We start from the raw sequence: 114,491 nt of genomic DNA on the forward strand, positions 1-114,491 counted from the left end.
GGGCCTGTCCTGGGCTGCGCCTTCTGAGGGTCCTGAGGCACAAGCCGGGCTGGTTTTCACCTTCGCCCTCTGCTGGCCCAGGCAGCGTCCTTCGAGGCTCTGCTGGGCTGTGTTCCCCTCCGCAGGCCGGCGAGCCTCCAGGCCTCTGCCGGGCGGGCCTGTTCTCCTCATGCTCGTAGAATTATGTGGTTTGTGAAAACTCCCTTCACACCGGGTGCAGGAGGGGATTTCGAGGGGAGAGTCTAGGGGTGCGTGTTGAATCTGCACTTCCAGCCTGGAAATCCTGTGCTAATTCTTAAAAATCATCAGTAACAACATTTCCTGGAAACCGCCTTCTCATGAGCCTCCTGCTGGCCTCCCCCCACTGAAAGGCCGCAAGTGAGGCCTCTTCACCCCCTTTTTCTTTCACGCTCCCTAGGACCACCCAGCTTCTGAAATCAATCACAGTTACAGCCCCCACCTTCCAGCCCCCTCCCCCAGCCTCTCACCTGGACATGACAGACCAGGCAGAGACACTTTCTCCAGCGGGGCCCCCCACATTCCGCAGACGCAGACCTTTGGGCATGTCTGGCTTCTATCGACAGTAAATATTAAATTATGCTTCCCATATGAACCCCCACTGCAGCCAGCTCAAGCTAACCATGCTAAAGCACTACCTTGGCCTTAATTAACAGGCTTTTCCTTCCTCTAACTCCGTCCTGTCAGCATTAGGTTTCCCTGGCTCCAGGGAGCGCTTTGCTCTGCCACTGAAATGACAAGGAGTTTGCGCGCGGGAAGGCGAGCGGCGACGGCCGCGTGGCTTGTGCTCATCTCAGGGCAGGCGGTGGGCCGGCGCTGCAGCCTGGGCTCTGTGACGAGGACATCTGTCTCCATGGGGCCTTCTATTCTCTCTTGACTCTCCGCTAATGGGGTGTGCGCCGCGGGGGTCTGCTTCCAGCGCAGCGTTCCCTCTGAAAGCCAGACACCTCCAACACACTCAACCCGGGGCGGGGGCTGCTGAGCAAACGTTCCTGATCCCTAAAAAGAGGCCCAGCTAGAGGCGTGCTCTTTGGCTGACCATCCCTGGGCCTGGCTGGGGCACCTGCACCTGCAGGACCTTCTTGTGACCAGGACGGCACCCAGCCTCGGGTGGGCGGGGGAAGCGGGCGGAAGGAGTGGGTGGTCACTGCCCCCACACGCCAGCCATGGGGCAGCCCCCCTCAGGAAATCTCATTACATACATCACCCTCCTTTTCAAGCCGAGTTAAAAGTCGGGTTTCCCAGATTGCTTGCTGTGTGGCCCTGGAGAAGCACTTGCCGCCCCGCGGGCGAGGAGGCGGGTTTGGCTCACGGTCACCGCGCGGTCGACTGAAGGGGCGACAGGGGAGGCTGCGTTCCCGCACCGAGGGCCCCGCAAGCAGGCCTTCCCTTTGCCTCTCAAGAATGGGGGGCCTTCCCTTTGTGACTCGCTTCACCCCTGTTGGTCCCCCAAATCCTGTCCATACCTTTGTACATGCCCCTCTAGTGGCCTTTCGGCAAGGCCCGGTTTTCGCCGGTGCTGCCTCTCCTGCCGGGCCCTGACGAGAGGAAGCGTTTCAGCTGACGCAGCTGCTGTCCAGCCGACCGGCCCGAACGCGTCTCCCGCCGCCCTCGGCTGGATCTGATCTGCCGGGGGTCTCGGGACAAGAGGTGGAGGAGCGCCCAGGGCCGCCTGACGGCTCCCGCCAACGGCGCTCGTCAGGACACGGACCTGCAGAATAAATCTGCCGATATTGTAATCGACGCCAGCTCTGACTTTTGGGGTGTTCTTATTTATGGCCCGCTGGGGAGACGGCCGCGAGAGAAACCCCCGACTGCCTTTCCTTTCGGCGAATGACTGTCCACGCTCTCGGCCCTGTCTCGGGAAGCCCAGGAGCTGCCCCGGCTGGCAGAGCTTTGCAAACGCAGCCACGGCCTGGCCTGGCCAGGGCCTGTTCCCCCACCACCCGCGGGTCCTCTGGCCACTCTCCTCACCTGCTCTGCTGAGCGCCCGGCGGCGGGTCCCCACCCACGGGGCCCGGCCTTCCCCGCACGGCCACGGGGGGCGACCAAGAGTCCAGCCCGACCCCAGGCCCCGGGACCCTGCCGGTGAACACACTTCCGAGGTAGCCCCGGCACGGGCACCCGGCCGGCTCCGGAGCACATCGGGAGGGCACAGTCCACGGGCTTGTGCGGATCCGCTTCCCGCGGCTGAAGCGGCTGCTCCTGCAAACAGCAGCGCGGGGTCAAGGCCCGGAGAGGAGGCGCCGTGTGCAAAATGTCTCCCCATCGCGTCAGCGCTGCAGAGCGCTCGCCCCACGGGCCAGGTGCCCCCACCTGCCTTTCACGGACACACAGCTTGCAGATCAAGCTGGAAGGGAGCGTGCGTGGCCTCTCAGAAGCAGCAAGAATTTCACTGTGGACTTTCACTGTGGACTCAGCAAGGGGGGTGAAATGGGAAACAGGATTTTGAAAACTAAATTGGTCCAGAGTGTGTGCAGACACCTGAACCCCGGGGCCCAGGGGCTGCCCTTCTCCTGGTGACATGCTAATGGGTTCGCCCATGAAGCTTCCCCTCACTCCCGGGGCACCCACTTAGGCCACGTAGTAAGTGACATTCTACTAAATGGGTGCGAAGCCTCCTTTCAAAGCATGCCAAGCTCTTCCGTTCACAAATAGTCTCTGTAGCAAACGCTGTGCCCCTGATCTCGCCAGCTCTGACCCCATTCCTGAGGCGGGGGTCCTCTCCCCGCGCCAGGAGACGGTCCATCGGCACCAGCTGATCGTCGTCCCGACGCGCCCTACTCGGAGCCACGGCACATCCCGCGGGTAAAAGCCCCGTCCCAACCCTCACCCGCAGGCGCCCACCGCAAGTCCAGGCTGCGGCTTCTCCCCAGCTGGCTGTGGGCCGAGGCCCCGCCGCCTCTCCCGGGCTCCGAGTGAGCGGCTGGAGGGGCTCCCTGAGCTCGAGGAGCATCTCACCCGCCCGCTCACCACCCCACTGCCCTGGGACACGGGTCAGGAGGAGCCCGCTGGAAGAGGTGCCCGGGTCGGGCCGTGGGGAGGGCCGCGGGGCTGCCATGCCCCCTCGGGTCAAGCCACCTTCCCCAGGCCCCGTGTGTTTCGCGAAGCTTCATGACACAGCAGGATCGGCGGCCGCGCTGGCCGGGGCGCCCGGGCTCAGCCTCCTGGCCCTGCCCTGGCTCCTCCCCGGAGGTGGGGGCAGAACTGGAAGCTCAGCTCTGCTCCCTGGGCTGGTCCTCCCGGCCACCGGCCCGTCGTTGGTGCTTCCCAAGTCTCTTCATCAACGCAGCCTTAAAAGTCTCCGCCGTAGGCTGGAGGGGATCCTGCCCAGCGAAACAGGCCAGAAAGAAAAAGAAAAGTCCCGGAGGGTCTCACTCACGGCAGGAATCTAGAAAACCTGAATAAGGGACCAGGAAAAAGACTAACTATAAGGAAGAAAATATCAAAATCAAGAAACAACTACGAACTGGAGACACCCTGTGGGGGGTGGGGGGCGGGGGGAGGGCTCGGGGTCAAAATAAGGGGGTTGCAATTGTATGGGGGATATAAAAATAAAATTTAGGGCCTCCCCGGGGGCGCAGCTGTTGAGCGCTGGGTTGCGAAGCTGCCCGCAGCCTCCGCAGCGCTGGTTCGATCCCCGGCCATTGGGTGAGGTCCCACATGGCGCGCAGACCTCTCCTGCCACCCGCTGCTCCCCTCAGCAGTGTATTTCGTCAGTCTGCCTGCTCTGCTCCCTGCTCTGACTCTGGTGAATCCTCTCACCCTCCCGCGCTTCTGACTGTCCCCAGTGCTTGGATAAACAAACAAACAAATAAATAAATAAAACATGCCTCTATTTAAAAAAAAATAAATAAATAAAAATAAAAATAAAATTTAAATTAAAAAAATAATAAATAAATTGCAGTCAAAAAATTATAACAATCTTTGAATTTGAATTAAAACCGTTAAAAAAAATAAAATGAAAGTCGCCGCCATCGCTCTCCACAGGCTTTTAGGAGCTTGTGCCAGGACCCGGCCGAAGACCAAAGCCGCGCCAGCCCCAGCGCCCGGCTGCGCTCCCGCCTCCTCCCGCTCCGCCTGTTCCCAGCGCCCGCACCTGCGGCACCGGCACCGGCACCGGCGGCGGCCCGCGGGCCAGCGCCGGGGGGTCGAGAGCCTGGGGGCTCGGGCCCGCCCCCGGGGGTGGCTGCCGACCCGGGCCCGGGGCAGAGGCAGCTCCGGCGCCCGCCCCGCCGAGGGGCAGCCCCGAGCCCCCGCGGGCCCGGCAGAGGCGGCGCCCGGCCTGGCCCGGCTGGCTGCTTCCCTCCCCGCCTCTCCGCCCCGCTGTGCTGCTCCCGCGGCGCCTCCCCGCGGCCCCGGGAAGCCGCGCCCCGCCGACCCTCTGCCCGCAGGGCCTGCGGTCGGGAGCCTCCTCGAAGCCTCCGGGGAGGAAGCGTCCCGGGAAGCTGGGAAGGCGGCTGGCCCGGCCGCCACCGGGCGAGGGGGCGCCGGCTCCGCCGCGGAGCGCCAGGGGCGGAGACTCGGGGGGGGGGGGCGCTGGCCGCCCTGCGCTGACCAGGCCTGGAGTCGCTGGGGAAACCAGCCCTGCAGCTTCCCAAGCGGGGCGGCGAGGGGTGGGCTGGACTTGGTCCCGCCCGGTGGGGTGGGAAGGGCCTGGGTCTCTCCTCTAATTCCCGGCAGAGTTGAAAATGGGCACCCCCAGAGATGATTTTCTTTTGTCAGTCCAAACAAGTTCCTGAAAAGCCAGTGTCCCCCGAACGATGGGCCACTCGTCGGCGGCAACTATCACCGTCTCGTCCGTGCTCTCACCCGAAAGAGGAAAGGATGCTGCCCTTGGGCCAGCACCCGGCCGAGCTGAGGATGTGCGCAGCTCCTCCTGCGGGCTCCACCGTCCCGGGAGGCACAACACGAGAGACACACATTTTCATTTCAGTGGCAGCCAAGAGGATTCATCCGAGCAGATTTGCACGGAAAGTGCTAAAGGTTGTTCTTCAGGCTGAACGGCAGGGATGTCAGAGACTTAGACCATGGCAAAGAAAGACAAGCATCCCACATGGGTAAATACAAAAGATGGTTTTTTCTTGCAGTTCTTTTGAAAGACAACTGACCGGGCCTCCCCTGGTGGCACAGGCGGTTGAGCGCCACACTGTGAAGCTGTCCGCAGCCTCTGCAGCGCGGGTTCAATCCCGGCCGGCCGGCGAGGGTCCCACATGGTGCAGCAGACCCCTCCTGCCGCCCGCTGCTCCCCTCAGCAGTGTATTTCTTCAGTCTGCCTGTTCTGTTGCCTTCTCTGTCTCTGGTGAACCCTCTCACCCTCCTGTGCATCTGGCTTGCACCCCGGTTCTTGTATAAATAAATAAATAAGTCTTTAAAAAAAAAACAAAAAAAAAAAGAAAGACAACTGACTACCACAAGCAAAAATAATAACTGTGTATTATAGGGTTTAGACATGTAAAAATAAAGTATATGACATTAATAGCACCAGGACAGGGAGAGTAAATGGAACTTACTCTCTTTTTCGTAATACCTTTTATGGGAATGGATAAAAAGTAATCCTAAGAAGAATGTAATAAGTTAAAAATACATATTGTAATTCCCCTAGAGCTCAACTAATAATATTATACAAAAAGGTGGCGTTAAAAAGTCAATAGATCAAATGAAATACTAAAAATATTTGATGAATTGAAGGCAGGAAAGGAAGATGAGAAGAACAAAAACCAGGTGGGACAACTATAAATACCAAGATGATAGATTTAAACTAAATCATATCAATAGTTACATTAAATATAAATAGATTAATACTTAAAAGGCAGAGATTGTTGAATTAGATAAAAATCACCCAAATCTATGCTATCTTAGGAGACACTTTACATGTGTAGAAAGTCTGGGAATATATATTATGCAAACACAATACAGATAATAAGCACTACCAACAAGAATAATAACACGTAAGCGTCTGTGAGGTCATATTAATATCAGACAAAGTAGCTGAGGGGCACCTGCAGATATAAAGAGAGAAACTACATACTGATTAAAGGGTCAATTCATCAGAAGATTAAACAGTCCTAAATATGTGCATTTGGCAGTTGCGTTGGTTAGCACCGGTGACCGCGCGGCTAAAACAACAGAGATTTTCTCACAGTTCTGGAGACGGGAAGTCTGAGCTCACGGAGCTGACAGGGTGGTTCCTCCTGGGGGTCCTCTGCTCCCTGCGTACTCACACCACTTCTCTTTGTCCATGTCTGTGTCCACAACATTATGCCTAGGAACTACAGAATATGCTTTTTTTTTGCAAAGATACATGGACCATTTCCCCAAAGAGACCCTATGCTGCCCCATGAAATTAATCAATAAATGTGAGTGGACGCACATCTTAGAGTCTGTTTTTGAAAACAAGGGAATTACACAACACACAAAAACAAAAAGAAACCCAGAGAAGTCTCAGGTGTTTGGAAACTAAACAACAAAGAAGAAACCACAAGGGAAAATTTTTTAAATATCTTGAACTGGAAAATAACGATAACACAGCATATCAAAGTATGTGGGGTACAGGTAAAGCTATGTTTGGAAAGAAATGGATGGCTTTAAAGGCTTCTATGGCCAAAGGACAAAAGTTTTGACTCAATGATCTAATTTTCCACCTTAAATAGTTAGAAGAAAAAAAACATGAAATCCGAAGTGACAGGAAGGAAGAATGGAAATAATAAAGAAATAAGAGGAGAAATAAGCGATGTACAAAACCAACAAAGAATTAAAAAAAAAAAAGTGGTTCATTAAAAAGATTAACCCTCAGTGAGCTGTGTGGAGATTTCTGGACCTACTAAACATAGAGCTTCCATAGGATCCAGCAATTCCACTCCTAGGTATTTACCCAAAGGACACAGAAACATCAATTCCAAAGAACACCTGCACCCCTATGTTTATAGCAGCACTGTTTACAACAGCTAAGCTTTGGAAACAGCCCAAATGCCCCAAAATAGATGACTGGATCAAGAAGATGGGGTCCATATACACCATGGAATATTACTCAGCATTCAAAAAGATAAACTCATGCCATTTGCAGCAACATGGATGGCGCTGGAAGGGATCATGCTCAGCGAAATAAGCCAGAAAGAAAAAGAAAAATACCGGAGGGTCTCACTCATAGCAGGAATCTAGAAAACCTAAATAAGGGACCAGGAAAATGAATAACTATAAGAAAGTGAAAATCAAAATCAACAAACAACTATGAACCAGAGACACTTTTTCGGGGGTGGGGGCCGGGAGGGGAGGGATTGGGGTCAGAATGGGGCATGTGCAGTTGTATGGGGGAATATAAAAATAAAATTTATTATTTAATAAAAAAAAAAAAAGATTAACCCTCAGTGAGATCTAGCAAGAAAATGAGAGAAGGTGAGGGGCCAGCAGGGCAGGAGCTACGTGCTGCTCTCCGCTCTGTTCTTGCAGGTTTCCTATTTCAAATGTCAAATTCTGCGTCAAATTTTGTATCAAAATATAAATTTTACCAGTGTGTGACATAGGCCAGCAGAATCCTGAAGGCCTCAAGGTTTGGCCCTAGAGCTGGTCTTTTTTGTAGAAATGAAGACGGGAGTGGGAGACAGTACAATTTGTGGTTGAAGAAGCGGAAGGGCCGAGGCCCCCACGCAGCCTGGGCACAGGTTCCCCCACACGAGGGCCACCCCGCCTCTAGCCAGAGCCCACATAGCATCAGGCTCCCGTGCCAGTTTTGTCCCCTCCCTGACATTTCTTCCACTAGGAGCTTGCACCCCTTTGAGCTCACTCCCTGAAGCCAAGTCTTTTCTCTAGTGTTATGGGAGAAGAGCATGAAGTTGTATTTTTTTTAAGATTTTTAAAATTTATTTTACATAGAATAACTGGGGTGTAGGCCAGAGGTACGGGGGTGGGGGGTGAGAGGATTCCCCAGAAGCAGAGTGGGGAGCAGAGTAGGCGGATCTACTGAAATCCACTGCTGAGGGGAGCAGCGGGGAGACAGGAGAGGCCTGCTGCGCCATGTGCGTAGCTCCCTGGCCTGGGATCAAACTCAGGCTACTATCACTATCACTCAGGGGTGATGATAATGCTGAGACTCAACCCCTAGGCCAGCAGGAGGACAGAGGATGAAGTTTTATAGAGAAGAGAGGCCTTTAAATTTAGATGTGGCTGGTGCAGGCAAGGCTCATACTGCATCTGAATGAGAATGAGGCTGCCACTTCTTTATTCCAACGCCGCCGACAGCTGCTCAGAAACAAGCAGATTGTGCCACTTCCTCCCGCTCAGAAATTCTCAGACTGTGCACGCACACACACGGAAGAACAAAGAAAGGGAACACAAAGAAAAATAATTCCTTGCTAATGTCATTTGCACTTCCGTGTAGTATCTGTTTCACATCACGTAAAATCCTGCAGAAAACCCCATGCAGGAGTCCAGGTGTTCAAGCCTGTGGATTAAGGATCACACCTCAGAGAAGCACTAACCAACCAGTCAGACCAGCCCTTTTTATGGAAAACCAGAGAGGGCCTCCCTGGTGGCGCAAGGGGTTAGGTCTCAGCACTATGAAGCAATCCACAGCCACTGCAGCATATCAATCCCCGGCCAGGGAGCTCCCCACGGGGCATGACAGACCTCTCCTGTCTCCCCGCTGCTCCCCTCAGCAGTGGCTTTCAGTAGATCCACCTGTTCTGCTCCCCACTCTGTCTCTGGTGATTCCTCTCACTGCCCCCTGCACCTCTGGCCTGCACCCCAGCTCTTCCAAGCATAAGTAAAAACAGAGTTGTTATTCATCTTTTAGATTTTTTTTTAAGACTTATTTATTTATTTACACAAGCACTGGGTACAGTCAGAAGCGCGGGAGGGTGAGAGGATTCCCCAGAGCCAGAGCGGGGAGCAGAGCAGGCAGAAGGAGCGAAGGACACTGCCGAGGGGAGCCGCGGGCGGCAGGAGAGGTCTGCGCGCCGTGTGGGACCCTCGCTGGTGGCTGGGATTGAACCGGCGCCGCAGAGGCTGCGGGAAGCTTCGCAACCCAGCGCTCAACCGCTGCGCCACCGGGGAGGCCCTAGATTTTTTTTTTTTTTTTAATAAAAGATTCTGAACACACAAAGAATAGAGCCAGGATCTCCTCACAGACATCCCCAGATTGGAGGAGCCAGTCCCATCGGGGTGGAAGGAACCACCGCAGAGAAGGCGGCCCTTGGGGTCTAGCGGGCGGTGTGAAGCTCAGCCCCCCTGGGTGCTGCCCGCCCTGCCCCGCCAGCTCATCCACGTTCTCTGCTCAATCTCAGCCCCGGCTGGTGTAAAGAAAAGCTGTTCGGGACTTGCCCCCCGCCCTGTCTCTCGCTCCGGGCCCGAGTCTCGGGGTCTCTTCAAGATTCTTATCTGTGTGACCCCTTTTAAATCGAGGTGGGGAAAAAGAGGACTTTCTAGTCATTTCTACAGTTTTTTTTTTTAAACAAAACAGCCTTACCCTTCAAGGCCAGTCTGCCGGGTTTGAGCCGGCGGCGGGGTGTCTGCGCGGACAGGGCCCACGGGGCAGAGACCACGCCTGCACCCTTCCAGGTGTCCGCCGAGGCCCTCCGCCGCCCCGGGCCCTCCGCCGGCGCCCCCTCCGCAGGGGGCTCCGGCCTCCGGCCACGTGGGCACTGCCGGCCGCGCTGCTCGGCCCCCTGCTCCGTGAGACCCACCCCGCAGGCTGCACGGCCCGGTCGGGGCCGAGGGCGCATCTGTCGTCAGGCAGCGTCCACCTCTGTCTCCGGGCCACCCGCCAGCATCGCGCGGGGGCCGCCGGCGTCTTCGCTGCCCGGAGCAGGCCGGGCTCAGGCCGGGCTCGCCTGGAGACGGGGGCGCGGCCGCCAGTTTCTCCTGCTGATGCCTCCGTGTTTGCGTCTCCCCCAAGACTGTCAGCGACGCCCGCTGCACCTCCCGCCTCCGGCCACGGGCGCCCCCGACAACCGCCACGGTCTGGCCGGCACTGTCCCCAGAAAGCCGCGACGCCCCTCTGGGCAGCTGTGGCGAGACGGCCAAGGGGCTGCCCGGCACGTCACCCCGGCTTCTGCTGGCCCCGAGGCCGCGGCAAGGTGGCGGCGCTGGACACGAGAGAGCCGGGGCCGGGCCTGGCGCCGTGGGGAAGGTGGTGCAGGCGTCACCGCCCTCGAGGCCGCGGCCCGTCAGCAGCGCCGCCCTCTCCACCCCGCCGCAGCAGCGCCTTGCGGGCATTTCCCGGTGTGACGGTGGATTTGGCTCCAGCCCGGGGTGGGCCCCACGTCCACATGGCCTCCCGGGACAAGGGCCCCCGGGCCGCAGCCCCCGGCGGCGCACAGAGGGGCCCTCGGCGGCTGGGGACTCACTGAGACGCCCCCGACCACCCCAGAGCCCCGAGGTAGGGAACCTTCCTGTCATGTACCACCAATAAAATACACCCCCCATGATTGCCAAGCGCCCCCGGCGGTGCCAGCCCACATGGCGCTCGACAAAGGAGTGAGTGGGCGGGTGGGGCCGGGAGGCGAGGGCTGGTCCCCGGGCCAAGGCAAGGGCTTCTTCCCGGGCTGCTCAGAAGCGCCATTTGCCAGCTGCCTCCCTGCTCCCTGCCACGGCCCTGGGTGAGCCCCCCACTGGGCCAGACCGGCCCCCCCCCCCCCCACTTCAGCCTCAGCCCAGCTCCGTGGGCACTGACCCTCTCAGCGAGGGCCCTGGGACCAGCGAGGCGGCCAGATGGAGAGGAGTGGGCGGCAGGGAGGGAGCCCGCGGCCGGGAGCGCCTTCTCGCAGCTCCGCCTTGAAGGGGAGGAGAGACGGGGGAGCCGCCAGAAGGTGGGGGGTCAGAGCGGGGTGTGTTTTAAATTGGGAAGAGAGTTAAACACATTGAAATGTCAACTGGGAGGTTCCAGCGAGGAGAGGGAGGCTGGACAGTAGGAGAAGGCTCTGGAGGGGCCTGGTGGGCTCTGTGGGCCCTGGTCCCCAAGAAGTGGGGAGCCCTTCCCCCATTCCAAATGGGGTGCTAGACCACCTGAGCAGGCCCCGGAGAGGGGGTGGCTCAGACTCACTGTACCAGTCTCCCGTCTGCAGCTGGTAAGAGGTTGTGCAGGCCGCGACGGGAGCGGAGTTGAGGAGATTTCTGTAGGAGAAGCTTGCAGCGGGGCGCCCTCCCCCAGGGCCTCAGGGGCGGGAACGTCCCATTTTCTCACATCACGCAGGGCCGCCTGGAGGATGCAGGTGGCCCTGGGCTGGAGACGCGCGGGCGTCCGCAGTGGGTCCAGCGGCTGCGGGGTGGGGGTGGGGGTCGCGGGGGGTGTGAAGCATGAAGACTTGAAACAGACCTTGAGGAGCGGGGTGCTGGGAGCCCCACCGGAAGGGGGTCGACGACCTGCGGGAAGATGGGGATGGGCAGAGGCGGGGCCAGGACAGACTTCCGCCACCGCAGGGTGGGCCTTCTCGGGGGTCCCGGAGCGAAGCCTGCGCCCGGGTCCCCAGCCGGGCTCCGCTGAAACCTGCCGTGGCCCCGGGGCCGCCGCTGCAGCTCGCGCGCGGCCAACGTCATGGGTCAGCTCGCGGGTCATGAGGGCCAGCGAGGCAGGGAGCTCCTGGCTCAATCACCTCCAGGTCTGCTACGGGGGTGCCACCGTGGCACCTCCAAATGCCAGGGAGCGTGGCTCTAGCTCCGGCATCCACGCGCCACACGGTCTGAGGGGCCGGATGGGGAGAGGCAGCGCGGGGCGAACTCCGTGCCGGGCACGCAGCCCCGCACTAAATAAGGGGCAGCCAGAGCCCCTGGCGAGAAAAGGCCTGGGACCGGGCCCCGTGCGGGGAGGGTCAGCCCCACCTCCCGCCTGCTCTGCCTCCCTGGGCGCGGAGTCCCAGGGGGAGGGTCCAGGCGGCCCATGCCGCCCACCCAGGGGGTCAGACACGCTTCTCACCCCACAGGTGCAGACGGCCCCTCCGTGCCCCGGGAGCAGGCGGGCGAGAGCACAGGAGCTTGCTGGGGCCTCGGCCCTCGGGAGAGCCCGGAGGGACGCCTGTTTCCTGGAGGCCTCCCCTCCCCGGGGCCTCCTCCCCGGGGCGTCTGAGGCTCAGGGGGCCTTGCAGCGTGGGGTCACAGCATGGGGGGGGGGGGGGGCAGGCCCCGGGCCAGGATCCCCTTCTCGAGCGCCTGTTCACGGCCTTGACTGCAGCCTCCAGCCTGAGGGACCCGCAGGCCCACGACGCCCACCCGCCCGCGGGCCTCGCTGGCACCGGCAGGGCCCTGCGCCTGGCCTTAACCTTGTACTTTTTTTTTTCTGAAAGGGCAAGACACTATTTTAGTCGCTGTTTTGCAGGGAGAAAAAGTCCTGTTTGTCCTTATGATTCATTTTGGTGGTTTTTGGACGACGTTTTATTGATTCATGACAACTCACGGCATCTGGTAGGAATTAAGTGGGACTTTCTCTTGGTGACAGTGAAAAGAAAGACCTTAAACAGGCCAACAAGAAAAAGAAGCCGGTGGGAGGACCGGGGTTTGCGCAATCAGCAGCCTTGAGTCAGGCCGTCAGATGAGGCACCGTCTTGGCCGGGTCAGCGGAGAGGGACGCCTGGGCCTCGGGGGGGCTGCCATGACGTAGCGTCTGCCCCCCACTCCCAGCCACGGCTCCTCGCAGGTCACCGCGTCCCAGTTAGACTGTGACCCCAGTTAGACACGTGGGCAACAGAGGCAAGAGGCTGCGTGCATGCTGCAGCGGGGCCAGATTGTCTCTGGTTCGCTCTAGGCAGCTTCCCACAGGCCCCAGGCCCAGCGGTTCTTCCAGAGAACGGCCACCTCGAGGGGCATCTGGAGACGCAGCGACGTTTGGGGCTGTCAGACTGGAAGGGCGCAGCACCCAGCACAGCCCCCCAACAAAGACTTTTCTAGCCCCAAATGTCAGGAGGTCTGAGGTTGAGAAACTCGGCTCTGAGCCAAGCCGACCCCAGATCCCAGGCGACTCGGTGGGCCCAGGCCTGCCCTGACCCCCGCGGTGGCCGCAGCGCACAGCGGACCCGAACCGCCGCCCGGCTGCCAGGTGAGCGATCCGGCCAGACCGTCATCTCCGAAGCCCACTCTCCACTCACAGCGCGCCGCGGGCTCCCGGGCAGCGGCCCGGCCAGGGCTGCGACAGGTGAGCCACGACGGGGTCTGAGACCGCGGGCTTGGAGTCAAAGGTCATAGGAGCTCAATGAACGGGACCGTCTCTGGCCAAACATGAGGTCACTTGTGCATCAAAGGGAAAAAAGCAAATACGCTAAACTTCATCTCAGCAGGCTGAAAGAGGAACTTGTGGTCGGAGATGAAAACTCTCTGAACCAGGCGGCTGCTCGAGGTTTCCTCTAGTTTAGAGAATGGTGCTTTCGTTGTCTCTCAAAGCTGGCTGCTCTCTTTCCTGTTAGCGCCGTCACTGACGGAGAAAGGACGGTGCACGCTCTTGGCGGGGCGGCTGCTCCGGAGAGGAAGCCAGAAGGGGATGGACGAGAAGGGGATACGGCGCGGTCACACGGTCATCATCAAACGGACCGTGACCGCACAGGCCCCGCTGCTCTCGCGGCGGGAGAGCGTGGGAGGCAGGGGCCGTCGCACTGGCCATTACAGAACAGATGCGGCGCGTGCGGGGGCTGTTTTAGCTGGACTCTCCCTTTCACAACCGAAAACCCAACTGAAATGAGCGTTGAAATAAATGTCTGGGCACAGGCCGGAGCCATGCTGCCCGCGCCGCGGAGTTCCTGCAAACGCCCCGCTTGGCCAGAAAGGCAGCCGAGACTCAGCCAACCCACAAGGGCCACGTCTGTCTGCTCCGGGCGCCACACTGTTCCCTTGTTCCTGGACCTTTCTAAGCGAGGTCCGGTGCAAGGTCAGGTGCTGCACCCCAGCCAGCCGCTCCGGGCTTCGAGAAGCTTCTCCTCAGGCTCCGTCCCCTCGAGGAAACCTCCCCGAGCCCCTGGACACAGCACCTGCTGGGGGGCCACAGCACTCCCCGCCCCACAGCTGGTGTTTCCCTGGCCAAAGGGCATCATCCTGTGATTTGACATGAGGTGAGACAACAGCCAGAAGTCACCCAGCCGCTGAGCCGGTGCTGCCAGACAGTCTGCTCCTCGAATGCTTGCCGCTGCCTCGGGCTGAGCCACAGGGGGAGGTCGGGGCCAGCGCCCGCACGGGCCTCTCCCTGCAAACCCGCCCGTTGTTGCCGATGCTGAAGCGGAACAGAAACACCTGAGCTTAGAGGCCGTCTCCTCTGCGAGAAACCTCCAGCAGCCATGTGGTCCATCGTTACTGTTTGTTACAGAAGCACCGGAAATGAAAACCAAGACAGCTTTTTATCACAGTCTGAGAAACGCTGGCCTGGAGCGGAGGCCTGGCGGTCCGGGCTGCCCCCGGAGGCGAGGGGCGTGCGGGAGATGACCCTGGAGCTCCTTCCCCGACGCTTTGACTAAATGGACCTCAGGTGGGGCCCGGGCCTGGGTAGTTTCTAGAAGCTCCCCGGCGGGTCTAACCTGCCGTGGGCCGGCAGCCTGAGCTCCAGCTGGCCTCACGGGCCCGAGCGTCCTCAGGGGGTGTGTTCTCAGGACTCAGCTGTTCTGTCAGACGGGTAGAAAGATCTCGCTGCCATGACTTTGGCTTCCACCTTAAGAAGCCAGAGAAAGAGGAGGAAATAACCCAGAGCAAGGAAATAATAAAAATCAAAGCATCAGTGCAATAGAAATGAGAAAAAATCAAAGACACCAAAGACTGATTCTCCGAGAAAATCAATAAAACCGATAAAGCTGCTGCCTGACTGGTGAGGAAAAAGCCAAGAAGACACTGATGACCGGTGTCAAGGCGGAGAGCGGGCCCTCGCCGGCGCGGACACAGAGGACAGTGAGGCCGCACCCCCGACAGCTCCGCCATCGAGCCCGTAACCTGGACGAAAAGGACGAATTCCTTGAAAGAGTCGAACTGCCAAAGCGCGCGCGAGAAGAAACAGAAAACTCGGATTATTAAGGAAGTCGACTGTGTCGCTGAAAAATCTACTCCTAAAGAAAACTCCAGAGCTAGATGCTGTGACTGGAGAATCCCAGCAAACACGGAAGGCAGCAGCAGCACCATTTCCACGCAGACTCTTCCAGAACGTCGAGAGAAGAAAACACGTCCCGATGGGCTTTGAAACCAACAGCCCCGACAGCGAAGCCGAGACACGACGAGGAAACAGGCAGAAACCCTTCAAATGCCTCCCGCCGGCACCCAGCCTGAGACGCCCACCCTGCCCGGCAAAGCGCCCCCCCCCCGCCTCGAACAGCCCCCCCAGAGAGAAGGGGCGCTTGCCCTGCGGCCTCGCCACGTGGCCACGCCCCCTCCCGCCCCGTGCTTGCGCCTCAGCCGAGGACGCGTGGCTGCCACCTGCATCCCCAGAGCCTGGGCGCTAACCGGATTCCCTTTTGTTCATCTTCGTCACCGCTTGCCTGTGTTTCGGGTTGCGGCTGAACGCACATGGGTCTCGGGCGCAAACCACTGGCTTTTGACCGCCCCCCCATGTCACTGCCACCCAGACGCGGGAGCCCCGGAGATCCCCGGGTTTCGCTCCCCCACGACTCCACTGAGTGGCAGGTCTGGCAGGGGCATGTGCTGTGGGCGGGAGGAAGCGAAAGCGCCCCCATGACCGCGTCTGGAGAAAGGTCTTTGGGGTGACGGGGCGGGATGGGTCACCAGGGCGGGACCGACGTGACAGAACTGGCGTCCTGCTAAGGAGACCAGGCCTGGCCATGCCCCTCCCTCGGCCCCCCACTCGGCCCCTGGAGCACGGGGAGGGGGTGGGACAAGCCAGCCGAGAGACCCCCTGCTGCCAGCTGGCCTTGCCTTTCCGCCTGCAGGACTGTGAGAAGGCGGCTTCTGCCCATGCCCAGCGGCCCTCGCGGGCTGACCCACCCCAGAACGGACAGGGAGACGGCACAGGGCCACCGGCAGCAGCCGCAGAGGCGACGCAGCAGCAACTCGGCCTCGGGGCCAGTCCACTCCCCGGCGGAATCGGGCAGATGGTGGGGAGACGCTCGATAACTGCGGCACTTCAGCTAAATGTCAACCCACAGCCTCTCACGCATCCGTCCCTCAGGAAGGCTCCAAGACGCGCGGGCGTCCAAGGGCCTGCGTCCCTCTGTCCCGGCGGCCCCGTCCCGCGCCCACCAAGGAGGCCCTGGAGTGGGAAGGAGACGCCCCTCAGCGGGCGCCCACTCTCCCGGTGCCCGCGTGGCGGGTGCTGGGGCGCGGGCGGCGAGTGTCACTCTGTGTCGCGTGTCGCACGAGCTTAGTGAAGAGGGCGGCAGAGGGACGCCGGCGGCGGCGAACACGGCCCGGGGCGCAGGCCGCAGCTCCCAGACGCGGGCCTGGCAGCGCGCACGTCTTCAGGGGCGGCCATTCCCGCCTTTGGGCGGCGCTCCCCGGGGAAGCCGGAAGGGCAGCGGGAGGCGGCGGCGGCTCCCTGGGCCAGCCCTCCCCTGGCAGCCCGCACACTCTTGGCTCGGCGACCAGCTGCCAGGTCACGCGGAGCCAGCAGGTGTCGGCAGGACGGGGACACGGTCTGCAGCGAGGAGGGCAGAGCGACAGCCGGGCACCGAGGCGGTGCTGCAGCAGGAGTGACATTTAAGGGACTGCGTTTTTATTTGTGTCCCCAAGGCACAGAAAGCACGGCCTGCTTGCTCGCTGTGCTCAGGCGGGGCGGTGTGTCCCCAGGGATTGTGTTGTAGGGCAGGGAGGGGGCAGCCCAAACCCCGCAAACCTGCCTATTCTACATGGGTTCTGCCATCCGCCGCAGCCACACAAAACATAGGAGACTTTAAGGGGAAGGAACTTTAATAAAACTAGGAAACAACACAGGAAAGGCAGAGAATCTAGTTTCTAAGTCAAGCACCCAGAGTGACCCGTCCCCTCGTGGGTAAAAGTCCATCCAAATGGGATTGGCCCAGAGCAAGGCCCCAAGGCCTGCCCCAAGTCTAAAGCACCTTCCAGTGGGGACCCACAGAAAAGGGTCAGAAACAACCGGACAAGCCCGGAAGGAAAAGAGCAAAATCAACATCAAGATAAAAGCCGCCATGGTCACCTCCCCACGGGTCTCCCCCACATCTGTGTCACCCCGTCCACGACCAAAAGACAAGCGCAGTTTCTTCCCGTGTCTCTCGGCTCCATGCGCCTCCTCCAGGGCTCCTGGCTCCATCCTGCTTCCTTCCTTCCTCAGTCTCTTCTGCAGCTTCTTCTCTTCTCTTCCTGCTCAGCTCCACCCTCCCTTGGGTGGGGCAGGGAACCTCCCCCTTTCCTGGGGACCCCCCTGTTACAATTGTTCTGGAACAATCAGAGAGCGCGGGAAGGCCCGCCTGTGCACGGGCCGGCCCCAGTCTCTGGAGTGAAACCCACGGCGGCGGCGGCAGGTGTCTGGACCGTTCCGCCCTCCAGTGGAAGCAGGTTCTGGGAGATGCAGTTGGACGAGGGGCTCGCAGGTGTGGGCTGCTGGGAGCGCCTGGCCCCGGAGCAGGAGAGGGGGGTGAGGCCTGTGCTTCACCTCCTCCATTCCCAGCTGAGCCCATCTTCTGCCAGGTGGGCTGTGATGCCCCCTGGATGCAGCTGGAGGCGTTGGGCTGGGCCTGCCCTGGCTGCGGAGGCCCAGGAAGAAAGGGCTCTTCGCCTCTGGTCTGGTGGAGGCCAAACGGCCGCTCCACGTTCAGAGGGGCCTTGGCTGCCCCGGTCACGGGGAGCAGGCCCGACCGGGCTCCGTGACGCCCCCCTCGCCGCCACTGCTTCCCTGCTCCCGGGGCCCGGCTGTGGGGCCCAGCCAGGGAAGACTGTCCCCCTCTCCACGGCCCCCTGGGCTGCCCCGCCCCACCTCGGGCGGCGCCCCGGGGGTGAGCCGGCAGGCCCGCCCGCAGCGTGGGTGAAGCAAGGGCGCCCCCCCGCCCGGCTGTCCGTCTCTGCGTTTCAGCGAGAGGCGTTTGCCAAGTTCCCAGGTCCCAGGTTTCCTCCGATTGTTCGGGCCTGGGGAGGCCGGGGGCGCTGGCCAGGGAGCGGCTCTCGGCGGCCGCCGGCGAAGCCCCCGGCTGTCCCGGGTGTCCGGACCTCGTGACGCCCCCAGCTCAGCTCTTTCTGCTTGAAATTCGGGAGAAGCCCCTGCTCGTCCCCTGTGAGTGTCCCCGGGACGTGGCCGGCCCCCGCCTTCAGCACCCAGACGACCCCCGCGGCCTGCCGCAAGTCTTCGCGCGGGGACGGCGCGGGGGCTCCCTGGTGCTGGCGGGGCGCGCTCCGAGGCGGCGGCGGCGAGAGCACAGCTCGGGGCATCGGGCCGCGGCGGGCGTGGGCAGCAGGGCTGGCGCTGTCCCGGCCCCTCCCGTCTCCCCGCGCCTGTCCCCACGTGCCAGGGCTTCCTGCTGCCTCTCGACGCTCCCGCCTCCCGGCAGCCCAGCACCACGGCGTCCAGCGCCGGCCACCCGGGCACCGGCCTTGTCTGGCCCGGGACGAGGGCGCGGGCGGCTCGGGGCGCCTTGGCGCGTGACAGGTGTGCGCGAGCCCCGCGCCGGCGCCACCTCAGGACGCCCTGTCCTGCCGCGCGGGCCGGACGCACTTTCTGCCCCGTAGGTTCGGGCGTCGCTCGGCTCCAGCAAACCCAGCGCGCGCCAGCGGGTCTGTGTTGTCCTAGACCAGAGAGCCGGGCCCGCCTGTGTCCAGGAGAGGAGCGTCCGCGGGGCAGGGGCTCTGCCCGTCGCCCTGGGTGTCCGCCCACGCGCCCCCCACCGCGAGCCCCTCACGGCGGGGCCTGATGCGCCGTGGGCAGGTGCGACTCTTTCACGCCCCACCGGCCACAGCCGCTGAGAACCGCAGCGTCCCCGTGGGGAAGAGCCGCTGGCTGTGACGCGGTGGGCGCCGCGGGCCGCGCTGGCCTCGGGCAACGGAGGGAGACCAAGCGCAGCGACGAGGGCGGGAGGGTGACGTCCTCCACGGAGAGCCCAGAGCCCGGCCTCAGGCGAGGGGTGCGCCCCGGGCAGCCGCGGCCCACGTGTCAGCCACGCGTCAGGGGCCCCTACTCTCCCGGGGCAGAGGCCTCGACCAGATCCTCCGCGCTGAGGCCGCCCCACAGCCCGCGCCGTGGCCCGGCCAGGTCGAGCCGGCGACTCCTCCCTTCTGGAGCCCGAGGCTGGGGGCTGAGACCCGGGATCACAGCGGGGTCCTGGGGGGCCCCGCTGGTGATGCAGGGAGCCACGTGGAAGCCCTGGCTGCAGCCTCCGAACACCCCCAACCTCAGCTCCTGCCCGCCCCCCAGGCAGTGCCCCTGCCCAGGGACCATGGCAACAGGCCGCCTGCTGGCCCGCGCGGCCGCCAGCTCGCCCGCCGCCAGCACCCCCTCTCCGGCAGTCCCCGCTGAGATCAACTTCACTCTCGTGGCGCCCGGGCCACCTCGGGAAGACCTGCTGAGGCCTGGAACGCCCACTCCAGTGGCCCCCCGAGCCCAGCGTCCCGGCCCCAGCACTCACTCCTGGGGCGGCGCCGGGTCAGTGGGGGCCTCGCCGCCCCTGGGGACCGGGCGCTGCGCACAGCAGCCTCCCCAGACGGCCCGGCCGCCTACCCTCTCCCCGCTCCCGCCTCACTCACCAGGTCTCCCCGTTCTCCCGGGAGGCCGAGCCGGGCAGGCCGCCGCTGTGGTCACTGCGCTGCCGCGAACGGGGGGTTGGCTGCCGCCGTGGTTCCCAGCTTGGGGCTTTTGAGTCTTCCTGCCCACTCTTGCAGGGCGTCCTGGCGCCGGGGCCTTGGGCTCCAGACGGGCGTCCCGGGGAGGGGTGGCGCTGGGGCTGTCTGGTCAGGGGCGAGGGCGGGGGCAGGAGGCCTGGGGAGCGGGACTTGTTTCTAGTAGGCCGCGGGCGCGGGGCCGGGCGTCTCCAGCAGGGAAGCAGACCACAGGGACCGAGGCACCCCAAGGGGAGAGGAAGCGAGCGGGGAGCTGGGCCCCCAGCGGCTGCCGGCCCGTGTCTGTGAATGTGCACGTGTGTGAGCAGTAGGTCACTTGCTCGCGGGGCTTTCTGGCGAAACCCCATCTGCCGCCTGCCCCCTCGGAGCAGGGGCGTGACGGCCGCCCCCGCGCTGCTCCTGCGGCCGCCGGCCCCGCCTGGGCCTTCCCAAGACGGCGCGCCACGAAAGCGGAGCCTTTCAAAAAAATTAAAATACATTTCTGGAAAAGAGAAAAAACCTGGGGTCCCCCCCACCCCGCCCCTCCCCGCAGGGAAGCGCCAGCAGGCGGCAGCCCCTCCCTGCCACGGCGAGGCAGATCCCTGTGGGTGCAGCCGGGCGCTGCGTGCAGCAAGGCCGCGGGGCTGAGCCGGGCTCTGCGTCTGGACCTCGGGGGTCGGGGCTGCTGAGGAGACCTGGCCCTGCGCTGTCTGGTGACGCTGAGCCGTGAAGCCGGAGGCCGCCTCCCCACCTGACTCTCCAGCCCCGGGGAACACGCGACGGGCAGCGTCCCCTCTCCACAGCGGAGCGGTCACGGAGGCCCATCACGCTCCTCGAGGCTGCCCGTGAGAGGCCCTCCCGGGAGGCAAGGTGGCTTCCCCCGCCGGCTCGCCCGGCAGCCACCGGGGACCCAGCTCCATCTAGCGTCCGCGGGGGGCACAGGCGCGCGTTCCCACGCCGGCCAGCAGGGCTGGAGCGGAGCTGACGGCCTCCCCGCGCGGGCGGGCCCGGCCTTTCCGCCCGGCTGTTTCTGCAAGGTGTGCAGCTCCCGGTGAAAGGACGGGCTAGTCACGCGGCAGAAGGGCAGCGGGTGACCCCCAGGGTCTGCTGGGGGCCGGGAATAGCCTTACGTGCTGCCAGGGTCTGGGTCCGTCCTCCACGGGGCCAGGCAGTGGGGCGCTTGCTGCCCCTCTTACAGGTAAGGACGCTGAGGCGCACAGATCACATCCGTCACCCTGAAAACTTCCGAGGGGAGGCAGAGGCTGCCCCTCGGGGCTGGAGGTGAAGGCCAAGCCAGAAGGGAGACCACTGCAAGGTGGGGACAAGGGCACAGAGGGCCCCGAAGGGGGCGGCTGTGAGTGAAGGAAGCAGCACGAGCGCCTTGCTCCAGCGCGAGCATCGGGCTGGGGCCATAACCGGGGGCATGTTAACCCCTGCAGGGAGGGGCTGCCAAGGCCCAGCAGAGTGCAGGGCCCTGGCCTGACAGGCAGGTGGGGGTGGACTGAACACGGGTCATCCACGTGGAGACACGGTGGCCTGGGGACAGCTGGGGAGATGCCGAGGAGCCGGGAAGCTGACATGTGGCCTGAGGAGTGAGACAGACAGCTGAGGGCTGGGCAGAGGGGGACGGCAGCTGAGCATGAGGGAGTTTTCCAGAAGGGGCGACAGGTTGGGGTCTGAGAAGAGGGTTCTTGCTTTTTCTGTTCTGAGCGGCGAGCAGAAGCGCTGGTCTGTGGGAAGAGCCCCTGGGGAGGGGCAAGTGGGAGGCCTGGAAAGAGCCGGGCACCTCTGGAGGGAGAGCTGGTCACTCACACAGGAAACAAGGCCCACCGGGGTGCAGGAAGGCGCAGGAGAGGGCTGGGGGTGGGTGGGGAAAGGAGGCTGAGGGCTGCCCCGGCAGCTTGGAGTCTGTACATGAGAGGAGGGAGGCCTCGAGGAGAGGCCTGGGGTGGCAGCAGGAGAGCGCCCTCAGCATGGCGAGGGTGTCGTGGGGCCACTGCTGCAGGGAAGGCTGGGGCGGGGGATGGGGCGGAATTCTCAGTGGGCTCAAACAGGGCGTGTGGACGGGAGGGGGACAGTGGCCGGGGAGTCAGGCCAGCGTGGGGCTTCTGGGGGGGCTGTCGCAGCCCCTTCTCTGGCGGCCCAGGTGTGGCTGCGGAGGCTGAGGCCACCTGCTGCGGCGGGCCTGTGGCCCAAAGTCCTTGCGCGTGGGGGCGAGCAGAGACGCCCCAGGGGAGCCTCCACGGCCTGGACCATAGACCTGGCGGCCTCTCAGGTCAGGGTGGGAACAGGGGCCGGCAGGCACTGGCAGTGGGAGACAGAGGTGGGGACCTCAGGGGCCCGTGGCACCCAAGGCCACAAGGAACCGCAGGCTCCCACGGGCTCGCGACGGCCTGAGGGGCGGCCTGCGAGGAGCCGGCCGCGGCCAGGAAGCGCGAAGTGGGGCCCAGCCAGGCGAGCGGCACAGAAGAGGCTGAACAGAAACGCCAAATGCAGGTACAACCTTATTGTGCCGCTTTTAATTACGAAAGATGTAAAATGCATTATAAAACTTGGAAGCAACTTTATACAAATTCCAATCTTTAAATATTGTTTGACAAGGGACAGGGGACAGGACCTGCGGGGGTCAGCAGTTGCTTTGACGGACGGGGCCGCTGCTTGGGGGTCGGGGCCGGCGCGTGGGGCTGCAGCGGCCCAGAAGGGCGAGAGGCCGGGCCCACGCGTCCCGCTCTGGGCGTGCGGGGACACGGGAGGACGCAGGACACACGCTGGTCTCGAGGGACCAGGCGCACCTGCTAACTCCGCATGTCCTGACGGCCGCGAGGACGGAGCGACGGGCCGGGAGGGGAGGGCGTCTGGGTCTGCGTCTAGCTGGGCTGGTGAGAGGAGGTCGCGCTCTTGGGACGAAACTGAAGCCGGGAAAGAGCCCGCGGGCCAGGCCTGGTGTCCCGAGGGTGGAGGACGCCGACCCAGCTGCCGGAGGTCGGAGCCACGCTTGCGTGGGCGTGCTAGGTCGCACCCGGGCTAAGTGGCTTGGTCACGCCCCCGACCTTTTCTCCAGACGAGACTGGAGAGATGGGCCCAGGGACAAACCTAGCCAGGTGCTAAGCCCAGTCGCCAGCATCATGCCCACAGGTCACTTCCGGGGGCCCTGGCTTGCACGGCAGGGTCCCCTGGGAAGACCAGGGGCGGCCACTTCCTGCTGGAGCCTCAGGTCTCGCTGAGTGACAGCGCGGGCACCCGATGCTGACGCCCCGGGGAAGGCACTTGCACGGTGGGGCATGCTGGGAGCTGTTCCCAAAAAACCCTCCGACGCCAGCGTCACCCCCCATCTGGAAGGCCAGATCAGGCCTCGGGGAGCTCTGACGCGGGAAAGGCACTGGGGCGCTGTGTACCGTGAACGAAAGGCCCTTGGGCTGGAGCGAAAAGTCACCTCTCTGCGACCTCAAGCACAAAGGGGTCTGAAGCTTGAGAGGCGAGGCCCCAGCGGTCCTCAGTCTGAATCCCACACGGGCCGTGGGGAGTGTGACGTGGGAGGAGGTGGGGCACGGAGGAAGGAGGAGGCGCCCCCAGGGCTGGTGGGGAGCAGAGGCGAGGCGCTTCCTCCACGGGCGGACGAGAAGCGGGAGGGATGGCTGGGAGCGAGCTGGCCCTGCCAGGGGCTGCGCACACGGCCGCCTTCTCGGGTGGAGCAGCCCAGCGGCCTCCAGCCACCCTGCTGCTATCTCCTAGAAGGGCTACGCAGACAACGGTTCCGGCATCTTCCACTTCTCCTGTGCGTTCTGGTGCTCCTGCCCTGTCTTCCATGCCGGCGTGCAGTCCTGCGGCCCAGACCCCTCCGAGGAGGGGTTCCCCTCTGTCCCTTCAAGCCCGCCTGTGTGGGAGGCAGGACGGGGGGGCTTTGTGCTGCAGTATCAGTGACTGACAGCGGGCTCGGAGCCGGGCCTTTGTTTTACTAAAGGCTGTTCAACCCCGAAGGCTGGATCGCTACTGAGAGCGTGGCCCGGGAGAGCGTGGATCTGGTCACTGGGTGTGAAGAGCATATAAAGTGCTTGCTTGACTCTGCCACAAGTGTCAGAGAAGCTGAGCTCCGAGGAAATCCGCCCGGGGGGAGGGGCAGCTGGGGCTGGTGGCCTCCCCGCCGGGCAGACCTCAGTGCTCACGCCCATGTCCAGCAGCACCTGCTGGGTGCCAGGCACTCGTGAGGGTTGGGGGTCAGTGAGGAGTAAGGCACAGTGTCTGCCCTCGGGGAGCTTGCGGTCTAGAGCGGTTCCACAAACACCTCTGTTCCGAGGTGGCTGCCGTGTGCTGCTGCTCGGCTGTGGGTGGGCCGCCCTCTGGCGGCGGCGGGCCTGGGGCTTGCCTGGGGGACACCACGTTTCTAGGAGACCCCTCTAGCCCCCTGGCATTCTTCCCAGGCGCCCAGAAGAGCCCCTGTTCCCTTCAGCTCCCCGGCTCCCAGGGACTGTTCCTCAGTGACTGAGCAAGAGGGTTTCCTTCTCCGCTAGGCCCCGGGAAAAGGCACTGAAGCAGCAGAGACAAGACTACAAACTGGGAGGCGACGTATTTTTCAGTCTTTCAATTTGCTTAACTCAAGCCTGGCCTTGGATGCGTTCACGGAGGGGCAAGGTGGCGGCGTCCCGGGCAGCCCGCCGCAGGGGCGGGCGCTGTGACCCGAGGCCCGGCAGGCCCTTTGGCCAGTGTGGTCGTGGACAGTGGTTCTGCGCCCCACACGGGGCGACGGGGCTGCCAGATGCGGCATTTTCTACTTTTGCACGCCGGCAGGGCAGACGGCCAATGACAAGACGCAACGGCTGGGCGAGGACCGATTCGTCGGCAGCTCCCATCAGCCGCCTGCAGCAGGAGGGCCCCGTGCAGGCGCGGGGGGCGTCTGGAAGCCGGGAGCCGGGGAGCTGGTTCCTCCACCTCAGAAGCCGCGAAGTAAAGCCCAGGGTGCAGCGGCTCCATTCGATCCCATTCTGTTTCACTTCTGCCTCGGAAATAAAGTCTCCTGCTCCGCCCTTTCACAGTCGGTCGGCTCGAAACGCCTCCTCCACAGAGGGGTCGAGCAGGCCCATGCTGGCGTCACTCAGCATGCTCAGGCCGTCCAGGCTCAGGGGCTCGATCTGGAGCTCTTCTTCCAGTGGAAACGGAGTGTCCACGTTCAGGCTGACCTCGGGCAAGCCCGCCAGCGCACTGCTGAGGTCCTTGAACAGGCTGGTGCTCGACTCTTCTGAAGGCGCAGCAGAGGGCAGACAGGGAGAATTAGGAGGCGTGAGGCCCCGCGAGGACACACTACCGGCTCTCTGTGTCCTCGTCCCACCCAGGACAGCGGCCGCAGGGCCCCTATCTCCCGCCCCCTCCCCTGGAGCTGCGTTTCGTCAGAGAGTGCACGAGGCCCCCCACTTGCAGGTTACTCCCTTTGAACAGCAGACACTTAAAACCCGACATTTCAGGAACGGGGGCTTGCCCAGGCCCTCGCCCACCGCCTCTGGGTGTCTGGGACTGGACGCCAGCACCTCAGAGAGGTCAAGTGCAGCTGGGCCCTGCCTGATCTGTTTTAGATAACGCCTGGACTGCCCGACCGCGGCAGCAGCGAGGACACTGCAGGATGGAAACAGCACAGGCGCCGGGGCGGCCCACTCACCCGCCAGGATGGTGTTTGGGAAATTGCCGCAGCTGGAGTACAGGTTTGGTCGCAGGTGGAACGGGTCCTGGGCGTCCCGGGGGCCTGGCTGTGCCAGGGGCACCTGGAAGCACCAAAGGTCAGGCTGTGAGGAGCTGGGCCCGCCGGGGTGTGGGGCACATGGGACGGTGTGGGGGGCTCCTGGAGTAGGGCCCACACGAGTACCGTCTCACCCAGCACAGACGCCTCCCTCAGGCAGAGTGCAGGCAGGGCGCTGCAGCCACCCTGTGGGTGACGCATCCCTGTTCCTGTCGCGGTCCCCTAAGCCATCCCAAAACACCAGCATGGCCTCTGCAGCCCTCAGACTCGAGACGCCTGCGCCTCAGCCACCCGAGGCCTCTGGAAACTGCCTCTGTGGGACCCGCAAGGGGCCCCCTGGGACCACGGGAGCGATGGGCTCTTCCCCTGCGGAGGTACGCGAGGGCCCGTCCCTCTGTGTCCAGGGAGAACCCCAGGCACGTCCTCTCCGAGGACTCATCAGGACAGGGGTTTGTGTTAGCCGCCTCTTCTAAGGTTAATGATCTATTTTCTTAATCTCTCAGAAGCAGGAGTTTCCAGCGTTTTTCAGGAAGACGTGGACTGATGGAAACGGCCTGGGCAGGAGATGGGCACAGATGACCGGCCTCCCGTGGCCCGCGTGGGAACGACCTGCCTTTACTGTCCTAACGATCAGTAGTCCTGGGGGGCCCAGCTGGCCCGGCTCCTGAGTGGGGCCCACACTGCTCTGCGCCTAGCGAGCGCTGCGAATGCAGGGTCCTGACAACCGTCAGCGTGAGGGAGAAGCTGCGTGGTGAAGGGCAACAGCTACGTGTGTGTGTGTGTGTGTGTGGGGGCCACCTTGCCGTCAGGGCGGGCCCTCCGGAGAGGCCCCGCTGGGCCCGAGCAGCAACTGGCTGAGCACAGGCCACCGTGTCTCAGGCTCCCGACATAGTGATGCCGGGCCTCTCTGTCCCTCCCAGCAGGACTGACCCTCAGGCTACAGCCAAGTGCCTCCGCCCCTGTGCCTGCGGGTCTGGCTGAGGGCGGACTCACAGCAGCACCAGACTTCAGGCAGAGCAGAAGCTCACTCACCTGGGGAGCAAAGGCCGGGCCTGGCCTCAGGGACTGCTGGTCAAAGTTCACATCAGGGAAGAAGTTGGTCATGGGCGAGCCCTTCAGAGAAGAGGGATGGCGCATTGAGCTTGGAACTTAGGCCAAAACCCGCGTCTTCCCGGCCTCTGTTCCGTAGGTCTCACCTGGGCCTGGGCCGCGAGGAGCTGGAAGTCAGACTGTGGCAGCGACGAGGCTGAGGGGGGCTGCTGGGCTGGGGGTTCCTGGGGGTGGGGCTGTGGCAGGAGAGGCTCCTGGGCTGCGGCAAGGTAAGGGGGCGGAGGGGACACCTGGGATTCTGTGGGCAGGAAGGAAGCCGGGCTCTGCTCTGAGGACATCATCTGTAAAGCAAAGTCACTAGAAAGGTCAACTTCTGGGTGTCCAGCAGCAAGTCCCTCGCGACTGGCAAACGTAAGCCAGGAGAAGCCCCAGGCGCCTTCGCACAGGCCCGAGCTCACGCACTAAGAAGCCTTCCGCTCCTGCAAAACGTGTCTTGATCTCACTTCCCCACAAAACTTCTCCCATTCAGCGCCAATCTCTCTCGTCTGAACAAAGAAACAAAGCAAAACACCCACGCAGCAGAACCATCTCTTCTCAGTTTTCTCAGTCACGTTATCTTTTCAAAGCCATGAAGCTGTAAACACGGAAGACTGAAGGGGGCATCCTGCGCTGCTGTTTCCCCGAACCCTACGAAACACACTGACAGCAACAAACACCGATAAGCAACGCAAAAATATCATTATTGAAACGATGATAAATGAGGACAAAAATAATAGGAGAGATGAAAACAGCAACACAATTCAGAAAACGCAAAGAGACGGCCAGGAGGAAGCAGCTGAGCAGCGCCAGGAAGCAAGACGCGAGCAGGGCACGGGCAGCGGGGAGGCCTGGACGCTTCTCATTTACGCTGGGTTCTGCAGGCTGGTGGCGGGCAGCGCGGCAAGAAGGCCGCCTCCACAGCAGCGCTCAGACCTCAGAACGCAGGGGAGGGGCACACCCGGGTCTCGGGCCAGGGCTCACAGGCCCTGGGGGCGACAGCAGCTCGCTGAGGGACCCCAGCCTCCACCTTTCCTGGCCAGCTCGGCTGCATGCTGGGGTGGGGCCCACACCCTGCCAGGCTGGGCTATTGTCCTGGGGCATCTGACCAGCCTGAGGGAACCCGAAACCCGAGGACATGAGTGTTTTGGCCAGAGGGCCCCACAGGGAAGGCCAGGCCCAACAGGCCCATCCACTCGGTCTTCTGGGACGCGTCCCGTTCACAAGTCCGAGCAGGACGCCAGGAGGCACGAGCCGCGAGGAAAGCGCCTGAGCGCGCGCGACGGGAGGGCAGGGAGGAGGAAGGCAGCGGGAGGAGCCTGGGCAGGAGGTGGCAGTCACGGAAGCCAAAGTTATCGCTGCGGTGCTCAGGCTGTTACATGATCTATCAGACATGTATGAAAACACGCGCAGCGCGTCTCTCCACATACACTTTTTTGTGGAAAGCAGGGCTAGCGCGTCCCAGATTATAAACATGCTGATGCCTGCGAGGTTGGGTGAGGGGACAGAAGGACTGATCTCCACTGTGTTCTCTACTTCAGGTGGTTTGGAACATTTCCATTACAGAAAATAAAAGAATGTGCAAGAAAAATTACCATTAATTTATGGAGTAAAAGATAATTTAGGGAGTAAGTAGGATGCCTTCAAGGGGGCATTCAGAGAACAAAGAAAAATCCTTAGCAATTTCAAAGGATGAGAGCAGACATGAACCCCGTGCCTGGACGGATGGAAGACAACGTCCAGGCTGTCCCCGCAAGCCAAGTGAAGAGTCAGGGAAGGAAAGGGGGAGGGAGAAGAAAAGAGAAGAAAGAGGTTGGAGGCAAAGCTCTGGAGTTCCAGAAAAAGAGACCAGAGTCAAGGGAAGGGAAGAAAGTCCTCAAAGGAACAAAGAACATTTCCCAGAGAGGAGAGACTGAAGGGACCCGCCCAGTGTGTGTCAGAGCCACGTGATTTTGAAGGTCTAAAACCCTGGGGACGAAAAGAAGGTTCTGCAAAGTTCCAGAGGAAAAAAGAAGATTTCTTTCAAAGTATTCAGAATCGGAACGGAACTGGATTCCTCCACAGCAACTCTAGAAACTGCCAGGCAGTGAGTGGATCAAAAGATCTTCAAGTTTGCAAGAGAAAATTATTTCCGACCTAGAACTCAATGCCCCACTAGTGAGGAGTTCCGTGGTGAGCAGACGAAAGGCAGGTGCAGGCCACGCCAGCTCACAGGTCCTGTTCCAGAAAGTAAGAGTAATAGTTTTATGTTTTGCAGAGTAAATAATCTTGCAAAATGAAATTAAAGGCAACCCAATAACATGAAAAGAACCCTTTAAAAAATTAGGAGGGCCTCCCCAGTGGCGCAGTGGTTGAGCGCTGGGTTGCGAAGCTGCCCTCTGCCTCTGCAGTACCGGTTCGATCCCCGGCCACTGGGCGAGGGTCCCACATGGCGCGCAGACCTCTCCTGCCGCCCGCTGCTCCCCTCAGCAGTGGACTTCGGTCCTTCTGCCTGCTCTGCTCCCCGCTCTGGCTCTGGTGAATCCTCTCACCCTCCCGCGCTTCTGACTGTACCCAGTGCTTGTATAAACAAAACAAATAAATAAGTAAAACATGCCTCTATAAAAAAAATTAAAAAAAAAAAAATAAAAAATTATGAAATACATGCTCCCCCTGCCCCAAAAGGAATCACTCACAGAACCAAGACTTGGAGCTGGGATGGCAAATCGTGACTAAGGACTGGGCCCGCGGGCCCTCCATGCCCCGTCACTGTGCACTGATGGGGCAGCGGTGGTAAGTGAGGTTACGATCTACCTGGGAGTGACCGATCGTAAACACACCCACTGATGATGGACAGGAGCCTGCCCTAAGAGCTCAGAATAAAAACAGCCAACCAGTCAAAACAATGGCTCTTCAGTTCCCAGACTGCTGTAATGGGCTTGTGACTTCAAAAGATGCCTCTTTCTGGGCCTCCCCGGTGGCGCAGGGGTTAAAGACAGCGCTATCGAGCTGCCCGCAGCCTCTGCAGCACGAGTTCCATCCCTGGCCAGGGAGCTGACCCACAAGGTGCAGCAGCCCTCTCCTGCCTCCCCGCTGCTCCCCTCAGCAGTGGATCTCAGTAGACCCGCCTGTTCTGCTCCCCGCTCTCTCTGGTGAATCCTCTCACCTACCCCCCACCCCCGCACCGCTGGCTTACACCCCAGTTCTTGCATGCATAAATAAATTAAATCTTAAGAAAAAAAATGCCTCTTTCTAAAGGGAACTCTTTCAGCTCTTTCATAGAGATGATCCCATTATCCCCAGCACTTTAGGGACCAGCAGTGGAGACGTAATTCGGGAAGTGGTCTAGTCCACCCCCAAGCTTCGAAGCCTTCTTCGGCTTCCCTGCAGCTCAAAGTGCTGGTGGAGTCAACGGATCCTCAACCCCCAAGCAGGCCTGCTTCGTGCTCTCAGATACATCTGGCCGCCCCCCCCCCCCCCCCGTTACCCAACCCCAACTTCAAGACTTCGCAACGGCAAACTGCATAAGGGCGGTCGACGCAACAGCTGCTGGAAAGCCAAGGACGCTCCGAGTTGCCCACTCTCTGCTCACAGTGAGACGCAGGACATCGCCCGGCCCGGGGAGCCCTGCGACGACCTCAGGAGGCCCGCCCGGCTGCGCCCGCCCGTCAGCCCAGCCATCTCCGCCTCGGTTCTCACCTGCGGGGCAGGGCAGTGGTTCAGCGGGCTGGTGGAAGACAGCTGCCGGCCGAAGCCGGGATGCGACTCGGGGCCTGGCGAGAGTGTGAGCGGGCTGACGGGGGGCTGCCGACGCCGAGGGGGGCCGCTCAGGTTTGTGGTGGAGAGAGAGGGGTTGCTGAGAGAAAAGAGCCGGAGCGAGGGGTGGAGTGTGCTGGAGCCGAGGCCGGCCGCCTGCGGGTGGCTGTTCAGGGAAGAGGACAGGGCCGTCTTGCTGAGCGTGGCCTGGATGGACGGGTTGCTGCGGGAGGTCTGCAGGCCTAGGAGAACCGAGTCGCAAGTCACTCACCGTCACTCAGACCAGACCCTTGTCTGTTCTGCAAGTATTAAAGGAAACACAACTTCCTACTGCTCGCATCCGAGCGCTTCTAAATCGGACCCAGTACTTGTGCGCTGCGGGGCATTTCCACACAATGCACCCGTCACACGCTCTCCCCCCTGGCACGGCCAATTCTGTAAAAGCCAAAAGGCCCTTTTGAAATCCAGCGCGGGCGGAGGAGCCAGCACGGAGCCTGTCACTATGATGTGCCTGCGTGGCGAAGAGCGCGGGACAGCACAGTCGCGCCTTTCCCGACTCTCAGGCCCGCTCCCGAGCCCGGCACAGGGACCATGCGCGCAGCACAGCTCAGCAGAACCCGCCAGACCCCATCAGCCCAGCAGCAGACCCGAGCGCAGCGCCGCAGGGCCCTGAGCTACGAGGCCGGGACGTGGAGTCTCGCTACAGCCACCAGGCAGGGCCACCGGGGACACTTACCGGAGGAGCTCCGAATGCCCAGGTGGGTCATGGCGGCTGGGAGGTTGCCCACGCTGCTGCCCATGCTCACACCGCCGAAGAGGTGGTCGCTGGTGTCCAGCGAGGCAGGCAGGGGTGCTGCGTAGTGCAGGTTGGTCAGGTCTGGCAGCGACCCCCCAGTGTTCAGGGCCCCCAGCAAGGACGGGAGGCCTATGTTTTGACCATTGTGTGGAAAAGTGCTGGAGAAAGAAGACAAGCATCACGCTGTGTAGAGCACCTCCCTGGGGGACCCGGCCACGCAGGCGCTGGTCTCCACGCAGCAGCATCACGGCCCGGCCCGGGCAGGCTCGGCCTCCCGAACCCCGGCCCGTAATGTCAACTGGGGGTTCGCTGAAGCGACTTTCGGAAATATTTTCACCACCGGATTAGACTCTGGCTGCCAAAAAATGTACTTCGAAAATGATAAAGCACCGCCTAACACCGGAGCACTGCTCGCTACCTGTGCTGTTCTTTTTGTTGGATTTCTCACTTATCTCTCCTAACAAAGACAAAAGACAAAGCATCCCGGGACAAACTAGATCGCCTCCAAGATGTATTTTTTCCTTAATTAATTTTTAAAATTTTTTATATCATTGTTCATTTTCTTTTAATTTTTAAAAAATATTCTATTTTATTTAAGTCTTACGTCATTTTTCATTTTTGCACAACGCCTGCATTTTCATTTTGGTTATATTCCCCATCCAAGATGTATTTTCTTAAATTGCTGCTTCATAACCTTCCGAAAGAAGGCTCCTTTCCCTGGTCAGGCTCGGGGCTGCCCGTCGGGCCAGCGCTGGCAGGGGAGGCTCTGGGGGCGTGGGCCTAGTGTGTGCTGGGGCAGGCCGGCCCTGGCATCTGCAGCCTGGGGCAGCGGGGCAGACGGGGCCACGTCCAGCTGTTCACAAGTGTCAAGTTATAAACCAAATGGACCAGCCCCGTCACCGAACGAGGTTCGCTGTCTCTGTCATGACTAATCACACAGCAGGCTTGAGGCTGCACAGAGCCTGCGCTCCGGTGCACAGCCCTGGCTGGACGTGGCCACCCCAGCCTGCGTCTCCACAGCCGCCCCTCAGGCTAGGTGCCGTGTTCTCCTGTGGGCCTCGGGCTCAATTCTCAAGGGAGCATGGCTCCTCGAGTGGGCCGCGCATGGGGCGGCGAGACTGGGACACCTGGCAGTGTCAGGTGCACGGGGGTGAGCGGGGCTGGAAAGTCAGTCTGGGTGGGGTCTGGCAGGACCTGTGGGGACACATGCGGCTGTGCCAGGGCCTAGGGGGCCAGACACCCGGCAGGGAGGGCGTCTTCCGGGCTGGGGGCTGAGGACCGGAGCCCTGATCGCCACACTGATGACAGGGAGCCGTGAAAGGTGAGGGCGGGGAAGACACACCAGTCATTCTCAGGAGGGTGAGGCTAACGGACTGGAAGGCGGGGGGACGAGAGGAAGAGCCGTGCCGTGAGGTGGAGAGGCGGGGAGGCTGCTGGGGAGTTGCAGAGAGCTCCTGACAGCCTGGGCCGGGATGGGTCCCCGAGCATTGGAGTTCTGCAAGAATGCCCCCTTTCCTGGCATGGGGGAGCCGCCTGCTAGGACGGGCACACAGATTTGTGGCAGGCATCGCCACCCACTCCCGTGACAGGCCCGAATCCCTCGCTGACCTGCACTCAGCTCCCTCCACCTGCCATCGACTACGTGGGCTTTGCCCTCCCCTCGTCCTTCCTCAGAACCAGAGCCGCTGAACCGTATTCACCTTCCCGTACTGAGGCACTGCCAGCTGTCTCGACTCCTCCAGGGGTGAAGGTGGATGCTACCACATACACCCCGTCATTAACGGCTGCACGGTAACTTTTATACCTCAGATTCTCTGATTATTCATTTTCCCTTAATTTTAACATTGCGGTAAAATATACATGATCGCTTTAGGATGACAGCGCAGAGGCATCACGCGCACTCACAGAAGCTCTCGCCGAGCTTCTAGGTCCCCAGTTGCCAGGCGCCGGCACAGGGCCCGGGGCTCTGGATGCCACGCCTGGGCACCCCGCGTCAGCGGTGAGCTTAGGGGTCAGTGTGATTTTCTCAAACGTCTTTATAGCAGTTTTAGCTGATACTGTAGTTACGTGATTTACTCGAAACAAATGAACTCTGAGTATCGAAAGAGAGCTGTTGTTTTTACGAAAATTCAGTTTCTCAAATTCCACAGACTGGCCTTCGGGCCGTCCTTCGGCCGTGAAAAGAACGAACAGGACTTACCTGTGGGCGGCAACATCGCAGGACCGAGGGCGTCCTGTCAGGGACTGACTCTGGGGAGAGACAGAGAAGCCAGGCTCACTTGCGGCAAAGCCACGTCCAGGGTTGACACGCGTCTTTGCGAGCACCCTGGGGCTCCAGACGCACAAGGGGGAGCGGTGCCCTAACCTCACAAAGCAGCCCCAACGTCGGGACCGGACTCTCCCAGACAGAGGGGCGTGACATGAAACATTCCTTTTCCAACCGTCTGAGAGGAAAAGAAGGAAACAGAAAAGACAGAAGAAAGAGGACCCCGCTGTCAGGGACAAGCCAGCCCCGGGGCCAGAGCCCCTCCCCGGCCCCCGCCCCCGCGCGGCTGCAGCCCGTACGCTACACTCCGTGGTGGAGAAAACGAAGCCACCAGCTCAGAAATGAGTCACGGGATTCTGCAAGTCTGCAGCATGAGGGAGAGCAGCTCCCCCAGACAGCAGCCCCGCACACCGCGCCCAGAGGGTGCCGCCACCTTCTTTGCCGGAGAAGGCAGTTGCCCTCTGAAGCCTCCACACCCCTTGGACCCCACAGCCAAAAACGCGAGCAGCTGCTTCTCCTGTTCGAACCATGAGCTGTACCCACACAGACGTGTGTCACGGCTCGAAGGGAGAACGGCCGCGGTGCTGGGGCGGGGCAGGCGTGGGCACAGTGGGCACGGGCCCGGCCACGAAGGGCCCGTGAGACCCGGGACTCAGGTCAGCCTCCTGATTCGAGGAGGAGCGGGCGAGGCAGCTCTGGGCGGGCGCTGGCGAAAGGCAGGCGGCATCGGGACAGGCAGGAAAACCTGCCTGCGGCTCGCAGCCCTGGAGACCCGGGGCGCGCGGGCGCTTCTGAGTGAACGCAGAGAGATCAGAAGCCCGGAGCTCACCGCACAGGCTCAACACGCTGAGGCCGCTGCAGGGACTCGACCCTCAGTTCCCTCCTCCCGGCCCCAGGCCCCTCTCCTGCAGGGCTCCACGGGGCCCTCTGAAGAGCAGACGCTCGGAGACAGCAAACACGCGGCTGCTCACCCACCTCCTTGGCCTCCCACAGCTGTTTCGGCACCGGCTTGGGGACGTTTAGCAGAGTCTCTTCTCTCAGCGGGCCGGGGAAAGGCGCTGCTTGGGGGACAAGAGAGTGGTGTTCGTCACACAGACGGACAGGCGCCCCCCTTTAGCCAGCCAGAGCATCTCTGGAGGAAATGGCCTAGTGGACACTCGCTGACCGCCTGCTAGGGAAGGTGCTGGGGGCACTGTGGGCCGGGTGGAGGACAAGGCAGGGGTCCCTCCACAGAACGGCAATCCAGTCAGGGGTGAGGATGGGAGGAGAAAGGGGCAGCGGCTGAGGGCACAGTCCTGCCTGGCGTGGAGCCGGGGGACCAGCGGCCTCGGAGCCAGGTGTCGGGAAGCTGGGGAGGCTGGTGTGGGGGCCGCGGCCAGGTCAGAAGGGCCTTGCAGAGTGGGCCGGAGAGGATGACGAGGAGCGACGGGAGGCTGAGGTGACGCAGGGAAGCCCGGAGGCCAAGTGGGCAGGCAGCTTTCACGAGAGGATGTCAGGGGAGTGCGGTGCAGGGCACCACTTTAGAGGGCGCCATTTCCTAGAGAAGCTCATCTTTTTTGGCCTCTTTTCACACCCAAGATGGGCTGAGGATTCTTCAGGAATTCACTTGGGGAATGTGCAGAAACTCGAAGCTTTTTCTGTGGCTGTCGGTGTGTCAGTGCGTGTCGGTGTTTCGGCTTCTCGCGGCCGAGCTGGCTTGCCCAGGAAACGTTTGGAGGAGGCCGGAGCCGCGCCTCTGGTGCAAACGTTCCTTGTGCATCCCACCCCCGAGTCCTCACATCTACGACACGTAAACCTGATTCAGTGGTTCACTTGCAGATGATGAAAATGGCACTTCGGGTTATAAAGGTAAGAGGAAGGACAACAGTGCCGCGCTGCGTGACCCCGGCACGGTCCTGGCCCGACACGACTGCCATCGGCCTGCAGACACGCAGTGTCTTCTGCAGACGTGCGACTCCATTTTGCGATCAATTTGCCTGATTTCCTGGCACTGTCTGATCACAGCTGTCAGCCAGAACTCAAACTTCCTAAATGGGCAGAGAGTGTTGAGCAGGGCAGGACACTGGAGCAGCTCATTGTGTAAGGGATCAACTCATGAATGTGCTCGTGTGACTGCCGTTTCTGGTTCCCTGCGCAGTCTTGGGACGGGGGCCTGTGGGGCCTGGAGAATGAGGAGCCTTTGCAGCCCAGGCACGCCTCTCCATTCTTAGGGTCTTGACCATGGCCTTAATTTTACAGAGCATCTTAGAAAACTAGCCGGGCGCCCTCAGCACTCTGGGAAGTCCTGGAAACGTGCTCATCAGCCGGGGTGTGGAGGGAGGGCCCGAGAACGCCGCAGGGCGCCCTGCCCAGCCCAGGCCAGGGCTCAGTGCATACCTTCCCCGTGGATGTCATTCTCACCGTCGCAGAAACCTGGTGAGAAAGAAGGAAACTTAACAGATGTGTTCATTTTTACCATTCACAAGTCAGTGACTCTTTCTGACTTGAAACAGAAGCCTGGAAATTCCAGGCCGAGGCCGGCGCGCTGCCGGGCACCCACGGTGCATGAGCACTGACGCTGCAGTTAAAACAGACACGGCTAAGTCGGTCTAAGGTGGACTCTGAGCTACTTTTCTTTTCATTTAAATTTTCTTATTGGCTTAAATTTTCTTATTGCCTCTGTCTTGAGAGAAACCAACTTTTACAAAGTCTGAGAACCGCTACTCAAATCACAAAGCCAAGGACCGTAGATTAAAACGCGCCTGCAAACGCTTTGTCAGGGGGAAGAACAGGTCGGTCAAACCTGCACCTCACTGTCCTGCACTTCGCGCTGCGCAGGGGACACCCCGGGGGGGCTGTGCCGTGGTAGGCATCTGCTGGTATTTTGCAAACAGTCAAGTCATTTAAGAACTAATTAATCTGGAGTCTCAGTTTAAATGGCACATGTCATCGCTGACCACAGAGTTTTAAAGGCTTGACTGGTGCTGACAGGATGTAGAGGAAGGCGCCCGCCACGCTGCTGACGGGAAAGTCAGCGGGGCAGCCATTCTGGAAAGCGAGCGGGATTTACCCTACAAGCCTAAAAAATGGAAATGCTGTGGGAGCACCCAGCCTACCCGGGGCCTCTGCTCGAGGAACAGGAAACAGCGCGAAGACCCAGCCCTCGGCCTGCTCGCGGCAGTGTGTGCTGTGGCGGCGAGAACAGGGCAGCAGCCTAAAGGCCGCCCAGGCCACGGCGTGAGACCCGCTGCGGCCACACCACAGGGCTCTGCTCGCCCCCGCGAAAACCCAGCCGCTTCCGCAAGGTGGAGGGGGTCTGGGAGAACCGTGCGGCGCGGCAAGTCGAAGCACTGAGAACACGGGCAGGCACTTCCCCAGCAGACGGCCTGGCAAGGCACGGCACCAAGGCTGATGGGAGTCAGCAAAGGCCGCCAGGGCTCCCGGCTTGGGGGCAGGGTCAGGGGCCACAGGGTATGGAGGTGGGGAAAACAAAAGCAAATTTGACTTGAAGTAAATTCGGGCTGAGCAAGGTGTTCTTAATGCAGAAGCACTGCAGAGGACAAGGGCGCACTCCCTGCTGCCCCGGGCTAGGCCCGAAGGCTGGTGTGAGGCGCCAGCTTTGGGGTAAGCACACTGAGTGATGTCTCAGGATGAATCAGGCCAAGTTTCTAGTCCTCTGAGCACACTTATGCACCTACCTCAAGCTGAGCGCCCAGGACAAGGCCTCAGAGGTGCCCACCACCGTGCAAGAGACGCATCAAGCAGCTCACCGCTTCCCCTGGGCCTGCAGCAAGGGGCCTGAGTGGCACGGCCTTCATGCTAGTGCCCACGCAGCAGGGCGAGGCTATTAAAATGCAGGTTCTGGGACCACCCTGCAAAGAACTTGACTGGGTTGCGAGAGTGGGCCCAGGTACCCACATTTTCAATAGTTGTAACCGGGGGGTCCCTGGGAAAGGGGGAGGTTCCAGGTTCCCTGCCCACCCAAGGGAGGGTGGAGCTGAGCAGGGAGAGAAGAAGCTGCAGAGGAGACTGAGGAAGGAGGAAGCAGGATGGAGCCAGAAGGAGCCTGGAGGAGGCGCATGGAGCCGAGAGACGCGTGGAGAAACTGCGCTTGCCTTTTGGTCGTGGACGGGGTGACACAGATGCGGGTGAGAGACCCGTGGGGAGGGGACAATGGCGGGTTTTGTCTTGATTTTGATTTTGCTCTTTTCCTCCCAGACTTGTCTGGTGGTTTCTGATCCTTTTCTGTGGGTCCTCCTGGAAGGTGCTTTAGACTTGGGGCAGGCTTTGGGGCCTTGCTCTGGGCCAATCCTGCTTGGGTGGACTTTTACCACAAGGGGACGGGTCACTCTGGGTGCTGGATATAGAAACTGTTCTCTGCCTTTCCTGTGTTGTTTCCTAATTGTATTAAAGTTCCTTCCCATTAAAATCTCATATGTTTTGTGCTGATGCGGCGGATGGCAGAACCTATGTAGAGCAGGCAGGTTTGTGGGGTCTGGGCTGCCCCTCTCCCTGCCCTGTAACATAGTCACCTCAGAGGTGACTGGGCCAGTCTTGCAGAGGCTTGGACTTAACACTCTAAAGGGGGGTATGGTGTGGGCAGGAGAACATTAGGGACGAGGTGCAGAGGCTGAGACTGCCTGGGTGGGGAGCAGGCCCCCAGGGCATCCTGTTAGTGCCACCTCCCCTGCCAGAAGGGAGGGCTTCGTGGAGGAGGTGGCACCCAAGGAAGCAGTGAGAGGGAATAGGAACAGCAGCAGGGCGAGGCTATTAAAATGTCACTGTTTACTGACCTAGCACCAGGCCTCTGGCAGGCTCACCTCTTCGCATGGCAAGGCTGAGAGGGTGCTAGTCACCCCGAGAGCACACTGCTAGTAAGCACTGGGCCTGGAATCTGGCCTGCGGGGCTTCCAGCGTCCAACCTGCTGAGCCTGGAGAGACGCAGCCCCTTGGGAAGAAGGCTGAGGGAGATGCTCCAGTGTGAAGTCAGGAGGGAAGAGGGACACAGGAGGAGGAGGATGAGGACCGGGGAGGGGGGTGCACAGTCCAGTGGCTCGCATGGGGGGGTGGGCCAGGCTGGGCTGGAGGGTCTGCCATAACCTGGCCATTGGAGGGAAGAGCAGGGTTTGGTTAGAGAAGTGACAGGGGCTACAGCTAAGCTTTAGGGGAGTCCTCATGGCAGAGCCTGGGGCAGACTGGGAGGAGAAGGCCCAGCAGCATGAACCTGGCCGGAGAGGCCGCAGGGAGTGCAGGGGCGGGAGTGGGGGGCACTCGATACCAGCCCCTGTGAGTGCAGGTGGCGAGTGGACAGTGCCCCAACTGCCACGCTAGCTCACAGAGAACCAAACATTTGGCCTGGGTTTTTACCACCAGATAAAAAATACCCTAGGACACAACCATGACTGAGCGGTTAAAAATAAAAAGGAACACGCTGTGATGGGACGTCTGGAAACAGGAAAGGCTCGCATCATCCCTCGGGGGACAGGGCAGGGACATGTCTGTTCTAGGAAGCCCCATCACAGGAGCGCCGGGGTCGTGTGCGCCACTCCCAGGCCTGGGAACTGGAAATGACCTGGTTGGAGGGGCCGGCGGCCACAGCACCCTGCCCCCCACGCCCTTTGCCCAGACGCCCCCAGATAGACAGGGAGGAGTCACGGGGGCACAGCCCGCCGCCCATGAGTGGAGCTGCAGTCCATGTGCTGCCGGGAGGGACACTTGGTGGAGGTGGAGACCCAACAAGAGAAATCCAGAAATTCTGCGTGATGGTCCATTCTCTGTCCTTTACGCCCGCCGCCCCGCAGCGCAGCTACCATGAGGCGACCATGGCTACCTCTGGGCTCAGCCACGTTTCAGCGCAGGGTTTGGGTCGCGCGGCCAGAGCGGAGGCGCCGCATCCCCCCATCGTGGGAGCCGGGGCTGCGCCGTTATCTCGGGAGAGATTCCCAGGAAGGCTCGGCTGTTCTGGCTTCTGCTGCGGAGCCCAATTCTGGGCCTCAAATACATTTTCCCATCGCTTTTTAAATCTTTATTTGGTTAGTCCTATAAAAAGAAATACCTTTTTGCAAAGCGAGTTGATATTTTAAAAATCCAAAAGGAAAGAAAACGAAAAACTTAATGAACGACGGGGGAAAATACATGAAACTATTCAAAACAGCTCCCACCGACAAATATAATTCTCCAGAAATAATTCCTATCCTTGGAGACCTGGGTCCTATTTTAAACACGCCGGCTTTCCCGTGTAAACACATCCATATTTGGACGTGTCTCGGGCTCGGCGCGCTGGCCTGCGCGCGGGCGCCGTCCCAACGGCCAGCTGAGAGGGTGCCCGCGCCCACAGCGCCCTGCTCCGGGGCCCGTGGCCCGCCCGCCCGCGCGCCTCCACCAGCTCCACGACTCTCTGGGCCCAGGCCCGCTCCACCCCTCCTTGCTCCGCGTCCCTGAGGCAGCCTCGTTCTTGGCTGGGGGCTTCCGTCAGCAGCTCACTCTTCACTTCTGTTCCTCTGCTTAGGGGCCCAAAGGTGCCCCACTTCAGTTACTGAGGACTTCCTGGCCCCTCAGGCCTTGGGCCCTGTTGCGAGGCCAGGCCGAGGGGCGGCTGAGGCTCAGAGCTGCTCTTTCTTTGGCTCCAGGGTAACCCCTGGAGCCCGGCAGTGAAGACCTGGCCACAGGTAGCAGCCCCACACTCTGGTTGGTGGGTGCTGTTTCCACGCCCACCCCAGCCCTGGCACCCCCGCCCACAGGGTAATGGCACAGGCGGCCCTGAGCCTGTCCGGGGGAGCCACGCGCTACAAACACAACCATCCAGGCCAGTGTAGTCACCTCTGACCTGGACCCAGGGAACAAATTCGGTGGCGGTATGACCTCCGCCCCCTGTGCAAGCAAACAGGGCCGCGACACGCGCCTCGGAAGGCACAGGGGCCACCCGGGCTCCAGAGAGTCTAAGAGCAAAGGAAACCAGAAAAGCTGGTACTGTCTTGGCCAGAGAGTCACTTACTCCCCTTTCTCAAGAGCAGACACCTCGTCCTAGAGGCTGGCCAAGTCAGCCTGCAGGTGGGATGGGCCACGGAGCCCCTGCCTACAGGGCCTGAGCCCCAGCACCAGGGGCGTGCCCGTGGACAGGGTGTCGTGTGCCCGCTGGCTGCGCTCACCTCGGAGTCCCGCCCCCACGCCCCCCTCAGCGAGGGCCAGGCTGGGCAAGGTCGGGGTGGCTCCGGGCTGGCGAGGGGAGGGAAGCGGAGGGCGCTGTCCAGTATCCCGGAGAGGCAGCCGTACTCCGCATGGAACAGCAGAGGCCCTGGGGGTGCAGAGGCTGACAGTGTGAGGATGGTGAGGGGGGAGGGGGCAGGCGAGGGCCAGAACCAGAGCTCCCTCGGCCCATCGGAGACCTGGGCTTTCCTGGGGCTCAGGTGCCCCAGGGATTCACGCAGGGCAGAGGGTGCTCAGGAAGCAGCCTGGTGGACAGGCCTCGCCCATCCCAGGGGCTCCGGCCTCCCTCCACCCCTTACCCTGGCCAAGGAGGTGGGACGACAGCCTGACCAGCAGGATGGGGACGAGAAGGCAGGCGCGTGGGGCCGCAGCGCCGCCTCCTCTGCTTGGGCTGGCGTTTCAGGCCGACCCAGCACTCCTCCTGGGCAGGCTGGTCCAGTGTTGCTGCCCCGGGTGGGGGTGGGGGTGGTCCCTCAGCCCCTGCTGGGGGTTCAGGAGTAACTGACAGAGGCCTGCAGAAAGAGGCTGCCTGCTCTTGTCTGCCGAAAGGGTGACCCTGAGCTCCACGTCACTTCTGGCCTTTTCTGTTCACACCTGCATGGAAGGCGGCCCCTCAGAGAGGCCGGCACACAACAGGCTGGAGGGGGCGGCACAGGAGGCTGCCGGGAGCCCCTCTGGAACGACTCAGGCCCCCGCCCGCGGGGTCTGCGGAGCCGGCGGCTGGGGCAGCACAGCGCAGGCGCTGCTCGTGTCATCACACACTCCCCCCGCCAGTGGCTTCGGCCGAGACACCGCACCGGGAAGCAGCACGGCCTGAGTCTCTCTCGGTTTCCGCACGACAGGAGAAGCGAGGCCGGGCCCCGAGCCTTACCCAAGTATGGAGCGGGCCAGGCCGACTGGCCTCCTCCTCCGTAGGGGTCCTGCGGCTTGGCGCTCAGGGCACTCGTGTGAAGAGCGGAGTCAGAATTGGTCCTAAGGGGGGAGGAGAGAATCTGGCTGAAATTTATTTTTCCTTAGTGGAAATGCGAGATTCTTCGCTGCAAATTACCAGCAGGAGGGGGGGCAAGAACGAACAAGTTGCGATCCGTCAGACGAGGGGCTTGGACCGACCTGCGCCCCTCACACCAGTAACAGCCTCTGAGGACTGCACGGCCCAGGAGGCTCAATAGCCTCGAACTGCGAAGCTGACATCATGATCCTGGTCGACGAGGTGGCCTTGGGCTCGCCCCTGCTCCTCGAACCCCAGAAGCACACCGTGCCCAGCCTCCCCTACACCTCCCGCCTGAGAATACCTGCTCCTGTGGGAAGCGCTTCTCAGAGCAGCGGTTCTCAAACTCATGGGCAAGAAGGAAGGTCAAGAGCACCTTCCGGAGGAGGCCGACTCGCCCTGCCCCGGGGCTCCTGCGCTCTGGCTCAGAGGCCTCAGGCTGCTGGCGCCCCAGGCTCGGTGCCCGAGCAGACGCCTGCTTGCTCCCAGGGGTTGTGAAAGCTACAGCAACATCACTCTCCTCAGTATTTTTTGTTTGTTTTAGAAAATGTAACTATTTCTTTTTAAAAGACATTATTTATGTTAACGTGTAATGGGTTGGTTTCCCCTTTGTTACGTTTAAATGCAGTAATGGTATCTCTTATAAATCAATTTAATTTCTGACATCAGGAGATAAAGATCAGGATCACTCACACGAGCGCCCTTTGAGGGGCTCAGCTGTTTCTGAGCTGGCAAAGAACAGGAGAGAAAAGGTTGGGGAACCACTGGATTCTCCCAGAGACTCCAATAAGAGATGATTATGTGCATATCTCACCCAAAGGTCCAACTGTCTGCTGCAAAAAAAACTTGTGAGCAACTTCAAATGAGTCTGACTACCCCTTGGGGCCGGTCCGGGCGGTGCCGGAGCCCAGCGTAGGGCGGCACTGCCTGCGAGTGGGGCGGGCCCCAGATTCCAGCTCCTCACGCACTCAGGCTGAGCGCCGCGATCACAGGCAGAGAGACTGCTGGGAAAACGCGGACGCGGCTGGGTGTCAGCGAACACTAAAGGATCGCCGCTGCTGTGGTTAAGGGTAACAGTGGCCGTGAGGTTAAGTCTTTTTAAAAAGGCTCTTATCAGTCCTACCTGGTTAGAGACCTTTGCAGGTACAGTGCCTCGTGCAGCTGGGGCGGGGCCGGGAGAGGCGACGAGGCTGGCAGAGGGCTGCGAGGCCCGAAGCTGACGGCTGGGCACAAGGGCCTCTCACCACTCTTTTCTCTTTTGTGTATGTTTTAAAATTTTGCGCTTTGTATCTTAAGTGTTTTGTTGATGCTTTTAATCCCGGTCCCACTACATATTAGCTCAGCGGCCCTGTCAAGCCATTTAACCCCCGAGGAAACGACAGCTGTCGTTGGGAGGGGTTACCGGGGCGAAAGGATGCACGTACCTCCGGAGGGACGACAGCTCACCCTCCGGCCTCCCAGGATCCCTCAGCTCTCACTCAGCCCTCCCCACCCACACGGGCACTGTCACCTCCCTTCTCCCAGTGAGTCAACTGAGGAATACAGATGTTAACCACCTGCTCAAGGTCACAGAGGCAAGCCGGCCCGCTCAGACCACACGTTAGCTCCTTTAGCCCCTCTCCTGCAGACAGCAGCGGACAGGACGCGCCCCCACGACTGGGCAGCACACGCAACGCTGGAGACGAGGGGCTGGCGCCGCCTGAACATCTCTACAGGAAACAAGGCACGTACCTGTTAAGTGCAGACGCTAGCCGGAACCCAGGGTGCTTTTCTTCCTTCCAAGGTGGCTGCTGCCTTTAAAAACGAGAATAACATAAAAAGAAGTTCAATCCCGGGGGAGCAAAGGCGAACCCCAGGCCTGGGTTTGACAAATGGCTCATTTACTCACCCAACCGCTGGCCTCAGGAGGGGCGCTCCGGGCCTTGCTCAGCATTAACGTGAGGTGGGACGGGGTGACCGACCTCCCCAGTCCCACAACCTCTGATGTCCCCATAAACTTCCATGGTAAAAGCCACCACGGGTCCCCAAGAGCATGACAAGCAAGCTGGCACAGGGGGTGTCCTTGTGTTTGCTTTTTTCTGGGCAAACAAGCACCTTTGGGTGCCCCCCGAAATACTTCAGATCTGTGACTGTCGCTCTCTGGGAGATGTGAGGTCTTACTTGATGCGCCCACCACCCGTGCTGCTCCGGACACGCGACTCTGCATCCCCCGAGACGCCTGCGCACGGCCCTCCAGCCTGCGGGAACGAGCCTGCCTAGTCCCACTCCCTGGAAAGCTTGAGACACTTTGTCTTGGATACAGTTTTTTAACACACCAGTTTGGAGTCCTCTTTTATGATCTAAAACAAATTCACCTTACCATCTTGGACTCCAAGATTCTCGAGGGCGGCTGAAAACCCGCCGGAGGTCGGGGCAGCTCCTCCCCATCTTTGTACCCACCTTCCCAGGTCCTGACTACACTGTCCACGCTAAGTGTTGGGCCAGCACCTGCCCAGAGAACAGTGGGGACTAGGCCACAACCCAGACTAAAGGGTTTGGAGACCGGAACATTCTGTGCACGGCAAAGGCCTCCTCGGTGACAGGCCTGGGCCGCACCACGGCCTGCAGCCTGGGCAGTCTGGCCGGTGAACCTGACTCTCTGCCTCCCTCCACACTCAGAAGCATCCCCTCCTTTTGCCCGTGCCCGTGTACGCCACGTACAAAAATACTGAGACGCTAAAGCAAAGTCACTATAAAAATGACCATTTTAGGGGCTCTTGTTCCCTTCAGCAGTTTAGGTGTTTCCAGTCCTCAAATAGAAGAGGCCAACTCAGAGCAGCTCGAATGTGCTTCTATTTGGTTTTAAAAAGGCCTTTTTTTAGTTCAGTAGAACATGTACACATAGGGGGCAAAAATGTAACCTGAAAATGAAACTAAAAATCTGAAAAAGAAATATTAAGTTTTCCCATTTTTAAATAATTTCATTTTAGATTTTCACATAAGCCCAGGGCTGTACGTAGGCATCACACGTATTTTATAAGAGAAAACAAGATCCTCTGCTTTATAGCACAAATTTCTAAAACAGTCTCGAGGTGGATGAAGTAAAGCGAAACCTCCCGAAACCACCCCCGCCCTCCCTGTCCTCGCGCCTGGCTCGCTCACCTCGGCCAGCTCTCGTCCAGGGGCTGCGAGGAGTAGCCGGCTCCGAGCGCGCCGCCGTCGTAGTAGGGTTTTCAATAAAGGAAAACACTCCAATGGCCGGGGACACAGAGTGAGGCGGCCGAGGCGCTCCTACCTGGCCGCCTTCCCCGCGGGCCCCTCCCCAGCTCGCCCGCAGCACTCGCTCTGCGGAGCTCCTTCGAGTCTTCTGAACAGGGTGGCCTCGCGGGGCTCCCGCGGGTGTCGCTTATCTTGCATGCCTGCCCAGCATCACCTTCTGCCCCCCGCCCCGGCCAGGTGGGGCGGCCGGGCTGTGGGCCTCCCCGCCCGGGACCAGGGAGTGCTCTGAGGGGAAGAGGGTGTTCCCCCACCGAGGCAGTGGGGGGTCCCACCACGGGAAAGGCACTCCCCGGGGGTGCTGCTTCCTGCCCGGATCTGGCCCTTGGGCTCCCGGTGACATAAGTCAATGAACTTCCTTTTCTCAAGAGGGTTCCAGCTACTTATAACCAGAAGTGAGCAGCGTCAGGTTTGTGGGGAAACGTCGGCCTCCCTGTGAGGAAGCCTGTGCCCCTCACGGCCCACGAGCGAGCGCTTCCAGCTGCTGGGGCCGCTCCTGCGGAGGAAGCTCCGCCGCACTCACCACACAAGCTGAGGGTGGGCTGATATGGCTGCCTCAGCTACTCGCACCCAAAGGACAGTCTTTTTCTTAAAACATTTTTAATCATTTTACTCTCCTGCTAGAGAAGCGTCCCTGGTCCACCTACAAGGAGGCTCCGTCCCCGTGGGCTCGGGAGGAAAAGGCGCCTTGGTGGGGAAGGCCTGCGCCTCGGGCCTGGGCTGGGCCGGGGAGCGTGCGGGTCTGGCAGCCGTGAAACGTGGGCGCTGAAAGCCCGTCATGGTTTAGCTGGAAACGGTTACTCTGCCAGGAGCGGCATTATGAACACAAGTTCGCTCTGTGTGCTGGGTGCGGCCTGGCCGGTTATCTTATTTCTTAATCTGAATCTGGGCCAATGCAGATATTTTTGAGAGAGACTTTTCCGGGGCACCGGCGGCTGTTAGGCAGCAGGGACAGAGGAGCAAGCGCTGCGGTCAGGGACAGAGCGTCAGGGAGGAGACACCAGCCCCGCGGCCAAGCTGCCCCTCTCTTTCCTGCACCCTGATGAACCTCCACCCTGAATGGTACAATCAGGAAGCAGAACCAGGCTTTCCCGAACCGGCTGCCCGTGGCCCGGCGGGGGTTGTGGTGCAGCCAGAGCGGCAAGGCTGGGATTCGGATCTTGCCTTCCTTCTGCATGAAAATGCAGCGGATGCCAAGGTGTCTTAGCACAAGTACGCCGAGGCATCGAGAGTGCGCAGACCTCTGGTGTCTCAATTCCCGCAGCCACAGCTCACGTAACGGGCACCCGCCCACATTGCAGCATCCAGAGAACCACGGAAGCCCGAAGCTCACAGAGGAGCCCCACAGAAGGACGAGAAAGGGTTTATTTGTTCTTCTGCAGATGTCAGGAAACTTCCCGTGGCTTTAATCACCTCACCACTCGGAAGACCCCAAATACCAGCCGAAGGGACGGGTACACATGAACCGCCCACTGAATCTAACAGACACGCTGAGGCCCGTCAGCTGCCAGCCGGCACGTGAAGAGCAGCACCACAGGGCTTATCGGGCAGCCCTGGCCTCCCCGTGGGGCAACCGGGGGCCTTTCGGCTCGGGCCCAGGCACTCCTTTCGGCTCCCGCCGGCTCCTCCTCCGCAGCCTGCATGGCTGATGTTCCCCAAGTTCCGGGGCCACATCTGCATGCCTTGCTCTCACAGGGCGGTGGGGGGAGCAGCAACTCAGAATTACGGAGTGCCAGGCAGCACACAACCAACACAGGCTGGCGGCAGGTGGGGTGCCCAGAGACGCGCGGGCCTGCTGGGCCCACGGTCACGGTCAGCCCCCAGCTGTCTCCAGAGCAGTCTCTCGCCGCACCGGCCGCCAGGTCCCACCTGAGGTGGTGGACCCCGGCCATTTTCCAGCTGCCGCGTGGCTCCTCATCACAAGTTGCTCCAAAATCCGCCGCTCGTCCCACACCTGTGCTTCTTCCCAAGGCCACGGCCACACGTGGGGGGCGCCACCCAGGGGCTCTGGCCCTGCCGAGGGAGGCCCTTCTCTTCAGGCTCCCGCAAAATCCTCGACAGGCTGGAGGGCGCGTTCTGACTCACCCTTCCTCAGAGGAAGGCAGCAGCTCCTTTGCTGGTAAGAGCGGACACGTGTGGGCGGAGCCCCAGGCCGCAGACCCTGAGGGCCAGTCCCGCCTGCCTCCTCTGCTGGCCTGTGGGCCGTGGCTTCTCTTCCAGGCTCTGCCGGCAGCCCTCCTCCCCTCGGACCCCGCTGGGATGGGGGGGGCGCTGCTGGGGCCTTCCCCGCAGCTGGCGGGGGAACTGAGCTGGCGTGGATTTCGCAGCCAGTCACCCAGATGGGCGCGGGGTCATGTGGGGCGCCGGCCCTCCCCAGTTTCTCAAGCATGTCTCATCACCACTTTACTCGGCCCTTCACCCCAAGAACCCTGCCAGGCTCATCTCCGTCCACTGTGCGATGGGGCTCCTCGCCAAGACCTTTCTGGGTTCAGCAGAAACCGCCCTCCTGCGTCCCTGCGTGCGAGTTAACACCGACCTGCACGAGGCGCTCTGAGGTCAGAACATCTCCCCCGGGAGACTCTGGGGGCAGGACCTCCTCGTCCTGAGCTGGAAACCTCTAGTGTGAGAGTCAGGTTTGGTGGTCAAGCGCGCTCGGAGGCGCAGGCTAGAGGGAGAAGTCTCTTAGGTGCAGAGCTTCTCGAAGCCCAGATGTGAGCTGACGAGGGTGGCTCGCGGTGCTGCTCCAACCCCAGAGCCGCCTCTCAGAAGAGCCCACGCCCGGCCCAGCCCAGGGACAGCGCCCTGACCCCTGCGGCCCGGGCCCCTTTCCTGCTGCTCTTGCACATCCTGGCGCGGCGCGCCCCTCTTGCTGGGGACACAAATCAGACTTTCAAATCATTTGTTTTTCTCTTTGAAAACGCCTCCCTTTGGGCTCCCCTGGTGGCGCAGCGGGTTGAGCGCCGCGCTGTGACGCTATCGCAGCCTCTGCAGCACGGGTTCAATTCCCGGCTGGCCAGGGAGATCTCCACATGGCGCGGCAGACCTCTCCTGTCTCCCCGCTGCTCCCCTCAGCAGTGGATTTCGTCAGTCTGCCTGTTCTGCTCCCCACTCTCTCTGGTGAATCCTCTCACCGCCCCCCCCCCACCGTACCCCGGTCCTTGTATAAATAAACAAATGTTTTAAAACACCTCTCTTTCAGAGGAGGGAGTCCTCAGTGGGGTGCCTTTTTTCCCGGTGTATCCCCCACAGATCTGAGACACTCCGTGAGCTGTAAACATGTGTTAAAGGTTAAGAAATTCACTGAGGGTGTCGGCAGCGGCCCCGGAGTGCGGCGAGAGAGCCGGAAGGAACGCGCAGGGGCTGAAAGGCAGAAGAGCCGCTGTCTGGGCAGCCCGGGGTGGCCGCCACCGCCCCAGCCTGTGGGTGCCGCGGCGAGGCATCAGCGCAGCCCCGCGTGGCCTCCCTGCGGTGCCGGCGCCCGGCAGCGGGATCTCCCCGCGCCAGAGCCCTGCTGCTGCGGCCGCCCACTCTGGGGGAAGCTCGCTCAGCAACGCCCACTTAGCTGAGGTCGCTACCACAGGACAGAGTCCTGAGTCCCTGCCGAAGCCAAGCTGCCCGTCCTAGACTAACATGCCAGCCAATAAACAGCTACAGGAAGAGAACCTAAATGTATTTTTCTCTTTGTTCTAACAAAGATTCACATCAGCGCGACAAGAGGCCACGACGTCACAACAGCCGCCGTAAGAGCCTATCGCTGCTGATAGGCAGCTTGGCCCCTTGGTCCCGGGGTCCCCCGACGCCTCCAAGGATACCCGCCACTGGCCCCAGGCAGGCCTGCCCCAACTGTGCCCTTGCACCGGGGCCCGTGCAGCCCCAGAACCCAATCAGGGGCCCCAGCAGAGAACGGAGAGATGCCTTGTGCCCCAGCACTGGCTCTGCTGGGTCTGCGGACCATTCGCTCTCCTCCCTTGGGTGCCGGCCTGCTTTATCTTGCTCGCACCAGCCGACCTATGTACCAGGCCACACGCGCGGGTCCCAACCATAGGTCAGCTGAAGGCGGCAGGGTGACCGGACTCGGCGCCCTCCCGGGTCTGCACGTGCTGCCCCTGCCTGGTGCCTGTCAGCCGCCTCGGCCTCCGCATGGCGCAGAGCCACCCCGAGTCACTTCCCGGGATCTCGCTGTAGCGCTGTGCTTGCTGGGGCTCCCCAGGGCACTCTGTCTCGTTCACTGGGGGGTCCCCTGGGCCTAGAAGAACTCCTGGGGCAGCGGAGGGCTCTGTCCAGGGCCATGGAAAGGATGCGCTCCTTTTCCCTGCCCTCCGGGGCTGGCTCTCTTCCAGGACGCCTACGTGGTTCAGGTGCCCCCCTAGGAGCGCCGGCAGCCCGAGGGCCATGGGCAGGCGTCTGCTGACTCCTGTGAGCTACAAGCAGCCTGACAGCCGGCCGGGGCCAGGTTGTGCTCACCTGACACCTGCAGCATCTAAAACAGTGCCTGACACTATTAGATACTGAAGTTTCTTTTAAGTGATTGATCGTTCCTCTCTGCCACTGTCCTTCCATGTCCTCTCCTAAGTCACTCCTTTGTTTAAAAAAGCTGCGAGTCCATGTTTATATTTAGGACCTAACACACTCCATTCATACACACACTACAATATTCAGAGAACACCTGAAGAAACAGGTAATTGAGGTACGAGGAAAACGCACACTGCTACATGAAGCAAAGACATGCACAGTCTTAAGTCTGAAAATTCCAAGCAATTCAGACACACGGGAGGCACCGCTCACCCACAGTGAGGCTGCAGAACCCGCCCGCCTGTCCCCTCGCCCGTCCCCTCCCGAGGCCATGGAGAGGCCCGCACATTCCAGAGCAGGTTCTCAGACCCCTGTCATTCCCACTTTGCCTAGTAGTGGTCCCACAGCAAAGGGAGGTCAGGGCATCGGAGGGGATCAAAGCGAGCACCCTGGGGCGAAGGGAGGGAGAAACAAACACTCCCAGGCTGGTTCCCTTTGCCTCCAAAGAGGTAAAAAAAAAAAAAATGTGAGCAGCTTCAGGGCAAAAGTAGAGGTTTCCAGGTACCCCTGCCGCCCCCTCCCTTGCCTGGTCTGGACTTGGAGGTGTGGGAGGGGCCCAGGCAGGGGAGTCGGCTGGAGGGGTGGCACAGCCCCCGGGAGTGGGCTCCTCCGCGGCCGGTGGGGAACAGGGGCTACAAACCCAGCCCCGGGGAGGCACCCACACCACATGATACCCGACCCGCCCAGGCGGTGTCTGGCCTGGCAAGGCTCGCCTGGCCTAGGCGCCCTCCCCCAGCTTTCTGGTCTGGGCTTGCAAAGCAGGTCTGCCCCCACCTCGGGAGTCAGCTCCGGAAAGGCCCCGCAGGCGGGGAAGAGGGGGAAGAGCCTAGAGAGCGCGCTCATCCCGCGTCCTCGCCCACGAAGCTCAGCCCTGCAACGGACCCCCGAAGTCCGCCACGCCAAGGCTGGCCGCCCAGCGGTCCCCGTTCCGGGCCTCCCCCCCCCACCTCCGCCGAGCGGCCCTGCCTCAGACCTTCCCCAGGCAGCAGCCTCGTGTGTCAGTGTCATTTGAGTCTGGGCCCCTGCGGCAGAAAATACACGAAACGTCTTCTCCAGGCTTCCGGAGCAGGCCGGGGCGCCGCGGCGGGCGCTGCGCACGTGCTCTGGCTCGCGAGGCCACATCTGAGCCCACCAGGCTCAGCGTCACACCCCGCGTGGCTCTGGCGGAAAGCTGAGAACACGAGGAAGCTCGCGCGGGGCTGGGCCGGGAGCTGGGCCCGCGCTGCGCGGGTGAACTTTGTCAACGCTTTCATGAACACCTACGACAATCCCCAGATTCTGGCTGCAGAGAGGTGGCTAGTTTCCAGCTCACTCCTTTTTATTGCCTCCACTCATCAGATAAAAAGAAGAGTTTGAGGTCAAAGGGGAATCGCAGGAAGATAAATCCCGAAAGCCTTTCAGACATTTCAATCTCCTCCCCCCTCAGACGATGAAAAAGGATATTTGCCGCCCTGGCTTGTCCCCGGGCCGCCGGTGCATGGGGTGGAAGCGGATCCGGGACGGTCTCTCCACCAGCCCGTGGTGGCGGGTTCCCCGCACGCTGTCCGCCGGGTGAAACGCTGGCTGCAGAGAGAAAGGAAGAGGGGCTGTGACCCGTGACCCGAGGCTGCCCCCCTGCGAGCACGGCGGCTGGGGTGCACGTGAGCCGCTGGGGCACGAGCGCGGCTCTGCGCCGTCGGAACGAGGGGGACGGCGCCTGGCGTGCTGAGGTGAAGCTGACAGAAGGGCATTTCAGAAGCTGTCCCCGCGGGAGGTGCAGAGTCGGGGAAACGTGGAGTCCTTCGTCACGTCCCAGAAACCCGGTGCACCCCGAAGTGTAAGCGAGGCCCCGGGGAGGAGGGCAGCCAGCTGAGTGGCCACAGCATCTAGAAACAGAAACTCAGGCCGGCCTGCAGAACAGCGCGGCCTGTGGCAGGCGGTGGGCGATGTCTGCCGTATAATGTCTTTTTAATGTTTTAATGGACTTGACAATGTTTTGAAAATTCAGATTTGGGGCTTCCAGCAAAAACAGAGCACTCTGGGTACCCTGGTCCCAGATCCTACGTGGCAGTCCCGGCCGAAACCGAGCGGTGCTCTCTGGCGGACGCCCGCTTGTGCCCAGACCAGGCTGCTTTACTGACTCGCTGCCCCGAGTTAGGGAGAGAAAAAAGAACCCCAGTACCCACTGCAGGTAGAGTGCTTGCAGCTTGTCATTCCCGGAGTCGTATGAGTGGAAGCAAAACAGAGTCAAGATAAACCCAGGGCCGGCAAACACAAAGTCCTTTGTTAAGGGACACCTGGGCTGCATTCTTAGTATTTCTGAGGTTGGCAGCAGCAAGGACAAACTTTTTGGTTGCCAAAGTCCAAATCCTGGGGTGAACTACTATAGCTCACGCTACGGGGCAACAGGTGTACAACGTTACGCAGGAGACGTTCGCGGAAGGTGCCAAGCATCGCTCCCGAGGAGACGGCTGCGTGTACAAAGCAGCCGGGCGCCGGGGGAGGAACTGCACGGAGCTGCCTTCCCGGGAGCCTCCTGGAGCACAGACCCGAGCACCACTTCTCTGCGAGCGTGAATTTTCTGTTGGATTTGGGAATCACTCCTATTTCTCCCGGGGGCTGAGAAAATGTCTGGGCTAATTCCGCTTTACAGCGCCAAGCGACTTCCCAGCCCAAATCTACTGTCTCCTAAAATGAAGAGAGCCGGGCCTCCCCTGGTGGCGCAGGTGGTTGAGCGCCGGCTGTGAAGCTGCCCGCAGCCTCTGCAGCGCCGGTTCAATCCCAACCAGCCGGCGAGGGTCTCACATGGCGCGCAGACCTCTGCTGTCTCGCCCGCGGCTCCCCTCAGCAGTGTATTTGCTCAGTCTGCCTGTAATGCTCCCCACTCTGTCTCTGGTGAATCTTCTCATCCTCCCGTGCATCTGACCTGTACCCCAATTCTACTATAAATAAATAATTCTTTAAAAAATAAAATAAAATGAAGCGAGCTCAGCGGGGAACAGCCCCGGGCCTGCGAGAAAACCACCCCTGATGACGGGTAAGCTGCGGGCGGGCTCAGACAACGGGTGCGCCATTGACTCCAGGAGCCGATCGACTACTCGCCCTTGTCAGGCGAGTGGCCGCACCTCACTGTCAGAGCCTGTGTACAAGAGACGTGATGTTAAGAGACAGATGACCTTGACCAGGATGAAAGGAAAGGTTCACGACGGTCACTTAAATACACTTGGAAACCTAAAATCCATCTAGGCGCCTGAGGGCAGTTTCTGCTGGACTGGCGCCTGATGTCCTCTGCAAGGGTGTACAAGGGCCTTCAGAGGGGTCCCCAAAGCAGAACCCCTTGGCCTGTCTTCCGACTTCCGCGGCAAGTCCATTTCCTACTCACGCTCACCTCAGCATTGCCACCAGCGGCCCAAACCCTGGGCCACTGCCTGGGCTCAGTCTTGGGGGGATAGTCTCTGCTTACACCTGGGATTTTCTTCTCCTCACCCTGGCTTGGCTTCAGTTCTGCCCCGATGGTGTCTGAGCTTATGCCAATCCACGGCAACCTGCCTTACCCATCAAATGAGTCAGAGCAACTGTTCAGTTAGGGGCCTTGGGCTGAAGGAGTCCCTGGGTCCCCGAGACAAATGAGCACATGGCTCCAGCGCCCATCCCTTCCGGTCCCGTGCTTGCTGAGGGCTCAAGTTCTGTGATCCAAATGGATTTAAGTTGTTTTAAAACACACACGAAGCAAACCCTGCACCCTGAAGGTTGTGTACTTTTTTTGTTTGTTGTTCCTTTGCTGGTTTTTTTTTTTTTAAAGATTTATTTATTTGTTTGTTTATTTATTTATTTATACAAGCACTGGGTACAGTCAGAAGCGCGGGAGGGTGAGAGAATTCACCAGAGCCAGAGCGGGGAGCAGAGCAGGCAGAAGGACCGAAGGACACTGCTGAGGGGAGCAGCGGGCGGCAGGAGGGGTCTGTTGCGCCAGTGGGACCCTCCTCTGGTGGCCGGGGAGCAGCCGGGGATCGAACTGGCGCCGCAGAGCCTGGGGCAGCTTCGCAACCCAGCGCTCAACCGCTGCGCCACCGGGGAGGCCCTCCTTTGCTGGTTTTAACCATAGCTTTGAATCCACACGGAACGCTGTGATTTATGAGAAATAGATGCTTGGGCCTCCCTGGTGGCGCAAGGGGTTAAGTCTCAGCACTATGAAGCTATGGGCAGCCCCTGAGGCCTGAGTTTGGTCCCTGGCCAAGGAGCTTCCCACACAGCGCAGCAGACCTCTCCTGCCTCCCCGCTGCTCCCCTCAACTGTGCATTTCAGTAGATCCGCCTGTTCTGCTCTCCACTCTGTCTCTGGTGAATCCGCTCACTTCCCCCCGCCCCTGCACCTCTGGCCTGTACCCCAGTTCTTGTATGCATAAATAAATCTTTAAAAAAAAGGAAAAAAGAAATAGATACTTGGTCATTTGTCTTTATTCAAAGTTCCTGCCTCAGAGCTCCCAAAAGCCCAGGATTTTCTAAGTAGTGGGTGTGTGGAAGGTGTCTCTTGTTATGTTAACGAAGGCAACCCTGGGAAAACACCAGAGTGTGGGGACTGGTTGCCAGGGAAACAAAGGTGCACACAGAGGGTAGGGCTGCTCTCTGGGGAGGGGCTGGAGACTGAGTTCAGGTGTCCGCGGCCCAGTTAATCAAGCGCGCCCCAGTAACTAAGCCTCCGCAAAATCCCAAGAGGAGAGGCTTCGGAACGCCTGGGGCTGGGAAAATGTGAAGGCCTGGGGGGCCGGGGGTGCTGCCCTGGTCCTCCCGGGGCCAGCCTTGTGTGGCTCCTCCATCTGGCTGCTCTTGAGTTACAGCCTTTGTAATCAGTTGGTCATCTACAGGGTAGGCGGGCCTCCTGCGTTCCGTACATGCGCTAACCAAGAAATGCAAGCTGAGGAGGAGGTTGTGGGAACCTCTGGTCTACAGCCAGTGGCGCCGGAAGCACAGGCTTGGGTTTGCGGTGGGGCTGAAGCGGAGGGCGCTCTTGGGGACAGAGCTCCCAACCTGCAGAGTCTGAGGCTGTCTCTGGGCAGACAGTGTCGGGGGTGGTCAGAACTGACCTGCATTCCTGGACATCCCCTAGAGCCCAAGAGCAGCTATCGGCAGGGGAAGCCCCACTCCTGCGAGAAGCTGCTCGAAGGACCACACACGCCTGCTTTTTAAATGGTCGGTCCAGACACACCCATTTTTATGGTTTAATTTTTATTTTTTGCTTTTTTAAAGATTTCTTTATTTGGGCCTCCCCGGTGGTGCAGCGGGTTGAGCGCGGCGTTGTGAAGCTGTCCGCGGCTTCTGCAGCACAGGTTCGATTCCTGGCCGGCCAGGGAGAGCCCCACAAGGCACGGCAGACCTTTCCTGACTCGCCCGCTGCTCCCCTCAGCAGTGTCTTCGGTCTGTCTGCCTGTTCTGTCCCCGCTGTCTCCAGTGAATCCTCTCACCCCCCCGCCCCTCTGGCCTGTACCCCAGTTCTTGTATGCATAAATAAAAATAAATCTTTTTAAATAAAATCTTTTTAAATAAAAAAAGATTTATTTTTATTTATGCATACAAGAACTGGGGTACAGGCCAGAGGCATGGGGGGTGAGAGGACTCACCAGAGACAGAATGGGGAGCACAACAGGCAGATCTACTGAAACACCGTGAGGGCAGGCAGGGCCTCGCACAAGGCGGGTCCAGGGGACCCTGTGGTTGCAAGCTAGGAGTAGCTGGGAACCGAGTGGGCCGGGCCCTCAAGCGGCTCCTCCCGCCATTTTGCTTCCTCCCACAGGGGCTTCTGTGGACGTCACTCCCTGGCAGCTGAGAGTCCACGGACATCTGCGCCCGCCGAGGCCTCCCGGGATGGCGCTGCCTCGGCCGCTGGGACTCCTTCCATAAACCCGGCCTGCACCTGCCTCCCCGCCGCCCCAGCAGCACCCAGAAGGTCAGCTAGTAGAGAAGGTCGCAGCAGGTGGGCGGGAAACGCCACCCCAGGTCAGCTTACACCGGCTGTTTGTGCGACTCCAGCTCCCAGGGGGTGCCCAGCCCTTCAGTGCACCCCTTAGTTCCTGCACATGAGGCTGGTCCCTGGAACGGAATGAGCTCCCCTCGGGAGGGTGGGTGGCTCGCCTGAGGGAAGGAGGGCAGCTCCTTGAGTTTCCAGGTGTGGGGTGAAGGGAGTCACAGCCCCCCTTCCAACACAGGGCCCTGTGCCCCTACAGGGAGCCCAGCTGGGGGTCATTCCACCGCAGCCAGCACCCCCTTCGTTTCTGGTGATGGGGAGGGGGCGGGGACAATGGCCCAAGATGTTTCACTAGGTTCAATGGGCCACGTTAGCTCCCCTGACCACCTGGCAGGACGGAGGGCACGCCGTGGCCTCGTCACAGGCTCCGTCACACCAACAAACAACGACAAAAAGTCTCACTCAAAGAGAAATTCAAAATACATTACAAATCTCCGGGGTTGGACCTGCCAGCCACTGCCCCCCACCTCTGCCCCCCACGGTGTCAGCCTGTGGGCTCCGGTGCAGATGCGTGCCAGAGGGCAAGGTCTGGAGCTCCCACACCGCGGGCCCCCTGGGAACAAGGCGAGGCCACCAGCCCAGCAGCACAGGGCGGCTGGACGCGCACAGCCCTGAACCCCCCGCGTGGGTGGCTACCGGTTCTTTCCCACGGAGGGGCTCCCTTTTCTGAGCAGCTGAACTGGGGATCCACACTTTCCCAAAGGACCCCATGATTCGGCTGGGAGCAATGGAAAGCAGCCCTGACGAGCAGGGCGAGTGCCGGCACCCAGTGCCCCCTGGTTGGCGAGACAGGCTCGGCTAAAAGACTGAAAAATGCCTGACAAGTCTTGAAGGCAGCAAAGGCCCGAACACACAAAAGCACAGTGTTCAAGACCCACACGAGGACTGGGCGAGAAAAACCTCTCCAAATCAACCACGAAGCATTAACAAGCCCCAAGTGTGGGGCCCAGGGGCCCGGGGGGCCGCGTGCAGGGGCTCACTCTCCCGGCCCGGGAGGTGAGTCCGCGAGCCCCCTGCAGGCTCGGGGCCGCGGGGCCCGGTGTGCAGCTGCCCGCGCTCCGCAGCGGCCTGCCGGGGCAGCTCTGCTCCCACCTGGTTTTCCGGCTTTCGCGTACATGATAGAAGCGGGGCGTGAGACACATTCATCAACACACACCCCACCCCACCCCCGGCCTGGGGACACGAAACTGGTTTTGCTCCCAGGATACATGATCCTGGGAGGTTAAATGACAAAATGTTAACAAATTATTGAAACTGGCGATGACTACAGGGGGGCTTACTATTCTATTCTCTCTGCTTTTGTGAAGTTAAAATTTCCATAATAAAGTGAAGAATTTCAGCTTCAAATCTTCAGGGATGGGTGGGCGGGAGGCCACGCAGACCCCAAACCTCTGTGGCATATTCTGGTCCTCCCAGGAAGTGGTCACACAAGCCCCCAGAGGTGGTTTCTGCTGCGGCCTGGTGCCCTGTGTCTGTCGTGAGGGGCACCCTCCCCAGAGTGCCATTCTCCGTCGAGCTCTGGTGCTGCAGGGCCGTGACTGGATGGAGGGTAAACAACTGTCAGGCTTTCTGCCCTCCCGCCATTAGGATGGATGACGGATCCCTGAGGTCCTGAATGCATGCCTGACGGCGGGCACCTAAGTGGGGTGTGGGCATGCGTAGGTGGGATTCTCCTGGGCCGAGACCGGGCTTATAATGGCGGTCACAGGGCAGAAGGAGCCGTAGCAGGTAAGGACGGGGGCTCGATGAAACAGGACCGACGGTGCGGCTGGTGATGAGTACACGTGGCTCTTTATTCTCCATTTTGGACACATTTTAAACTTCCAAATAAAAGGCCTAATGCTGAGAAATTAAGCCTGACTACTGTCATAAACTTAGGGTGCCTTTTGACTGCTTCAACCCAATAATTCCAGAAGACATGCAAAACAGAGAGAGGCGAAGTTTTCTACCACGTGGTGAGCAAAAATCATTACTGAGATGCTTTTTCCCCACAAAGAACAAAGTGTGAACTTTCTCAAAAGAACTTCAAGAGTCTCCAGAGAAAATGTTTCTGGAAGGAATAAAACAATCTGGGATATTTCGTTAGATAAGACAGCACATGGCAATTCCAAATAAAGCATTTTGAGTTTAAAAAAAAAGAAAAACCAAAACGTGCATCCTGTTTTCGCCTCGAAAGCGCACAGGGCCGCTCTCCCCCCACCCCCACCCCCCGGGGCTGGTGAGGCGGCGCCTGCAGCTGCGGTCACGGTGGACCACGGAGTTAGGGGCCCTGGCCGCCAGCCTCCTGCCGCTGCCACCGCCCTGGGGCTGGGAACTGACCACTTTCCCAGGCAGCTGCTCCTTTCCCTCCCAGCCCTGCTCTGGATGCTTTCCCTCGGGCTGGGCAGGGAAACGCCCTTGGGGGAGTCTGCCCAGAAGAGCATTTCTAAAAATTCATCCTTGTAAGATCATCCTTTTCCATGCGGAACTGGCAACCAGGAGCGGAAGAGTCGGCCGGCCGTGGGATCAGGCTCTGTTTCATGGTGCTCCCCCTGTGAGTGTTCTGGTTGCTTGTTGGGAGACTCCAAGTTGGTTTGGATTCCTTTTGTCAACCAAACAGAAAGCTGGCAGGGCTCCTGAGGAGGAGCCTTGGCGTGGGATCTGGGAGTCCCTGCCTTTGCCTGCAGACAGTGGGCTGGGGAGAGCCGCCACCCCCAGCCAGGCCCTCCTGGCTGGGTCCCAGGGCTGTCCACCTGGGGCAGCACCACTAGGGCAGGAGGCGGCCTCTCAGTTTCTGAGCCTGAGTGAAGAGAGTAGTGGGCCCTGTCGGTGCAGGCTCCCAGGCCTCCCACCGGGGGGAGAGCAGAGGTGCTCCCTTGGGCCCCACGCCCAGCCAAATGGCGCCTTGGGAGTTACCCGCAGGTGACCACTTACAAATCTGAGGATCTGATTCTCCATTGGTGCCTCCCCGCAAGCCCCCAAATGCTCTGCCAGCCAGAGAACGGAAGAGGGACGGGATCAGCCAGCTTCTGAGGACAGCAGAGGACACTCAGCTGACATGGATGAGGCGCCCTTAACCAGGCCCTAACATACACATCCCTCAATTCAGGGGATTTACTTCACCGCCCCAAAAGGCTACAGCAATATAATCATTAGTAGAGGTGATTATCTGGGGGAGACATTAAAGTTCTGAGGTGATTTTCGCATATCATGTGATGCTCCGCAGTGGGGTGTGCGGCCAGCGTGGGGTGTAAAGCTAGAGACTGAGAGAAAACATGTATCATCAACGCACCAGCTCAGGTAGTTCCTCTCCAACCACAGCACAACTTACAGAGAAATGTTTAACTGGGCCTTTTTTCTTTCATTTTCTGTATTTGTTCTTGGGGGAAATTTTGAGCTCTTTGGAGGCAGTTAAGGTTCCTGGGAGCAGTGCGCAACGACAGGGGGGCGGCCGAGAGCCCTGGTGGGGAAGGGCAGTGGGCGGGCGGCTTCAGCCTTGTCTGGGGGACTGCCGGCCACCGCCCCAGCTCCTCTCCCTTCCCTGTAAACCAGTTTTATAGCCGTGCTATTGTAACTTTATAACAAGAAATACGTATTTGGTCTTACTACTGTTCCTGGTCCACAGCACCTGAAATCTTTGGAATTTTAGGGGTCCTATGTTAATGAGGGGGGGCTGGCTGCCCAGTAGAGGAGGCTGGCATTCTCGGTGCCCTCACCACCTCCCGGGAGGGAGAGGGCCTGGGAGTGGAATCCCTGCCAGGGGCCATGATTTCATCAATCACGCCTGTGTATTACAGTCTCGGCTGGAGAACCCAAAGGGCGGGACCTGGAGCATTTTCGGGCTGGCGGTTCCCTGGAGGTCTTGGGAGAGAGGCACATCCGAGAGGACACAGAAAGGCCGGCCCCTGCCCACCATCTCTCCCATGTGGATGTTCATCTCTAGCCTTTGCTTTCTACTGAGGTGTTTAATTGTCATATAACATGTTAATTTCAGATGTACATCATGATTTGATATTTATATATATTTCAAATGATTAACACATTAAATCCACTTAAACATCCATCACAGTTACAATTTTTTTCTTCTTGTGATGAGAATTTTAAGATCTAGCCTCTTAACTTTCAAATACACAATAGGGTATTATTAAATACAGTGCCATATTGCACCTTACGTTCCGGTATCGTATATCCTTCTAGAACAAATGTTTCCCCAAGTTCTGTGAGTCAGTCTACAAATAACTGAATCCAAGGGGGGAAGAGGTCATGGGAACCTCCAATCTGTAGCCAAGTCCAGCAGAATTCTCAGCTCCCGGGCCCGGACACCCGTGCTGCTCCCTGCGGCCAGTGGTGGGTTGTGCTGACTGCAGGAGTGCTTGTGGGCGTGGGGAGGCCTGCACGCCACAGTGGGGCTGGGTGAGACCCTAACCGCTGTTTAAAGATAACCAACCAGCTTCGATCAAATTATTTGAATAAGTAATATATTTACATTCTTACCATATAAAAATATAAGGCTGGATGGGGAAGAGGCCACATCCAGCACCCCCCATCTAGCCCCACCTCCCAGCGGGCAGTCAGATTACTTGTGACTCCTTCCAAATGCTGGTGATGCACGTGCGGCACACGGGCGTGTATTACTTCCGCTGTTGGTTTACACAAACAGCAGCACACTGTGTGTGCTTAATTATGTTTCTAAATCTGATTCCAGTTTCTGGGAAGTTCCCTCTCCTAATTCTCAAAACACAAAAATAGCCAAATAAAAAGACTGGAAAACTCAACAAAATGAAAAACCAAGCAGTCAGAGAACACGTGCCAACACGGTAACTGAACTACTCCTTTCTAGATGTTCCCAATTTCTCTAAGCCCTGTGTCCACCTCAGTACTACTTGGTCATCAAAGTCTAGGGTCACAACCCTCTTCCTTCCACTGCCTCCTTCCCATCACTGTTTAACCACCGCAAGCCTCTCCCAAGGTGGGGGCTGATGTAACATGACGAGCCTTCTCTTCCTCGTCCCAGTGTTTCCTTTTCTTCCTGGTCAAGTTTCATGACAAAGAAGCAGCCTCCAGGGCCTCCTTGGTGGTGCAAGGGGTTGAGTGTCAGCGCTGTGAAGCTGTCTGCAGCCTCCGCGGCACGGGCTCGATCCCCGGCCAGGGAGGTGACCCACAGGGCACAGCAGACCCCTCCTGTCTCCCCGCTGCTCCCCTCAGCAGTGGATTTCAATAGATCTGCCTGTTCTGCTCCCCACTGTCTCTGGTGAGTCCTCTCACCCGCCACACCTCTGGCCTGCACCCCAGTTCATGCATGCATAAATAAATAAATCTTAAAAAAAAAAAAAAAAAGACGTGGCCTCCACTACTTCTCCTTGACTCCACTCACCCCTCGGTCCTCTAACCCTGTACTCCACTGAAATTTCTCTTCCCAAGATAACCATGGACATTCCGCATTAATAAACACACTGGACTTCTTCGGCATTTAAGTCACTTGACTTCTCAGAAGCATCTGCAGTTATTGATAATTCCCTCTTAAAATGTGCTCCTGTGACTCCATGCTCTCCTGGTTTTCCTCCACCCTCTGTTTCCTTCCAGTCTTCTCTGCAGACTTCTGAGCTTCCCAGTGTCCTGTAAGTACCAGGGTTCCTCGGGGCTCTGGTGTACTGCACTTTGTCTCCAGCCCAGATCCCCCCGCTCCCCAAAGCTCCAGACTTGGGTCTTCAACAGCCGTCTGGACCACTCTTTGAGGATGGCCTGTGGGCATTTCACACAGCATGTTGCAAGGGAGCCGCCGTCCGCCTTCAGACCAGCCTGTTCTTGTGTTTCTCAGGAACGGGCAGCTCGGAAGCCTCGCCCAGGTCTGGAGTCTTCCTTGAGCCCTGCCCCCAGGGCCCCTTCTCATACAGGCACCAACACAGAGCTGGTCACTGCGCCTTCTGAACACCTTTCAAACCCACCCACCTCTGCTCCCAGCGCTCCCCACTCTACCCAGGTGCCGGTACTGTGTCACCCTGTTTCCTCCACGCCGGTTCCCACACTGCCAAGTACCTTTCTAAAAGCAGGCCCCAGCACCTCACTCAGCTGCATAAAGCCCATCGATGACATGGTTAAAAAAAAAAAACAAAAAACCCTAGCAAGTGGATTTAAAGTTCACCCCCAAAAAATGAGCATTCAGGAAGAGCCTGGAAAAAAATCACCGAAAAAAAGCATGAGAGTGAATGAACCCCACCAGATTTTAAAATGTCAATACAAAGCTACAACAATCAGTTACAACAGTGTGATTCTGGGGTAGGAAGACACATAAAGCAATAAAAAATATAATCCAACACATGTGGGAGTTTAGTACACGATGGGTGGAGAGAAGATGACCGTCCAATGGCGTCGGGTCAGCCGCTCAGCAGGGCGAGAGCTGAGGCGCACGGCACGTCTCCCACCACAGAAGCTCTGGCGGCGCCAAGATTTTAAATCTAAGCATGAAAGCATGATGTCACCCAAGAAACAAAGACTTTCAGCATGACAAAAAGCCTAGAAGTCCCCAAAGATAGTAAACTTCAGTGCATAGAAAGTTTCAATGTCCGCACAGGGAAAAAGCTCGTGGTAGAGAGTCAGAAGACAAACGGCACACCGGGAGGAGGCGCGCGGCTAGCAGGAGACAAACGTCTGCTTTTAAGATCCCCTAAGAAAGTCAGCAAGCACAAGTCACCCGCCCACAAGAGTTAAGGGAAAGATAGGAACTAGTCACAGTCAAGAGAACACAAATGACTCAGGGCGGGGGCGCATCGCGCAGAGAGAAAGGCAAGGCGAAACGAGGCCTTTCCTGCGTAGGACTGACTCGGTCAAGGCTGGGGGACACTGAGGACGTGGGGCGGACATGGGCAAATGGGCACACTTGGCCGGAGCTGGTCGGATGCAAACGGGTACAACCTCTGTGGAAGATGGACGGCAGGAGCACCCTACCCCACACCACCACTGCCGCAAGCTTCCCTTGCAGCTACTCCTGCACGTGAATAAAGGCACGTGCACGGTCTCCACCTCCTGGAGTTCCCGCCACTGCCTTATTTCCTGCCGTGTGGCTGGCATCTAAGCAACACAACAGGGCAGTGAGATGGGCTGTGGCTACGCTAGGATACTTGCACGACCGTCTTGCCGGCTGAGACTCCTCTGCACCAGCCTCGGAGGAGTAAGGCGCCCGAAGTCGGTGGCGCATCAGAAGCCCCAGGGCCAGGAAGGAGGAGCGGGGCGGGGCTGAGGGCAGCCTGGCAGGACACTGACGCCTCCTCCTGCAACCACAGGAAACATGCTGCGGCTGATGGGCCGGGAAGCACAGTCTCCGCCCAGCCTCCCTCCGGGTAGCCGGCAGCCTCGTCAGGGTCAGCACTGCCGCCTGGGGAGACCCTGAAGCAGAGAACCCGATAAGACGTGCAGACTCCTGAGCTACAAAGACTGTCAGATAACCAGATGGACGCTGCTTCAGCTGCTAAGCTCGTGGTGACTTGCTACAAAGCAAGAGAAAATGAAAACACAAAAGGCCAATTCCTTAATACGTAATAAGGAGTCCTCGTAAGCCAATAAAAGATAAAGCACGCAACAGAAAAAGAGATAAGGCCTAAAAACACAGTCTACAGAACAGGAGCTACGAAAGGCCAGAGAAACAAAAAGGGAAGCTCAGCCTGCCTTTGTGCTTGTGCCCTCGGACACAGCGGCCACCAGTACTTGCTTGCTGAATGGAAGCATTTCACTAGCAATTAAAGAAATGCCAATAAAAACAATGAGATGTCATTTTTTTACCCATCAGACTAGCAAAGATTAAAAAGAGGGATATAACTTAAGCGGACATTTCTCCAAAAATGATATGCTAGTAGCCAGAGGCGTCTGGACAGACGCTCAGCGCCCGCAGCCGTTGGGGACGCCTAATGTGGGCGTGCAGAGAGCAGGGTCCTTGGGACAGGCTGTCAAGGCTGCTTGCTCAGACACCAGCAGGTGGAAAGGGCTGCCCCAGAGGGCCAGGTCTGCTGAGAGAGAGGCCTGCTCGGTCCCAGGCAGCAGGCCGGGGCTGGGGGCAGCTGCAGCCACTGCCCTGCAAAGGGAGCAGGTGGGTGAGGGAAGCCCAGGTGCAGGCGCAGGCGGGCAGGAGGCTGCCCCACATGGGCTTCTCTTTGGGAGGGGCTCACCCCTTCGTGGGGCTGTTAAATGCTCTTAAATTAACTAGGGCCGGTGCCTAAAGACTTTCCTGCATTTGGTTTGACCAGGTCATTTGGAAGGACAGTGGTTCTTGGGCTGCCGCCTCCACACCCCCAGCTGGTGTGCGCCTCAGTCTGTGCCTCCGGACGCGTCACGTTTCTAGAGCTGGGTTAACGCCTGTGTCAGTCACTCCCACCCCATCTCCAGCTTCGGGCCTGCTGTGAGACCAGCAGGTCTTGTGATGCCTCCTCTAATTTCCTGCTCTCAGCCTCGATCGCAACCGCTGGGAGATATTCCCTCACACGTTCCCAGTGGCTGCCCCCGGAAGCCAGAAACAGCAAGTGTGGTGAGGTGCGGAGAAGCTGGAGCCTGCTGCACCGCCACAGGCACAGAAAAGGGAGCCGCTGTCATGGAAAGCAGCATGGTGATCCCGCGAGTGCTCAAACTCGAGCCACCATAGGATCCCCAGTCCCCCACAGGCCCACACCCAAAGGAACTGAAAGCAAGATTTCGAAGACAGACTTGCACACCCACGTTCACAGACGCATTATATGCAATAGCCAACAGGCAGAAGCAACCGAGAGGCCCGTCAGCGGGTGGACAGACGGGCGAGCAGGGTGTGGCCCGGACGGGCAGTGGAGGGCTGCCAGCCTGCGAGAGGTGGATGTCCTGTCACCTGCTGCAACAGGAGAGGGCCCGGGGGACACCAGGCGAAGTGGACTACACCGCTCACGGAGGGGTGAGCGCGGCTGACCCCACTGCTCTAGGGGGTACCCGGGCAGCGTGCTGGCGCCGGACCGAGGGGGGGCTGGGGGCTGCTGCTGCTGCGCGCGTGAGCATGACGCTTTGCAGGATGAAAGACCCGGGACACTGGACGCACAACGAGAACGCACTTAACCCCTGCACACGGCGAAGATGACACATTTTATGTTGTTGACGACGATTTTGAAAAATGGGCACATCCCATGAAGAGGCTGTGAAGAAACGAGACGTTCTCAAAGTGCTGTGGGAGCAGAAACCCTCGTGGTCTCCACTGGGACGGCTGTGGTGGTGCCGCCCGGACTGCACACGCGCAGGACACGTGCTCCCGCGGCCCCCCAGCGCCAGACGGCAGGAGTGCCCGCTGCCGTTGGTTAGCAGTGAGAGATTCGAGTCTAAATGTCAAGAAACTGGTCAAGTGAATGATGGACAAGCCTCATCAAGGTATGTGACGCAGCCACTAAAATGAGCATCTTTGCGTGCTTCTGTGGAAGGTGTCAAAGTGTCGTTCCTCGGGTAGAAGTTATTCTGCACGGTGTGATTCCATCTGTGTAAAGAGGAAGTGCTTGCATTTGCACAGAAATCTTCCAGGGGGTGCAAAAGACACACTCAGCAGCGAGGTCCTGTGGAAACTAGGATTGGGGGAGGGTGTGAGTGAGAACAAGGGAGACATTACTTGTCACTGTCTGTGCTCCTACATTACTTGAGTTTTTGCGATACACCATATTTTATGTAAAAATTAACTTGGAAGAATAAGTAAGTGAGCAAGCGGCAAGCATTTCCTGACAGCTTTCCATTGTCCTTCACACAAAAAGAAAATTCACCAAGACAGTGAGGTCCCTGGTCCCTGCTTCAACCCACCTGCATCGCTCCCACCCAACCCCACCTCCTAGCAAATCATCTTCCAGTCTCACCAAATTTCCAGTTCCTCAGATAGAACCTGCTCTCTCCTTTCACCCAGCTTTGCCAAATGCTGTTTCTTCTGCTTCAGAGACATAGTCCTCAGGCCCAGCTCAGGCACCTCTTCCTCCAGGGGGACTGCCTGGGTGCTCCTCAGTCCCACCCCCAGTCTGGGTCAGGAGTACTGGGAAGTGCTCCAGCCACTCTTCGAACTCCTCTGCCAGGGTTCATCCCGGGGCCTCAGGATGTGTAACATCATCTGCCTCTCCTGCTGGACTGAAGCTCCGCTGGGTCACGGCATCAGCCACGGCGGCTGGCACACGCCTAGTGTTCCATCAACATCTGTCAGGTTGAACTTGTATTACTGCAGTCCTATCACGTGCGCACCCCGCTGCCACTCCGGGCAGCTTCACAGCTGCACCCCCAGGCTGGTCATTCCCACAGCCTCTTCAGGCACAGCCTCTTCAGGCAGGAGACGGGGCGCCGCACCCCACCAAAGAGAGAGCTGTCGTGAACCAACAGTCAAGATGGCTGTTATCAAGCAAGCGATGACTCAAAGGCCCAAAGGCCCAGACCCGCCCTCTCTCCCTCCCGCCTCTCACCCCAGACCTGACTCTGCTCTTCATCAATGACGGAACTGCTTGAACACATGGAGGCTGCATCACTATTAGAATTTTTTTTTAAGATTTATTTATTTATGCCTACAAGAGCTGGGGTACAGGCCAGAGGTGTGGGGGGTGGGGGGGGGCGGTGAGAGGACTCACCAGAGACAGAGCGGGGAACAGAACAGGCAGACTGATGAAATACACTGCTGAGGGGAGCAGCGGGCAAGGCAGGAGGGGTCTGCTGCGCCATGTGGGACCCTCGCTGGCTGGGTGGGATCGAATCGGCGCTGCAGAGGCTGTGGACAGCTTCATAGTGCGGTGCCCAACCCCCTGCACCACCAAGGAGGCCCCCACTATTAGAATTTTTTCAAAAGCCATGATTTAGTTTAAAGCCCACGGGGTTAACTTCTAACTTTTCCCTGCCCAAAACAATTAGTATAAAGATTTAGAATATTTACTGGAAAAAACGTAGGCATTCCATTGAGGATGCCCCCAGGTGGCGCACCCTGACACTTCTTTCCCCTTACCACCTGGACGCTGTGGGTCTGCAGAGGAGGTTAAGGATTTCAGGAATCCATACAAGGTTCCAGTAAGTGCTCTGAGCCCGGCCGGGGCCCGCGCCTCCCTCCATCCCGCACCCCCAAGTAGAGACAGAGGTTGGCAACAGGGGCTGAGACTTAGGCGTGAGATTAGGGTCTACGTCTTCCTCATTACCTGATTCTATTTTATTTATTTATTTTTGCGTAGAAGAACTGGGGTGCGGGCCAGAGGTGAGAGTGTGAGAGGATTCACCAGAGAGAGAGTGGGGAGCAGAACAGGGGGATCTACTGAAACCCACTGCTGAGGGGAGCAGCGGGGAGACAGGCGAGGTCTGCTGCGCCCTGTGGGTCAGCTCCCTGGCCAGGGATCGAACTCAGGCCACAGTGGTGACAGTGCTGAGACTCAACCCCTAGGCCAGCAGGAGGCCCTCATGACTTGATATTTCTTAAAGTCACGTTTATGAAAAGCAGCCCTGGAGGGGCACTGGACAAAGACCAAGGAGACAAAGCAGCCATGTCCTAGCAGCTGTGTGGAAACTTCATGTATTCCTCTCTCAGTGCATACAATTTGGAGCCTCCTTTTACATTTCTTGCCTAAAATAGTAAATACAACGGTTTTCTGTAGGCACCGCCTTTACATTCATAATTTTCAATGGTGCTGAGCAGCGGTGTCACATTTCTACGTATCAGTCCCTCGCTGCGTAGACTAACACCGCAGCCTTCCCAGGCCTGAAGCGCTCGCCTCACACCTGCAGTTACCGCCGAAGGACAGTGGCGTCCCCACGGGAGAATTCACGGAAGGACAGCGCTCTCTCCACAGGTCTGACACATTCCCTCCACTGCTCTGACACGGTAATTCTCAGCGCCTATGACCATGGACAGAACACATTTCATCACCTCCCGTCATCACTCGAGCATTCACTGCAAGTTTCTTCCTAATTTAGCAAGCAGGGAGGCTCGACCATGGCTGTGGGGATAATCACCTGCATCCGCAGTCAGCGTTTCAGGTTCGGCGCGGGGCGCTCACAGACAGGTCTCGCTCGCCCCTCACCAAAACCCTGGGACTCTACAGATGAGAAACAAGGCGTACATGCGGGGTTCTTCCATGCACAGCTCATGAGGGGGAGAGGCAGGCTGTGAACCCCAGCTGTCTGACTCCAGAGTCTGCCTACCAGCCCCGCCAGCCCGTAGCACCTCACTCTTGTCGGATCCACGTGTCTCTGCTGAGAGCGACCCCAACATACTCCCCAAAGCTTCCTATTTCCTGATTTTTCTGTCCATGGCAAATACAATCAAGGCCAAGGGCCAGAGGCAGCTTGCAAGTCGGGGTTTCAGAGCTGAGGCTGGGCTATGGGCGAGCCAGCCCCCGCGGCCCCCGCAGCTGGGATCGGGGACTCTGCACCCAGGTGCTGGAAGCCGCAGCGGCGGGGCCAGGAGGGCAGAGAGGAGGTCCGAGCGGAGGTCAGAGAGTCAGAGAGGAGGTCCGTTCTGGCCCCCAGGGCGTCGGCAGTCCCCAGTGCACTGTCCCACTTCACTCTCAGCGCGTAGCATGCGGCCCGCGCCAGCCCGAGTGATGTCTCAGGGCTGGAAATGGTTTCTTTTTTCTTTAAGAAATACTCTGGTTGAATTTCCTTAACAGGTTTCAACTTCTGCATTTGGAGAAAACAGTTCTGCTTTAGTAATCCAACAAAAGAACCAAAAAGCCGCTGGGAGGATGCGGCATTGACGAGCCGGACTCCAGCTCGGGCCTGGACTGCCACGCTGGCGCCGGGAGCCGAGCTGGGGAGGGGGCTTAACCCTCCTTGGCCTCCACTGTGCCCCTGCAGAGCTGGTAACCGCGCTTTCCTCTGAGGTTGCTGGAAATACAAACTGTGTGCACAGCGCCCGGCAGCAGTGCCAGGGGCATAGTCAAACCCAGGCCCTTCCCCAGCGCGAGGGCGGGGCGGGGCGGGGCGGCCGGGCCCCCACACGCAGGAGGAGGGAGTGGAGACGCCCCTTCCCACGTGCTCGGAGACAACGGCGCGTGTCTGAGTCGAGCGGCTGGACATCCCGGACTCGGGGCGGCCGGCCCGGGCCATCTACTGGCTGAGGCTCACGAGGCCCATCACCTGCGGTTCCTTCTCCCACCTCTCTGCCCTGTGGTCACTGCCGTGTCACAAGGGCCGCTGGACTGACAACAGGTCTAAAGCTTCTGATCCGTCCGCAGGGCAGGCGGCCACCGTGAAGGCTCGTCCCAAGCCAGGCCGCGAGGCCAGCAGAAGCCCAGATGAGCTTTGATTCACTGCCACCAGTGTTTCCCCCGAAGGTTCTTCTCTCTGCTTCCTTTGGAAGGACATTTTAACTTACAAGCGCTCTGAACCCCGAGTGACAGGTCTACACTGACTCTAAATTAACCCCGAGCTACTTAGAGACTGAGCAGGCACAGACCACTGGAAATGGACTCTTGAGCAATTCTGTGACTGACGAGATGGCGCCTGAGTGACAGGGGGAGGGAAACAGAGCGGGCCAGAGAGGGGAGGGGCGGGGAAGGGCTGGGAGGAGAGGAGGCCTCTAGTTCCAAGGTCCTGGGCTCTTCAGGCCGTGGCATCCTAAGGCTCGGTCACCCCCAACTCGGCAGCCATGGCGACAGTCGCCACCGTGGCCACAGCTGCCCCAGCTGGCCGTGCTCGGGGGCGTCTGATCTCTTGGACTCTCCTGCCCGCTCCTTCCTTTGCTAACTGGCACCCCTCGCCCTGCTGGTCCAGGCGCTGGTGTCCCCGGTATGAGGAGCGCAGCCTGTCTCTGCCTGCTCCGCGAGCGGCGCACACCAACCACCGCTCCCTGCTTCCCGCGTCCACCTAACTCCAACCACGTGCTAAACTCGACTCCAGTTTCTGGGAAGTTCCCTCTCCTGATTCGCAAAGCATAAAAACGGCCAAATGAAAAAGGTTGGAAGCCTCAGCAACCAAAAACCAAACTGTCAGAGAACACACGCCGACGCCGCCCCTGGCCAGCCGGGCCAGGACAGGCCTCCTGGAGGAGGGCGCTCAGGGCCAACGTGGACTGAACAAGCAAAAGGACGCGTCAGGGGACCCTAACCTAGAAGGAAACCAGCAAAAGTCGCCCTGGGCGCCCAGTGACCCTGGGACTAGAAAAGGCATCTCTCCGGGCCGAGGAAAGAAGGAATAAAACACTCCCGCCGGCCTAAGCTGACTTCGCGTGTCTGTGCTTGCTGGATTTGCAAAGCAGCAGCGAAAGCGTGGGAGAGGCAGGCCTGGGTTGGTTTCCTGACTGTGGCCTGGGCAGCTCGGCTCCAAGCGCGGGCTGGCGCAGGGCAGCCTGGCCACCGGGGCACGGCCAGCGAGGCAGGGCCAGCCGGGGCAGCGCGGAGGTGTCTCCCCGCTGTCGCCTCCCCTACGGGGAAGTGTCTTCCTCCCCTCAAGCTAGAGCAAACAAAGACAGTGCTGGCCACGAGCCGCTCTGAAGAGGCTGCAGGGGAACGGGGAGCGCTTTCTGAAGCCCCGCGAGGGTGGAGGTAAGGACCGAAAGGGCCGAGATGTTACTCGGCTGGCCGTCGTCCAGGCACCAGCCTCGAGGCCCGGGGTGGCCCCGACGGGCAGGCTGCCCTGGTGGCTGACATGGAGACGCTTCCTCCGAAGTTACCCCAACTCTGGAAACATCTAACGTGATCATAAACAACTGAAGCTTCATTTTAAAGTATAAAAACGGGCTGTTTCATAACACGGGGCCACTGCTAGCTCCTGAGTATTGTGAAACTTTGCAGGGAACAGGAACAAAACTTTGGCTGGCCCGGCTGCCAAATAGTGAAAGAACTTCAAAGTTTAGAGAAAAGCCTCCAGCCCCTCCCCTCCTCCTCAGGGGCGGCCAGGCGACGCCGGGGGTTCAAGGAGGGTGACAGGACGCCCCTCAGCAGTACGTGCTGAGCTTTCCATGGGGGCGAAACGAGGGGGGCCGGGAGACGGGCCCCGGCGCGGGCTCTCCTGGATGCGCCCTGGGCGGGGCAGGGCAGCCGCCCGCCGCCGGGACAGGCTGACTCAAACTTCCAGCACCGCGTTTCCCCAGCCAGTGAGGAATGAGGAGGAGGTGACAGGCCTGTCTGAAAGCTAAGGAGCTACAAACAACAGAAGCCTGGGCCCGCAGCCCGCAGCCCTCGCGAGCGCACCCGCGGTGACCGCGGAACACGCGGCCCCAGCAACGCAGGCCGCTGCCCCCCGCCTGCTGCCAGCGCCTCCCTCGGGGAGCAACACCCGGGCTGGCTTCTAGGGCGGCACAATCACTGACTCGGTTCCCCACAACTTCACGGCCAGACCACGGCGCGGCCACGGCAGGCGGAGGGTCTTGTCTGAGGCCCCAGTGGCCGGGGAGCCGGGGCGAGCGGGGCAGCGGCAGGCGCCCAACTCTTGTTCCGATGCGCCGACGGCTGGTGCACCCAGGAGTCACCGAAGGACACGCGAGCCCCTTCTCAGTGACCTCTAAGGGGCCTACAAGGAAGTGCTTGTGGGAGACCCTCGGCAAGCGGACCTGACACTGCAGGCGAGCTGGCCGCTCACCGAGGCCGCGCTGGCTCCAGGGGAGGGGCGGGGGGAGCCCCCAGGGCTGCCTGCGCCCCCTCCCTGCTGCCCCGCCCAGACTTGCGACACTGTCACTATCACCGAGGGCCCCGCCCCACCCCCCTCCACGTGACCATGTGCTGAGGAGCCTTTGGCGACGGATCCAGTGTTTCTCACCGGCCCCACTCACGCTGCACTGGCAGGCGGGGAGTGAGAGCGATTGCCCAGAGAGGACCACCCCGGCCTGATCATCTGGAGCCAGGCCCGAAAATTCCAGGACTCTTCTGAAATTTTTGATTATGTGGCCAACATTTGGAAAGTGGATCTAGCTCTGAAAAGACATTCTTTTTCAAGAATCTGCGAGAAGCAAGCCCAGAACCACCAGCGACACAAGGTGAAGTGAGGCCTCAGAGCCCCAGCTGAGCGAGACCCTAAGTCTGCTCGGTGCTGAGTCAATACATCCGCATCCTCGCTGCCTCGATTAGTCACCGACACTAGATGCTAACTCTAGGAATGAGAGAAGACTCCAAAAACAGCACCAAAAGACAGTTGACAGTGTGAGGAAAACTCTCTGTAACATAAGACAACATGAAACTACCATTCAAAAAACTCCTGCAACTGGATAGGAAAGGGGAAAAAAAGAAAACTGGGCTGAAGTTATGAACAGGATATTACCAGAAATCTGAATGGCTGGGCCTCCCTGCTGGCCTAGGGGTGAAGCCTCAGGCTGTCACCACGAGGCCTGATTTCAATCCCTGGCGAGGGAGCTGCCCCTCACAGTGCAGCAGACTCTCCCGACTCCCTGCGGCTCCAGCAGTGTGTTTCAGTGGATCCTCCTGTTCTGTGCCCCACTCTGCCTCTGGCGAAGCCACTCACCTCCTGCACCTCTGGCCTGGACTCCAGTTCTTCTATGCAAAAATAAATTAATTTTTTCAAAAATCTTAAAAAAAAAAAATCCAGGGGCCTCCCTGGTGGCGCAAGGGGTTAAGCACCGCACTGTGAAGCAATCCGAAGCCTCTGCAGCACGAGTTCCATCCCCGGCCGGCCAGGAGCGACCCACATGGTGCAGCAGACCTCTCCTGGCTCCCCGCTGCTCCCCTCAGCAGTGGGTTTCAATCGACTGGCCTGTTCTGTTCCCCGCTCTGTCTCTGGTGGATCTTTTCTCACACACACCCCTGCCCCCCGCCCGTCCCCCGCATCTCTGGCCTCTACCCCAGCTCTTGTATGTATAATAAATCTTTAAAAAGAAACAAATCCAAATGGCTAACAAATACACTAGTTGAGCCCATGCCAGCAGCCGGGAACACGCGTGAGGCGGTGCCCTGCCCACGCAGAACCCCACCTGAGGCGCAGGGCCCCCGCTCAGATCACCGAGGAAGCTGATGCATGGAGGGTAAAGCAGCGGCTGACAGCCGGACCTGAACCAGATGTGCCTGAAGCAAAGCCTCCGTGCGCAGGGAACGTGCTGCCAGCAAGGACCCAGACGCCGAGGTCACATCACAAAACCTCTCCGATTAGACTTCTTCATCTGCAAAATGAGAAGCACAAGGCCCTATCCCAGGCGGCGACGTGGGGATCAGGTGAAATGTGCAGTGAGGTGGCCGGAGCAGGGCTGGCGGCAGCAACACTCCGCTGCCTGACCCTCGCCGTGCCCCGGGCTCGCCTTCTAGTGGGGGAGACGGGAGAAAAGATGCGCAGAGAGACAGAGCCTGCTGGGCAGTGAGGAGACAAAACTAAGCAGCAAGGAGGGTGGAGAAGGCTAGGGTCGGGGGGGTGGTCACTGAAGAGTGGGGGACAGTCAGACTAGTCCGGGGAGGCATCGCTGGTAGCGAGCGCCCAGAGAGGAGGCCAAGGAGGAGCGCAGAGGCCAGCGCGGCAGCGCAGAGCGAGCGGGGCAGGTGTGGACAGGTGGGCAGGCGTGAGCAGAGGCTGTGGGGCCGCACACCCCCTGCCCTTGGGCTTCACGCTGAGGACGGAAACGACGGGGCACCCTGAAAGAGAAGTGGGGGACCTGGACCCCGGCTTCTCCTCCCACACGGGAGGGCGAGAGCAGGGACACCGGAGCCAGGCCGGAGGCTCTTGCCAGACCCCAGGCTCAGCCCCGGGCAGAGTAGAGAGAGAGTCTGAGAGCAGAGCTGTGGCCCTGCGGCAGCTCGGGCTTGGGGCGTGGGGCAGGAGGGGCGGGCGGAGCAAGGGGGACCCCGAGGGCTGGCCCAGCAGGCGGAAGAACAGAGCCGCCACTCGCAGAGATAAGTGTCCGGAGCGAGGGCTTCCCACAGGCAGGCGCGGAGAACAGGGAGAACAAGGGCGGGCTGGGTCCAGTCGGAAAAGCCAAATGGCTGGCGGTCACCAGGGGGTGCCCTGGTGGCTGCGCATCAGGCAGGGCTTCAGCCCCGGGCGGGAGGCTGGCAGGGACGCGAGACGGGCGACATGGGATTGGGGCACTCGGGACCCGAACAAGAGTGCAGCTCTCAGCGCGGCGCACAGGCCGACCGTGGTGACCCGGGGCCGAGTCAGAGTGAGAGGCGCTCGGCCCTCGGCCTCAGATCGGGCTGGGTCCGGCGGACGGGCAAGAAAGGGGCGGTGAGTGTACGTAATGGGGGGCAGGAGCCAGACAGCCCCTACCCCTGCAGCCGCGTCCCCAGAGGGACTGACTGCCGCTGCAGCAGCAGGCGGGGCCGGGCCGGGGGCAGGAGTCCAGGGCAGGCCAGACAGAGGCAGGAACGGGCCAGGCGTGCAGGCTCGAGAACGCCGCGGGCCCGCCATCCCGCCAGGAGAAGGCACCTCTCTCGTGTGTGGGGGCGCGGGGGAGAGCGTGGGGCAGGGGAGGAAAGGCAGGCCCTCGGGTCGGGACTGTGGAGTAAAAGCAAGAGCACTGCCCGCCCGGTCAGCAAAGGACAGAAGCGCCCGAAGGGAAAGGGCCCTGTGAGGGCGGGGGCTGCTCCGAGACACGCGGGGGGGGGGGGGGGGGGGGGGGGGGGGGCCCTGCCTCCCAGCAGGTCACGCGGCTGACCCGGGAGTGGTCTGCGCCAGGTCTCCTGCGGGGTTTGTGCTCAGAGTCCCAGAGGCGACTACACTGTTCTCCACACACTTCCGTCCCGAGCTCGCCTCAGACACGCTCGGGGACCACGAGAACCTCTTCCACTGACGCAAGGGGACGCGCGCTCAGCGGCTCGGCGGCGACGGCCGCGACAGGGCACTTACCTCCCCGGCGCGGCACCGCTGTCGACGGCCGCTTCGTGACGTATCACACGCAGGGCCATCTCTTCAGGCAGCCCTGCAAAGGGAACCGGATCTTCCTTCCTCGAAGGGCAGGCAGGGCACGCTGTCCGCAGCGAGCCGCCGGGCCGTGGGCGTCCCCGCCGCGTGGGAGGTTCTGTCCCGCTCCTGGGCCTTGCTCGGGTCCCATGGACTCCTGAGCACATCCGTGCCCTCCTCTGACGGCCTCTCCAGCGCCCATGGAAGTCCTCGGTGGTCACAAGACACCGATGGGAAGCGCCGCGGGGACCAGGAGGCCCCTCGGGCCCGCGCGAGCACGGCCCCCACGCGCCAGCCAAGGGCCGCGGCCCAAGCCGCAGACGCCCGGACGCGCCGCCCTGAGCCTCCGGCCGCGAGGAGCGACACCTGGAACGTGAGGCCGGCAAGGCCAAGGGCCTCTGGAGCTGGGTAACCACGGCCGTGCCGATCAGAGGAAAGTGTGTCGCGAGGCTGTGTGTCCTTGTCAAGCAGCAACAACGCCGCGCGCGCAAGAACCCCCGCAGCCGCCCGCGGCTCTCTGGGGCCAGGGCCGCGACGACGCACACGCCCAGACTTTCCCTCCAAGTTGCTCACAGAAAGGAAAGGCCGCGATCAACTAACACGTCCAGCCGACAGGGCGCGCTTACGATTACAAGTCACGCAGGATGAAATATTATTGAGCCGTGAAAACTGTCAACAGGGAAATGATTTTAATCACATGAATGTTTACAAAATGGTTGAAGTGTGAAAGAATAACAGACCCTAAAAAGGAATGATGTGATTTGTGTAAAGATTGTGTGAAAAAAATAAAAATTTAAATTTAAAAAAATAAAAATTTAAAAAATTAAAAAAAATAAAAATTAAAAAAAGCACGTCTGAAAAAGAACTAAAAACATTGAAATGTAAATTTTGAATGGATAAAATATGGATACCTTTTTCCCTTACTTTTAAATTTTTACATATTTTCAAATTCTATGCAGCGAGCCTGTGTTACTTTTACAATGAACGCCAAGGAATGAAGGACTAAGCCATAAACAAATACCAGGTATTACTTTTCCTGAATGTAAAACTTTAAAAATTAACAAGAACTAAGACAAGAAAAAGAGTGCCGGGAGGGAGGGCGTCTCTGCCCGTCACCCCACACGGCCTGTCTACGGGCAGGAGCCCCCGGAGCGACCCCCACAGACCCAGCGACACCTAGTCTGTGGCGGCTGCTCAGCACGTCTTTGTGAAGGAATCGTCAGGGAGGTGACGTGTTCCATGCACGGGAAAGGGACTGAACCCCCCCCCACATGCACTCAGCGTGCCCTGGGGCCACCACAGGCCTGCGCGGCTAAGGACGGGGTGGTGTGGGGGCGTGGCCCTCGGGTCTGCCACGCAGACACAAGTGAGCGCGGAGAACTGTTCTTGCCAGGCCCTCTCCACATGGAGGGGGGCACGGGGTGCACCCGGTCCCGGAAGGGCACCCCCAGCCTGCGTAGCTCCTCAGGGAAGGGAACAGTGACCCGCTGCGGAGGGACGACCCTGACCTGGTCTGATTACTTTTTTAAAACCATTCTTAGCACCTGTAGCCGAACTGTGAAGAACAGCTCGTGTGTGACACGGCTCACCGAGAAGACCAGCACGGGGGCTGGTGACACAGCGGGGGGTGTCCGCTGCCCCAGCCCTGAGCTTGGCACCCTATGTCACCCCACAGATGCTACAGCGCCCTGCCCTGCTTTAAGACTGCAGGAGGGGGGCCTCCCCGGTGGCGCAGCGGTAGAGCACTGGGTTGCGAAGCTGCCCGCGGCCTCTGCGGCGCTGGTTCGATCCCCGGCTGCTCCCCGGCCACCAGAGGAGGGTCCCGCACGGCGCGCAGACCTCTCCTGCCGCCCGCTGCTCCCCTCAGCAGTGTCCTTCGGTCCTTCTGCCTGCTCTGCTCCCCGCTCTGGCTCTGGTGAATTCTCTCACCCTCCCGCGCTTCTGACTGTACCCAGTGCTTGTATAAACAAAAACAAACAAACAAACAAACAAATAAACATGCCTCTATTAAAAAAAAAAAATCTTTAAAAAAAAAAAAAGACTGCAGGAGGGGATGTGAGGGCGATCTGGCTGCGACACCTGTCACCCCATTGATCGCCAGGGTTGATTCGGCTGATCTGGCTGGCTAGGCGGGTGTCCCCTTCCTCCCTCACCGCTCCATGCGCGTCCCTCCCGAAGCTGCGCGCTCGGTCGAAGAGGACGGCCTTCCCCGAATAGAGACGGACCGGTCTTCGGTCGAGGGTATATGAGTAGCTGCGCTCCCCTGCTAGAACCTCCAAACAAGCTCTCAAGACTGCAGCTGGACCCCTCAGGGGAGGGGCAGGGCTAGCTCTCCTCCAGGCTGAGCAGGCTGCAGCAGGGAGGATGCTGAGACAAGAGGAAGCTCTGCCCTGAGCGCCAGATAACCAGTGCGGACCCCCACGGCCAGCTCATCCCCATCCTAAAGGCAAGGACTGCTAGGAGAGGAAAGAGCTGCCAAGAGCGCCAGCCAGAGAACACCAGGCCCAGACTTGAACTCAGTCAGACTTTGTGACCTCACCCTTCCGAGCCTGTGGATCGCCCTAATGCTGTTTAGTTGGTTTTATTAGTATTATTATTTTTTTAAGATTTATTTTATTTTATGCATACAAGAGTTGAGGTACAGGGCCTCCCTGGTGGCACAAAGGGTTAAGACACAATCTATGAGGCTTCCGCAGCCTCTGCAGCACGAGTTCGATCTCCAGCCGGCCAGGGAGCAACCAACATGGCACGTAGACCTCTCCTGCCGCCCGCTGCTCCCCTCAGCAGTGTACTTCGTCAGTCTGCCTGTTCTGTTCCCCGCCCTGTCTCTGGTGAATCCTCTCACCACCACCCCCACCGACACCTCTGGCCTGTACCCCAGCTCTTGCATGCATAAATAAAGAAATCTTAAAAAAAAAAAAAAAAAGAGTTGAGGTGCAGGCCAGAGTTGCGGGAGGTGAGAGGACCCACCAGAGACTGAGTGGGATGCACCAGGGAGACCAGAGAGGTCTGCTGCGCCCTGTGGGTAGCTCCCTGGGTGGGGATCGAACTCGTGCTGCAGTGGCTGGTGATAGCTTCATAGCACTGAGACTTAACCCCTGTGCCATCAGGAGGCCCCTGGGTTTTTTTGTTTGTTTGTTTTTTAAGATTTATTTATTTATGCATACAAGAGCTGGGGTACAGGCCAGAGGTGTGGGGGGTGAGAGGATTCACCAGAGAGAATGGGGAGCAGAACAGGCAGATTGACCAAAGTACACTGCTGAAGGGAGCAGTGGGCGAGTCAGGAGAGGTCTGCTGCGCCATGTGGGTAGCTCCCTGGCCGGCCGGGGGATTGAACTCGTGCTGCAGAGGCTGTGGAAGTTTCATAGGTTGCTTCTTTTTTTTTTTTTTTTTTTTAATAGAGGCATGTTTATTTATTTATTAATTATATTTGTTTGTTTTGTTTATACATGCACTGGGTACAGTCAGAAGCGCGGGAGGGTGAGAGAATTCACCAGAGCCAGAGCGGGGAGCAGAGCAGGCAGAAGGACCGAAGGACACTGCTGAGGGGAGCAGTGGGCGGCAGGAGGGGTCTGCGCGCCATGTGGGATCCTCCTCCGGTGGCCGGGGAGCAGCCGGGGATCGAACCGGCGCCGCAGAGGCCGCGGGCAGCTTCGCAACCCAGCGCTCAACCGCTGCGCCACCGGGAAGGCCCTTATAGGTTGCTTCTTAACCCCTTGCGCCACCAGGGAGGTCCTGTTTTGGTTTTTTTTTTTTTTTAAAGATTTATTTATTTATTTATACAAGCACTGGGTACAGTCAGAAGCGCAGGAGGGTGAGCGAATTCACCAGAGCCAGAGCGGGGAGCAGAGCAGGCAGAAGGACCGAAGTACACTGCTGAGGGGAGCAGCGGGCGGCAGGAGAGGTCTGCGCGCCATGTGGGACCCTCCTCTGGTGGCCGGGGAGCAGCCGGGGATCGAACTGGCGCTGCAGAGGCCGCGGGCAGCTTCGCAACCCAGCGCTCAACCGCTGCGCCACTGGGGAGGCCTTGTTTTTTGTTTGTTTGAAAAGGCAAAACCTGCACTGGCATTTCAGTCCTTCAGTCCTTCTTTCTTCCAGGAAAGATGGCTGATTCACCCAACGATCGGGCTGCACGGAAGTTCCCATGCCTTCGGACTGCTGAAGTGCAAGAGGGTTAAATTCACAGACTACAATTCGGCCTCCTGGAGCCCGTGGGGAGGACCCGGCTCTCTCGGGCTGGCCGCTGCACGAGGCGGTGTCCTGTTCTCTTGCTCAGGCCCCTGTGGGCGCCAATGTTCCCGGTTCAGGGCAACGGACCAATACCTCCCTGCCCCTCTGCATTTCAGACCTTTCCTCCCGACTACCGGAGCTTGAGAGCCGCCTACCTGCTCCATTCTGTACGTCTCCTGTTGCACAGGCGGGGTGCACGGGAAGGGAAGGAACGGGACCCGCTGGAATCGGTCTTGAAAATATAACGACCGTATTCCCGGTCACAGCTCCTACTCCGGGACAGACGCGCATTCCAAAGCTATGAAGCAAGCCCCTCGCTTTCCGTGCTTCTCACTATTTTCTTAGGCAGGAGAAAGGCGCTTGCTGTTGGGAGTCAAACTCAAAGGCCAACCCGAAGCGAGTTAAACGGCATAAAAATCACAGTTGGGAGGTACAGACGCCGAAAGAGAATTTAGGGACAAGGTCAGAAAAATGTCATTCTTCGAAAAACCAACTAAGACATAACATAAAAAAGGGCCTCCCTGGTGGCGCAAGGGGTTAAGCACCCCACTAGGAAGCAATCCACAGCCTCTGCAGCACGAGTTCCATCCCCGGCGGGACAGGGAGAAACCCACATGGCGCGGCGGACCTCTCCCGTCTCCCCGCTGCTCCCCTCAGCAGTGGATTTCAATCAATCTGCCTGTTCTGCTCCTCACTCTGTCTCTGGGGAATCCTCTCACCACCCCCCACCGCACCCCCCGCACCTCTGGCCTGCACCACAGTTCTTGCATGCATACATAAATAAATCTTAAAAAAAAAGACATGACATAAAACAGATACTAGAAGTCAGAGAAAATCTTTCCCGCAAGTCACGCAGGCGAAGGTAGGCTGCAACGGTCTTCGGAATCTCAGGCAGAAGCCCAAGGTTGCTGCCTATCTCATTCTGTCCCATGGTACTTGGATTAAAGGGTATTGTTCCAGGGCTGGCAGAGAGCGTGCTGTACCCAAGAACGGGGCCGGCTAAGGTTTATGACCTTGGCACAAAATTCCCTCTCACTTTTACGTTGTGAGCAGATGACGATGCCACAAGAGCCGCGGCCTGCGAGAAGGCGCAGACACAGCACAGCGGGAGACACACGCGCTGGGGAGGAATCAGTTATCTTTACCCCCTAGTTCGAGTAACTGGAGCCCAACCCCTTGGCCAGTCACTGCCTCCAGGCCTCCCCTTATCTCCGCTGACCCCAAGGGTAATTATTATCCCTGCTTTATATACAGAGCCTAAGTGCAGCAAGGCTGGACGAAAGCCAGGATCCAGAGCGAGAGCCGGGACTCAGAACAGGCCTCGCAGCGGCCCCTGCCCCTCATCACACCGCAGGGAGCAGAGGCCCCGGCAAGTCACTGCCGAAACTCCAGGGGACGGAAGAGCTGCACACGGAACCGTGAGGAGCCACGAGCACAGACGCAGTTCTGGAGACCAACGATGGCACAAGAGGCTCCCCGGAGGTCTCTGTGGAGGCGCCTGCATCCGTGGCTCTAGACACGACCCCTTCGGGAGGCTCCCCAGGCCCCGCAGGGAAGTCTGGCTGGTGGGGGCCGCGCTGGGCGGTGTCACGGGAGGACGGGGGCCTCGGCCTCTGCGGAGGAGCCAACTTTGCCGTTTCTCTTTCCTGGCTCAGACAGAAGATCACACTTCTGCCGTAAGCCCAGGTGCTCGAGAAACATTTTTTGAGTTTATTATTTAGCACTCAATTAACGCGGAGCCCCCCCAGCTGGTTCACTCAGATGCACATGGGGTGCCTTCTTGACAAACTGCCACCTTCCCCTGGGACCGGGGCAGCTAGAGGTTTCGCCAGACTTGCATCGTCTCTGGAAATGGACGCACCTCTGAGTAGTTCCGTGGAGGCTAAACTCACACGGAGTTTCATGAGAATCCTTACACTCTGTAGAAGCACTGTGGCCAAGACGTAGAAATCTGACTGGCTGGTGAGGGAAAGCGCCTCAGAAGAATCCAGGTTCTCAGACTTAGTCGGGCGCTGGGGCCGGAGGCGAGAGCAGGCGGGGGGCCGAGCCCAGCCAGGGCGTCTCCACCGCAGCCGCCGGGGCCAGCGCGCCCTGAACTGTGCCGGAGAACCCGGACTCTGAATTTCACTTGATTCCAATTTCAGTGAACAGTCAGTCTCCCCCGCTACGACTCCCAGAGCAGACAGCACAGGCCTGGGGGCAGAGGGCCCAGGAAGAGCACAGAAAGGGGAAAAAAAGGTAAGAAATGCCACCGACTCCCCACTTGAAGACCGTCCCGAGCAGACCCGCAGCACCAGTTCACAGCGGCTTAGAACTTCAGTCCCAAGGGCTAGTTTCTAGGGTCCTTCGCGTTTATTCACTCGTGCTGCACTATCCAGAGCCTTCCAACAACCCCAACGAGTAATTGCCTTTTTGCTCATTTAGAGATGAGGTTGGGAGAATTCTGTGCTTTGCTGGGGGGTGGGAGGGGGTGTAAGGGGGTGCCTGTGAAGCCTGCAGGGCATTTTATGCCTCAGCGGTCCACGGGCACCAAGCACCCTCAAGCCTCCTCTCAGAGACGAGGCGAGCGGACGGGCAGAGGCTGCGGCAAGGCCGCTCCAGGGCGAAGGCGGCCAAGGCCTCTCTGCAGCTGAACCTTGTGCAGAGTTACAGGCCTCCACTTCTTTGGCTACATTGTAAAGATTCCGAAAGCCAGGCGTAGGATGATAAGGGAAATTCCTTTTTTGTATTTAACACAGCTTAGAAATAAATCGTGGAGGCTCACAGTTGACAAGGGATCAACATGCACACCGACAGGCATGCAACGAGCTTGAAAGCTCCCGGTGAAGAGCTGTCTTAAAAGAAAGCCGATGTGCGCATCGTGGGGGGGGTCGTCCCCCTCCGGTGGTTTTCAAGGTAAAGACCCCCTTCGGCTCTTCACCCTCGCTCAGGCTTTATCTCATTTTGCACGTTCTCACACACTCCTGAAGCAAAGCAGGCGCTCCATGCCCACATCCAGAGCGACTGCAAACGCGGTCTCTGCTCCCTCCGTGGGCTCTACCCTGCCGTGATAACACAGCTAAGTTTGTTTTTTAAGGATCAAAGTTTTTTGCCGGGGGTGGGGTCCTTCACCAGTCCACAAGCAGGACAACCAGGCAGGAGCACCTGCAGGGCCGAGTGGGGAGGGGGCCGGAAGCCACATCCTCTTCTGGTCCCTCACCGCCACGGGCCCAGCAACCTGGGGACCCCAGGACCCCTCCTCTAGGGGTTTCTGGAGCCCCCGCTGTGCAGTTACGGTCAGTGAGCGCGCTGACAACTCCCACCTCCAGCCCCTCTCCCCTGCCCGGCGAGTTGGGGTGGCTTTTGCATCTCAACGTAATTACTGATCACAATTTTTAAGAATGGTTTGATTTAATTTTCCTTTTTTAATTACTGAGCATCTCTTTGGCCTAGTTTATGATGAATTTAGACACTCACATCTAATGAACCAACAGGGAAGCCAGTCCCCAGGGAGCTGCTGGGTGCACTGCAGGACACAGCCCGCCAGACTGTCACAGCCCACAGAAGCCACGCGCTCCAAGGCCACGGACAGACACAGGGACTGCTCCCGACACGCGAGACGACACGGGCACTGAGCACGAGGCTGAGCTCGTCACGAATATTCGTAATGAAGCAAAACTAGGGAAGAACAGCAGCAAAATGTAAACAGGAGCGTAGCTGCTTTCTGCAACTAGAAGTGCCACTTTTATAGCCAGGGGAAAAACTCATGCTTTTCAAATTTCTCTATGACTATGTAAGAAGGCATCTTCCCTTTCAAGAGAAGAAACTATGCTGACCCCAGCAGGGAGGTGGGGGGGATGGGCTCAAACTGGGGCAGAAGCACCTAAGGGCGGGGGTGACGGCCCACGGGGGTGACGGCCCACAGGGGCTCCGGTGCTGGCAGAACCACGGGGACTGCAGCTGATGGGGGGGGTCAAATACTGTCCAGAGATGAACAACGATGTAAGGAAAGAAATAGAAATAAATTACAGAGCGGATGTGCGCGTGTGTGGTACTCGGGTCTCGCTAAGGCCATCGCTCCGCTCCCCGTCATTCCGAAAGCCGGCTCAACAATGACAGTGCATGAAAAACCTGCAGTTGTGCTGCTGTCACATTCTCACGGGACTAGCAGTTTTTGCAATTTGCTGCTAAGTTACTTCATCCCATGAAAGTCAACTTTCAGCAGCTGTAACACCCCAGGACACCCGACAGCCCCCAGGGGCTCTGGTGAGGGGCCTCAGGGGCCCGGGCGCTGCCCTGCAGCAGGGCAGGGCCTGGCGAGTGGGAGTGGGAGCTGCTTATCGTTTCCACTTGCTTGAATTTAACGGACACATCCTCTGCCAGGCTTCTCTTTAGGGTCCTGCCGGTATCTGCAGGGAAAGTGCAGCAGAGAAAGGCAGGGAAGACTTGATTCTTAGGTTCTGGCTTTCTTCGTGTTAGGGGGACCAACTCTGGGCCTCAGCCCGCTGCGGGCAGCAGGCCCCTGGAAGGCCCCGTGCCGGGCCTGGCTGGTGTCCTTGCCGCGGGGCTTTCTCCCTTTGGCTGCCACGCCGCAAACCCGAACTTGCAAATCCGAACTTAGAAACCTTCCATTAGAAATGAGATGCCACACGTCTGTTAAAGGGTGGCAGTCAGAATTGTAAAAAGTGCCCTTCGTTTTTAGTGACATAATCTGAAAGGACCGGGTGAGGAGAGGCCATGAAAGGCTAAGGCTAGGCCCAGGCTCTGCACAGACACCCTCTGTCCACTCTCTGCAGCTGCCCGACACCCAAGCCATGCCCCCCACAGGAGCCGAGGCTGCCACACAGGCGGGGGCACTGTGAGCCCTCCCCAGAGCCCAGGGGAGCCGCCAGAGGCTGCAGAGCAGTAGCTAATGCCCACTTCCTCCTCTCTACCCTCAGCGTACTTAGAGCAGGCCCGGACTAGAGCCGTGAGGGCGTGACCCAGCCGCGTGGTGCCCGCCCCCTGCCAGCTTAGGGTTATGAGACGGCAGCCTGGTAAGACTGTGTTCTCTGCTCAAGGGGCCAGTGGGTTAGAGGAAAAGAATGTGCATTTAGATCCTCCTTTAGGTTAGAAAACGGTAGCAGCTTACCAAATAAAATTGTAGTTAAGATCAAACAAAATAACAGATGTGAAAATATTTTGTGAACCCCAAAGTAACCTATAAACCTAAAAGGAAGGGGGTTGTGTTTAAATAAACAATTACCGGGCCTCCCCGGTGGCGCAGCGGTTGAGCGCTGGGTTGCGAAGCTGCCCGCGGCCTCGGCGGCGCTGGTTCGATCCCCGGCTGCTCCCCGGCCACCGGAGGAGGGTCCCACATGGTGCGCAGACCTCTCCTGCCGCCCGCTGCTCCCCTCAGCAGTGTCCTTCGGTCCTTCTGCCTGCTCTGCTCCCCGCTCTGGCTCTGGTGAATTCTCTCACCCTCCCGCGCTTCTGACTGTACCCAGTGCATGTATAAAACAAAACAAACAAACAAACAAATAAATAAATAAATAAACAATTACCAGCAAAGGAACTTGTATCAAACCTGTGCTGCTGCACCATGGTTGTGGGCTGGAAACCCAGATGTCAGCTCTCCCGACCTGACCTACAGTCAATGCAACCTCAGCAGGAATCAACAAGCAGATTCCAAAATTTTATGTGTAAGCAAAGGAAGAGAAATCAGCAAAGCAACTTTAAGACTACAACGCGGAGGACTCCCACTGCCACTTCCAAGTCTTCCGAGAAAGGTGCAGCAGCAAGATACTGTGGTATTTACAAAACAACAGACACAGACCCGCGGAACAGAAGACGCAGGTCAGAATCAGACCCCACACAGGGCCGGGGGTTTCGACAGCGGCGCCAAATGATGCGACAGGCAAAGGACAGTCTTCTCCACAGTGCAACACAGCGAGGCAGTCCTCAACCAACGTGCACTGCATAAAAAATTAACTTGCAATCACTTAAGTGCAAAACCTAAAAACTACAAAACTTCTAAAAGAACACACAGTAAAAAAATCTTTGTGACCTTGAGTTAAGTAAAGAATTCTTGGATAAGACACAAAAGGCACAAATCATATAAGTTGGACCAATAAGTTGGACTTGATCAAAATTTTAGGGTATCTGTGCTTCAAGAATTTGTTATGAAAACGAAAGGGCAAGCCACAGACCGGGGGACGACATTCGTGCATACATGTCGGATAAAGAAATGGCACCCAGGGGGCCTCCCTGGTGGCACAAGGGGTTAAGCACCACACTATGAAGCTATTTGCAGCCTCTGCAGCACGAGTTCGATCCCCGGCTGGCCAGGGAGCTACCCACAGGGCGCAGCAGACTCTCCTGTCTCCCCGCTGCTCCTCTCAGCAGTGTATTTCGGTCGTCTGCCTGTTCTAGTCCATGCTCTGTCTCTGGTGAATCCTCTCACCCCCCCCCCCCCGCCACTTCTGGCCTGCACCCCAGCTCTTATATGCATAAATAAATAAATCTTAAAAAAAAAAAGAAAGAAAGAAATGGCACCCAAAATATATAAAAAGAATTCCCACAACTCAATTTAAAAACTGGGTAAAAGATTTGAACATACTTGTCACCAAAGATGTAAGAATGGCAAATAAGCACAAGAAAAGACACACCGCTACTCATCAGGAAAATGTGAATTAACACCACAATGAGAGACCACAACTAATGCTTCAGAGTGACCAAAAATTCTGAAATGGAAATATCGCCAGCTCACACCCACTGGGTGGGTGTGAAAAAATAAACCACACGGAAAGTAACAAACTGGCAGCAACGCAGAAAACGGGAAGCCTTGCACCCCGCTGGTAGGAAGGTAAAACAGGGCAGCCAGTGTGGAAACAGAACAGAGTTATCAGAGGACCCAGCCAGTCCACTTCTGGTACCCCAAAAGAACAGAAAGCAGGTTCTGGAAGGCCTATTTACACACCCATGGTCACAGCAGTGCTCCTCACAACCGTCCGGAGAGGAAAGCAAAGCAAGTGTCCGCGGGATGAATGGACACAGACGTGGCCTGTGCAGACAATGGAGTATTATTCGGCCTTAAAAAGGAAGCAAATCCTGTCACAAGCTACACCATCGACGAGTCTCGAGGACACTAGGCTGGGGGAAATAAGCCAGCCGCAGAAGCACAAGCAGAACTCTTAGTGAAGTGCCTAAAGCAGCTGACTCAAAGAGGCGCAGGCAGAGGCCGCCAGGGCAGGGGAGCAGGGCGCAGGGCTGCTGTGCAGGGGGCGCAGGTCTCAGCTTCACAAGGCGGGCAGCTCGGGGAGCGGGTCCACAGCACCGCTGACGCCGGCCACCCGCACTCCTACGAGCAGCGAAGAGGGTAAACTTCATGTTGTGTTTTTTGGCACAATTTAAATAAAAACTGAGATACCGAGCGCTGGAGAGAGTGCGGTCACCCGAACCCCAACACTGCTGGGGGCAGCTACTCCTTCGCAAAACAGTTTCGAAGTTCAGCCCCCACAAAGCACGGGACACGGCAGTGCCGTGACGAGGTGCTCACGCAGCAACAGGACGCGTGTGTGGAGAGGACCTTCACTCACAGCAACGGGGGGGGGGGGCACCTGCCCCTCCCCCAGGGGGACGGAGGAACAAATGACAGCACCTCCTCACCACGGAACCGCTCAGCGACAAAAATTATTTTTTTATTTAAATCACATTAAAATTAATTGCTCCTGTTTCTTTTCCTGTGACGCGGCTACTGGAGAAGCTCACACTGCACGTGAGGCTGGCATCTCTACCACCTTAGGCCCTCGGCGAAACAACGCAGTCTGAAGGCTGCAGAAACGAGGGCGACAAAAAGGAAGACACACAGATACACACAACGGGCCGGGCTGAGCTCTCTCCTCCAAAAAGACAGGCTCAAATTCTAACCCCGAGTACCTGCACGTGACCCTGCCGGAAGCAGTGTTTGCTACGATGCGCTCACAGGGGTCCTACCGATGATGGAGAGAGGGAAGTCTGGAAGCAGAGATGCAAACGGGGGAGAGGCCACGGCCATGGAGGCGGAGAGTGGAGAGATGGAGGCCCAAGCCACAGGGCCCCAGGGCTGGCGGCAACTAGCAGAGGCTGGGAGAGGCAAGGAAGGAAGGGTTCCTCCTAGAGCCTTCGGCAGCAGGCCCTGCCTGCAGCCTGGTTCTGGATGTCCAGCCTCAGAGCTGTAGGAGAATGCAGTTCTGTGGCTGAAGTAACGCAGTTCAGGGTGCTCTGTTCCGCCCTGAGGAACTCACGCCTGCAGGTGGCCAGTGTCAAGGGCAACGTGCTGAGTGAAGGAAGAACTCAAAGGGCTACACAGTTCTGATTCCATTTACAGGACACGCCGGAAAAGGCAAACCCACAGACTGGCGGAGTCAGAGGTGGAAACAGATCACAGGGGCACAGGCAACAGGCAACTCTGGGAGGACGACGGCACAGTTCTGTAGTGACTGTGGTGGGGATGACAGGACACAGAGTTGTGTGTCTGCAGAAGGTCCAGGGCCTCCCTGGGGGCTCAGGAGTAAAGTGTCTGCACTGTGAAGCTGTCCGCGGCCTCTGCAGCACGAGTCAGTGGCCCTGCCTGTTCTGTTCCCCACTCTGTCTCTGGTGAGTCCTCTCACCCCCCACACCTCTGGCCTGCACCCCAGCTCTTGTATGCATACATAAATAAATCTTTAAAGAAAAAAAACAAAATAAAGAAGGTCCATGTACTGTAGTAATTACACCCCCAAAATGCCTATTTTTAAAAAACCCTATACTTCTAGGATTCCCTTTTTTCCTCAGTTTGTCAGGGGTCCTGGGAAAGGAGCGCCTACTGACCAATCAGATACTGTGAACGTCAGAGCACAAGCACCACTTACAGGCTGCAGCCCACCGGAGGAAACAAGAAACTACAAACCATAGAGAAATAAAGGTGTGAACTGACAGCCTGGTGAGGCGCAGGACAAAGCAGCTCCTCGCACAGCATGTGCCGATCACACAGGGGGAGGATCACTCCGAGAAGCCTGACGGACACCCCTTAAGCAAGGTGGAAGTGGATGTCACCGGGCGACCTCCTCCGAACCCGCCGCGCTCACCGGGAGTGCGCGCCCTTTCGGAAGGAACGTTCATTTCTAACTAAAGACAAGGGCGTCGTTGGCAACAGGACCGGGGAGCGGCCACCACGTGACAGCTGCGGGGACGCTGTGCTGCTCCTGCCCGGAGGCGTGACCTGACCCGAAGAGCGAACTCCGACTGGGGTATCTACGAAACGAACGGCCTGCAGTCTTCACGAGCAGCGTGATCATAAACGCCAACCCTAATCTCGTCAATGTCAAAAATGAAAGACTAAGAAATGGCCCCAGACCAAGGAGACTAAAGACAGTAACGCACGTGACTCAGACCGGGGCCCGTGGCAGAGGCCGGGGCGGCCTCACCTGGGGAGACCCGGCCGGGCCTGAGGGTCGGCGGCCGCGTGTGCCCGCTGATGTCCTGACCCTGACGGCTCGGGTCCAGTTACGGAGAGCAGTGTCCTTGCTTGTAGCAAACGCACAGCGAAGTATTTTAGAGTGATAGGGCAAGAGGTCAGCAGCTTTTCAAGGGGAAAATACTTGTACTGTACTCCCAACGTTTCTGTAAGTTTGTGATTGTTTCAAATGAAAAGAGGACTCAAAGAAGAGCTCTGGCAAGATCAAGGGCAGCGGGTGAGGACCGCAGAGGAGGCTCTGTTCCTCCAGCGTGAACTGCGAAGTAGCACAGTGTAAGGATCGCAGCCCCAGCAGCCCCTTCACAGCCCCCGCAACCCCAATGGTGCTGTCTCCTAACGCGTGACGCCAGCAGGAAGCAGAGGTCTGCTCTGTCTGGACCCTTGGTGTCCAACAGGCCAGCATGCAAGGCAGCCTGTGGCACAGGAGGCCGCCCCAAGGGGTGGTAGTGGTGTCATATTAAAGACAGGATTCCAGGTTGACAGGGCACCTGTCCCTGTAGTATTTTCTCTAGTCACCTTCCTAGTCCAGACTTCCTGCCAGCACTCTCAAACAGACGTCGCCGACTCCGCAGCACTTTTGCTTCACTGGACGTCCTCGACCAATATGAGTCCAGTGTTTACAACAAAGAACGAGGACAGTACTTTTGAGGTGGAGAGGCACAAGGCAAATCAAGTGCTCTTCCTCTTAAAGCTCGTATCTCAACTTTAAACCAAACCTTAAATGTGTCCCTGGAACAAACAGGCCCCTCCTTCTCCAGGGGCACAGCTATCCAAGAAAGTCTAACTGGAATCTTCACAATAGCACCATCCCACGGTCTGAAATACCAATTCCACACATTCTGCAGAAGGTTCTAGAATGATAAGAATGATTAAAATGTCCCATCACCCCGCACTAACCTCAACACAATAGGCCGCTAGCTCCGCCTCAGCTCCGCCTCAGCTCCCCCACACCGCCGGGCGGAGATCGGCCGGGAGGCGAGGAGGCCGGGCTCGACCAATCGAGGTGTGTTTTCAGCGTAAAAACACATCATTTTTCAAAGACAGCAAAAAAAAAAAAAAAAAGTAAACCATGTCGTTAAGCTTTTTATATTGATTATGTGTTGAAATGATCATATTTAGGATACATAAGTAATTATTTTTTATTTAAATAGCATTAAAATTAATTCCTCCTGTTTCTTTTCCCGTGAAGTGGCTGCTGGAGAAGTTACACTACACACGCGGCTGGCCTCACTGCTGCCTCAGGCCCTTGGCGAGACAACGCGCTCTCAAGGCTGCAGAAACCAGAGGAGCAAACAAAGCCGGCCTGCGGGACGCGCGCTGCGCCCAGGCCCGGCCTCTCCTCCCACGCGCGCTATGGGTAATCGCTGCCAGTGCTTTATGCTCCGCTCAGCCCAAAAAGCCCGTACCTGGAACTCAGGCGCGCTGCTGCGGAGCTGGCTCACGTTGGGCAAGGATCCTCCGTGGTACTGAGTAAGGCGCAGCTGCTGAAGCTTCTGGAATTGAACCTGGAAACAGAGAATTCAAGACAGCTGAGAGGTGACAGCCCAGACCTGCAAGGGGCAGCAGCACTGTGCAGTGCAATGGTTCAAGAGTGGAAGTCTTGGCTTCAGTCTCTAGTCTGCTTACAACCTTCGGGTTTCTGGTGCTTTCTGGGTTTTGATTAGCCTATTTTTGGAAAGAATTGACCCACGTTCCACACGCCCCTGGCACCAGGACAGGGAGGTACTCCTGCAAGGACTGCGGGCGGCTCCGTGTGGGCGCACAGGCAACTTTCAACAGCAAGAAAAGACAATGAAGCCACTACCGACAGCCCGAACACGCTGCCTGCTCCTCCCCTCACGCCCCTCCCCAGCGCCACTCGCAGTTACGTGTGCTGCCTGCGCGGCTGCACCCACAACACGGCTGGGTCTGCACGCTTACGTCACGAGTCCTCTCTCTGGTATTACGGAATCATGTTTCATGGCTACATAATTTCTTCTTCTGAATTATTTCCTCAGACCTCACTATCAGACCAGAGCCCCAGGATGAGCCGGATGCCGGCCACCCACACTTTCATCCTACCCCGCCCCACAAACACTGACGCAGAGCCGTGCTCCCCCAGAGCCGGGGAAGCTCAGAGCCCTGCCCAGGGTCACATGGCTCGAGAAGGCCTGGCCACGGCCAGCGCATCAAAGCCCACGTTCTTATTTCTCCATGTTCTTTTCCTTCGTTCAATTCCTCCCTCCACGATCACATATTCACAAGCTCAGGGAAAAGTGAAGCAAGGCCGAACCCATGGAGCTCTCTGACTGCTGTTTTTATACTTACGAAAAATTTCAAATCTATACAAAGCAGAGATCCGTGAAATGAAACGCCATCTATCCAGCTTCCAGCTTCCACAATTACCAACTTACGCCCAACCTGGATTCATGTCACCTGGCCCTCAGCGACCCACGGCACCGCCAACCGAAACCCCAGACATTCTGTATCTCAAAGCGCGTCTCCAAAAGAAAACGACTTGCATCTGTTTGGGAAGCATACAGAAAACTTGGGTGGCCTTAACTTCCTTCCACAATCGTATCTGATGTCTCAAACATGCTGCACCGAGAGATGGTTAAAATCTATCAATCAAAACCCAGAGCTGAGGGTCAAGTGAGAGGGGAGTGCAGTGGGCTTTTCCCCTCCAGCCGCTGAACTACAAGAATAGTCTCGGCTTCTGCTCTTAACATTCTCAAAGCATTTATAAGGCGCTATCCTTGAAATTCCCCAGGCAAGCATCTCGGCCCCTTGATCTACAGTCTTGGATTCCTCCTGCCATCTATCTATCCATTCACTCGCCTTACGTGGCAGGTCTGTGCCAGGCGCTGGCTCGCTGAAATGGACACGCGCCAACGTCCCTGCCTTCGGAGAGTCCTCACAGAGGTTTCGACTCCGACCCCAAAGCCTTGACATTTCGACCAAACTCAGCCTTCAACGGAGCCTAAGGCCTGTTCAGTCTCCCAAATCTGCTCCCTCCGGGCCAGCCCGCAGCACCCATGGGGGCTGCTGCGCTACAGCAAGGGGCATTGGATTTGGAGCCGGAAAAGCTAACAGCGACCCGAAGGCCCCAGCAGCTGGCAGTCATTCTGCCGTCTACCTCAGCTTCCCAAAGACGACGTGATGATTGAAAGAGAAAACAGACACGACAGTGGTGTGTAAAATGTAAGAGCTCTGGGCAGCTTCTAGAAATATCACCATTATTGCTACTATTTTCAACTTATTCCTCAACCCTTGGGTAATTCTGATATTTTGAATTCTGGAGTCACTGAGCAAGGAAGAACATCAGAGACTGTCTTCAACACCATCACTCTTGCAGATGGTGAAAATGAGGACCAAGGAAATGATTAGCTGAAGGCAGAGGTCACCCATGGCAGGCCACAGGCATGTTTAGTCTAAAGAGTTCTGTATAACCTGTGTGAGACTGATCTATTCTGGTTTTAATTTCAGAATTGGAAGTCTGCATACAGACCTGGATTTCCAACTTCTCTTGTCTGAATGATCAGACGACAGGGAACCCAATTTTTCTTGTGCGGCAACAATGCAGGCACAGCTGAGATGAGGCCTTGGTTCTCCCGTTTGCCCGAGTCCTCAGTGTGCCCTATTATCCCTTCACCATGGTCCCAGATCAACTACCACTTTTCATTTTTCCAGCCCCCTCCGCCCATTTTCTATACCTGCCTCACCTGTAACTCAAGTTAGTAACCTTTAGCCTCCAGCCATACATTTTAGTGTAATTTCCTTCAACGACTACATGAAATGAGATCCAAGCCTCACTAATTCCTTTTTTAAAAAGTCTCGTAGTGGTCACCATGATCCCAAATGAAGCCCCAGCAGGACTTTTTACAGAAACCGACAAGATCATTCTATATGAGAACAACCCCGGCAGCAGCCAAAGGATTTATTTTTTAAAAAGCAAAACTGGAAGACTTAAGGTATCTTGCTACTGACTTACAAGGCCACAGTAACCCCGATCACGTGCTATTGTCCAAAAAAGAGATGGACAGTCAATGGAACAAAAGAGAGGCCCAAAACGACTCACACATATAAGGCTAACTGATTTTTGACAAACATGTCACAGCAATTCAATGGGGGAAAGAAAAGTGTTTTCAAAAAGTGCTGCTGGTACAATGGGACATTCTCATGGGAAAAAAGGAATGCAGCTGAGTGTGCAGACGTGACATGACAGCCACTTTCAACGGCCGGCTCCGCTACTGGCGGGCCATATAAACTTACCTGTCGAGCCTCAGTTTGCTCACCTGCAAAGTGAGGAATATTCTAGATATACATTCCAGAGGGTCATTGTGAGAACGAGGAAATGATGACTGTAAGGACAGGCTCAGTGCCCCGCAAAGAGCACTCAGTAGTTAGCCCAGATCCGACCTGCCTAAGCCTCCTGTCTACCGCTCTCTCAGAGCCCGCACCACTTCACAACCAAGTATGTGTTTTTCATTGAAAAATAATGGTCTTTCCCAAACATTCAAGCCAAATTAACACCAGATTGATGTGCTGAGTTTATCCTGTGGATTCTCAACACTACAAGTTGAACTTCTTGTGCAAGTTCTCAACCCTGTCTCCACTTCCTCCCATCCAGCCCTCAGTGCCTCACAACTTCCCTTCTAACCAGCACCCCATAAATACAGTGGCTCTCAACAAGGTCCCCAAGGACTTCCACACGACTAGGCCAAAGGACACATCCTTACGTGCCAGGTCAAGCCAGCGGCACTGGGTGCAGCTGGTGACATTCCCTTCTCTCAACAATCCCTGCTTCTCTCCTGCCTTTCTAGCTGCTCCTCAGCCTGTTTACGGCGTCTACCTCCCCTGAGGATCGTGGAGCTTCCAGGGCTCCTACGCCTCTTCAGGTTTCACGCCATAGCAGGGATCACAAACACAAAAGCTCACAGGAGCCAAGGAAGGAGGGTAAGGAGTCCGTGACACAGGCTGGAATCACTGAGAGGAACCCCACAGGAAGAGGTGGGGACTGTGACAAGCCAAAGAACACACACACTCCCTGCCCACGGGGAGCAGCTGCTGTTCCACGCCGGCAACGGCTCCCATGCAGAAATGTAGGGTGAGTGCTGGTAAACGATCTCATTTTCGAAAAGAAGCCAGAGTCCAGATCTTAATGTAAAATCTCAATATTCACTGTGGTCTGTGATCAATAAAAGCAACATTTGTGCCCCCCCCCCAACAAAAATGTCAGAAAGCTAAAATAGAATTAGGCCACCAATTTGCAACACATCCTCTTGCAATTCTTCCTAGGCAGGCAAATCAGCTCTTTCAGTGCACCTCAAGGACCCGCATGTTTCCACCACCAGCCTAGACGCCCTGAGCGCTGAATAACCCCTTGGGAGTGGGCCCGCCTCGGTTCCAGCGCCTCACAGGCACCAGCTCGCTCATCACCTCCGACACTGAAGCGTCTGCTTGCTCCGGGCCAGTGTTCCCTCTTCGTGGAAGACACCCTGAAATGGCTCAAGTCTGAAAGCTGGGTTCATCCTTGAGTCTCCCATCTCCCTCCTCCTTTCACGATGCCTGGTCCCTCCTTCTTCCTAAGGTCCATCTTGCCATCTCTTGCTCCTTGTTGCTGCCGCCCTGGATAGGGCCATCATTTCACCGCCAGGGCTAGTACTCGTATCTCCCAGCAACTTCTCTGCCACCTCCTCCTCTGCTCTACCGGCCATTCTGGGGCATGAGGTATTCTTTTAAAATGTTAATATCCCCTCCCCGGGCCAGGTCACAGGGTGAGGGTCCCACATGGCGCGCAGCCCTCTCCTGCCGCCCGCTGCTCCCCTCAGCAGTGTACTTCGTCAGTCTGCCTGCTCTGCTCCCTGCTCCGGCTCTGGTGAATTCTCTCACCCTCCTGCGCTTCTGACTGTACCCAGTGCTTGTATAAATAAATAAATAAATCTTTAAAACAAAAATGTTAATACCCCCTGGCACAACCCCCTATGGCTGCACTGTCCATAGGTTCAAGTCCCAAATCTTGTCTCTCCGATATGATCCCTGCAAACATCAAATCAAATCACCCTTCTCATTCCTTTCTTGAGCCAGTTCCCTATGTTCTCCATTCACCCTCACAGGGCCTGCCCGCACCCCCTTATCCTGTAGGGCACCCGAAGAGGGCAGGGCTCCCTGGCACGCATGCCCAGAGTTCCATCTGACTCCCCCTTTGTAATAGTCATCAAAACATGCCCTTGTTAAATGAATGTCCTCCCCATTAAATATTAAACTCCACCAGAGACTGTGATTTGCTCACGTACTACGTCCCCAGGGTCCATCCTCACCCCCGGCACACAAATTAATGAGATCTTTGAAACAAGACCCTCAAGCTAGAGTGAAAAATTCTCCACAGTCTAGTCTACTAGGCAAGCAGGACTTAACTCCAACTCTGAGGGGTGAGGTATGATTATGTAAAGGACTTGAAGTCCAACGCAGAAAGTCTCGGAGAGAAAAGAGCAGATCCATGAGGCTGTCTGTCCTACGGAGGAGCACGTCGGCCTCGGCTGGCCACACAAAGTCAGCAAGTCCGCAGTCTGGTTACCAGTGGCGAGCCACATGGACTCTCCTCGCACAGAACTCTGGGCCCGTGGAGGCCACCGCCAGATGTTTGGGGGTCTCTGTGAGCGTGCTCCACGAGAAGTGCTTTAGTTTTGTGATTTCATTATGAAAATAACCTAAACATTTAAAAATAAATAAGCAAATAATTTAGGCAAATGCAGTGTGAACATTTGCTTTGGTATTTCTGAGCACAGTGGAGCCAAGTACTATTACTTTATTGCAACCTGCTGAGGAGAAAGGACACTGGCAGGATTAATATGAAAAGGATGCCCTGTACCAGGCGAAGGGTCAAATGACCTAATTTTGCAGCAATCAAGAGAAAAGTGGGGGCCAAACTGAGTTATCACCTGGGCCGCAGCTGACCAGGCCGGCTAACCTCAAGGAACCTGAGCTTAAGTGGGCAGCGCCATGCTCACACAGCAGCGTCCATGAAGTTCGGCGCAACACCCGCCACGGCCATGTTAAGTTAATGTTAATTTGAACTTATCTCACTTGCAACTTTGGGGTTATCCTGCGCACGGTTTCAGTTTCTGGCTGCAGCGGGGCTGTCAGCAAAGGGCGTTATTTAGGTACAGGTGGATGTCTGACCGCACTGGCCTGGGGTAAGTTCACCTCACGGCAGGACCCGCGAACACGTCTTGCCCCAGGAGGAGCCGCTGCGTGACTCTGGTCTCGTCTGAACGAGAGGCCGGCTCCGGGCGAGCGCATGGGCTCGCGCCCCGACAACTTCCGCGCCCCAGCGGCACCGCTCGGCCCGTCGGCCCGTCCCCGACGTCTGCTCGGCGCGGCCTGGCCGCCCGCGGCTCCCTGAACCGGGCGGAGGTCGCCGCGCAAGTGCCGGGGCAGGGAAGCCGCGGCTGCGGGGGCCGTTCTGGAAACCCGGAGCCGCGTCGCTCTCGGTCTCTCTCCCCGCGCGACGGAAACGTGGCGCGTGGATGGAAGAAACGCCCCCTTGTGCCCCGCGGCGCCGACGGAACGGCCGACCTGCGGGCCTGGCAGGTGGCGCGGGCGGGCGGGCGGGCGGCCTCGGAGGCCCGCGGGGCGCCGGGCCTGGGCGCGAGGCGGGGCGGCGCGGCAGACGGCGGCAGGAAGCGGGGCCTGCGCGGTCCGCGGGCCCGCACCGGGCGCCCGAGCGGCCGCGCCGCCGCCCCCCGCCCGCCCCGCCCCGCCCCGCCCCGCGGCCTCAAGGTCAGCGCCGGCCCCGTCCGCGCCCGCCGGGCCGGGCCCGCAGCGCGCCCCGAGCCGCCCGCACCCCGCCCCGCCCGCCCGCCCGGGCCTCACCCGCGACAGGGTGAGGTCGGTCATGAGCTGCTCGAAGGCCCGCGTCTCCTCGGCCTGCCGCTGCGTGTGCAGCGCGATCTTCTCGCTGAACTTGCGCGGGTTGGCGCCGCCGGAGCCCGGCGAGGCGGCCATGGCGCGGGCTCGGCCGCCCGGAGGCCCCGCCGCGCGCCCGCCCGTCCGTCCGCGGCCGCCGCCCGACGCCCGTCCTCCCTCCGGCGCGACCCGGCCGAGGAGCCGCCGCGGCCCCACCGCCCGCGCGCGGCCGGGAGCGCGCCCAGGCCCGCCCCCGCCCCGCAGGCCCCGCCCCGTCCCGCAAGCCCCGCCCCCCGCGCCCGCCGCCGCCGCCCCGCCCCGTCCCGCAGGCCCCGCCCCCGCGCGCCCGCCGCCGCCGCCCCGCCCCGTCCCGCAGGCCCCGCCCCCGCGCGCCCGCCGCCCCGCCCCGCCCCGCAGGCCCCGCCCCGTCCGGCAGGCCCCGTCCCGTCCCGCCGGCCCCGCCCCGCCCCGTCGACCCCCGTCCCGAAGGCCCCGCCCCCGAAGGCCCCGCCCCGCCCCGGCGCCCGGGGCGGAACCCCGCGCCGCGGCCCGCGGCCCACGATGCGGCCCGGGTCGGCGCAGCCCCGCGGGCGCCGGGGAGTCAGGGAGGCGCCACGGCCGGGACGTCCAGGCCCCGGGACCGACGGTCCCTCGGGCGCGGAGCTGCAACCGCCGCGTCCCGCCCGCAGGGGACGCGCACTGGAAGGGCGAGCACCCCGGCCCGGCCCCGCCGGCCCCGCCCCGGCGCTGCCTCCCCGCGGGGCCCGCCGACCAGCGGCTCCGGCCGCCCCGGAACGAGCGGCTCCCGTCGCGCCCGGTCTCCGCGCGCTCCGACTCGCGCGGCCCCGAGACCCCGCCCGGCCCGGGGCCCCCCACACGCCCTCGGGCCCCCAGCCCCCGCCTCCCGCCGCGGCGAGGCCCGTCGGGGCCCCGTGCGCCCCGCGCCCCTTCTCGGGGCTCGCGAGGCGCCCCCACGCCCGCGGAGGCGCGGGCTGGACGCCCCCGGCCGGGCTTTGTGCGGCCGAGAACGGCGGAGACGCCCGGGGCCTGCTCAGCCGTCAGGCCGCGCGGCCCGAGGCGCCCTGGGGGCAAACGCGGTCTCGCGACTGACGGCCCCGTCTGGGGCCCGCGTGTGCTGCTTTCCGGGCGTTTCCTGGTCCCTTAGTTTGGGGGTCGGTGCCCCGAGCGGGACCTCCCGGGGGACGGCAGGGGCGACCCGGCCGGGCCAGCGCACCTGCCGCCCGGCGCGCAGCCGTGCGGGGCGTCCCGTCCGCCCAGGACGCCGAGACGCCCCCCGCGCCCGCCCGGGCAGAAACCGGGCGCGCGGGCCCCGCTCTGCTCCCCTTCCGGACGGAGCGGAGACAAGGGCGCCTGGAAGGACACCGCCGGCCCGGCCCAAAGGCCGCTCGGAAGCGCGCGGCCTCGGCCCCGCCGCGGGAGGCGCGGGGGCCCCGCACCCGGCCCCGCACCCGGCGCGGACCCTCCCACGGCCGCCCCCGGGGGGACCTCGCCTCCGCGCCCCCCGGCGGTCGGGACGGTGCCGGCCCCGCGGGCTGCCGCGCCGGGTCACCCGACGTTCACATTTATCCTTGCGGGCGGCAGCGCGCGGCCTGTGGCGACCCGAGCGAGCTGGCCGCGCCGCCCCGGGGTGTGTGCACGGCCGGCGCTCGCTGCCCGCGGGCTGTGGGGCGAGGGCGCTTCGCTGTTCAGGGACCAGCACAAAGAGGCCTTTCCCTGCTCGCCCCTTCACGCAGGGGGGCGGTTCTCTTCGCGCGGCGCCGCCCGCTCCCGCGCCGTCGCTCGACTCCGGGCAATTTTGGGGGGAGTCAAAGAATCGCCTGTTTTTATCTGCCCAGATTTCTCGGCCCCGCCCGCTCTCCCGCGGGCCCTGCTCCTTCCCGCAGTTGGCTGGAGGCAACGTGAGGAAACGCTGACCCTGTCCTGGCCGGCGGGGCAGGCCGTGCCCCGCATCTGCCCCCGCCCCCTGGAGGGCTCTTCTGGGGCTGCGCGCTGCCCCCCTGCCCATGGCCCTGCTCCCCACACCCCAGGGGATCCTCTTGCCTCACACCCCTGCCTTTTAGTGCGGGGTCTCCCTCCTGTCCCGGGAAGTCAGAAGACCCTTGAAAGAGAAAACCCTCGCACCTGGTGGCTGCTTCGCCCTCCTTGGCTGCCCGGGAGCCCTGCCTGGGCCCTCGACGCCTCTTCCCTCTCCCGTCCCTCCCTCACGTTCCCTTCCCTTTCCGCGGCCACCCGGCCTTTGGGGAGAGGCTGTTCCTGTGCCGCGCCCCCCGCGCCCCCAGAGCCCCCAGACTTAGCGCCTGGTATTATTTCATCACGTGCCCAGGGGCTTTTGTTGGGCTGGTGGTGAGGGTGGAAGTGATTGTCCTTCAGTTCTGGGACACGGTCTTACCTTTTTTTCTTTTTAAGATTTACTTTATTTAGTTATGCACACAAGAGCTGGGGTGCAGGCCAGAGGTGGGGGGTGAGAGGATTCCCCAGAGACAGAGCGGGGAGCAGAAGAGGCGGATCCACTGACACCCACTGCTGAGGGGAGCCGCGGGGAGACAGGAGGGGTCTGCCGCGCCACGGGGTCACCTCCCGGCCGGGAACGGAACCCGTGCTGCGGTGACTGTGGACGCCTCACAGTGCTGTGACCTAACACCTTGTGCCACCAGGGAGGCCCCGGTCTTACCTTCTGGACAATTCTCTCTTCTTCATTTCCTTTGCTCTTTCATTCCAGAAATGGTTAGCTGGCTGTGGGGCCTCCTGGATGGCTTTTATAATTTTCTTATCCTTTATTTTCTGTTTTCTCTTTCCTGATTAATTTTCTCACCTTTTTCCTCTACCCTCCGAACGTTTTTCTGCATTTACATATTTAATTTCTAAGAACTACTTTCTCTTTCCTGAATACTTTTTAAGCAGCATCCTGTATTCTCTTCCTAAGTGCGACATCGTAGCTATTTCTGTCTTTAAATTTCTCTTCTACTCCTTACGTTATCTGCCTGTTTTGTCCAAATCCACTTTTTTAATGTGTCCATTTGATCTCCATCTAGAGGTTTCTCACAACGGGTGATCTTTGACTCTCCTCTCAAATTAAGACACTGAATGTGTGTAGATGCCTCGATTCTGGAACTAAACGGGTTTTAAAATGTTTTCAAAACACCTTCTGTGCAGAGACTGCTCGCTGTCTCTCGATGGTCGCTTTTGGTTTTTGGTTTTTCCTCTCTTCTTCGTCATTTGAAAAGCCCAGCGTTATTAGGAAAGGAGAAAGCACAGGCAGGCACTGGCAGGGGCACGGGGGCAGGAGACCTTCGTTCTTCTTCGGGTCAGTCTTCATTCTTGACATTCATTGCACCTTGACATTCATTCCATCCTTCCTTCCGCCTTCCCGAGAACCCCGGAGTGTCTAGCTGGGCTCCTCCTGGCCCAGCGCACGCTGCGGAAACCCATGCCCGCACGCTCCCTTGCAGGTGGGCATGGGCAGACACCACGTTCCCCCCGACGGGCTGTGAGCGGAAGGGAGGCTGGCACCCTTGGGGCCCCGCCCTGAGAAGCAGCCCACCGTCTCTTCCGCTCTCTCGTCACCGGCGGAGCACCATCTGCTGACTAGCTCACCGGCAGCCCCCTGTGGAAACGGCGTGCTGACAATGACAGCCAGGCCCCAGCACCGAGGACGCGCGGTGCGAGCTCCGGGCTGCTTGGAGATTGGCCCCTGGGTGAGGGATGCGCCGGCCTTCGTGATGGGAATGGAAGTGGGAACTATTATACTTAAACAGAAAAATGCTTGAAAACATGCCTTGGGGGGTGTGGGGACTATTGGGAAATCTTTATCTTCTACTTGACAGATTGCTAAATAATGTGCATTTAAAAAAAACAAGTATAAATTTCTTTCAAGACCAGGGAGAACAATAAAGACGGAGCACGTTTCGTGTTCAGCTGACTGGCGGTCCTGTGTGCCGTGCGGGCCTCCTGGACTGAGGAGAGACCAGATTTTTCATTGCATGGCCCCCAAATAGCAGAATCTCTAAGTTTGTTTTTTCTCTCCTGCCTTAAGAATCTTCCAGCCTACTATCCAGGAGGGTGAGCCCGCAGGCTGGTGTTCTGAGAGCTGCGTGAGAAAAGAGAGAAAAGGCTTGACTTTTTTTTTTTATATTTCCATTCTTTATTCTATTGTATATTCTGCATTTTACTCTTGATTAATTACAAATTCAGTTTTTGTCTAACAATATATCATATGAAGGCACAGTTATTTCTTATTTTTTTAAATAAATTTTATTTTTATATTCCCCATACAATTGCAACCCCCTTATTTTGACCCCAATCCCTCCCCTCCCCACCCCCTACCCCCCATAGAGTGTCTCTTGTTCATAGTTGTTTGTTGATTTTGATATTTTCTTTCTTATAGTTATTCATTTTCCTGGTCCCTTATTTAGGTTTTCTAGATTCCTGCTATGAGTGAGACCATCCGGTGTTTTTCTTTTTCTTTCTGGCTTATTTCGCTGAGCATGATCCCTTCCAGCGCCATCCATGTTGCTGCAAATGGCATGTGTTTATCTTTTTGAATGCTGAGTAATATTCCATGGTGTATATGGACCCCATCTTCTTGATCCAGGCATCTATTTTTGGGCATTTGGGCTGTTTCCAAGGCTTAGCTATTGTAAACAGTGCTGCTATAAACATAGGGGTGCAGGTGCTCTTTGGAATGGATGTTTCTGTGTCCTTTGGGTAAATACCTAGGAGTGGAATTGCTGGATCCTATGGAAGCTCTATGTTTAGTAGGTCCAGAAATCTCCACACAGCTCTCCACAGTGGTTGGGCCAGTCTGCACTCCCACCAGCAGTGCAGAAGAGTTCCTTTTCCTCCACATCCTCGCCAGCATTTGTTGTTGCTAGTTTGAAAAGGCTTCACTTTGGATGTGTTGCTCTCTCTTAATCCCCGTCTTCAGAAGTCACCTCACTCCCAGCCTTTCTTGGCCTCACCCTAGGTCCAGCGCCTCTCTGGCTCAGCACCCTGGGGCTAACCCCTGCCTACAGGCACGGAGGAAGGGGGCCACCAGCTAGCGTGGAGCAGCTGGGGAGGGGTGCTGGGCATCTCACTGCTCCTTGTACACACTTCTGACCAGTATTTGTACATCGGGCCCCATCCCTCCTGCCTCAGTGCCCCTGGCCCCCTTTCTAGCCATCTTTGGTGTAGATCATCTTGTTCTGGCTGCTTTCCCCCCTACCCTGGTTCTCAAGCATGAAGGTTTCAGCTTTCTACGTTCTGCTTTGTCAGTTACCATTGGCCCGAGGGCTGGGGGCCCTGACGAGGCCTCCCGCTGGAAAGCACCGGCCTGGAAGGAAGGTCACAGTTAAGGCAAGGCAAGGAGGTGCTGGGCACTCTGGACAAGAATCCTGGACCTGAACCCACCATCAAGACCCAGATGCCCTGGCTGGCGGAGTGGCAGAATTGGTCCCCTCCAGGCTACAGGATCTGTGTCCCGGTGCTGACGTGGATGCCCGACAGAGGGAGAAGTTAAATTCTTTCAAGTTCCTCAGATCTGTGACCATCACCAACGTGATCCTGGGCATCCCCCACGAGGACAGAGGAAAACCCTGGGATTTCACCCAGGGAGATATCCTCCAAGTCAGAGGTTGGCAAACATTTTTCTGTGAAGAGCCAGATGGTAAATATTTTAGGGTTTGCACCTTTGCCATTCCAGCGCAAAAGCAATCACAGAAAACACAAATAAGTGAACCTGGTTGTATTCCAATAAAACCAAATATGAAAACAGACACTGGGACAGACTTGGCCCAGGATTATCATTTGCTGGCCCTACTCTAAGTTTTTCTCACAGCTTTTCACGCCTGTGTTAATTTCATTGTTTCTTTCTAAATAATCTGTCTCCTCTCCTTGGTTACTTTGCAGTTTTGTTGAGTGGTAGATTTTTATGTAGAACTCAGTATATTTCAGTCTGAAGACCTGTATCAGTTAGGATTAGATGTAGCTACAGCAGAAAACCTACCCAGAAGGGACCTTATACAAGTTGAAAGTTTATTTCTCTTACATAAAAGTCAAGTTACTCTGCTGCTCACAGCCTCAATTTCATGGTACCTCTATATCCTAAGCAGTGAGAAGACTATGCCAAAAGAAGTTTCCAGAAACTGCTACATAAAATTTCCTTCTATATCCACCCCACTGAACTGAACTTAGTCACACATCTAGATACTAGGGAGCCATGTGCCCAACTGAAACTATGATCTCTGTTGTCATGGAACAGTAGTTATCAAACATAAGCATTCATCAGAATCACTGAAATTTAAAAAACAAAACAAAACAAAAAAAAAAACAGATTGCCAAACCCTACTTCTGGGTTTGTGATTCAGTAGATCTTAGATGGAGCTGAGAATCTGCATTTCTGACAAACCAACGGGCAATACCGACACTGCCCACTCTAGGACCCCAGTGAGGATCATCTGATGAGGGGAAAACAATACCAGATAACTGGAAGAGTCTGCTAGACAGATCTTCCAAATGCCCTAGAAATTTTCTTGAATCTCTTCAAATTTTGCTTTCCATATTCTTTAATTTTCCCCTCTAGTGGCTGTGAGGTGCATATGAAACTTTCTTATCCTGTTCTTTATGACTTTTAACCTCCCTTTCATATTTTCCCACTATTTTTGCTATAGTTTTGGTAATTTCTTTAGATTTAGCTTCCACTTTGCTGACTTCTCTCTTCATCTGTGTCTAATCTGCTATTTAATCTGTCCATTGAGTTTTTCTTCTGCAAGGATTATGTTTTCCTATCTAAAAGTTCTATTTAATTCTATTTAATTCTTTTGCAAATTTGCTTGTTCCTTATCGCCAGTCTTGTACTTTTCATATTTTTATTCCTTTTTCTATGCCTTTAGTTATACTAATTTTGTTTTCTTTCAGTACATAGTTCTATTATTCCAGTGTTAGAAGCATTAATCCTATTGGTTATATTTCTGACTCTTTTATTTTTTAAATACACTGCTGAGGGGAGCAGCGGGCGAGACAGGAAAGCTCTGTTGCATCATGTGGGCAGCTCCTTGGCCAGCCAGGGATCAAACTCATGTTGCAGAGGCTGCAGATAGCGTCACTGTGCTGTGCTTACCCCTTGCGCCACAAGGGAGGCCCTAAATATTTCTGACTTTTGTTCATGGTTGATTATTCCCTAATATCTTTAACTAAAATATTAACTAATATCCTTAACTTTCATCTGTTGGGAGGTTTGACATTTTTTTCTTATGAGAATATGGGTAGTACAAATATGATACAAATGTTGTTTTGTTCCATGAACTGTAGGGAAATCATTTCTAGGCATGAGAATTTTATTCCATAGTTACTATAAACCCTATAAATTTTCAGTTTCTCAAGGTATTTCCTGCCCCTTCTCTCTCAGAGCCCAACTGGAGAGAGTCAAGCTGCCTTGTTAACTTGCCAGTGGGCAGACTTCACCCTTTCAGGCAAGGATTTACCCTCCTTACAAGCTAGCCCATTAACCTGTCTCTGTGTCATGGCTGCCAGCAGGAGGAACGAGACTTCATGGTCAGACACCATCAGCAAGCAGCATTGGTGTCAGCTGTGTGTCAACCCTCCTCCCCACCAGGTCCGGGGGTGGGGGGTGTACAGAAGCCCCAGAGATGGCTACACATGCAGTGCGCTCTCTTCCAGAAGACATTACCAACCTCATTCCTCAAAGCTGCTTGCCTGCAAGCACCAGCTTGAGGAGTGGCCCAGGAGTGAGTGGCCAGAGGTCCCCAAGGGTGGTGTAGTCACCCAGAGTGTCTAAGAATGCTCCAGGCCACAGGGCGGTGCTCCTCCCAGTCCACCTGAGGGTGAAACCTTGTGATGGTCCTGTCTTGGTTCACTCCTGAGCTTATGTAACTCCATGGTAGTCTTTTACCAAGTGGGCATTAAAAGAGAGCCAAGAGCAACCTCAGGAGACATGATGACTACATGTAACATGGTACTCTGTGTGGGAGCCTGAAACAGAAAAAGGGTAGTAGGTGAAAATGGGGGAATCTAAATAAAGCATAGATTTTAGTTAAATAAGAAAACTTGGAGCTCCTCGAGCACTGGGGTTACTGGGGTAGAAAACCACATGTTTACTGTGTGTGAGTTCACCTATGCTATGCATTACATTTTTTGTTATATTTCATTTAGCATTTTAACCCTCCAAGTTTTCCATTTACCTTTATCTATAACTTTGTTGGAACCTAGGTGTTTGTTTAAAATTTATATTCCTGGATCCCAGCCTGAGATTGAGGCTTATATAGACAGAGCAGGGGCCCAGAGTCTGCTTTTGATAGCAAAGACTTCTGATATAGCTTAGTCAATGGGTTAGACCTTAAGAAATGCTGCATTGGCCTCCCCGGTGGCGCAGTGGTTGAGCGCTGGGTTGCGAAGCTGCCCACAGCCTCTGCGGCGCCGGTTCGATCCCCGGCTGCTCCCCGGCCCCGGAGGAGGATCCCACATGGTGCGCAGACCTCTCCTGCCGCCCGCTGCTCCCCTCAGCAGTGTACTTCGGTCCTTCTGCCTGCTCTGCTCCCCGCTCTGGCTCTGGTGAATTCTCTCACCCTCCCGCGCTTCTGACTGTACCCAGTGCATGTATAAACAAAACAAACAAACAAATATAATAAATAAATAAATAAATAAACATGCCTCTATAAAAAAACTAAAAAAAAAAAAAAGAAATGCTGCATTGAGGGGCCTCCCTGGTGGCGCAAGGGGTTAAGACACAGCACTGTGAAGCTGTCCACTGCCTCTGGAGCACAAGTTTGATCCCTGGCCAGGGAGGTGACCCACATCCCACAGCAGACCTCTCCTGACTCACCCACTGCTCCCCTCAGCAGTGGATTTCAGTCAATCCACCTGTTCTGTTTCCAACTCTGTCTCTGGTGAATCCTCTCACCTCCCATACCTCTGACCTCTACTCCAGTTCTGGTATGCATAAATAAATAAAATAAATCTTAAAAAAAAAAAGAAAGAAATGCCTATACCCCAGCTCTTGTGTGCATAAATAAATAAAATAAATCTTTAAAAAAAAAAAAAAAAGAAATGCTGCGTTGGGCCTCACTGGTGGCGCAAGGGGCTAAGCGTCAGCACTGTGAAGCTGTCCACAGCCTCTGTAGCACGAGTTCCATCCCCGGCCAGGGAGCTACCCACAGGGCACAGCAGACCTCTCCTGTCTCCCCGCCGCTCCCCTCAGCAGTGGATTTCAGTGGATCTGCCTATTCTACTTCCCACTCTGTCTCTGATGAATCCTCTCATCCCCCGCACCTCAGGCCTATACCCCAGCTCTTGTGTGCATAAATAAATAAAATAAATCTTTAAAAAAAAAAAAAAAGAAATGCTGCATTGAGAACGGAATCACAGAAAGGGTCGAAGAACGAGCTCGTGTGAGTCTTCAGACTGGAAGGCGCCCACTTCCTGGTGCAGGGGCAGCCACCCTAGTCTTCTATTGCTGAGACCAGAAAGGGGATGCCCGCTCCCTGCCTTCCCACAGATGTGGCTGGCCATGTGACCTGTCTGGTTACTGACACATAATGGAAAGCCCACTGGAGAGTTTCCAGAAGCACTTTTGGTTTTCAGATAAAGGAACACATTCCGCTGTCACTAACCCCTTTCTCCTCTGTACCTCGAGACAGATGTGATGTCTGAAGCTATGGCGGCATCTTGCCGCCATAAAAAGAGAAAGCATAAAAAGAATTCAGTATTCAGAAAGACCTTGGTCAGTGCTAGCATGATGCTGCTGAATGGACACTTCAACTGTCTCCCTCTAGAATTACATGAAATAAACTTAAGCCATGGGAAGTTACTTTTCCCTTTCTCATAGCCAAATTATTCCTGATGAACTTAAGATCCTCATTTCTTGTTAAAAACTTTTAAATTTAAGTAATTTCAGACTGAAACAAAAGCTTTAGCAATATAAAGAATTCCTGTGCACTTGCTACCCAGTTGCCCTAAATGACACGACTTTACTTCTCTTGCTTTATCATTTCTATATAGGTGTTCATTCCCCCAAACCATGTGAGAGTAATTTTTTTTTTAAAGATTTATTTATACAAGCACTGGGTATAGTCAGAAGCGCAGGGGGTGAGAGAATTCACCAGAGCGGGGAACAGAACAGGCAGACTGACAAAACACACTGCTGAGGGGAGCAGCGGGCAGCAGGAGAGGTCTGCGCCCCATGTGGGACCCTCGACCGAACCGGCGTTGCAGAGGCTGCAGGGGATTGAGCTGGAGTTGCAGAGGCTGCAGGCAGCTTCGCAGCCCAGCACTCAACCGCTGCGCCACCAAGGGAGGCCCCCATGTGAGAGTCGTTTATGATGCCCATAAATACTTTGGTGTTTACTTCATAAAGACAAGGAGGGCAGTTACCGTCCTCAGGGAATCACTGCTGAGTTGGCACTGTTATCTAGTTTACAGATGTCAAAATGTTCGCCGTCAGTCCCAATTTAATGTGATGGCAAAAGAAAACTCCAGGGCGCGTCACGTTCAGTTGCCGTGTCTCTCTAGTGTCCTTTGATCTGGGACGGCTCATCTTATATGATTTCAAAAAAAGTTGCAGTGACAGGCCTGTTACTTTGTTGTGTGTCCCTTAAGAGGGTTTGTCTCTACGGCCTGGGATTAGTCTCACACTAGGTGTTTGGGGCAGGAGCGCACAGCAGGTGCAGTCTCGTTCTCAACCAGGGGGCCCGACACCCAGCTGTGCTGTTGCTGGCGTGGAACTGGGATCACTTGGTTCGGGCTCACTGGCTAGGCTTCTCCACCGGAAAGTGCCCGTGTCCGCCCCCCCCCATAGCCCCCCCCACCAGGTTAGAATCCATTACTAGTATTATTTTCATACATACATCCTCCCCGGCTTGACCTTCCACCTGGTTCTGTGTCCTGACATGCCTCATCTGTTCCTTAGCTCTTTTTTCTTCCTGGGCACAGAGGGATTTAGGCTAATTTTGTTCTTTTTCTGCCCAGCCCCAGAATCAGCCATTTCCCCAAGGAGTGCTGGTTTCTTTGCGTGGAAAGGGGCGTTTGAGTCCTTGTTTCACTTCTGAATATTTATTGATTCTGTTCCTTCCGAGGTAGCTTTTCCTGAGAACCTGTCCTTTAATCGTGATCACAGCATCTATTTTACCATGTTCCCCCTCGCCCCTGCCATCTGGCCCAGCACCCTGACCCCGGAAGACTTGAGAATGTGTTTCTCTGGAGTCAGGCCAGGGCCTCCGAGCAAGTAAGTGCAGGAGCTCACCAGGTGTGCACTTGGATCGGCACAGAGAAGTAGTTTTCTAGACAAGTAGGGCAAAATTTATAATATCTACAATTTAAAGCCAAAAGTGGTGCCTCCCTGGTGGCACAAGGGGTTACGACGCAACCTGTGAAGCTGTCCACAGCCTCTGCAACACGAGTTCAATCCCCAGCCAGGGAGCTACCCACGTGGCGCAGCAGACCTCTCCTGTCTCCCCGCGGCTCCCCTCAGCAGTGTGTTTCATCAGTCTGCCTGTTCTGCTCCCCACTCTGTCTCTGGTGAATTCTCTCCCCGCCCCCCCCAACCTCTGGCCTGTACCCCAGTTCTTGTATGCATAAAGAAATAAATCTCAAAAAATAAAATAAAATAAAAATGAAGCCAAAAGTGTTAAATCACGTTACCAAGCTTGGATTATAAAACAGAGAATCAAAAATTCGTCAGCGAAAGTGAGTTACAAATGCAGTTTTGCCTCCCCGCCCCCACCCCCCGCCCCCGAGGAAACACTCACCAGGTAGTCGAGCCTGGCGCTCCCCAGCGGCCACGCGGGCTCCGTCTTCGCGGGCCCAGCCGCGTGCGGGTCAGGAGCCCCTCCCCGGCCCAGCGGCACGGCTCAGCGACGGGCGTCCCTGACGAGACCCCGAGGCCTCCCGGCGCTCCACTCACCGTGCCGTGCAGGGCCCAGGCGTTCCCGGCCCTCGGCCCGGCGCGGAGTCCTCGGTCTGCGGCAGCCACGGCGGGAGCCGCGCCCGGGAGGCGCGGGGGGCGCAAGCGCGAGTCTCTGCGCCGGCGCAGGCCCGTAGCTGCGGTTCCGCCGCCTCCACGCTGGCGTCCGGGCAGCCGTCCACGGCGACGCCCCCACGGCTACGTCCCTCCACGGGGACGACCCCCCAAGGGGACATCCGTCCACGGCGACGTCCCCCAGGGTGACGCCCGTCCACGGCGACGTCCCCCACGGCGACGCCCGTCCACGGCGACGCCCCCACGGCTACGTCCCTCCACGGGGACGACCCCCCAAGGGGACATCCGTCCACAGCGACGTCCCCCAGGATGACGCCCGTCCACGGCGACGTCCCCCACGGCGACGCCCGTCCACGGCGACGCCCCCACGGCTACGTCCCTCCACGGGGACGACCCCCCCAAGGGGACATCCGTCCACGGCGACGTCCCCCAGGGTGACGCCCGTCCACGGCGACGTCCCCCACGGCGACGCCCGTCCACGGCGACGCCCGTCCACGGCGACGCCCCCCAGGGTGACGCCCGTCCACGGCGACGCCCCCACGGCTACGTCCCTCCACAGGGACGACCCCCCAAGGGGACATCCGTCCACGGCGACGTCCCCCACGGCGACGCCCGTCCACGGCGACGCCCCCCACGGCGACGCCCGTCCACGGCGACGTCCTTCCACGGCGACATCCTTCCACGGCGACGTCCCTCCACGGGGACGTCCTTGCGCGCTGACCCGCGCGGCGCTGCGGCCGGGGCGGCCTCCGAGGGACTCCCTGCTTCGGCCTCGGTGCGCGTGTCGTGGCTCCGGCAGAAGCTCCAACGCGCGCTCCGGCCGCGGGGCGTCGGCCCAGCCCCGGCCTCGCGGGACCGCACCCGCCCCCCCCCGCGCCCTCACCGACGCCTGCGCCGCGGGCCGCGCGTCTCCGCGCGAGGCCTGGGTTGGCGCGCGGCCCCGCGGGACCCGGATGGCGCACGCGGGGCCCGAGGGTGATGACGGGGGCCCGAGGCACGCTCTGCCTCTGAGGCGGGCCGGGCCGCCCCTGCAGGCCGGGGGCTTGGCGAGAGCTGAGCTGCTGCCGGGACGCGCATCTTTGGGGGAGGCGTCAGATTGACAGAGACAGAAGAAACCGCACCCTCACCTTCTTCCAGGCCGCCGGCCCCCAGAGGTGCCCGCCTTGGGGTGCGCCCGCTCGGAGCGGAGGGAGACGGCGCTGCCGCGAGGCCCAGGGCAGAGTGGGCGGTGCCTGGGGGCTGCGCGAGGTCTCCGGGGCCCTTCCATCTCGCCTCCGTCTCCCGCTCAGCCTCCACGTTTATTTTTTTTTAAGATTTGTGCGCACAAGAGCTGGGGTGCAGGCCAGAGGTGCAGGGGGCGGGGGGTGAGAGGAGGCACCAGAGACAGAGCGGGGAGCAGAACAGGCGCATCCACTGAGACACACTGCTGAGGGGAGCCGCGGGGAGTCAGGAGAGGCCTGCTGCGCCCTGTGGGCAGCTCCCTGGCCGTGGATGGAACAGAGGCTGCGGACAGCTTCCCGGTGCCCAGACTTAACCCCTTGTGCCACCAGGGGTTAGAACCCACAGTTCTAAAGCCCAACTCTAGCCATTCCTTGCTCTTGTTAAAATCCACCAATTGCTCATTATTCCCGTTATAAAATTGAAAGTTTAGCACTAACGGCGACCAGTGACAAGTGACCTGAAGCTCAGGATCGGCGATGAGGGGTACCTACCCGGGCAGCTGGAGCGTGCTCCTCGGGCCCTCTTTTCTCTTAGGGAGCTGCCAATGTTAACAGAATATTATTTAAAAACTTGTTCTGTTAGAAACACAAATGTTCTGGAGCCTCCCTGGTGGCACAGCAGGTTGATCGCAGCGCTGTGAAGCTGTCCGCAGCCTCTGCAGTGCTGGTTTGATCCCTGCTGGCCTGGGAGCTACCCACATGGTGCAGCAGACCTCTCCTGTCTCCCCGCTGCTCCCCTCAGCAGTGTCCTTCGGTTCTTCTGCCTGTTCTGCTCCCCGCTCTGGCTCTGGTGACTCCTCTCACCCTCCTGCGTATCTGGCCTGTATCCCAGCTCTTGTATAAATAAAAAATAAATCTTAAAAAAAAACCCACAAATGTTCTCTTAACAAAAAAAAACTATTTCCACTGAAAAAGCTGAGAAACGAGGGCCAATCTGCTAGTGACGAGATTCTACTCCTTTTTCTTTTCTTTTTTTAAAGACTTATTTATTTATACAAGCACTGGGTACAGTCAGAAGCGCGGGAGGGTGAGAGGATTCACCAGAGCCAGAGTGGGGAACAGAGCAGGCAGAAGGACCGAAGGACACTGCTGAGGGGAGCAGCGGGCGGCAGGAGAGGTCTGCGCGCCATGTGGGACCCTCCTCGGGTGGCCGGGGAGCAGCCGGGGATCGAACCGGCGCCGCAGAGGTCACCGGCAGCTTCGCAGCCCAGCGCTCAGCCGCTGCGCCACCGGGGAGGCCCAAGATTCTACTCCTTAAACGCCAGTTCCCACCTGCCTCCAAGGCCGAGGGTGAGAAGGTAACTAGCCGGGCTCGGGGCATCTCCTGTCAGCAGGCAAGGATGCTGTCCCGGCAGAAGACCCGCAGTCTCCATGAAGATATTTGAGCTGGCCAAAGAGGGGAAGGACGACTTGGCCCTCCACAAAACTCCTGTAGATTGAAAAACAATAAATATGTTAAAAATCGTGGAATCACAATGATTTAAAAAGATGAAGGAGAAAACAAATACAAAATATAAAAATAAATAAAATAAGAAGAAAACCTTCAGTGGCCACGCGTAGGAGATGCCAGGGGAGCTCCTCCGACCACCGGTGACGGGAGAGACGATGCCTGCGCGGCGGCAACTGCACAGGCAATGACAGCAAATTCCCATGAGAGTTCCAGTGAGTGGAGGAAGGACAGACTCCGATCCCACCACTCTGCATCCCTCAGTGAATTAAGGAGACCTGGGCCACATCCCAGGACCGCGAGACCATAGGCTGCTGGTGGGAAAGCTCTCGGCCGGCCAGGGAGGAGATTCAGACACACCTTAAAAACATGAGCTCTTGGGCCTCCCTGGTGGCGCAAGGGGTTAAGTGGCAGCACTGTGAAGCTGTCACCAGCCACTGCAGCCAAGTTCAATCCCTGGCCAGGGAGCTACCCACACGGTGCAGCAGACCTCTCCTGTCTCCCCGCTGCTCCCCTCAGCAGTGAATTTCAGTAGATCTGTTCTGCTCCCCACTCTGTCTCTGGTGAGTCCTCTACCTCCTGCACCTCTGGCCTGCACCCCAGTTCTTGTATGCATAAATAATCTTAAAAAAAAAAAACAAAACGAGCTCTTGGCCACCTGAAATGTTCTTGCCAAAAGGTGAAACTGAGTGTGATCCACAAGGCTGTTTAAAAAGAAAGCCAGAATGTAAAAATTCCAAGTTAGTCCATTGCAAGATAAAAGAAAAAAAGTGCGTGGGCCTCTACTGGGGCCCTTCACAGCCATCACTGCAAACACTGGAAGCAGCTGGAGGTCAGCCCCACCTGCTCGCCTGATATTGTTTTTAGATGAGAAAATGATTTGGGGAAAGCCCATATTATAGCGTGGGGTTTCTCACCCTGGCACAGTTGCTATTTTGGTCTGGATCATTCTCTCTGGCAGAGGCTGTGCTGTGCCTGTAGGACATCTAGTAGCTTCCCTGGGCCCCACCCACTGGACGCCAACAGCTTGCCTAGAAGGGACAACAAAGCACCTCCAAGCACCCGGTGCCTCCGGGGCGCAGCTGCTCCAGACCGAGTCTCCATGTGCGGACCATTGGCCACAAAGGTCAAGACCACACTGTCCAGAACTTGTGGGAATAACCCAAAGCAGGGCCTCACCAGTGGCGCAGCAGTTGAGTGCTGGGCTGCGAAGCTGCCCGCAGCCTCTGCAGCGCCGGTTCGATCCCGGCCGCCAGAGGGTCCCACATGACGTGCAGACCTCTCCTGCCGCCCGCTGCTCCCCTCAGCAGTGTACTTCGTCGTTCTGCCTGTTCTGCTCCCCGCGCTGGTGAATTCTCTCACCCTCCATCGCTTCTGACTGACCCAGATTATTATGTATAAATAATCTTTTTTAAAAAAAATTAATAACCCAAGGCAAGGTGCGGGACAGCGTGGCCAGCGCTGGTATCTGCAAGGCTGGGCAGTGAGCACGTGGGTAGTGGGCATGTGGGGATTCATTACACTATTTCCTCTGTTTATCTTAGTGATATTCCACAATAAAAAGGAGCGTTAAAAACCATAGTGCCCAAGAGGTATTTAAGGATTTGTTTTCTGAAACGTCTTTAGCATGTTGGGTCGCCTGTACGTCAAAGCCCTCTAGTCGGTCCTAGTGAGGGCTTTGGTCGACTTCCCGTCTCGAGAAACCAGATGATCTAATGATTGGATGATAATTCTTTTCCAAACCAAGTGGTTTGGTTTTTTTTTTGGCTTTCAACAAAATTGAAGAACTCAATTGTTGTATTTTTATTATAAACCATTGAGATATTTTGGATGCAACTAAGATGTCCTAAAAAACGTGTGACATCACAGTAACAAAGCACCAGCTTCCACACGCTTATCATGAAGAGAACTGGTCACAAGTCAGAATATTCTAGCAAGTAGTAATATTTACCCCCCTTTTTATACTTTTATTTTAAAAACTTGCATTAAGAAATGCAGTTCAACTATCTTCTAGAATTATCACAAAAATGTATTATGTTACTTTGGCCAAATATGCACTAACAATAATTATAATGATGTAAAATAGTTTTTCTGGACCGAGTTAACAACCTTATGGACCCAGGGAATCAAAGTATTATTGTTACCAAAAATGACAGTGATCAAAAATGAGACTATGGGGGCCTCCATGGTGGCGCAAGGGTTAAGATGCAACCTATGAAGCTGTCCGCAGCCACTGCAGCACGAGTTCAATCCCCCAGCAGGCCAGGGAGCTACCCACATGGCGCAGCAGACCTCTCCTGGCTGCCTGCTGCTCCCCTCAGCAGTGGATTTCAGTCTGCCTGTTCTGTTCTCTGCTCTGTCTCTGGTTAATCTTCTCATCCCCCAAAACCCCTGGCCTGTACCCCCGCTCTTGTATGCATAAATAAATCTTTAAAAAAAACAAGACTATGCTCTAAAATATTACATAAGGATAAAATTTTGAGGGAAGTGAAACTTTTTTTGGTATTGTATTTCTTTTTTTAATACTTTATTTTATATAATTCTTTTTTTTATAGAGGCATGTTTTATTTATTTATTTGTTTGTTTGTTTGTTTATACAAGCACTGGGTACAGTCAGAAGCGCGGGAGGGTGAGAGGATTCACCAGAGCCAGAGCGGGGAGCAGAGCAGGCAGAAGGACCGAAGTACACTGCTGAGGGGAGCAGCGGGCGGCAGGAGAGGTCTGCGCGCCGTGTGGGACCCTCCTCCGGTGGCCGGGGAGCAGCCGGGGATCGAACCGGCGCTGCAGAGGCCGCGGGCAGCTTCGCAACCCAGTGCTCAACCGCTGCGCCACCGGGGAGGCCCTATTTTATATTATTCTTACATCATTTTTCATCTTTGCACAATGTATGTATTTTCATTATGGTTATATTCCCCATACAATTGCACCCACCCCCCCTTATTTTGACTCTATTCCTTTCTCTCCACGCCCCACCCTCTCCCCGCCTCCAGTAGTGTCTCTGGTTTATAGTTGCTTGTTGATTTTGATTTTTACTTTGTATTGATTAGTCTTTTTCCTGGTCCCTTATTTAGGGTTTCTAGATTCCTGCTATGAGTGAGACCATCTGGTATTTTTCTTTTTCTTTTTCTTTCTGGCTTATTTTGCTGAGCATGATCCCTTCCAGCTCCATATATGTTGCTGCAAATTTCATGTGTTTATCTTTTTTGATGGCTGAGTAATATTCCATGGTGTATATGGACCCCATCTTCTTGATCCAGTCATCGATTTTTGGGCATTTGGGTTGTTTCCATAGCTTTGGAATTACTGTTTCTGTGTCCTTTGGGTAAATACCCAGGAGTGGAATCGAGGAATCTCCACACAACTCTCCACAGTAGCTGGACCACTTTGCACGCCCACCAGCAGTGCAGGAGAGTTCCTTTTTCTCCACAACCTCGCCAACATTTGTTGTTGCTAGTTTAATATGTGCCATTCTCAGGAAGTGAAGCATATTTAAAGAGAAAAATAGATATAACGTTTTCATCTGATGAAGAGCTTTGTTCACCCCTTAAAAGGGATGGGGTTTCACTGGATTCATAGGAGTGAGGTACAGTAGGCCCCATATCCTACCTCGATTTCTGGTTTCAGTGGTCAAATGTGGTCTGAAAATTTTAGACAATACTGAGACCACACTCACATCACTTTCATTACAGCCCGTTATTATAATTGTCCTTGTTATGATTAGTTATTGTTAATCTTTCACTGGCCTCATTTATAAATTAAACTTTATCATCATCAGTAGGTGCATAGAGAAGAAAACAGTATCTGCGGGGGTTAGCTCCATCCACGTTTCAGGAGTTCCCTGGGGGTTTTGGATTGTTATGTCCCACAGATAAGGGAAATTTAATTTTCTGGATTTTTATTTATTTATGCATGCAAGAACTGGGGTACAGGCCAGAGGTGTGGGGGGTGAGAGGATTCACCAGAGACAGAGTGGGGAGCAGAACAGGCAGACTCACGAAATCCACTGCTGAGGGGAGCAGTGGGGAGACAGGAGAGGTCTGCTGTGCCCTGTGGGTAGCTCCCCGGCCGGGGATCGAACTCGTGCTGCAGAGGCTGCAGACAGCTTCACAGTGCTGAGACTTAACTCCTGTGCCACCAAGGAGGCCCCCAAGGGAGATTTAATTTTCTATCTGTAGTTTTTATCTTGAAATTCACAGTATATTATGTTGGCA

General features: G+C 58.1%; 2 protein-coding genes across 2 annotated transcripts; one reads left to right on the forward strand and one right to left on the reverse strand.

Annotated features, from left to right (window-relative positions):
* Positions 1-22,184: 22,184 nt before the first annotated feature.
* CRTC3 (CREB regulated transcription coactivator 3) lies at positions 22,185-95,723 on the reverse strand. Its single transcript, XM_037509922.1, has 15 exons — positions 95,592-95,723; positions 89,144-89,242; positions 50,738-50,857; positions 44,609-44,670; positions 43,199-43,261; positions 41,351-41,451; positions 35,671-35,706; positions 34,270-34,355; positions 33,229-33,278; positions 30,969-31,186; positions 30,176-30,474; positions 26,608-26,802; positions 26,444-26,524; positions 25,334-25,436; positions 22,185-24,919 (listed from the first exon to the last, which is right to left on the reverse strand). Exons 1-15 carry the CDS (start codon positions 95,721-95,723, stop codon positions 24,711-24,713), a joined length of 1,854 nt encoding a protein of 617 aa, XP_037365819.1. The 3' UTR covers positions 22,185-24,710.
* On the forward strand, positions 95,722-108,713 carry LOC119245121 (basic proline-rich protein-like). The gene is made up of 4 exons (XM_037511383.1): positions 95,722-95,746; positions 96,314-96,541; positions 96,790-97,272; positions 107,713-108,713. Exons 1-4 carry the CDS (start codon positions 95,722-95,724, stop codon positions 108,711-108,713), a joined length of 1,737 nt encoding a protein of 578 aa, XP_037367280.1.
* The last annotated feature ends 5,778 nt before the right edge of the window (positions 108,714-114,491 follow it).

Source organism: Talpa occidentalis, unplaced genomic scaffold (genome assembly GCF_014898055.3).
Source record: "Talpa occidentalis isolate TD23 unplaced genomic scaffold, MPIMG_talOcc4v2.1 talOcc4.14, whole genome shotgun sequence".
NCBI lineage: Eukaryota > Metazoa > Chordata > Mammalia > Eulipotyphla > Talpidae > Talpa > Talpa occidentalis.

What these genes read in the sequence shown, in the direction of transcription:
- CRTC3 (XM_037509922.1), bottom strand. Translation starts at nt 95,723, where the DNA reads ATGGCCGCCTCGCCGGGCTCCGGCGGCGCCAACCCGCGCAAGTTCAGC. An exon ending in CTGGACGAGAGCTGGCCGAG is followed by an intron (nt 43,262 to 44,608) that starts GTGAGCGAGCCA and finishes TCGTTTTTAAAG; the next exon opens with GCAGCAGCCACCTTGGAAGG. An exon ending in AGCTGTGGGAGGCCAAGGAG is followed by an intron (nt 33,279 to 34,269) that starts GTGGGTGAGCAG and finishes GTCTCTCCCCAG; the next exon opens with AGTCAGTCCCTGACAGGACG.
- LOC119245121 (XM_037511383.1), top strand. Translation starts at nt 95,722, where the DNA reads ATGGCGCGGGCTCGGCCGCCCGGAG. An exon ending in CCGCCTCCCGCCGCGGCGAG is followed by an intron (nt 96,542 to 96,789) that starts GCCCGTCGGGGC and finishes CTGGTCCCTTAG; the next exon opens with TTTGGGGGTCGGTGCCCCGA. An exon ending in GCTGGCCGCGCCGCCCCGGG is followed by an intron (nt 97,273 to 107,712) that starts GTGTGTGCACGG and finishes GCGTCCGGGCAG; the next exon opens with CCGTCCACGGCGACGCCCCC.